Consider the following 144,179-nt stretch of genomic DNA (forward strand, 5'->3'; position numbering starts at 1 on the left):
CTTTTCTCGAAAAAACCTTCAGGCAATGGCTTCAAGGCAACTGTTAATGTAAGTTCTTGGGTTTCGAGAAAAACATATTTTGTTGTATTTTAATCCTGCGATGTGCGTTTCCTGGTATGGAGCTGTGTGTTTAATTATAGTGGAAAAGAATTGGCATTTCTCAGGGTGTTATATTTCTTCCTAAAATGGCGGACCGGCGTAGGAATTAGCATTTTTATCTTTATCCCGGGCACTTTCACAAATGTGATAGCACAGATGTAATATTCTTTACCATAATTGTGACACTGGATGCTTTGTTAGCGACAAAGCTGTAGTAACGATGTTAATGATCACAATTTAAAACCTGTTTGACAGAGTTTAGGCTCCCATTTCTCATATGTGTTGCTGTGCAGTAAGTAGTGGAAGTCTTACATTATACAGTTCCTAATTATCTGAAAGCATTTCTAGGGTAATCTGTGTATTCCATATAAAAGCGTGTGGCAATGCATGTTACCAGTATAAAATTGACCCAACCACAATAAGGATTGGAGAGTTCCACTATGTGACTATGGATGTTTGTTTCTCATAGGGGCGGTGGCGTAGCCTAGTGGTTAAAGCGTTGGCTCGTCATGCCGAAGACCCGGGTTCGATTCCACATATGGGCACACTGTGTGGTGTCCCCCCTTATGTTTCTCATAAGGGGCGGTTTGATAGCCTTGTGTTTAAAGCTTTTGCTCATATCGCTCACCGATAACGTATCCTCACCGATTGGACCGTTGTTCATGCCATCGGCCAAGCGTTTGTCTGGTCAGGGATCCGTTCTTGGTATATATAATGAAAATACTTGTTATACATTTATTCAGTCCAAAGTTATTTTAAAAGGGCTTTCTTTTCTTTTTTGGATTGTTTAGAAACCGTCCTTTGTGGTCTGATGGGTCGAACGTCTGCCGGGAGAAAGAAAGTTGGTGGTTCCATTCGCTGGGAGTGTCATACCGAAAGAAGCTGAATGGTATTTGTTGTTGCTCTGCATGGGGCGCTGCTCGCAAGGAATACAATAAGTATTGATTGGCTTGGAGTCAGTATATGTGTAAGATGCGATTAACAGGATCAAGTGGTGAGACTCGCTGACTTGGCGGATGGTGTAAAACACACTTCAGTCTGCTCTCCATATCTTGTTAGCGTTAAGTTACCACTTCGCAACACACTGACCTCTAATCATTTCTTAACGATGTTGCGTTTGACAGTGAGGACCTGCATTTGGTGAGGAAATGCCCAAGACGTTGCCATATTTACAACTTGCAAATCACCCATTTAAATCAAAGTAACAGGAGCGAATGTCAAATAACTCGTTTATCAGGAAAAACTAGAATTTTCTCGCATTCTTTGACACATTATGTTTTTTCAATTTTGACATGTGGCTAACTCTGTTTCTTATACTGTGACGTCACTCCATTGTAGTATGACGTGATGCCAAAGCAATACGCGTCGTCAGGTGAACATGAAATACCCATATGCACAAACAGGTATGACCTGATGTTGCCTTGGTCTGGTGGTTAAAACGTAACATCTGAGAGCAGAAAATCGGTGGTTCGAGTCCCGTCTTCACCACACCAAGAGAAGGTTCGTCTATATGTTGTTACATTAAACTGAGGATCGGCATCTCATATAGCTCACTCTGAAACAGGCTATAGTCAGAACTAGTATACACACGGACAGACACGTTAGCTGGCACACACACATACACATGATCCTAGATGCGATGTTAAAGTCCACGTCACCACACCTTTTTGTACGTTTAACACATCAACAAATTGATAGGTTTACCTGTGTGCTCATTAATAGTGTTTGTTGTTATGTGTTCATTTTAAAACAGTGTTGTCACTGTATTAATTGTTTCTGTTAATGTTTAGAAAGTGGTGATAGAGTGTAGTGGCGTGCAACTTACGATATTTAAACTAGATAGACTGGTCACACTGAGCCTGTTACAGAATGTTCTAGAATTTTTTGTCTTCTCACATTACGTCAAGGCCAGCAGTTTCGTGAAGATTATTTTCAACCTGGATTCCTAGGATAGGCTAATTGTGGAAGCTTGACTACCACAACTGTTAGTTGTATAATAACTCCTTCGTTTAATTCCCCACATGGATACAATGAGTCAAGTCCATTTCTGGTGTCACTTGTCGTGAAAAGCAAGTCCAACACTTCGTCACGACCCACCATTAACCATGTCCAGGAAAACTCTCCACCTATATCCCTCTACTCAGGGTAATACATTTACATTCTGTTACTTTAAATACCCCGGACTCATTCATCACCAAATAGTATTCTTGACTGGTCATGGGGGAAATCCAACTGGACGGTTTTACGTCTGCAAGTCGCATGTTTCTTATGGAACGGTTACCACTTATAGTTTGTCAAACCCTTGAGTAATCGATCAGTCAGTTCATGTTGATTAGCCACATTCTTTTTCTGTCTTCAGCATGGCTGAATGTTAAGCGACGGAGCAATGAGACCTCTTCGATGTACAATGGGTAGTTCTCAGGTATTCTTACATGACTGATTTTCCTTCTTCCTCTTACCGTTCCACATTTACAGCTACCCATGGGGCAAGACAACTAGAGTATAATTACCTTTATTCACTACTAACTGTGGAGAGACAGGGAGAGGGTGATTGGAGGCCTGTCGCACATTGAAACCTAAGTGTAATATTGTCTGTTGTCCAAATGAACGTGATTTGCAAGTAAAAACCACAGGCCCGCATGTCTTTGCTAGGATTAAAGATTAAAAACATGTTTTTGACTTTAAAAAATGTTTTTACATACATTCTTTAAAAGTATTTAATCCTCGCAAAGACTCGAGGGCCTGTGGTAAAAACGTGAATTGCGAATGTTTGTTTTTCGATTGTGCAAATTCTCTAATACTTTTAGCTTGACAACTGTGTAAGAAGCTACACCGAAACGTCGTTCTAGGCAGCAAACAAGAACTTGTTATCCACAAAGTTGTAAGCTTCATTATTGACTCATCATCTTTTAGAATGCCCACCAAACAATTATTGTAATTGTGATGAGACAAATCCACTATTCCATTATTATATTCCGAACAATGTCGACATAACTACACAAACATAATTTGCAAGTGAAAAGGTTTTCAAACATATGCATGAGAGCATGACAAATGCGATACAAAAGGCCACTATTTCACTATTAAAATTCCGGAAAACGTGACATTATTCCAACAAGTCATCAATGTACGACCTGCCCGTGTGTGAAATTGTACACATAACAACATGATCATTTCTTACACAACTCTTTTTCCAGTATTATGTGTGAAAATAACAAAAAGCAGTTATTGTTGTGTACGAAATATTCACTGCCATGCACCGTATTGACATTTACTGCACTATTCCCAATTCTGGGTTATTTTGCAATTCATCGTTCTCATTTGGACACAAACGGAGCTTAGAATTCTGTTTGTGTTTGTTACAATATTATCCGATTGTCCGTCCACGTCAACCAGATAAGAGGAAGGATTAGATGAGTGCTCATGAATGAGGGGTTGCACACTACCTTACATCAGTACCTCACGACGTAGAGCTCACCTGCATATGTGGGAGAAAGGCCCGAAGTAAGACAGGGTTTTGACTTTTATAACTTACCACCATCGGTAACCCGAAGAGCATAGGCACGGTGCTGACAAACCACGAATAATATTCACGTCGGTGTAGTTATTCGATTTGGGGATTATATTACTCTGCTGGCTGTCATTTGGTACTTCGCTTTGTTTTAAACTTTCCACAAACGTTTTACACTAACAAAATTGTTTTTAATTTTCCTCAATTAAGACAGTAGTAAATCAGAAAGCTATATTTACCCCTTATCACATGGTGAACAAGCAACAGGCCGATGCTGACACATACCACATGAGTATTCCCTAACACCAGCTTGGCTTTTTGTTATCTGTCGAATGTAACCAGCATGCAAATGACAGGAGAGACACACAGAAAATGTCAGAGATTCTCTGCCAGAAATACCGCAGACATCACAAAGGTCGCAGAACAACAGATATCGACTTGCTTCTACATTCGTTGAAATCACAGGTGTTGCCTTGAAGATCACAGGTTCAGTAGGTTAGTTACTCAGATGACGAAAATATATACACCAAAATAGACTGAGCAGATACTGACTGAGTTCTGAGTTCCCCTGCTGAAAGCCCGCGGGCCTACCTACGCTTCACTCATTACCGTCGTCAATAATTGGCCAATAACTGATTCCCCTGAAAGAAATCCTGGTGCCTCACAATGAACGCGCTGGAAGCATCTCTCTTTACCGGCAATTAGACGCTAACATGAAGGTGGGTTCCATTTGATGTTCACGACCTATGACAGATTCCAGTTCTCCAGATCCGTGGAGTCAGCTTTCTATACCAGGAGATTAAGTGGCATTTATTTTGCCATTCGACAAAGCTCTTGGCTAAAGATAAATCAGAACGTTATTGAATTTGTTCATGAGTTAGCGAGTCGTCCTGACATTAAGAGATTCTGTTGTTAATGTCAGTGGGATACTTGAGTATTAAGGGGAAATGAAAAATACTTCATGCTTAATTACCAATGATTATATACTCGACATACCCTAGACCCATTCACCACCATTTCCTTCTTCCTCTTATCCTACTACATTTACAGCTATCCACACGGCAAGTCAGCGACAGTAGTATAATTACCTTTATTCTCTCTAATTGTAAAGAGGTGGAGGGGGCGGTTGGAGCCTTGTCGCATATTGAAACTCAAGCGTAATGTTGTCGATACCCGATAAACTTAACATCAGAATCCCCTTGTAAACATACACATATGCATATGAAAAACGTGATAAATAAGTCTCCTATTTCTCGGTAAAAAAGTCCTAAAAGTGTGGCGTCCAGTCATCAATGTCCTGCCTGCTTATCTGTCCAGGCTCGACCTGAAATTGGGTTTGAATCCAAAATCCAGCACTGATGAGACTTGAATGTTGTAATCACTGGTTTGATGAAAACATCTGTAATCTGTTACCTGCCACTTCTGAATTGTGGTAAAGAGCGTTCAACTAAACTTCACATAATGAGCTAGAAAAACCAGGCCACGACTGTTCTTGGATGTTGGGTACGGCGCCACAAATAGAAGAAGACCTACGGAGTCGTAATAAGTATATTGATATGACAACTTGAGAATAACCAACCGGTTATGGGGAGTTAAAAAATTACCCGAGTGAATGGCCGGGGACGAACGGCATTCATTCACAAGGGATAATTATTCCGCAAGTACGTGCTTAGACTGTAATTGTTATATTGCTTTTTGACATTTTAAGAGAGAACATTTAAAAAAGAAGGCGTTAAAGAACCAGACAGAGAATCCGGACTGGTGACAGCCGTCTGCCATTAAAAGTAATGTAATGATATTTTGACGTCATGAAATAACTTATTTTCTCAACAAGGCATCATGTGGCTTTAATTGACCAATCAGTGTTGCGAAAAGCTAGACGGCACTGGAGATAACATATGAAAGATATTACACAAAATCACTTTTGTCTTAGGGGCGGAACACACAACTACATTTTATTTTTTACGGATCTTGATTATGCAAGCTAAAGTAGCATTTCACGAACAAATTACGGATTTGGGGGAATCGCGCCTCAAATAGGAAAACTCTGAACTCATTCACCTACAGGGAATTACAAATTGGTCTCGTATGAACTGAAAAGAGCATTCAGACAGATATTACGTAATTCGATTACATGTATATACTGGTCAATGAGACTTTAAGAGAAAAAAGGAACACAGGAAAGTATGAAATGTCAGTTCTTTTCCCATAAGAAGGCAACATTCTGTCAAAGCGGACCATGTAACGTCATTTCACTTTGACCATCTGAACAATGAATGACGTCATATCACCTTTCGTTCTCAAAGATTGTTTCAACAAAATAATCAGAATAGCTAGAATTTGCATGTTGAAATGTCAGAAAGTGTTTATACACAATCAGTGTACTCACATTGGTCATAGATAATTGTAGCCTTTTTATTTGTCTTTGTGCACTTGGTTATTTCGGCTTTTTCTGGTTATATAAGGTATTTTAATTTATTTTATTTTGTTTGGAACTTAATCTCAATGTAAACACACGTGGTCCGAGCCATGATGAAGGAACCATATCTTAAAGCCTAAAATACATACTGAGTCTACCAGGCACTGGGAGACAGAATCTGACCAGGTATAACCTCACAACATGACATCACCGCCAAAACACCCCGCCTTCATTGCAGTTAACTTATCAGAGCAACGCATCAACATCAAGGTCCATTGCATTCCATTACCGACAGATCTAAATGTCCACACTGACTTTACATACCCTTTCGTCATAGGATTTAACGAAGTAAATGAAATGGCTCAGTTGGGAACCAAATTGTCAGTCTATGTCTTTATTGTTTTATTTCATTACTAACAACGTCCAACAGGTACTTATAGTTAAACTCAGATTGTGGTATTTGGGACTTGTCTACATGTTCTCTCACGCAATCCGTCAATAACAGTCATGCTGTGAAGCCTAAAACACCTGAAGCTAATCTAACAATTAAGCTGAAAGTTTGTTATACAGCTATGTGAAATTATTAAACTTAATCAGTGTCTGTTCTTCTTCATATGCATGGACTGTTTTATCGGGGGCGCTTCATACCACTCAGATTGGAACCCCTAAATACACGAACAATTTCGATTGAAAATGTAGGAGCATATTTATTGTAAACAGGAACATCCTTGACAATGACGGGGCTGGTAAGTAATCGCGTCTCAACCAAACAATCCAGGGATTGACATGAGCATCGATGAACGCAATAATGATATGGTGTATCAACCACGACAGCGAACCTGATCACCCGGTCATCTTAAGCACCTCTTACGACAAACAGGGATTGTTGCTGACCACCTTTAAACTTGATCTTCACAGGTTCTCTTGACCAGTATGATATCTGTATTCATGTATGCATAGCCTCCCGAAACTGGCATATGTTTACATAGAAGAGAGAATTTATGGATGTCGATTCAAAGATGCATTACTACAGAGCCCAAACACAATGAAATTGCCTTGGCAAACTAATACCGGCACCAACAAAATGATCATTGATGATGCAAGGTGATCGAGAAAAGCTCGACAGCCGCAACGTTCAACTATTCTGGTGAAGTATTGTCCTATTAATAACCTCCCCCTGGCATCAGCGTTACTCTGTTACGGCAACAAACGTACTGAACCTGATGGTACGTTCGATTCCATCTGCATCATCATTTAAGGAAGGAAATACAATTCAGAAAGGACACGAAGTAACCATGAAATGAAAAAAATATGAACATGTTTCCTGCCTCAACAGATACATCTCAGTCGATAAAGGAAGACCGGATACGACCAATCATGTGGACAGCATCTAATTTTTATATCTGCAAGTGATATGTGTGACTTTTGTCAGAAAATCTTGAGGCAGTAGCTTCAAGGCAACTGTTGGTTTAAATTGGCTGAAAAATATTATGTTCTTGTTTGAAACCTGCGATGTGTATTACCTTGTAAGGAGCCATATGTAATTATGGAGAAAAAGGACTGGCATTTCTTATATTTCTTCCTTAAAGAGAAGACCGGCGTCGGAATTGGCATCTTTGTCTGTATTCTAGACAATTTTGCAAATGCAATTGCACAGATGTAATACCCTTTACCTATTTAAAGTGAGAAATCTGGTGCTTTGGTAGCGACAAAGATGTGGTAACGTACTATTGTTTACAGAAATATTCTCAAGCACAACGTTAAACCCAATTTCACCTCACCTCACCTTTCCGTGACCACACAAATATGTCTTCAACCAGAAAGATATCAATTTATGCTTTTTGTTCTGAGCCAATGAAAGAAAAGGCACACGGAGGAAATAGTTACACAATTGTGTATCAACGCTGAGAAAATCGAGTATATGTTTTGCCATTTTGCCATTTGTCATGTGAAACACACCCTTTCCAATTGAAGCACACGAACAGAGCAATCAATACGAATGTGAGTAAATTAACATATTTGTCGCTCTCATTTCATTTGACATGTGTATGCTTGTGAAGCCATTTGAACTGATCCTGACGTCCCTAATGATAAACAAGATGTTTGTCAACGAAGTAGACATGTCTCTGGTACATATATAGCATTCGTGTCGAGGCGCCCCGGAGATGTTCTTCAAATTGCCTTGAGACTGTTGTTCTCTGTGTCCAATGGAGACGACTGCGAACAAAGAATTCATTAAGGCACTGCAGACTCAAGGTCGGCATCTCTTTCACCTATTCGTGGTGGAAAGATATATTCTGTAATGACTGCATTGACTGACAACAATGGTGAAACTCTGAATAAGGAAGATTTTAATATATATGAAAAGGATAATTGTAAACATAGTTGCATTGTTGAAATGTTATTTTTACACTACACCAGTTCACCAAAACTTAGAGAACCGATTTCTTCCAGTTTCTGAGCGAAATGGAGATTAATGTATGGATTTCTGAAGCAGTCTTCGTAAAATCTCAAATATAGCTTCAGTATTTCTTTCTTCCGTATTTCAAATGTCCTAGAATCCTTTGAAAAGTGTAACGAGCATGATCACCGTAGGTCAAAGAACAAAAATGACCCAACCAATCTACAGGAATGACGTTTCAACTTTGACGTCATATTGACGACCATACGTCACAAATGACGTCAGAATTGCTGTCAGAATGACGTGAACACTAAACTGGTGTGCCTGATTAACGAACACATAAATAAAAAAATATTTCCAGCTACTCGTTTTTTTACGTGTAATTGTGATTTTGATACGAGCAGAAGAACATGTAACATTATACAGGAACTACGGCTGCTGATGCAACCAGATCCTGAAACTGTTTCAACTCATCAAGGAGATGTGATTAAGCAACCAATTAACTGCTGACTTGTCTCTTTTGAAATTGGAACAGAAACGGAATCACACGGGTCAAAACACCTTACAGAGGATTCTTGAGCTAATTTATTTCTCTCAGCAGAACTCGAAGACTCCGGGCCCTCTGGCATGTCACCATCGTATACATTAACCAAGATAAGTACCACATAGGCACCACCACTTGTTCGTTATTCAAGGATGTTGAGAGGATGGGTACATTGTTATCCATAACACACACGTAATCACGTAAGTACTCGTTAGCAATTTAAGCATGTAGTCGTTGATTTGTCCGGGTCATTAATACTGTAGTTCAATAATTGTTTATCATCGTAATGTGTATAATTTGTTTCATCTTTGTTATATAGTTGAAAACACTTTCATTGATGCATTTCAATTTGCATCGAAAATGCATATAACAAATGGACTGGAGCTCTCAAATTGATAAACTTATTACAGGACCATGGAATATATAAGTTATTACATAGAATAATACTTAAATTGTCCCTATTGCGTAACCAGTGTAGTCTTCTGATATGTTTTTCTACTCTTTGTCAGTCAGTTTTAGAAATTTAGACTTTTAATTAGTATCTGGTGACCTTTTCTAAGGCATATAACTCTATATAAACGTTGGCATGTTGTCACAGAGGATAACATGATCGTGAATACATGCCGTGGCTTGCTCAACGAACACTTGATCAAACTGAAATCTAAGTGTTATACAGTATTAACATTTCTATTGTCATTTAATCAAGGTCCTGTGGTGTTTCCAGGTCAGAATGCGGACCTGATTGTCGCCAGATGGCTGTTCTCGGTGACTTGGTTCAGTGTGTGGTGTTGTCACACGGACTGTGTACTCATGATATCAATCACGGGTTTGTCTACTCAGATATAATTATTTTCTCGATACAACTTGATTGTCTAATATATGACTGTTGACATATCATCATTACAATATAAGGACATACTTGCATATTAGAATGTTTAAATGTCATGGGTTTGCTCCATTTTGTTCAATTTAATCGTGGTTGAAAGTTGAAAGATTTCCTTTAATATTGGTGACTGAAATCTTTCCTGTTATCCCCACGGGCGTACTGGACATAAGGACAAATCTGACACTAATCTGAGAAAAAATAGAAGGAAGCTTGAAAATCAAAGGCAATTATTAACCTCAACGAGGTCGTCGTTGTTGTCATGACTTCTCGTTCAGTGTCCACCAACATGACATTATGCCCTTTTTCTTCAACATAGTTATGTCACCATAGACGCTTGCTTTGGTCCTTGTAATTATTTTCTGGACATGAACTAAATCCTCATTTTCTGATATTTTCAAGACATGTGTAATTTGATGATGGGTGGTCTGCTTTCGACTATTTCTCAAGCTGAACATACTGACGTCACCTTCAGTTGTTTCTGATTGTTAGAAGAGCATGCGTATATTATTCTATGACGGTAGTTTCAAATTGGCATTCTGCCTACACGTGAAACAGAAACAATTGTGTTTTATACAGCAATGGAATTTCTGTTGTACGTTTGAAATCAGAAAAATAAGTGTATAAGTGGAAAACAACGCACCATTTACTTCCACGGTTCAGTTTTCTTAATGTCCGTCTAGGAAGAATTAAGTATTATCGGTCTCGTGTGAATAGCGATAGACTTCCATATTTATTCACGCGGGAATGACATTCCGTAAATCAAAGCTACGAGTGGATTGTTCTGTACTAGACACTGACATGTTAGGAGAGACAACGAACAAAAGCTCATGAAATGTAAACCATGTAGGGAATTTCACGGACGGCAACTTTCTGTTCCAAAGCTGTAATGTTAGAAATGTTGATGCCATCAACAATGGATGACGTTATATCGTACTGACATCAACAATTTCTTCGAAAGAACGATCATCATTGTGGCTACAATGTACACGTCTAAAAGTCGAAACGTTACACATAACATCGTTTTACTCTTATGGGTAATGTTGAGTCATTGTTTCGGTTTTATATGTTTGCTTTTTTCTCGGATTTTTCTATCTATATTTAGTATTTTCACATGATTTGTATTTTGAACTTAAATTTTATTTTCGTGGCTAACCATATCACTAATGGACATTTTCATATAGACCTAAAGGCAAGTCTTAAAATTTATCCTCAGCAACCCGCTTGTTTAAGAGGCCACCAGCGGGATCGTTTGATCAGGACTGCTATTCTAATGATTCATGTCTCTGTATCCCAACTGCATAGATCGATGCTCATGATGTCAGTCACTGGATTTTCTGGTCCAGACTTGATTCTTTACGTCCACAGACCAAATGCTGAGTGCCTCGGTCAACAGCAAATGAACAACATAACTACACTATACTGTTCCCTCGTCTTATTATACAAGTGGAAACTTCATACACCAAATGATACGACCAAGGTCTAAGAATGAAATGAAAGTGGTATAAATCACTCACTGTCTCAAAACTACAACACCCCATTCGATGCTCATATTGTAGGTCATAAGTGAATGTCCAGAACAACTTCCTGACCCTCAAACATGCCCCATTAGCAGAAGAGGAATTTCTAGGAAAATTCCACCCACGAACTCGTACAACAAGCCTGATCCTGACCATACCACTGTTTGTACATCAGCCTCTTTTGTCTAAACACACGTGGACCAGAGCCATGTTGAAGGTACCAGATGTGTAAGCACAACAAACACATGTCTTTCAAGTACTGACAGACGCTTGAATCTCACAACAGGACATCATTACCAACATATTCCGCCTCCTGTAATGCCCTTTCAGCCAACATTAATCAGTCACAGCAATGCATCGACATCAAGGTACATTGTATTTCATTACTAATAGATCAAAGTGTTCACACAGACTTTATATACCCTTCGACCAGAAGATTTAACTACGTCAATGAAATGATTTGTTTGGAAACCAGTTGTCAGTCAACGTGTTTATTGTTTTATTCCGTTACTTACGTAGTCAGAGAGGTACATACTGTTGAGAAGCAGATTATGTGGTTGTTAAGTCGTGTGGGTATTCTCTCAATAGCAGTCAGGGTGTCAAGCTGCAAAAAACATAAAGCAAATCATCTTGACATTATCACTGGTTAAGTTATACTTTGTATTTAAAGTAACTGTGCTTGTCAGTTTTCATTAAACACTTTAACAATCATAATCATATATATATATTCTGTTTAAACCTAAACAATGTATTATCATTAAGTACACTTAGTCAAGCTGCAAAAAACATAAAGCAAATCATCTTGACATTATCACTGGTTAAGTTATACTTTGTATTTAAAGTAACTGTGCTTGTCAGTTTTCATTAAACACTTTAACAATCATAATCATATATATATATTCTGTTTAAACCTAAACAATGTATTATTATTAAGTACACTTAGTCAAGCTGCAAAAAACATAAAGCAAATCATCTTGACATTATCACTGGTTAAGTTATACTTTGTATTTAAAGTAACTGTGCTTGTCAGTTTTCATTAAACACACTATAACAATCATAATCATATATATATTTTCTGGTTAACCAAACAATGTGTTATCATTAAGTACACTTAGTAAATAACAGTCATAACCATATACATCAATAATTTACAGTCATCTTCAATTTCATAAAACCAGGACGTGATAAGAGCCTGAATATATTTTGCGGTGACATTAGCAATGTCAAATCTTTGAAGGGCAGTTAGAAGTGGAAAGCATAAGAAAAACAGCCGCCATATAGCTGGAATATTGCTGAGTGCGGCGTAAAACTAAACTCACTCACTCACTCATAAGAAAGGCAAGATTAATGGATGTCAACTTGTTTATTGTGAATAGAAGGTCCTGATGAAGGAGCAAGCGTACACTCCGAAACGTCGTGTTATTCACAATAAAGAAGTTGACATCCATAAATCTTGCTTTTCTTATTAGCAATGTCGTCATAAACTATATCACAATGTAACAAATGACATTTTTAGGATTATTGTTTACGGTAAATTATTTCTTTCTGTACTTTATTGGGTTGATTTCCATCTTTGTTTCGGTTGGAACTGAACCTCCAAAAGAACATGGATATATTCTTTACCTAGAAAGTGTAATGTCTAATATACCAGTTCTTATAATTTACCGCTTTCGGCCATGGGCAACGTCCTACTTTACACACAAAGTCCGTCGTCTGCAAACCATCTGTGGAAACCTCGGTGGCTGACTGATTTTGCGTGCTGGCGAATTGGTGCTAAGAGTGTGTAAGCTATGATATGGAATCCTGCCCACAAAAGTACTAGAATCTGTTCTTTTTAGAGAAAACAGTAACCCCAAATAACATTTGTTACATTTGACCATTTTCTGAAAACCACGCAACAACCCTCCTGTCTTAAGGCGGAGACCAGCTAACACAAGATATCTATCAACATCAACCTAAGAATAAGAAACAAATCAGAAACTCATTTTTAAATTATATAACGAAAATAAATAATTATTGAAATAGATGTTTTGCTTATGTACAGCTGGCAGGTGTCCTTGCAATGTTTTTGTGTCTTTTTCAAGGGTGATGGAACCTTACACTGTGTTTTTACTGTCATGAGCGTTTTTATACACCCTATTTCAAACCCCTGAAGTACACCAACAAATTTCGATTGAACGGAGAGGATTACAATGAAACGTTTTCTCTCCATGAATTACGTACTGCCCTGGGGCAGGCTCACGACACTGCGGCAGGAGCTGATGATATTCATTATCAGCTGATCAAACACCTCCCTTATTCAAGTTTGGAAACTCTACTCAATATATTTGATGACATTTGGACGACCGGAAACTTTCCTCATTCGTGGCACAATGCCATTATCATCCCTATACCAATTTGGATACATGGATACAATTTGGAAACATGGTATCTTAAAGGATTTACATGAATTTGGATTGAGGGGCAGATTACCTCAGTTCATATCTCAGTTTCTAAGCAACAGATAATTTCTAGTACGGGTGGGCTCCACATTTCCACCAAGATCAGGGCGTCCCTCAAGACAGCATCCTGTCTGTCACACATTTTAGCATCAAAATTATCAGCCTCACTAACGTCTTGAACAGTTGTGTGATGGGTCCCTTTTCGTGGACGACTTCAATATTTCATGTCGTGGTAAGAACATACACACAATAGAAAGGCAGCTACAACTCTGCCTTACCAAAATCCAAAAGTGGGCCAATGAAAGTGGCTTTAAGTTTGCAAAATCCAAAATAAATTGTATTCACTTTTGTCGTAAATACAAACCACACAATCATCCAGACCTATCTTTAGATGGTACTCCCATCAAGGTGGTAGAAGAGGCCAAATTCTTGTGACTCATATTCGACCGTCACTTGACATTCTTACCACACATATAATATTTGAAAACAAAGTGCTTGAACGCTCTTGACTTACTAAGAGTCGTTTCAAATACAGAGTGGGGAGGGGGATGAGACTACCCTCCTTCACTTATACAGATCATTGGTTCGCTCTAAACTGGACTACGGCTCCATTGTGTATGGTGGAGCCTGCGAAAGCAATTTAGAAAAAAATTGATTCAATTCACCACCAAGGCCTGAGGCTCTGCCTGGGAGCTTTTAGGACCTCTCCGGTAGATAGTCTATATGCAGAGTGTAACGAACCTTCCCTTTGAACAACGCCGCATTAAACTTTCACTGCAGTATATCACTAACCTACGTTCAAATGAGTCAAGCATACAAGTGTATTTTCAACCCTCTCTATGAAAACCTGTTTCCTAACCTGCCAAGCCTGGTTCCACCACTCGGAATCAGAATTCAACCACACATATCTGCAGCTAAATTTGATCTCAATATCATAGCACCTTACCGGCTTCTATCTTCGCCAACGTGGCAGATGATGAAACCAAAGGTCGATCTTACCCTCACCAAACTAAAAAAGTCAGAAACAAATCCTTTGGTGTTCCAAGTATAACACCCATAGATCCATTTTCACAGACGGATCCAAGGATGATTGCCATGTTGCCAGTGCTACAGTCATTGGATCCAAGACCGTCTCGTCGAGAATTCCCAACAATAGTTGCATTTTCACTGCTGAAGCCAAAGCTATCTTCACAGCTTTGACCTATATTAAACAACAGAACCATTCCAAAAAAAGATTCACAAAAGACAAATCTGAAAGACCTGTTTTCCTGCGTGAGCGGGCATCTCATAGCTACCTGAAGGAAGCTTACCTGTACCATAAATTGTAGCTACGTAATGTGAATAATGGATTGCCTGCTTTTGAATTTGTAGTAGTTAAAACGCCTTTCTGTTTTTAAATAATAATGTAATGAATATATACGTTTTCAAAATAAAAGTCATTTGTACTTTGTACTTAAAATGTGTATGAAATCAGACTTGATCTCTTCACTATTTGGACGAAATAATTCCGATGTGACGTAAAGCTCAACTCAACTCAACTAAACTTTTGACCAGTCCTTTATTTGTTCGTCAGCTCCGCACTCAGCAATATTCCAGGTGGATTATGGTGGTATGCAAATAATTGAGTATTGACCAGACAAACCTGTAACTGACGTAAGCTTCAATGAACGCAGTTGAATCCAATGACGTGCATCAACCAAGTCAGCAAGCCTGACCACCCAATCCCCTTAGTCGCCCTTTACGACAAGCATGGGTTTCTGCAGACCTGGATCGCCAGGAGTTTTCTTGTCCAGTATAATACGTACTGGCAGCACTGGCGATATTCATGTATGTATAGCTGCCATCAACTGACTTATAATTACACAGAGGAGTGAATTTATATATGTCAGTGTCTTGATTATAAAACAAACACTTTAGTGTTTACGTGTATCACTTCTAAATGTCACTCAAGGACTAATAATTGCAGAACAAAAACAAAATGGTATTAACAAACTATTAACTTTACAAACGAAAGGAAAGAGTTAGTAAGTTCATCTATTCTGGTATGGAAGTGTCATATTAATAGTTTACCTAGTGTAAGGAATAGCATAACCTGTGGCCACCATTATTCAGATAATTCTGTGGTAAACGTGTCGAATCCGTCATTCTGAATTTACCTTCCTTCCCGGAATGACTCATTATCAGTACTGGCCAAGCAAGCAACAGGTCGGAAGTGTCATTGTCCTAAATCTAGTTACACACCATGGGGACAGCTGTTGCTATGGGTTGACTGCGTCTACATACTCCTTTTAGGAAACAAACTAATTAGGAAGAACGTGATGTAGCCATAGAATCACGAACACTGATGTTGTAAAGGTTTAAAATTAATGTGCTTCTGCCCCAACAGATGTATTTCAATCGATGAGAGAAAGGCTGATACGACCTACCATGTCGGTGACATTTACTATTTAAATCTCCAAGTGATGCATGTGACTTTCTCGAAAAACCTTCAGGCAATGGCTTCAAGGCAATTATTAATGTAAGTTCTTGGGTTTCGACATAAAACCTACTTTGTTGTTTGAATCCTGCGATCTATGTTTCCTTGTATGGAGCAGTGTGTAATTATAGTGGAAAAGAATTGGCATTTCTCAGGGTGTTATATTTCTTGCTAAAATGGCGGACCGGTGTAAGAATTGGCATTTATATCTGTATTTCGGGCAATTTCACAAATGTGATAGCAAAGATGTAATATTCTTTACCATAATTGTGACACTTGACGCTTTGTTAGTGTAAAAGCTGTATTAACGTTAACGAGAGCTATTGTTTTACAGAAGCAAAGGATGTTGACTACAACTTAAAATCTGTTTTAGGATCCAATCTCTCATATGTGGTGCTGTGTAGTAAGTTGGAGATTTCTGATTGTGATCGTGCTTTATGCACTTCTTAATTATCTAGTTCTAGGGTAATCAGGGCGGTGGAGTAGTCTTGAGGTTAAAACGTGCGTTCGTCACGCCAAAGATCCGGGTTCGATTCCACACATGGGTACAATGTGTGAAACCAATTTCTGGTGTCCCCCGCCGTGATATTGCTAGAATATTGCTAAAAGCGGCGTAAAACCAAACTCACTTAACTTCACTGTTTCTCACAAATTACCCTCACCGATTGGACCGTTGTTTATGTCATCGGCCACGCGTTTGTCAGGCTAGGGCTCCATTCTTGGTATATTTAATGATGAATACTTATTATACATCTATCTAGTCCAAAGTGATTTAAACGGGCTTGTGTTTTGATTGTTTAGAAAACGTCGTTCGTGGTCTGATTGATCGAACGTCTGCTGGGAGAGAGAAAGTCGGGGAGTGTCATACCGAAAGATGTTGAATGGTTCTTGTTGTAGCTCTGCGTGGAGCGTTGCTGTCAAGGAATACAGTAAGTATTGACCGGTTTGGAGTCAGTACATGTGTAAGAGGCGACAAACAGGATCAAGTGGTCAGACACGCTGACTTGGCGGATGGTGTAAAACACACTTCAGTGAATGAGTTAATATTTAACGTCACGTCGGCAATATCTCAGCCATATCGTGAAACACTCCATATCTCGTTAGCGTTACGTTATCACTTCGACATACACCGACCTCTAATCATTGCTTAGCAATGACTTTTTAAAGACTTTGGGCATCATTTTTGGAGTTACTTTTTTAAGACATTTGGTGTGTTTTTAAGACATTATGGTTGTTACCACGTGACTTGCGAGTAAATATTAATATTATTTCAAACTTGGGGGGAATTGCTCCTAATTTTGATTACATACTCAAGAATTCAGCAAGACATGTTTAATATAGTCCTACACTATGCTGGATGACTGGAATAAACAAAAGAACATTTACACACTGTATGCAGGATTTCAATCAAGGACTATTTTCTGTGTTTATGGACATTCAGTGAACTTGTGTGTGCCTTTGACCATCGTTTTCTTTGTATGTGAAATGTTGTCAGATTGTTTATGTGCTGATTAGCAACAGGATACACTGATAATCTTCATTCTATTGTGGGGAATGTCACTGTTCCATGTAACTGTATGTGAAATGTTGTCAGATTGTTTGTGTGCCGATTAGCTAAAGGATACACTGATAATCTTCATTCTATTGTGGGGAATGTCACTGTTCCATGTAACTGTATGTGAAATGTTGTCAGATTGTTTGTGCGCTGATTAGCTAAAGGATACACTGATTATCTTCATTCTATTGTGGGGAATGTCACTGTTCCATGTAACTGTATGTGAAATGTTGTCAGATTGTTTTTGTGCTGATTAGCTAAAGGATACACTGATTATCTTCATTCTATTGTGGGGAATGTCACTGTTCCATGTAACTGTATGTGAAATGTTGTCAGATTGTTTGTGTGCTGATTAGCATAAGGATACAGTGATTATCTTCATTCTATTGTGGGGAATGTCACTGTTCCATGTAACTGTATGTGAAATGTTGTCAGATTGTTCTTGTGCTGATTAGCTAAAGGATACACTGATTATCTTCATTCTATTGTGGGGAATGTCACTGTTCCATGTAACTGTATGTGAAATGTTGTCAGATTGTTTGTGTGCCGATTAGCTAAAGGATACACTGATTATCTTCATTCTATTGTGGGGAATGTCACTGTTCCATGTAACTGTATGTGAAATGTTGTCAGATTGTTTGTGAGTTGATTAGCTAAAGGACACAGTGATTATCTTCATTCTATTGTGGGGAATGTCACTGTTCCATGTAACTGTATGTGAAATGTTGTCAGATTGTTTGTGTGCTGAATAGCATAAGGATACACTGATTATCTTCATTCTATTGTGGGAATGTCACTGTTCCATGTAACTGTATGTGAAATGTTATCAGATTTTTTGTGTGCTGATTAGCTAAAGGATACACTGATTATCTTCATTCTATTGTGGGGAATGTCACTGTTCCATGTAACTGTATGTGAAATGTTGTCAGATTATTTGTGTGCTGATTAGCAAAAGGATACACTGATAATCTTCATTCTATTGTGGGGAATGTCACTGTTCCATGTAACTGTATGTGAAATGTTGTCAGATTATTTGTGTGCTGATTAGCAAAAGGATACACTGATAATCTTCATTCTATTGTGGGGAATGTCACTGTTCCAAGTAACTGTATGTGAAATGTTGTCAGATTATTTGTGTGCTGATTAGCAAAAGGATACACTGATAATCTTCATTCTATTGTGGGGAATGTCACTGTTCCATGTAACTGTATGTGAATGTTGTCAGATTATTTGTGCTGATTAGCAAAAGGATACACTGATAATCTTCATTCTATTGTGGGAAATGTCACTGTTCCATGTAACTGTATGTGAAATGTTGTCAGATTGTTTGTGTGCTGATTAGCTAAAGGATACACTGATTATCTTCATTCTATTGTGGGGGAATGTCACTGTTCCATGTAACTGTCTGTGACATGTTGTCAGATTGTTAAAATATGTGTGCTGATTAGCATAAGGATACACTGATTATCTTCATTCTATTGTGGGGGAATGTCATGTTCCATGTAACTGTATGTGAAATGTTGTCAGATTGTTTGTGAGCTGATTAGCAAAAGGATACACTGATTATCTTCATTCTATTGTGGGGAATGTCACTGTTCCATGTAACTGTATGTGAAATGTTGTCAGATTGTTTGTGTGCTGATTAGCTAAAGGATACACTGATTATCTTCATTCTATTGTGGGGAATGTCACCGTTCCATGTAACTGTATGTGAAATGTTGTCAGATTGTTTGTGTGCTGATTAGCTAAAGGATACACTGATTATCTTCATTCTGTTGTGGGGGAATGTCACTGTTCCATGTAACTGTATGTGAAATGTTATCAGATTGTTTGTGAGCTGATTAGCAAAAGGATACACTGATTATCTTCATTCTATTGTGGGGAATGTCACTGTTCCATGTAACTGTATGTGAAATGTTGTCAGATTGTTTGTGTGCTGATTAGCTAAAGGATACACTGATTATCTTCATTCTATTGTGGGGAATGTCACTGTTCCATGTAACTGTCTGTGACATGTTGTCAGATTGTTAAAATATGTGTGCTGATTAGCATAAAGGATACACTGATTATCTTCATTCTATTGTGGGGAATGTCACTGTTCCATGTAACTGTATGTGAAATGTTATCAGATTGTTTGTGAGCTGATTAGCAAAAGGATACACACTGATTATCTTCATTCTATTGATTGGGATTATTCCAATCAGAATGTCACTGTTCCATGTAACTGTATGTGAAATGTTGTCAGATTGTTTGTGTGCTGATTAGCTAAAGGATACACTGATTATCTTCATTCTATTGTGGGGAATGTCACTGTTCCATGTAACTGTCTGTGACATGTTGTCAGATTGTTAAAATATGTGTGCTGATTAGCATGTTGATACACTGATTATCTTCATTCTATTGTGGGGAATGTCACTGTTCCATGTAACTGTATGTGAAATGTTGTTGTCAGATTGTTTGCAGAGCTGATTAGCAAAGGATACACTGATTATCTTCATTCTATTGTGGGGAATGTCACTGTTCCATGTAACTGTATGTGAAATGTTGTCAGATTGTTTGTGTGCTGATTAGCTAAAGGATACACTGATTATCTTCATTCTATTGTGGGGAATGTCACTGTTCCATGTAACTGTATGTGAAATGTTGTCAGATTGTTTGTGTGCTGATTAGCTAAAGGATACACTGATTATCTTCATTCTATTGTGGGGGAATGTCACTGTTCCATGTAACTGTATGTGAAATGTTGTCAGATTGTTAAAATATGTGTGCTGATTAGCATACGGATACACTGATTATCTTCATTCTATTGTGGGGAATGTCACTGTTCCATGTAACTGTATGTGAAATGTTGTCAGATTGTTAAAATATGTGTGCTGATTAGCAAAAGGATACACTGATTATCTTCATTCTATTGTGGGGAATGTCACTGTTCCATGTAACTGTATGTGAAATGTTGTCAGATTGTTAAAATATGTGTGCTGATTAGCTAAAGGATACACTGATTATCTTCATTCTATTGTGGGGAATGTCACTGTTCCATGTAACTGTATGTGAAATGTTGTCAGATTGTCTGTGTGCTGATTAGCAAAAGGATACACTGATTATCTTCATTCTATTGTGGGGAATGTCACTGTTCCATGTAACTGTATGAGAAATGTTGTCAGATTGTTTGTGTGCTGATTAGCAAAGGATACACTGATTATCTTCATTCTATTGTGGGGAATGTCACTGTTCCATGTAACTGTATGTGAAATGTTGTCGATTGTTAAAATATGTGTGCTGATTAGCAAAAGGATACACTGATTATCTTCATTCTATTGTGGGAATGTCACTGTTCCATGTAACTGTATGAGAAATGTTGTCAGATTGTTAAAATATGTGTGCTGATTAGCAAAAGGATATACTGATTATCGTCATTCTATTGTGGGGAATGTCACTGTTCCATGTAACTGTATGTGAAACGAGGTTATAATGTAATAAATGTACTTAGCCTGAAAGGTTTTATTTTCATTCGTAGTAGTATATGTGCTGACTATCCTTAAGGTCTACCATTGATTTGTGGCACAATGAGAACTTGCATCTGGTGAGCAAACTGCCCAAGAAGTTACTCTATGAACAACGTACAAAATCACCCATTTAAATCAAAGCAGCGGGAGTTCAATGTCAAATAGCTTGTTTATCAAGACCAAATTCAATATCCCCGCATTCTACGACACATCATTGCTTGCTTTTGAAAAGTGGAGTAGCCTTTGTTCTTTACTGTGACGTCACTCCATTGTAATATGACGTGATGCAAAAGCAATAACATGGCATCACCAGGGGAACATGAAATACCCACAAGTGCGTATGGACACTGTGATGTTTTCGACATCCTTGGTCTGTTTGAAAATCGGTGGTTCGTGTCCCGGACTGGCCAGACCAAGCGGATGTATGTGGCAGTGTTATTCATTGTAAAACTGGGGCGGTTGGGTAGCCTAGTGGTTAATGTGTTCGCTGTCGTCGTCGAAGTCCCGGGTTCGATTCCCCACATGGGTACAATGTGTGAAGCCCATTTCTGTTGTCCCCCGCCGTGATATTGCTGGAATATTGCTCAACGCGGCGTAAAACCCTACTCACTAACTCACTCATTGTAAAACTGTTACAGAATTGTAATTGTATCACATTGTTTCCGTTTCTGTTTAGTAGAGTGTAGTGGTGTGCTAGTTGCTACATGTATGTTTAGATTGAAAATCAAGGCTGGTTGATAGGCCAGATTACAGTTTAACCCGGTCAAGGCATCTTCTGGACACTCCTGCCTTTGACATTTCACATTACATCAAGGCCAGCGTCCGTGAAGATCCGGTTAGAATTGATCTTCAGTAATCCATGATTGTCGAAACGATGCGTTCCCAGGCCTTCTTCTCGGCATCTCACATCTCCTACTTAGGCGGGAGATAGATACGGGAGAAACTTTCAACTGTTGTCAGGTCGGTGTCCCTGAACCAAGTCGCACTCAAGACCGATTCGCCGTATCTGGCATCGTCACCATTCGAGATCCCAAAGGTGGAAGAAGAACCTACCAGCACGTATCATCTTACAGATGACAGAGTAGAACACCACCACCGTCTATAAGACGGGGAGGAATGTGGTGCGGCCCGGATGCCAATCCGAATAACCATAGTCCACCCGGGATACCGGCTTATAACGACCAGCACTATTAATGTAGCGAGCCTTGGAGACACACGTGTGTGTCCACGCTCACAATGTTATCAGTTTACCATTGTTGTTTCTTATGTTGCAGGTACAACAAGGCGACTAAAGGGATCAGGTGGTCAGGCTAGCTGACTTGGTTGACACATGTCATCGTATCCAAATTACGTAGATCGATGCTCATGATGTTGATCACTGGATTGTCTGGTCGAGACTCGATTATATGGACTAATGCTGAGTGCGGCGTAAAACTAAACTCACTCACTCACTTACTCAAGGCCAACAGCTTCATGGAGATAATTTTCACCCTGAATTCCCAGACTAGGTGTGTTGTGGATGCTTGACCACTCTTCCAGCTAGTTAAATACCCTTATTACTTTTTGTTGCTATCATTGCAGATTTTCTAAGGTTCCGCTTGTATATGTGCCACCGTTCTAATTTGAACTGCTATTACAATTCCTGTCCTGTGATATGCATTGTTTTGCAAACTAAATACAACGTACAATACAACTGTTAATGGCATGATAACAACTGGGATTAATGGTCCCAGTTCCGGTGTCACTTCTCTTGAGATTGCGGGAATATTGGTACAGTTACGACATCCATATACTCGTTTTCTATATTCACCAACTTTTAAATGTCTCTCAAGAAACACAACTCACTCATTCACTCCTTCACGTTCTGCTTTCGTACGTGACCAAAGGTAAAACTAAGTGAACAAAGATCGAAGTGTATTGCATTGTTGTAACAAGAAGCAACGGTACAAATATACTTCTACTTTTGTCATCCATCAACTTGTACAATATGCCTGTCAAAATTCTCAAGGGCAAATTTTCTTTCTGAGGGACTATTTCTCATTGACAACATCTATGTGAAATATTGGGGTAATACGTTGCGGTAAGAAGAAGGAATACCCAGTGGCACCAGTTGTGCTCCTTACTTACTCATCTGTTTCTTTGTTCAAAGGAATCGGAATTTCTCCTGGGATGTGCATACTCCAAACAGGTTACTTTGGCCAATAAGCTTAACTTACGTTCCTTGTATATCGATGATCTTATATCGTTTAATAACCTTCAAATAACCCATTCCGTTTCACTGATATACTAACTGGAAATAAAGTAGAAACAAAGTAGACCAATGAGACCGCATCGTCTCTTCATACGGTACCATTAATCCTAGGATAAGAAGGGAACTTTTCCTTGTTGTCGATAACCATTCCAGCAGCGTTTGAGTTTGGTGCTTAAATTTCTCAACTGTTGAGATACAATCGGCAATGTTCTGTCTATGAAAACAGGATAAAGAATCGTACAAGTCTGCTGGTAAGTTATAATCTGAACAAGGGTACAACAGTTCAGGCCTCTGTAAAGCTTTCAAAGTTATGGGGACTTATGTTTGTTTTTTTAAATTAAACAAAAATGGTTTGGATGCAGTGCCTTCTTTTGACGTGAACATAAACCATGAATCACTCACGTAAACAATCAACTTGCTTTTTGTTCGTGACGGGTGTTGCCGATGGCACAGGATGCACTCAACATTTCGCGAACACTTTGTATAATCACTATTGGACCATGGCTCATGGACACGTACGCATGATATGGTCGTATTTGTACCGTCGACTGCTTATTTGACTACTCATGGATGTGAAGGGAGTTGTCGCTTTTGCTGAATCTGGAGACATTCTTTGGTAGATCACTCGATAACGAACTCGATTACAATGTCATGAGTTAGCATGATGAACAAAGGCACGTTCTTATCAAAAGATAGCTTCCTTATTGCATTTGAGGCAACACGGTTGTCAAGGAAGTGAAACCGAAAGAGTGTCGGCACAATTAGTATAAAGAAATATCTATCAAGAAGCACGTTCTTTCTTCAATTCAACTTTTAAGAAATGGTTAGCTTTATAGGTGCTTTGTACATATTTGTATAGATTGTGATTTATGTACACACGCTCCAGATATAGCCAGAAGTGTACAATGAACTCTTATGAATGTCGCTTAATCATTTATCAGTATCAGTTCGTGATAATGGTGAGGTGAGGCTGGTTTTATAGTGCAAGCTCACTGAGATACCATGAGTGAGTGAGTTTAGTTTTACGTCGCACTCAGCTATATTCCAGCTATATGGCGGCGGTTTGTAAATAATCGAGTCTGGACCAGACAATCCAGTGATCAACAGCATGAGTATCGACCTGTGCAATGTGGAACCGATGACATGTGTCAACCAAGCTAGCGAGCCTAACCACCCGATCCTGTCAGTGGCCCCTTACGACAAGCATGGGTTACTGAAGGTTCATTCTAACCCGGACCTTCACGGGTCTGAGATACCATGCCGCACTCAGACACATTATACTGACTCCGAGCCGACCAGCCCTTCTTGAACCCATTAATGCCGAGCGCCAGGCAGGGACCAAAAAGTACCATATTTTAACGACTTTTGGTATGACGCGGACGGGGATCGAACCCTCTCTCTCTCCTGGCGGACGCTCTAACCACTTCACCACGGAGGCGGTCAGTCGTGATAAAGCATAAGAAGGTTTCTGTGATATCTGATAAAGAAAGGCTTGGATGTAAGATGCAGAAAAACTAATAGAAACAAGATGATTTTCAGTTGCACTTACATCACTTTGGATAAAGATTAACGGTTACTCCTGGTATATGATCCGCTGTGTTGAACATGAAGGTATACTAGAACTGCCACGTTTGACATTTCTGTGCAAAAAACTGTTGTATGTTCAACCAGGTATTTATAGTACTAACACAACAGTGAGTGAATACTACGAGCACGGGTATGGTGCTGAAAAACTGGAAACAATGAAACAAACGCCCTGAACTGGGATTCGAACCCACGACCATGATTTATTGGCGTGCCCAGATGCACAACTCTGCATCGTCCAAGACGAACCCCCCGTATGAAACCTCTCACTGCAATGGTAATAGCACCATTGTGTAAATGCGGGTATTCGTTCTAGAATCGGTTATATCGTAATTAAATAAATTTTGATGCGACATTAATATCCCATTGTAACTATGGGGCCCTGGGGTAGCCTCGATTGTCACGTTAAAGGCCCGGGTTCGATTCCCCACATGGGCACAATGTGTGAAGCTCATTTCCTGTGTCCCCAGACATAATATTACTGGAATATTGCTAAAAGCGGCGTAAAATCCAAACTCACTCACTCACTCACCATTGTAAGTATGTATGTCATGTCCACCAGTTTTCGAGACTACTGGAATACAGAATCAGTTTTCATCAGAACTTTTCTCACGTCAAGCATGAATATATCATTAACTAGGATAAAGTTATATTGAAGATATAAGCGCCAAGAAAGTATATCGTACAATAGAATATATTACTAGAAGAGTTAAGGACTCGGTGCCGCGTTTGCGCCGACCACGACTCGTTTTTGTTCCCTTACTTGATTTATCTTTAATATGCACAGCCTCCTAATTTATATTGATGATTCAACAAACATTAAAAATGTATACCCGTATTTAAGTAGTGATCATGAAGACTCTCCTCTTCCTGGGTAACATCGGACAACACCATTTTTAGAGGTGTTTAAGATTTGGCATTTCCTGAACATTCTCTCATTATCTGTACCCTTTTCTCTCAGTATCGAATGCAATACTACATTGTTCTTTGCGATTGATCGCGTAGCTACTTTATATTAGAAAATACAATATGTATTAAATGGAATAGGTTTTTAATGGTATTCAAGGTCTAATAAACAGACCGCCTCCGTGGTGTAGTGGTTAGAGCGTCCGCCCGGAGAGCGGAAGGTCGCGGGTTCGATCCCTGACCGCGTCATCCCAAAAGACGTTAAAATATGGTACTTGTTGGTCCCTGCTTGGCGCTCGGCATTAATGGGTACAACAAGGACTGGTCGGCTTGGGGTCAGTATAATGTGTTTGAGTGGGGTATTCATGCTTCACTGCGGCATGGTATCTCAGTGAGTTAGCGCTATAAAATCAGCTTAAGTCTGGGCTAGTACAAGCAGCCGCACATACACTTACACACGCATGCACGTCGTCATAAGAGCGAAATATTCTCAAGCACGACGTTAAAGCCAATTTCACCTCACCTCGTCTAATAAACAATATTGCCTAGTAACAGCTGAGATAATTCTTTCCATGATTACAGCAAGGTTAAATCTGAGTATGAACGTTGTAGTTGGTAAAAATAGCGCTTAACTTTGAGTTCAGGATCATTTCACTTATATAGCGACGTGCTCGCTGAATGGTCTACCTGTGTGATGGCCAGTCATAGCAACTTGATACAGCATACCGACCAGTTCTTGCTTGAACACCCATATAACATGCGCCAGAGTCTATCGTCTGGGATCTCACGATATGGTTGAGTGGTGAGTTGTTAAAAGCAGCACTCAGCAATATTCCAGTTATATGTCAGCGAGACTGGACCAGACAATCCAGTGATCAATTACATGAGCATCGATCTTCTCAATTGGGATTCGATGACACGTGTCAACCAAGTCAGCGAGCCTAACCACCCGGTCCCGTCAGTTGCCTCTTGCGACAAGCATGGGTTACTGAAGACTAATTGAAACCCGGATGTTCACGGGTTATCGCGGTATGATTAAGCCGGATCGAACCATGGACCTACCACATTCCACCTGCCATGGACCTGGCAAGCGTTCTGTCCAGTAGACCACGTTGGTTACATGTTATTGTTCCCACGTTCCCACGTTTATCTCTAACCTTGATTACCCGTGAAGGTCCGGGTTAGAATATTAATCTTCAGTAACAATAGGTTGGTCAGGCTCGCTAACTTGGTTGACATATGCCATCGGTTCCCAATTGCGCAGATCGATGCTCATGCTGTTGATCACTGGATTGTCTGGTTCAGACTCGATTATTTACAGACCTCCGCCATATAGATGGAATGTTGCTGAGTGCGGCGTAAAACTTAAGTCACTCACTCACTCACTCTAACCTTGATATTGATTGACGGTATTTGAAGCCCAAAGCAAATATACTCATGTCAATAATGGTTGTCACCCCCTTCAATTTTTTGAATTGGAGAGGGGGTGTGGGGTCGGGCTGTGAGGTGTGTGTGGGTGGGGAGGGGGTGACAACCATTATTGGCATGAGTATATGAAAAAGTGTGTGTTCATCTTTACGCTTCACCCACAAGACAACCCCACAGCCCCCTGTCAAACAAGATGTATGATAGCTTAACGCAGTGGGGTCTTCATGATTTCAACCAGACAGGACGTAAACCGCACTGTTACCATCAAACAGAACCTGTCAGTTAGATTTCTCTGCTTATCGAGTTCCTTAGAGTGGTATAACCGCCTGCCGCCTGCCTCTTGTGAGTCTATTGAGATTACTTGTGCTGCGCCGAGATTTGTTCTGCTCAATTGTCAGCAGACCTCATGAGACGAAATATTCTCATAGTGCTGAACATCAAAAGGCACAATATATACTGGAATTATAAAAGCGTGCATGTCATTAACCTTTTAGTTATTAGATATATATCACAAAGACGAGTGAACCTAATTTGAAGGTCAGATTGATCAAAACCTTTTGTTTTTCACGAATGATTAGTTGGAGTATCGTTGGTTGTTCAGGGAGAAAAATATGTGAAACGCTCGACCCCAATATTTCAAGGATTGACTTTTTATGTTTTAAATCATTTCAACAGAGTTAATCATATTTGATATCGTTTTCCACTGAGTATATAAGTCTGATATTTGGGAACCGATGTCGTATTTGGTTACAAACAATTGTCGGCAGTAAAATTATAAACCCGTACATTTAACAGGGCACACGGTGATATAACTGAAATACTGTCCAAAGCGGTGCAAATGTGAAACTATGTTTAACATATCCAAATAAAATATATTATCAAAGTCAGTGGCATCTTAGGAAACGGCAGTTTTCGGGGCATATTTCATTTGTATCATGGAATGGGAGTTACAGTACAACCAGAAACCTATGGGAATTTAAAGATTTTAACTTTTAAAATAAATTTCATTCATTACTCACGTATTAACTGTGAATATTAGCAGAGCATAACTCCAGATTCAAAGACAGGTGAACAGTTAGTATTTTGTCAAGTCACCATGGGCAGCAATGCAGGCTTCAATGCGGCGGGGCATACTACTGATCAAAGAAGTTGTGGTCCATGCTGTCCCATTATCGGACCACCTCTTCTTTCATTTCAGCAATATTTGTCAGATTTTTCTTATTGACACTTTCCTTCATGAGTCCCCAAACATTTTCTATTGGATTTAGGTCAGGGCTATAGCTTGGCCAATCTAATAATGTCATATTTTGGGTCCGAAACCAGGCCTGTGTATGCTTTGAACGATGTTTTGGGTCGTTGTCCTGCTGGAAAATCCACAAATATCCACAGAACACGTGAGCAGATGGAAGTAAATGTCCCTCGAGAATATATGTGTACCGCTCACTGTTCATATTCCCTTCAAATACACAGAGGGGCGTTGCCCCTAACACAGATATGCCACCTCACACGTTAAATTTCGGACTGTACTTTGGGCGCTGATACAAACTTTAGGTTTTTCAGTTTGTTTGGTCCAGAATTTCAGTGTATTAGGAAACAGCCACACAGAACTTTCATCTGAGAAAATCACGTTGTCCCAGTTATAATTTCTATGCTGTAAGCACCAGTTCAACCTTCGCTCCATTTGTTCAGGTTTCATGATCGGTGATGGAATTTCTCGACTTTTCTTCCAACCCATTGCATGCAGCTCAGTTCTACTTGTCTCCTTACAGACAGCCACAGTTCCTCTATCAATCATATCCAGCCTAAACCTTTCTAAACTCCTTCGTTTGTTTTTAGAAACAAGAATACCAAGCCGCCTCCTGTCACTGACAGTCAATTTTCTGGGCCTACCAGAGCCTCCCTGGTGCTCAATGCCATATCTATTTGCAATATATTTCAAAACACGATAAACAGTGGACAAAGGGATGCCTGTTCTCCTTGAAATCACTTTAGCTGATCTGATGTCCTTGTTATATTACTCTAAAATCAACTTCCTCTTCTCTAAATCATCCATACTGAGGATCACTGAGAATGTCTTCTGCTAGCAAGTAAACAAAGGGGGATAACTCTTCACAAACTAATGAAAAAGGATTAACGAAGTTGTCTCTCTTGAATGAAACCAAGCACTTGATAGTTGGTCAAGGTTGTTTATACTAGAAATCCAATTAAACATATTCCTAAAATTCTCAATAATTTCTGGTCAAACTATAAAAGAGTTTGAAATAGAGTAGAAATCAGCTGAGCCATCGCCAAATTACAATATCTGGAAATCTCAGAAAATAAGAATTTGTGAAGAATCACCTGTTTACTGCTGAATAACTCATGTCTAGTACTCTGTGAAGATCCTGGTTAAAACTGATCTTCGACTAACGGGATCGGGTTGTAAGGCCCGCTTGGTTCACACATGTCATCGTATCACAGTTCGTCATTTTTTCGTCACATAGCTCGAGCATTGCGTAGTGCTGCGTTACACACAAACATGTCTTGTGTATCTCTAGACATTACTATGTCGTGAAAACACGATAGCATGAAGGGTCATAGGATAACCAACAAATGCAACGATAGCTGAACCACTAACCCGTCGAAGTTAATAAATGCCTTTGACGTTCGAGCTCTCGTCCATTTTTTCTCAGCTTAGAAGCCGTCCGTGTTCCATATACGCCTGTGGGTATGTCACTAATGATTTCAGACACTAATCTCCAGCAATTCTTCTTTCTTCTATATAAATAGAAACGACAGAACCCTTTCTACTTTCGTGAGAAATCTGTGCTAAACGCAGAGTCGATTGCAAAGTGTTGATATATCATGAGTTATTTACAGGAATGGCATTCCTCGTTGTCTAGTGGCTCAAAAACTTACCTATATTCTCAATTTAAATTTATTTTTGGTGTTGAGCCATATCTCCATTGCATAACTATCACGAAATTCCGTATTGCCTTAGCGAGGCAAAGGTGTAGTTCACACCACCTAAATATAGAAACTGGTAGATATATAAAGAAACCAAAAAACTCAAGATTGTGTGAAATGTGTTCCTGTAACTATGCAGAAAATGAGTACCACTTTCTACTGATTTGTACTGTCTATGATGATCTACGTAAACGTTTTATCCCTGTCGATGTTTTCACCCATCCAACCTTGTGTAAATTTAGTCGACTGATGAGTAATGCTACTCCTCTGGTTTTAAGAAATCTTGCCATGTTTATCTTCTATGCTAACAATCGTCGTCGCTACAGCTTGAAGGCTGCCAATGTATAACGATGTACGATGGGACCATGGCCTACATTCACATGAATAAAGACTAAAGAAAAGAGTGTGTGTTTGCCTGACGCCGCATTCAGCAGTACCACGGCTGTACGACGTGGTCTGCTAACAATCAAGCCTGGACCAGACAATCCAGTGATTGACTCTTTGAGATTTCACGAATGAGCATGAGTGTATGAATCACTGTCAAACAGAGACTATACCAGGTGTTCACGAATGGGTGAGTGTTTCTGCCCCACAGTTGACAACCGTCAAGCATATATGCAAATGTTTGTCAAATGTTTACCTGAAACAATTCAAGGGCCTATGGAACAAGTCAAATTAGTGAATTGCATCAGACATCTATGTAAGCCATCCAAAAACCATATGGAGATGTTTGAACATGTACGTAAGTATGTGTTATATATGCTTTTAAATACATATGAAATGGACGAGAACTGTCCTTAAGGCATTTCTGAGAACAGGTTTCGCGACATTCAGACCTTTCTCGCGAGACTTCATAACCTGACGGAAATCGTCTCAAAATCAAAGAAACAATAAATATAGATATTTAACATAATGTACTTTGATCATGTGGAGGAACTTTCCAAATTTAATAAACCAGTGACAAAAATGATGTCCGATGGAATCCCCTATTTTGACTTATACCATACTTTCCCGAATTATTTCAGGTGAACAAATGACTTAGCATATGTTTATGGCGGGTGCCACAGGTGGGGCAGGATACGCTCACCTATTCGCGAACACCTGGTATCATCACTATATCATAGTGATTCATAAACACATGCTCTGTCATCGTATCACATGGTGACAATCACTGGATTGTCTGGGAACGACCCGATTCGTTCGCAAACAACATCACACAGCATACTGCTGAAACAAATATATGCTCATGATATAGTCACAATTGTACAGTCATCTCTGTTTTGGGCATATATTTCTTACGACTGTGGAAAGGGTTTGGTCGAATGTTTTGATTTCATTTTAAAATAATTCTCATAATATTATCAAGATTATCACGATAATGCCAGTGTGTATTGGGAGGATATTTCAGCTGAGATTATCGAACACAAAGTGTATAATTTGGTTTAAACGTATCATGACATCGCCTTGTTTCATTATCGTTGTCTTTCTTTTAAATTAATTGTTAATTGGAATTATGTATTTCGATGTTGACCCGAGTTGGTGTCGTGTTGCTCTTCAGATATACTAAGAGTAAGTGAGATGATGTTTGTAATATACTAGTTATAGCATGGCCGCCTACGCATAATTACATCTGGGCAGACAATCAGTGATCGATATCACGAACACCGCCCACGCACTGTGGGGGTAGGGATACACGGAATAAACCAAGTCAAGGAGACTGACATTGATCTGAAGAAATTTATTTTTCCATGTACCCACTCTAACCCGTAATCACAGTAGGGGATTAAACGTTTGTTTGTTTGTTTGCTTGTTTGTTTGTTAAGGCCCCGTTAAAAATGGTGCTGTCCGATGTTATCGAGGACGGAGAGAGTCTTCATGATCATTACTTAAATACAGGTAAATATTTTTTATGTTTGTTAAATCATCAATATAAATTAGGAGACTGTGCATGTTATAGATAGATCAGGTAAGAAAAAGAAACCGAGTCGTTGTCGGCGCAGACGCGGCACCGAGTGCTTAAGTCTTCTAATAATGTTCTATTGTACGAAACCCGTGAAGGTCCGGGTTAGAATTGATCTTCAGTAACCCATGCTTGTCGTAAGAGGCGACTAACGGGATCGGGTGTCCAGGCTCGCTGACTTGGTTGACACATGTCATCGTATCCCTATTGCGTAGATCGATGTTCATGCTGTTGATCCCTAGATTGTCTGGTCCAGACTCGATTATTTACAGACCGCCTCCACATAACTGGAATATTGCAGAGTGCGGCATAAAACTAAACTAACTCACTCACTCCAGCTATTTCGGATCTGGACCAGACAATCCAGCGACTTACATCACGAGCATCGATTTACTCATCTAAGAAACCCGATCCCGTTTGTTACCTCTTGTGATAAGCATGGTTTGATGAAGACCAATTCTAACGTGTGTCTTCATGGGTATGGGGATGAAATAAATAAAAAAAAGAGACTAAATTATGTTTGACACTTTATAAGTCTCTACTTCGTGGGCTTCAAGATTGTGCATGTTACCCTGAAAACGTTTTCCCAAGAGAAAGCATTTTAGAATACTGGAATATGTCTGAGGATTTTCAACAACATATTTAAGATCTACAAACAAACTGACAAAAAAAGGAAAGGACAGAAGACTGTAATGTTTCAGCATATATTTAAAATCAATTATTCAAAACAAATAACCAACCTATGGTTTTGTTATGGAAGATTCCGGAAAATCTCATACCTTATTCGCATTTCAAGATTCACAAATCAATATTAAACAATAGAAAATCAATTTGACAGCTGTACTGTGACACTCATAACATACTCCTGTGTATGTAAGTAGTAAGGTCCATATAGAATGAATTTCTGGTATGGATATGGATAATAACGTTATGGTGGTGGTGGTGAAATTGGGTTTAACGTCGTGCTTGAGAATATTTCGCTCATATGACGACGTGCATGCGTGTGTATGTGTATGTGCGGCTGCTTGTACTAGCCCAGACTTAAGCTGGTTTTATAGTGCTAGTCCACTGAGATACCATGCCGCAGTGAAGCATGAATACCCCACTCAGACACATTATACTGACTCCGAGCCGACCAGTCCTTGTTGTACCCGTTAATGCCGAGCGCCAGGCAGGGACCAACAAGTACCATATTTTAACGTCTTTTGGTATGACGCGGTCGGGGATCGACCCGCGACCTTCCGCTCTCCGGGTGGACGCTCTAATAACGTTATGGACCATATAATAGCTGTATTCACGTACAATATGCAGTATCTGCTCTAACGTTGTGAAATGGTAAGTTCTAAACCACTGTCGGACACATTGTATACGTGCTGTTGTCATAAAACCGATCAATCAGAGAAAGAAGAAAACATATATAAACAGGTTGTGTGTTGTTTTACGCCGCAGTGAATGGGTCAGTCTAGCCACACCACCGCATCTGGTAAACAATCGAATCTGGACCAGACTGACCATGGCTGGCGTCATGAAGAACCTCATCTTTTCTGACCACCTCGGTTGTGTTTGAAACAAATACCTTTCCATGAACATTTACGAAATTGGAAACTGGTACCCCATTTTCTGAAATATAGATTTGAAAAACTCCTTTTCATTAGATATTGTCTGTACTGACTGACTGACTGAGTTTGGTTTTACGCCGCTTTTAGCAATATTCCAGCAACATCACGGCGGGGGGACACCAGAAATGGGCTTCACACATCGTACCCATGTGGGGATTCGAACCCGGGTCTTCCGCGTGACGAGCCAACGCTTTAACCACTAGGCTACCCCACCGCCCCGATATTGTCTGTAAATTAACAAATAAGGCAAAAGCTACTTTAACAATGTCGATTTTACAAATTATGTGTGCATATGTCTGCGGCAATCCCTTCTCTGTTTCCGTATGTTTTTTGCCATTGCGCCTTCATTTTATGAGCTTATGATACAATCGTTGCTTTTCTGTATGCAAAACCAAGAAAAACATAGAAATGACTATTGTTTTAATGACAATGCAAAAGTTATCAATTATTCATTATATTTTTCTGACACGAAATAATTATTTTAGTGCATAGTGTCCGTTTCGTTCAATGAATACATGCTGAAAAGTTTAACGTATAGCTGTGCTGTCTTAGGAACGACGATGAACCGTTCTATCAACGTAAATAGATATCCAGCTATTTATTCATCTGTTTCACACGAGACTAGCAGGTGGCTCTTCCAGCTTCTCGGTGCCTTTGTGGTACTTATCTTGGTAAATGTACACAGCAGCGATGATGGAATGCCAGAGGGCCCCGAGTCCTGCTGAGAGAAATAGGTAGATTAGCGCAAGCATCCTTTGTAAGGTGTTTTCATCCACGAGATTCCCTTTTCATTCCAAGTTCAAAGGAGACATGTCTGCAGTTAATAGGTTGCTTAATCTTATCGCCTTCGTGAAGGTTAAACTGTTTCGAGATCTGGTTTCCTTGGCAGCCATTATTCCTGTATAAGGTCACATGTTCTTGTATTTTTAATCATGCATCAAACTCATTATTAGACGTAAAAAGAGACTGTTGATATTTTTAGTTCACTATCTTCGTAATTAAAGGTTTTTGATTTGTTTGTTCTAAAGAAATTCACTGGAGAGAAAAATACTGGCATTGACTCATTGGTAACTGGGCTCTCCATTTCATCATGTTCGAACGACAAAGTGTTCGCATATATGAGAGCGCGAATGTTAGACCTGCGAGAATTCGTACTGGAATTTGTCTTCAGCAACCTGTGCTTGTTGTAGGAGTCTACTCGAACGGGCTTAAGTGATCAGGCTCGCTTTGTTTGATGCATGTCGTCTTATTCCAGTTTCATAGATCGATGCTCATGATGTGAACGATTGATTTGTCTGGTCCATACTCGATTATATACAGTCCACCAGAAAAATACTGAGTGCCTCGGTCAACAGCAAACGAACAACATACCTACCATATACTGTTTTTTTAAACAATAAATGATATATTTGTACATACAAATCTTATCTTTACCTGTATATGTACATTGTTGTTGTTATATTAATCATAACTTTTTTACCTGCATATTTTTTATCTGTGTTCAATCATTTATTTTACAGTAATTTTACCTGTGAGAAACGCTCTTTTATTTATCTTAATATTTATCCTATATCCATATGTGTGCTCTGTGATGATGTACAGCAAATTCCCATTCAGGGTTATAAAGTTTTTTCTTCTTCTTCTTCCCTCTTCTTGATTGTACAAATGGAAAATTCATATACCAAATTATACGACCGAGGTCTAAGAATGAAATGAAAGTGGTAAAAATCACTCACTGTCTTACAACTGTGAATGTCAACTTCCTGACCCTCAGAACATGCACCATTAGCAGAATAGTGATCGTTTACAGACCGCCGTCATATAGCTGAAATATTGCTAGGTGCGACGTAAACAACAAAGAAAGAAAGAAGCAAACAAACAATGTTCCTGAACCTGTCAGGTCACACACACACACACACACACACACACACACACACACACACACACACACACACACACACACACACACACACACACACACACACACACGCACGCACGCACACACACACACAGGCACGCACGCACACACACATACACACACGCACAGGCACACACACGTGTGTGTATATATATAAGATGTGTCCAGATACTTCGTCTTGCCAAAAGTCCTTTATATGATGTAAAGGAATTTGGGCAAGAAGAAATATCTGGTTTCATCTTATACATATTTAATGCTTAGACACCGGCAGAAATCACTAATAATAATATAATACACACATACACACACACGCACATATATACACACACATGCACACACACATACATATATTTGGGGAAGAAGAAATATCTGGTTTCATCTTATATATATTTAATGCGTAGACACCGGGGAAATCACTATGATATAATACACACATACACACACACGCACATATATACACACACATGCAAACACACATACATATATTTGGACAAGAAGACTGACTGAGTTTAGTTTTACGCCGCTTTTAGCAATATTCCAGCAATATCACGGCGGGGGACACCAGAAATGGGCATCACACATTGTACCCATGTGGGCATTCGAACCCGGGTCTTCGGCGTGACGAGCCAACGCTTTAACCACTAGGCTACCCCACCGCCCCCTGGACAAGAAGAAATATCTGGTTTCATCTTATATATATTTAATGCTTAGACACCGGCAGAAATCACTATGATATAATACACACATACACACACACGCACATATATACACACACACACATGCACACACACACATATATACATATACAATGTATATACACACACATATACACATGAACTTCATTTACAAGATATAAATTTTAAAGCTATTTATATCAGATATGTTCGTGTGTGTTTGTTCGGGTGTGTGTGTAAGTGCGTGTGAGCATGATCTGCGGGAGATGATTCACTGACAAGAACTACTGCAGAATGGAAGATAGACGACGGTTGGATGGTACACGACGGATAAATGATACACGGGGGTGAATGATTAACGACAGATGAATGATGTACTGCAGATGATGCGCGAGGCATGATACATTCATGACACATTTACAAATGATACACGGGGTTGAATGATACACCGGAGTGAATGATTAGCGACAGATGAATGATGTACTACAGATGATGCACGAGACATTATACATTCATGACACGTTTACAAATGATACACAGGGGTGAATGATACACAGGGGTGAATGATTAGCGACAGATGAATGATGTAATACAGATGTTGCACGAGACATTATACATTCATGACACATTTACAAATGATACGCGGGTGGGTGAATGATACACCGTGGTGAATGATTAGCGACAGATGATTGAAGTACTACAGATGATGCGCGAGGCATGATACATTCATGACACATTTACAAATGATACACGGGGGTGAATGATACACCGGGGTGAATGATTAGCGATAGATGAATGATGTACTACAGATGATGCACGAGGCATTATACATTCATCACACATTTACAAATGATACACGGGGTTGAATGATTAGCGACAAATGAATGATGTACTACAGATGATGTACGGGGCATGATACATTCATGACACATTTATAAATGATACACGGGGGTGAATGATACACCGGAGTGAATGATTAGCGATAGATGAATGATGTACTACAGATGATGCACGAGGCATGATACATTCATGAAACATTTACAAATGATACACGGGGGTGAATGATTAGCGACAGATGAATGATGTACTACAGATGATGCACGAGACATTATACATTCATGACACGTTTACAAATGATACACAGGGGTGAATGATTAGCGACAGATGAATGAAGTACTACAGATTATGCGCGAGGCATGATACATTCATGACACATTTACAAATGATACACCGGGGTGAATGATAAGCGACAAATGAATGATGTACTACAGATGATGCATGAGGCATGATGCATTCTTGACACATTTACAAATGATACACGGGGGTGAATGATACACCGGGGTGAATGATACACCGGGGTGAATGATTAGCGACAAATGAATGATGTACTACAGATGAGGCACGAGGCGTTATACATTCATCACACATTTACAAATGATACACGTGGTTGAATGATTAGAGACAAATGAATGATGTACTACAGATGAGGCACGAGGCGTTATACATTCATGACACATTTACAAATGATACACAGGGTTGAATGATTAGCGACAGATGAATGATGCACTACAGATGATGCGCGAGGGATTATGCATTCATCACACATTTACAAATGATACACGGGGTTGAATGATTAGCGACAGATGAATGATGTACTACAGATGATGCGCGAGGGATGATACATTCATGACACATTTACAAATGATACACGGGGTTGAATGATTAGCGACAGATGAATGATGTACTACAGATGATGCGCGAGGGATGATGCATTCATCACACGTTTACAAATGATACACAGGGGTGAATGATTAGCGACAGATGAATGAAATACTACAGATTATGCGCGAGGCATGATACATTCATGACACATTTACAAATGATACACGGGGGTGAATGATACACCGGGGTGAATGATTAGCGACAAATGAATGATGTACTACAGATGATGTACGGGACATGATACATTCATGACACATTTACAAATGATACACGGGGGTGAATGATTAGCGACAAATGAATGATGTACTAAAGATGAGGCACGAGGCGTTATACATTCATCACACATTTACAAATGATACACGGGGTTGAATGATTAGCGACAAATGAATGATGTACTACAGATGAGGCACGAGGCGTTATACATTCATGACACATTTACAAATGATACACGGAGTTGAATGATTAGTGACAAATGAATGATGTACTACAGATGAGGCACGAGGCGTTATACATTCATCACACATTTACAAATGATACACGGGGGTTGAATGATTAGCGACAAATGAATGATGTACTACAGATGATGTACGGGGCATGATACATTCATGACACATTTACAAATGATACACGGGGTTGAATGATTAGCGACAAATGAATGATGTACTACAGATGAGGCACGAGGCGTTATACATTCATGACACATTTACAAATGATACACGGGGTTGAATGATTAGCGACAGATGAATGATGCACTACAGATGATGCGCGAGGGATGATGCATTCATGACACGTTTACAAATGATACACGGGGTTGAATGATTAGCGACAGATGAATGATGTACTACAGATGATGCGCGAGGGATGATACATTCATGACACATTTACAAATGATACACGGGGTTGAATGATTAGCGACAGATGAATGATGTACTACAGATGATGCGCGAGGGATGATGCATTCATCACACATTTACAAATGATACACGAGAGTGAATGATTAGCAACAGATGAATGATGTACTACAGATGATGCACGAGGGATGATGCATTCATGACACTTTTACAAATGATACACGGGGGGCGAATGATACTCTACGAATGATACAGAACGGAGTAAAAACGATAGATGAAACATAGAGTATGACACATGGCAGATGACACAAAACCGTTGACAGACGATGAAACATTCACGACTGCTGACACACGACGCATCACGCACAAAGAATGGGGCGCGACGGATGACATAACGGTTAATGTGTGATGAACACATTACACACATCAATGGGTACCAAACATTTCATTGTAAAGTCTAACACATATTGATCTTATCATGTTGTTAACATCAACCAAAAACATCAAAGAAAAACACAACAATTACGAGAGTGAAAACAAACCCACTTGAACCCAATCAAGAAAATAGGGTGAGTGTTTCTTTACAGAAAAAGTGTACCACAGAAAGTTGAGAACATGTGTCAGTAGTCTCCTGATCTTTAACTGCGAAGGAAAGCGTAAATTGTCTAAAGTTATAAAAACAACCCTTCGGGTTAAATCGCGTAACGTAACCTCCTGGGGATTGTTTGCTTTGGTAGCGTGGCCCCACACATGTAGCTTGAAGAAGCATCTGTCTTTCTGCCTCTGCACTTCAGCCGCCTGAGGTGATCAGTTGTTGTGGCAGGCCAATCCTTCAGTGTTGAGAGATCCGGCCGTACACTATACAGGCAGGTGCTACCTACTGAAAATAACACTGGATGTCTCACCTTTCATCAGAGAGGATATTTTGTACTTGGTCTTTAACTGTTTGTTGTTTTCTAGATTTTTTGTTTATTTTATTTTTATGTTTTGTTGATCGTAATCTTTATGTTTATGTTTTACCATATTACGTGCATCGATAGACTTCTGAAGAACTGATCTTCAGCTACCCATGATTGCCACAAAAGCCGACGAACGGCATCATTGTATCCGAGGCTGAACCTCATGATGAAATTTGCTGGAATGTCTGGTATAGACTTAATTTTTAAGGAGACCACTGTCTTACAGCTCGAATAAAAAGGTGCATTACTTTGAAGACAACAACGACCAAACAAACAAAAAATGTAAAAATCTTATTTTGCAAAAAAAATGAGTCAGTCTGATTTATCACTGCTATGTATTTCAGTTATCTAATAGCGTGTCAGCTTTGTATGGAATGAAAGCACAAGGACAAGAAGTACTAATGAAAAACAGACCAATAATAATACTGAGACATTACTCCTAGTCCCCTGTTGTATTAATGAGTAGAGTGTCATCACAGACGCTAGCCAAGCAGCACATGTATGGAATGTCCGACGGACTGGTTTAAACTGGGAACAGGCAATGCCCGGTTACGAACAATAATCTGTCCGGATCTTGAAAACAATACAGTCGTAGTATTAGCTATTTTCAAATAAGAAATGCAGGACTAGGCGTTCTATATTGACTATTCTAAGATGCTTCGGTGAAAGATCAAATGCACCGACAGTACTTTATCAGACAATAATGTGCACTGTTTGCATTACGTCACAATGTATTGGCGTCACTGCGCCATTCTAGTCTGCCCCCTCGTAATCGAACACATTTGCATTACGTCACAATGTAAGCGACATCACGATGCAAGTCAGTTGTCATCGCTTCGTACGGCCTCCTACAGTAAACTTCTCCGTTGCATCCCGTTTCTTGGTTAGTTGCTTCAAGCAGATAACATTACTGGTGGATTCATTACGTTTTTGTTTTCCGACGGTTAAAATGTCTCAATTCGACTCACAAGTTTTCAGCGACACGGTAACGTCCGCAATGTTTACATTCCCACAATGCAATCGTGGAATGTCGCTTGACTACTCAGCTTCCTCTGGATGTACTGATCTAAACTTACGTTGGTAGTAGAAATGCGACGTTCATATTGCCCCATATGGTTTACGTTAATCACAGATGTAATTACAATAATTTAGAGAAGATATTTAATCCGAAGGTAAACCGTCATCAAACTGTTTGTTTTTGGTTATTTTTGGTAACGTTCGTCTTAACGTAGTGGGGTACACACGTCAATAGAACAGCGCGCCAGTTAGCCCTATGCGAGGATTCTTAATTTAGGTCACCGACACCGTCGTTTGTTTTCTGCCTTAGATTAAACGTAATTATCCTTAGAAAGTATTAAATTTGGCATCTTAGAAAAGAAATACAGTTCGCTCTACCACCATGCGTCCGAGTGCATATGTAAAAGGTTTAAGCGTCTTCGTGCTTTAACATTATAATAGTTCAGGGCGAAAGTGTGCTTTATTACACTATACATGGTGGTAGAGCGAACTGTATTTCTTAATTTTAAGATGCTTCGGTGAAAGATCAAAAGCGCCGACAGTACTTTATCAGACGATAATGTGCACTTTTTGCATTACGTCACAATGTATTGGCGTCACTGCGCCATTCTAGTCTGCCCCCTTAGGTCACCGACACCGTCGTTTGTTTTCTGCCTTAGATTAATCGTAATTATCCTTAGCAAAGAAATACAGTTCGCTCTACCACCATGTATAGTGTAATAAAGCACACTTTCGCCCTGAACTATTATAGTTAAAGCACGAAGACGCTTAAACCTTGTACATATTACCACGTAACCGCGACCAAACTTTTAACACATATATATCATATGCGCGCATAGGCCCTTTGTGAAACAATATATATATATATGCAAGTGTGTGCTCATGGTGTTAACCATTGTTTCGTTAACAAGAAGTCACATATCAAAATGCAACTAGGTAATGTGAGGAAAATATACTGGGTGATCTTTTCGTAGAGAAACATGTGGTGCACAGTCACTGGAAAAGCGATCTGTCATAAACACAGGCCCATCCAATCCGTTCGTACAGGACATGTAATCTTCGACATCGGTGGAAAATTGAAGTTGTACCTATAGTAAGCTATGTTACGTACACGGTTAGGAACAATCGAGGTAATGAAAATCGTGTACATGTGCACAAGTGCAACTTTCACTTTATACACACCAGCGTACCGTCACGTCATTTGGACGGCAATATTGACGCGTTTAAGGTCATCATCAATGACGTCGGGTCTGAATGATATCACACTAGAAACGTTGTCATAGCTTAAGATATTTGACGGATTGGTCCATTTCTCTGAAGAGTTCTCTTAAAGATTTCGAAATACAGTGGCATAAAGAAATACTTACATTCGCATTATGGTTTTGCGAAACTCATTGAAGATTCATGGCTCGCACTCGCTTGGGAACTATACAATTTTGATGAACTTTAGATAAAAGAAAAAACGAGTCTACTATTCTTTTTGGAAAGCCTGCTATCAAGTAACCTTTGTGTAATTAGCAGTTGTTGTGTATTGACAATTCAACTTTCAACTCTATTATTTAGCATGAATTTTCATCATTATGTAATTAACTCTTCAACTCACTTATACAGTACTCTCCCTAGTGTACTGTGATGTCACTTGCATTGTGACGTCATAACTCAGTTATGACGTCATAGTCCTAACTACCAGTTGACCTGATGAAGGGACCTGGAATGGTCTCGAAACGTCGTGATAGAAATTAAAAAGAAGTTTAATCCCAAAAAATATCTTGGATATACAATTCTGCCTTTTAAATATTTACGTACGTAGTATTATAAAACATTATAAACAATGTTACCACATGTCGAATGATTCCTCTAGTTTTCCATTATTTAGTTATTCACCATTTTGTATTCAATCAATACAGTAGTTTATACGGTAGCTGTTACGACGTTATGCATGTAAATGAGATGGAATCCTGGAGTCTGCAGTGCCTTATTATATCATGTCTGCAGTCTACTTGGCTGGAGAGAGCAACAGTCTCAAGGCAATTGGTATTAAAATCCAAGGGCGTCGCGACACGAATATGTAATATAGATACCAGAGACATCTCTACTTTACTTAAAACATCAGGATCAGTTTCAAAGAGCTTCGTAATCATGTACATCACAAATGAAATGAAAGCGACAAATATATTAATTTACTCACATTCGTATTGATTGCTCTGTTCGTGTACTTCTATTTGAAGTAGTGTGTTTCTTAGCTGTGGTATCCGTTTGGCGCCCGTTCGTAGCTCAGATTTGATGCTATACTTTCCCCAGTCAGGGAGAACCATACCACACCCGTGCAGAGCTTTCACATCAGCGTTGCCAGTCGTATGTTGAAGTTAAATAAACATGAAATTTCTCACACTCATATTGTTCTTGTTAAGGGTGGAGGTCTGATGGTAAAGCTAAGGATTGGCCACGCAGAGTAAGGTATGTCAGAAACCAAAGATTGCTGGTTCGAATCCGCCAATTTCCCTGATACAAATTAAGGTTCGCCAGCATCGACCTCATGGGTTTCACGTAAGTTATAAAGATTACAACTTGCAAGTTGAAACAATAAAATAACCTAGGAATCTGTCCGTGAAAGAATTCGGCATGATTTAACAAACAACAACAGTTAAGTGTATTCTAAAATTGTCTAACTTACATATTACATATCAATGCAAATTACCCGAACGACAAGATATCGATTTAAAAATATATTACACCTCGATTATTTTGCAATATCAATACATAGGCCTTTAAATTGTGTTTGTCAGACTAAAACCAAACATATGGCGAAAATTCACAGAAATTTAAAGCACAAGCATTTAGAGTAATGCCCCTTGGTCTCCCTCGCCTTCTCGTGACGTTGTCGACGTAATATGGCACGCAGACGAATTACCCGCCCAAACGGCGAGGAAGTGAGTTCTTAGTGGTGAATATGTGAAGTGTTTTTCTCAGTACAACGTATACTATTCCTAAACCGAAACGCCTAACCGATATATCTTTGGCGAATATGTTGTATTTTCAAACATGTATAACTCGTCCACAAATAGACTTTAGTACATGAATGTTTACATCAGTTTAGAGGAAGAACATGTTTATGCAACCAAGTGGATAATTTTAGATAACGGCGACGTTAAGCGCGATGGTGACAACGTATCACGGTCCGGACGTAGGGTCTCCAGGTTCTCAGTCCAATCTCTCTCAACCTGTTCCGTACAGTTTGACCGGATATCCTCCGAAGTCCAGGCACCCTGGCTGCTGTGCTCTCACCCGTGGCAGTACGATCACGCAAATGTAGTACCCGGATGTACCGATCTTGGGTTGCAGTGGTAACTCGAGGTCTGCCTGTACGGGGACGGTCATTTGTTATACCTGTTTGGTTGTTACGAGCTGTAAGCCGTGATATGGTGCTCAGACTAACACTCAGACTCAGCCTGGCAACAGAAGATTGATAATCTCCAGTGTGCATTCTTTCAATGGCGATGTTTCGTGTCGCAGCGGCAAGAGTTTACGGAATGAATTATATACACTGAACAGCAAAAGAAACGCAAGTTTTGAAAAAATGAAATTTCATAAAGGTAACCGTTCATGTTTATGGAACGTGACGTAATGATCCCAGATGAGATGATGTCATGCAATTTGACATCCATACGAACCATTCGCACAAACACACAAACAGTGCAGCAAAACCATAATTTTAGCACGTGCGTCGACGGTTCTGGATGGAAAGCATGCATTTCACTCTGAGGTATTTTTTATAAAGGTTTGTGTCAAAAAACAGTTCAGGATTGACGCTAGGAGGTGTACACGCCACACAAACGATGCCTAGACTAACGACTGAGCAGAGGGGAGTGGCCATGGGAAAGTTGCACGGAGGTAGCTCTGCAACCGCTGTAGCTAGGCAATTGGGCTGTCATCTTACCACATTACACGACTTGCTCAACGTCATCAGCAAACCGGGATTGCTGCTGATCGTCCCTGTACCGGACGGCAACGAGTGACAACTCATACGCAAGATCGGTTCATCCGGGTCACTCATCTAAAGAACCAAACTCAAGCAGAAACAGTAACAGCAGCCTCAGTTCTTGGGTCAAGTGGAGCAGTGTCCAGCGATAGGATTAGGCGTCGTCTTCGGGCTGCTGGAATCCACTGCCGACGGCCATATGTGGGGCCAGTTTTGACACGTCAACAACACTAGCAGCCCGCGCACAGCAAGGGTGTTGATGGATCATCTGGCTCAGAACAACGTTAATATTTTTCCATTGCCGTCTCCTTCCCGGATATGGCTCCGTTTGAACATTCTGGGACGAAATTGAACGGAGGATTGGGGCAGGTAGACAGCCACTCACACTTGCACAATTGGAATACAGATTGGTGTTTGAGCGGAACCAGTTGCCTCAGGCAGTCTTTCAGACTCTAGTGAACTCAATGAGGCCACGTTGCACGGCCTGTGTGCAAGCTCAAGGTGGCTAAACGCGCTACTAAAGAGACTGTCACTTTTCGCGTTCAGGGGTATCTCCATTTGACGGACTGTGATCAATTTGAACTTATTGCAATTCAATGCCAACAGCAACTTTCAACTGTTAAATTGACAGTGTTTTCTATAGATTAAATGATTAGACATGATTTTGGTTGTCTTTATAAAAAACTTGCGTTACTTTTGCTGTTCAGTATAGATTAAGGAAAGCTGGACTTACTGCCAGAGTAAAAGGTGGTTTACAGTTTCAGAGGTATAAGGAAAAATTGTCCTCATCAAAGTATTCTTGGTTTGTTATGATAGAAAGACATCAGTCTTTACAGAGTGTTGAAAACCTGAAGTCCGTTATCGCGGAAAAGGAAAATCAGTTTAAGACTGTTGAGGAAATCTTTGTTGATCATGTTAAGAAAAGTGACAAAGATGAATTGATCCTTAAAAGGAAATTGGAACCCAGTGAGAAGAAACTAGAACATTGTCAATCAGTTATTGCTAAGTATCAGTCAACAAAGAAGAGGAAAGCTCTGGAATGTTTACGCGGAGCAGGTGCACAAGTGCCGACAAAGTTATTGAATCATTTACCTGTGCTGTGCTGTCTCCATCCTTTCTGGCACACCTGGCTGTTCCTCTCTTTGCAGTCCTCCCTCGTAACAAATTGTGAACTTTGTCAAAATATTAATGATAGTTTGTTAAACAACATATATATTTTTAGGAAATAAGTTCTGCGAAATATCACAGAGTTGGTCTGACGTTTTGATTGTGATCAGTGTTTTATTGAGTATTATATGTATAGTAGTTCTCGGGTTAGATTGCAATTCATCGGTTCGATTTTGAGCCAAACGGACTATATCCACTAGATTGTTCAGTAGTATTATAACTGCGCTATTTCGAACATCTCCAATCAGAAATCAGATTGCTGTCACATTTATTCACATTTTGTCTCAGATTAAGCACAAATAATTGTGTGTTTATTTAACTGGGAAAAAAGTTAGCTTGTCATCTTACCGCCTCCGTTAGAGCGTCCACCCGGAGAGCGGAAGGTCACGGGTTCGATCCCTGGCCGCGACATTCGAAAAGACGTTAAAATATGGTACTTGTTGGTCCCTGTCTGGCGCTCGGCATTAAAGCTCGGAGTCAGTATAATGTGTCTGAGTAGGGTATTCATGCTTAACTGCGGCATGGTATCTCAGTGAGCTGGCACTATAAAATAGGCCTAACGCTTGGCTAGTGCAAGCAGCCACACATACACATGCATGCACGTCGTCATATGAACGAAATATTCTTAAGTACGACGTTAAACCCCATTTCACCTCACCTTGTCATCTGCTGGTAATGAATATGCATATGTGCAAAACTGCGGGATATGTGCAAACGTTTTGTGAAAGATGGCGTCGACATTAAGCTCGCTCCTTGAGCCGCCTCTAACTTTCTGTCCCTACCGTATGAGGTAGATGATGATCATAGTAATAAGCATAAGATATCGCTCGTGGGAATGGTGTAATTCGCATGCACATCTCTATAGGGGCATGGTTTGACTCCGGGAATAAGTTTGACAAATCCACAATGGTGACCTTCACATAATTTTCAAGGTCACAGCGTCACTTTGAAGATTTCAGCATGTTAAACTGCATGTTAAGATTGTCAGCGAGATATGTCAAGAACAGTTAACTGGATTTTCTACATAGACTTTCAATACTTCTCTTGAATGTTTTTCAATAGGCAATTTCTTTATTACTATTTTTGCATATTTCATACACTAAGATATTCATGTCAAGGTCAAAGTGAGTCTTGAAAATATTTGTGCGTTTGAACAACTACAGAGCAAGATATCAAGAGAGGTTGACTGGTCATGTTTGTTGAAATTTAATTTGATTTGATAATTTGCGGCGGGGGATTATATTGTCACCTTAGTGACAATGCTTGTTGATATTAACTTAAAACGTGCCTATTTTCTTACAGTGTCATCTGTTATAATATGTTTGTCAAAGTGGGATATGCCAAGACAAACACATGTATATATATTTTACTGTTATTTGATGTCATGACGTTCTACCTAGAGAAAGATGAATAATAAAAACAACACCAAAAAGAAGAAGAAACAAACCGAAGTGTTATCTCCAAGGAAGTTTAAAGAGCGGCTTAGACAACAAAGTATGAGGTGTATGTATGACTAAACACCCAATCACATGAAAACAAGGACCATTATTAATAAAATAGTATAACAGTTTATTGATGTCGAAAATCAACACTTGCGTATTCATTCAAAGATGTATATATCAAAGCTCTATAATACAAGTGTGCAATACAAAGCACATATTGTCTGGACGAAATACAGCTTGACATCAAGGGGAATTGTTCAAGGTGGTCGCAGACGCTTGCAACAGCACTTGCCAACACTTTTGATAATATTAAACAGCACATGTCTGAAATTCTTCCCCCATATAAGATAATAAACAAAATTACAGGAAAAACTTGTATAATAAACTAACTGGCACAAATGTTGTGTGACTCTATCATTCTGAGTCGCTTCACTTTTATCTGTTGAAAGGGTTGAAATCAAGTACCACAGTTTATTCACGTGGCTTGGAGCTGAAAATATCATGAAAGAAACTGTTATGACAAAGAGAAGTCTTGTCACACGTAACAAGGCTCTTTCTTTACGGGTAAGGACACGTCTTAAGTTTGTTCTGAAACCATTGGGCTGGGATATGTTCCTGATGAATATAGCTATGAGGAATGAGATGATCAACAGTGAAGGCAGCACAAGTGTTATAACTACATCCACACATGTTAGAACCGCGACAATGGTGCCATATTCATCCGACACAAAGCAGTAGGTGGTATTTTGAATCTCTGTTTCCTTGGTTGACCATAAAGCAAAGTCGTATACTAAGAAAGCAAAGAAGGTGAGACCTCCAACCACTACCAACGCTCGACTGACGGTGCACAGCCGGGGTGCGTCGTGAAGATGAAAGGTTATGATGAAATTCTCAATTGTAATACACACAATAAGCCAGATGGATAGAAAACTGCACACGTAAGTCACAAAGATAACGGTCTGGCACCAACCATTCTGATGAACTAGTCGAATTCCAAGCATCTCCAGCCAAACAATGAACAAGGCCAACAGGAACGCGCTGTTGCTGGCTGACAGTGCTGCCAGGTACACATTGCACGACACAGTCCTTAGCTTTTTGGACGAAAAAACAATCAGCGATATAATATTTCCAACGACTCCAAAAAGGCATATGATTGGCTGGAAGTATAAGGTCAAGCAATGGGCAACTTGGTGTATAGTGTCCGGGCGGTACCAGGTGAAGTTATCGTCTGGGTGGGAAAGGTTACCTTTCCCCGCCAATTTCAGAATAGGATCGTCCATGTAGTTTGTGCGAGGAAAACTTATACACATATGGAAAATTGGCCGAGTACCATCTTATCTGCAACGAGAAAAAAACAACAAATAAATGTTCAGTATGTTTGATTAGTCATGTGTCATTAACAACGTTCAAGAAATAAGTAAGTAATCCTTTCAAAACCTACTATGTTAGAAATGCGGATGATTTCTAAATTTGACGCTTCGGTGACAAAAGTGATGTCCGATATGTTCCTGTGTTATTAGTGGTGAACAACTGGCATGCCCTTGCGTGTGTCTGTGACGAACGCCATGGGTGGAGCAGGATACGCTCTCCTTTGCGCGAACGCCTGGTATTGGCACTATTCCATGAGCGAGTGGGTTACTTTTTACGCCGCTGTTAGCAAAATTCAAAGAATAACACGGCGGGGTACACCAGAAATGGGCTTCACACATTGTAGCCATGTGGGTAATCGAACCCAGGTCTTCGGCGTGAAGAGCGAACGCTTTAACCACTGGGCTACGCCACCGCCCCACGGAATAGCACAGTCGAGTCTGCTTTTGGCAATGATTATTATGAGTGTGGAAAGCCTTTTTTACGTTCATTTACAAGCATAAATACTGCCAGAGACGCATGTAGCAGCTCATTATTTAGCTAAGCAATGTGATCAACGTATGATCTCAAACACAAATATTATAAGTTGTACTTTATGTGATTGTAACCAAGGACACGGCAATTGTACAAGTCTGAATATATCGTAAAAGTTGTAATGTCATTAAAATAACAATGTGCAACACAATGAACACAACAAATGATTAAATCTTTCAAATGGTGTGAACGTTTTACTGAGACACATTCAGTTCAACTGTCATCCTAGCTCGATAAGCTAGTATATTGCTAGAGACTTGCTCTGGGAACAAGACAGTGTCACCAGTGTACGATGATACCATTCCGGTGCCACGAAGGGCCTTGGGACTTGTCTCAGATTGTCAGGAGTTGTCACGAACTACAAGTTAGCGTTTTGCCCTCGCTGTATCAGATTATCAGAAGGGTCAGAGTGTCTGTGTCTGAATGCATTAAACCAGCAAATAAAACGTCGTGTTCGTGTGAGACACAATCCATCAATACAAAGCCAATGAAGAGTTTGAAACAAGACACTGGTTGGCCTGTGATTAAGTCGTTTTCCTGGACCTAATTTGGGTAAACGCGCTGATTTCACCCAAAACCCACGCTAATATGAGACCCAGCAATTTTTAACTTTGCTTTCTTTGAGAACAACAATGTGTTTGTGCCTTTTTTGCGACGTTTCTGCTTTATATGTGATTTCCTGTTAGGTTGTGGAAACTGTTTTTACGTTTCAATACACAAGTTTTATGGGTTTTTTTTCCGATGACGTTGTCTTCGATGGTGTCAGATCTGCTTTCTGGCATTAAACCCATTCAAACACTACACAAGTTATCATATATAGTAACGAGCAGAAAAAATGCGACAAAGAACTTAATTCTGTAGACTCGATCCTACTATCAAAAAAGCCAAAATACATTGTTTCTAGCCGCCAGTAGTTTGCCTCGTTGGTATGGAATTATCGCCTTTGGGTTCGGATGGCTTGATCACGTGACCTCGTTGCTAGCAGACGATACCGAAGCTTTGCCATGACGTTACAAAACAACAGAAATCGACTCTTTGCATATTATGAAGCAGGTATTACGTCCGTAACTAGACTTGTGAAACTGACGGGAAGGCAACGAGCCTCTGTTTACCGAAATTTGACGCAGGGTTAGGGACAGAGCGACAGGCTGGATCGGGACGTCGTGCTACTCTTGGGGCAAATGACAGACGACGCATCGCGCGTCTCGCGGCGGCGTACCCAAACTGGTCTGCGAAACAGCTTGCTGTGAAGGCGTCAAGTCAAGGAACCCCTAAGGTATCAGAATGGACAATCAGAAGATCTTTAAAGCAATCAAGCGAGTGCCGAAGAAAGTTCCATTGATGACAACAGCACATATGGAGAAAAGGCTCGAGTGGTGCAGGGAAATGCAGGAGTACAGACTTTTCAAATGTGACTTTTACGGACGAATCAAAGTTTCAGTTTTATAGGATCACAAGAAAGAGGTGCAAGAGGTGGACGTAGCTGCAAAATGGTTCCGAAGTTCTCCCCCAGTGTCATGGTTTGGGGTGGTATTGGCAAACTCGGGGTAACGCCGCTGCTAACTATTACAGGAAGGCATAGTGGAATCCCATATAGGACAGAGTGGAATACCTTTCAAACTTTAACAGGACAATGCACCTGTACACAAGTCAAGACACACCTGTAACTGGTTTGAAACGTGTCAAGTGACCTTGCAGAAATTTCCAGCGGCATCACCAGACCTGAACCCAGTTGAAAATGTGTGGCAGATTATGAAGGACAAATTACAAAAGTTGGAACCGAAGAGTGTCGTTGAGTGGTTTAAACTCATCAGTCAAATATGGGTGGACCTACCCCAGGACTACATAGACAATTTGATTGACAGCATGGGACGCCGTATTCAGCAGTGCATCGAGAGAAACGGTGGACTAACAGACTATTGACTTGCATAAATGTAAAAAATTCAGCATCCAGAGTGGATGTATGAAAAATATAACTGAATTTATCAGTAAATAAATTTTGAAACTACGTCTGTGAAAAGTCGCATTTTTTCTGCTCGTTACTGTATATGTATTTTATATAATAACTAGGGAAAAGACTCCGATTTAAGTAACGCTGTGGTACAGAATTATGAAAGTGAATAGTGTATAGTGAAATGCTATTGTAGAATTCCAAAACGTCAACACCAGAGACTATTCAGCCTTGATTATCGAATCTTTACGAAACATATCCCGAATTAGTTATAAATTGTGTTGAAAAGGGTCAGTGGAAATCAGTAATGACCAGGAGTTTGCGAAATAGTAATCGTGTACTGCTTACACCTTTATATTTTTATGAGTTGTACACAGAGCGCGATATATTTTCTATGTATGGTATAACAGTCTCTATATGCGCTGGTATTTCAGGGTTATTATATTTATATCCCTGATTAACATATTATTCATTACCCATTAATGTTTGTAAAACAAATACACACAAAGAACAAAAGGGAAAAAAACAATATACAACAAACAAAACAAAAACGTTTTAGGTATTACATCACACATTGCTAAGAAGTGAACATTCAACTTTTTGGTTAAAACCATCAATATGTCAAAAAGGAAATAGGCGAATGGTACGAGTTAAGTAGAAACGTAAAGGTATGTCTTTCGCAGTAACGAACATTATAATTATGACAGAAAATGTGAAAGAGCATGTTTGTATGCCTCGTGTAGCCATATACTGGACACCACAAATGGGCTTCACACATTGTGGCCAAATACTGGACACCACAAATGGGCTTCACACATTGTGGCCATATGGGGAATCCAACCTTGGTCTTCGGCGTGACAAGCGAACGCTGCAATCACCAGGCTACCTACCCCACTGCCCCTGTTTTTGAGCGAAACAGTAAAGTTCCGGTTGAAGACATATGTTGATTCGTTCTGAAGTCGAGACTGCCGTACACACGTATGTCAAGTTTCCGATCTCGTCGATACGATGACTGGATGTTCCAGACAACATTTTGATGTTCTTAATTGTCAGAATCAATGCTTACGGTTGGCATTGTGGAGGATTAGCTAACTCCATTAAACCAGGAAATCGTAAAATCATTCGATTTTCAAACGCGTCCACAATGACTAAAACCGCGATTGCCACCAACAAAATCAACATGTCATTCACCTACCTAAACGAACAATATGGTATTGTACACAGGATACAGGTAAGACATGTCAATATGACATTATGATAATTTTCTTCCGCTTGATCTGCTACCTGTCAATAAACACAAATTTGACTGACTGACTGACTGAGTTTAGTTTTACGCCGCTTTTAGCAGTATTCCAGCAATATCACGGCGGGGGACACCAGAAATGGGCTTAACACATTGTGCCCATGTGGGGAATCGAACCCGGGTCTTTGGCGTGACGAGCCAACGCTTTAACCACTAGGCTACCCCACCGCCCCACACAAATTTGAAAGCTGGAAGGTTCGTTCAAAGACGAAACGAAATAATTTGTAAATGGGTATTTTTTAAAGAAGTGAATGAAAAATTAAAGCAAACAGTTCATTCAGAGAGCAATATATTTACGACATCCTTCGCCATACTTCGTTTTGAATGAACCCACTGAAACTGGAGAGTTGTTCGGGGAGACAACTCTGTCAAATTTCCCTGACATTTTCTAAAGGGTGCTATTAGTCTTGTCTCACAGACCCTGAACTACACTATTTTCTCTTCCGCCCAGTCCTTCTAGCAATGCTAACGCCCTAAATAAAGTACGTCTAGATCTCCCCAGGTTCTGCCAAATCACTGGGGCTCCTTTTGTCATTGGAATGGAATTACTTTTTTCGATCGAAATTACATATATTCTGAGATTAAGTCTAGGGGCTATTTCCACCAATATGTGAAGCTTCATTACGTCACCATTCGAGGTTTCAATAGATTCATATTTCGGGCGTTTAATTACCACAAGTACAGTAGTTCAAGGAGTGTACTATTTCTACCCTTACTTTCTTTCGGTCTAGCAATATCTAAAGTGCAATGAGTTTCTAAACAATTGAACAGTTTACTGACTCAGACTGAAATGGCGACTGAAAAGATCTCACTTCGCCTACTAAAGTAGTTCATGCCGTGCGGGGTTCTCTAAATGTTAAATTGCCTCAGACAAAAGTCATGAAATGAAAAAAGACTGCACACAACCCAGACGTTGCAGCCTCATGCCTGGCTGAACTACATAAGATCCTACCATAAACCTTTAAACACGAAGATACAATTGAACAGGCGGGCAGAAATGGATTCTCCTTTATTACACTTGCCGGTGGCCATACACCCACGCCAAGACACTGATAATAACGTCCTGTTATAAATACAGTTTAAATACACAAACTTCGACCTGTTAAGATATGAGTTGCAATTGTCTTCACTTTGCTTGTAGTTTACAAGAGGCGACTCGGCTGACACAGGTAGGTGCAGATGACGTCAATCACTGGATTGTGTGGTCCAGAACCGATTATTTACAGACCTCTGTCACATACCTGTAATATTGTTGAGTCTGGCCTTAAACAACAATACTAAGATGCTTCGGTGAAAGATCAAAGGCGCCGACAGTACTTTATCAGACGATAATGTACACTTTTTGCATTACGTCACAATGTATTGTCGTCACTGCGCCATTCTATTCTGTCCCCTCGTCATCGAACAATTTTGCATTACATCATAATGTAATTAAGCGACGTCACGATACATGTCAGTTGTCATCGCCTCGTACAGCCTCCTACTGTAAACTACTCCGTTGCATCCCGTTTCTTGGTTTGCAGTTGCTTCACGCACTTCACAAATAATTATCCTTAGAAAGTATTAAATTTGGGATCTTATACCCCGTTCGCATGCACCAGTTTACGCACGTGATCTAATTTACACGTTACGTAAAAAAAAAACACGTGTGTAAACGTGTCATGCGAACGCATCTTGTAACACACGTGGGTACATGTATGTTTTGATGTTTAAACATCAGAAGTCAGACTCACAAGGTATCACTCCAACCTGAAAGATGAGGACTTTTGTTATATACCTCATTTTGTACAATAAATTGGTAACATACTGTCTTATTGTCAGCGCTGTCATCATGGCGATATTGTCGAGCCATGACTCCAACGTGTTATTAAACTCAGGAGTTAATATATTCTGTTTCAACTCCTAACACCAGAAAAATATGACAGTAGTATCTGATAATCAATAGAACCATACCTAGACGTATGTTGATAAGTAACTATAAACTGATTGTTAACCTTGTAACGTTGTAATTCAGCGATTACCACATTATATGTTATATCCGTTAGATAATAAGTCAGCAGACAAGTTGCTAACTTACAGAAATGACTTAAGTTGAATATAAGAAAATGAATGGAAAGAATAATTTGAGACTGATATCCGATTTTTATAATTTTGGTCTAAACGGACCATCATACCCTATCACTGGAATGGAAAAGTACGTGCTTCACACAATATCTCAAAATCAATCGATCACATGTTCGCCTAAAAAGTGGTCTTGCTTGATTAACGCTCATGTGTAGCTGATAGCTGTTTTCACTTTTATTTGTCAGAAACAACTAACAACACACTTTCTGTACAAAAATTGTGTTTGTGAACAAGCGTCTCTTCACGTTATATTTATAGTACATTTCTACTGGAATACAATTATAAGGTTCTTTCACAGATGAAACTATATCATGTTCGCTGCAAAGGCCTGCATGACATCTTGATGGACCTGGTGAGCTGATCGACAGAGTGTAGCATCGTCCCTATGATCCCTAGCTATAGATTCCTCCTCGTCCTGGTGCTCATCCCACTCATCATCACATATCTGGTTATGCATTCCACAAACATTATACGGATGGTGTAAATCCAACTAGGGTTCAACTAGTCCCCGTGGTCCCTGGTATGGTGATCTACCTTCAGTTATTGGCGATTTATAGCCCATTTTTATACTGTATTGTTTTTCCCCTATAGTTAAAACGTTTTAGATTTAATTACTACTTTTACATACATATCTGTGATATTCTAGTTGTTTTACTGTCCTTCGTCGGCAGGTTTTTTATAATATACATATATTTCATTTCAATCTCAAATGCTCTCGTCACGATAAGGCTGAAATATTGCCGATGTGACGTTAAATATTAATTCACTCACTCACTCACAAACATTATACAAACATGCACAGGCGGCAATGATACTCAGGCAAACTGTATTCTTGCACGACTTATAAGTCTGTAATTGATAACTCTTTGTTCATCTGAAAGCATATCTCTGTGACAATAAGGTTTGAGAAGTAATGATCTTAGGATGTAAGATCTCCGAGGTTAACGACTGGAAGGACCATCTCCTTGTTGGTGAGCATAATCTTCCTTGACCACTGTTGCAATTAAGAAGATTCTTCACCTCGACAAAAGATCTCAAACTTTGAAAACAATCTTGCTTCGAGGACACGACCAGGTCACCCAATGTTAATGCCTCTGAACACATACTTGTGATCACATATTCCTTGAAGTATCAGTGAGTGCCACCCTTTTCTATTCAGGTAGTCCCCGTGGGACTCTTGTGGACCAATTATGGCAATGTGGCAGCCGTCTATTGCTTCCGTACAGTTCGGGAAATTCCACTTCTTCTCGAAACCTTGAATGACGTCTCGGATATCTTCATGTTTAAGGAAAACCAAGGATAAGAACTTAACTAACAATAATACAATCAAAGACCGTTGTTTTACCAACTCCAAGTAGATTTGCGACTATTCTGTACTCTGCGGTTGAGTCAAGCCAGTACAAATCAATAGCAACCGTTTTCTTGTATCTAAAGGAAGATGTACATAGATTTCTTTTGGGATACTCTTCCACTTAGTGGAGCGGCTAGGCAGATAAAATGTGCATTTAATGATAAAAGCATGAAACTTTGCACATGTATAGACTGATGCATAGTGAACAGTTTAGGATATGGAGGCACTCAAAATAATTTTAGTTGCGCATGCGCAATAGATAAATAATAATTTGCCTTTTCTGGCTTCCGTAATAGCTTTAGGCCTGCCATCAGTACACTAATTGGACGACTTTTTAAAAACATACTGACCGAAAATACTGGTTAAACATCTTGAAAACATAGCTGAGTCAATGTTATGAACACTGGCTCTCGCACCAGTGCATGTAAGTGAGGACTGTATGCATCGGTTGTTGCACCCCTTTGTACAGACAAGATACCAACTCCTGACAAGATTGTGATGCTTGGTGTAGTGTCTTCCAGTAGGGAACATACTGTCCACTTTTCTTCTGTATTCAACCCCACTCAGTTGGAGATGGAGTTCAGGCTGTGGAAGAATGACTGACCCCATATATCACCTGCCTGATAAGCTGCCCGTTAACATGCTGTACATGTGTTGATGGGAAGGCATGAGCTATGGTTTTCTTCGCAAATTATCTCATATAAAAGTGATTGAACATAAAAAGAAACATATTTCCAAAGCATCATTCCATGATGGTAGGGAAGGAGCAAATACCATATAGTGCTCTTACTTCGTGTTGGTTGGAAGTTGAGGGAGGTTCTAAGCCTACATCTCTGTATGCTGGAAGTATCACCGATCTCATCCTGAAGGATATAGTGTTTGGGATACTTCTGATGTGACAACTCTCATGAGCGGGATGAAGAGTCGTCTTAACTTCTGACGTCTGGTGCTCGTTCTACGTAGATAGATGCGTGGGACTCTGACCAGACGCAGTAATAAGTCTTCCATATCTTCATTGCCGAGTATTGAAGATAATAGTGGAATGTGAAACTGTCGGTCTGACTGATTGTTGGCAATAAATCCAAACGGAGACCAAGATGTACTGATGCATTGGCACCTTTATCAAATCTGGTGTGTGTGAGGTCTATAGGATGGAACTCTGACATTCTGAGTGAGTTGGGAGCCTTCATCATGGTGATGACAGAGCTGATTGGTGCTAAGATTGAGCCCAGTCTTGAGATTCTGAGGTTGTAGATCTGCTGGAATCTGCTTACTTCCACTTATCATCATACAGGCTTCTGGAAGATATGTATAGGGACTGGGAGACTTCTGCTCTGCTGGAATAGCCGCGCCTGGTCAAGTTCTTCTTGGTATGCTCCATACATGCAGATCGAAGACACTCGGGTTTTGATGCTTCTGCTTCATGTGAGGATAAGTGAGCAGGTTTGACCAATCTGGAAGTTTTAGAACCGGGTTGCCTGCTGGCTGGATCAGTTGGCTGTCCTGTTCATCAATGACTGATTGGACAGTCGAGGGCTCCAGTGGCTAATGGCTCGGATAACTGCCTAACCTCAGTGATTGATGTGAAGTAGCTTCTCTTCTGGAGACCACAGCCCTGAGGTTACATCTGTGTCGTGGTGTGTTCCCCAACCCTGTAGAGACGCATCTATATACAGATATAGGTTGAAGCTGGGCTCGCCCACAAGGTCCTTGTGCAGACCTTTGAGTAGGTGATGTGGTAGTTGTGGTCTGAAGTCCTGCTAGACGGGTGGTAGTTGCAGTCTGCCCTCTTCGTGAGTGATTGGGCTGACGTTGGGCAGCAATTGTAGGGTGAAATTCAACAGACGTTTGGGTATAACAGATTGTTTAAGTACAATATAAAACAATTATTTATGGATAGCAACTTCTCTATTTCATGAGTATGGCGTTTCGATACAGATTCTTGTACCTTTGTCAAGCGTTGTCCTTGCTTGACAACGGTACAGGAATCTGTATCGAAACGTCACACTCATGAAATAAAGAAGTTGTTATCCATAAAAAAAAATGTTCTATATTGTACGTCTCAACTTCTAAAATGCCACTCAAACAAGGGATTGTTGAAGTGATTTATTTTGCCATTGTCTAGGTAAAAGGTGCATTTAATTATCCTGTTGTGCACACGATAGGCTTGGTTACCCGTGTGAATAACCACGGGCCATGAATTTGCCAAACTGTAGAATAATACCTTTGGATTTATATAGCGCTAGTATCCAGTGATCACTGCTCAAAAGCGCTTCTAGGAGTTCTACATTGACTGGAGTCTATTCAAACACATCTTTTCGAACATGTATGTCTTGAGATGTTTCTGGAAAGTGGCAACATCTTGAATGTTTCTGATGTCAGTGGGGAGGCTGTTCCACAGATTAGGTGCAGCTGCTGCAAAAGAACCTATCTCCATACGATGATTTGTGAGATGATGGCACCCGAACGAAGAGTTCTTGATGGTCTGTAGCTGGTTGTGAGGCTTTGCAAATACGGGGGTGCAAGACCATGTGTTGCTTTAAACACAAGGAGGAGGATCTTGTACTGAATCCTACTGGATACAGGCAGCCAATGGAGTTGGCGGAGAATTTGGGCTGAATTTTGAGCAAGCTTTTACAAGACACTTATACTATACTAGAGCTTTGAGGCGAAGATTTGAGGCATGAAAGATGTAGCATGCCAGATTTCTAATGACTGATTCTTGTTGAGAAGACATGAGTAAAATAAACTTTGCCAGAGTTGGAAATTCAGAATATTTAAGGCGTATATATCTCTGGCGAAGATTATCATAGACTTCACAAGTCAGCAAAAAAGTAGTATTCAGTCTCCACGTGTCCAGTGTTACAAACTTTGCATAGTCTTTCATTCCTTGGGATATCGAGATATCTGCCAGTTTCAATAGCTAGTTTATGGGAGCTGCAGCGAAACTGTGCAAGTGCAATTCTAAATTTATTTATGGTTATAGCAGAGAGATAAAGCTCAGGTTGGAAAACAGTCTTAAACAAAGAATAATTATACTATTTGTGGCTATTAACAATATTGTCGTGCCACTCCTGTTCATAGGTGCATTTTAACCTGTGGGAAAACTCAGCAATAAAAGAGGGAACACAGTCTACCTGTTGTCTTTCCCAAATATAGCCAAAACCATGATTATAAAGTAAGGATCTTATTTGAGACACCCAGGTTGTCTTCCCATTCAACGTCAATTGCAAAAGCATGTCATGACTCTTTTTAGGGTAGCGGTGATCTGGCATACTGATAAAGTTTACCCAATACCTGATGTGAATAGGCTGTGATATAGAGAGGGTATCTGCCACATTCCCCTCGCGCAACTTCATTAGATGTTCCTGTTTTTACACCCAAGACACGTTTACAGGCCAGAACAAGGACTGATTCAATTTCTTTACTCACAGATAATCCCCAAAACTTCAACACCATACATCAGGATTGGAAGAACCTTGGAGTCGAAAATACTAAAAAGGAATCTCAAAGGCAATAGTTTAATTTGTGAAAAGAGCGTAAGATACCAAAGAGAGACCGTTTTGCTTGTAAAACAATATTGCCAATGTGTCTTGACCAGGATAAGCTTTTTGAAAAAAACAACACCTAAATATTTATATGACGGGAGACATTGCAGCTGAGCAGTCTTATAATACCACCTTTCGTGTTTAGACAAAACGCCACCACCTTTAAATACAACAACTTTTGTCTTATCCATATTAACAGCTAGACAATAGTTATAACAATATTTTTCGAGAGTATCAATCCTCCTTTGTAACCCAAATATGATGTCAGAAATAAGAACTACATCATCAGCAAATAAGAGTAGAAACACGTGTATTATATCTGGGTGGAGTTGTATACCATGGTCACACTCCGACTCTATAGCTAAAGCCAGATCATTAATAAACAGACTGAACAGTAACGGGCTTAAGATACAACCCTGTTTTAACCCAAGGTCGCAAAGGAAAATATCTGATAGACTGTTATCAAATTTTACACAAGCATATACATTCTTATAAATAGATTGGATACACTTATACATTTGTTTAAAATATTTGATTGTATGATCTCACCTTTATTATTCTATGGAGCTGAAGTTTGGGGCACCAGTTATTGTAAACTCATAGAGTCTGTACAAATTAAATTTTGGAAGTATTTCTTAAAAGTTGGTAAATCAACTTGTAATAATGTGGTACTTGGAGAATGTGGTAGACTCCCTTTACAAATTGTATATATGACTAAGGTTATCAAATATTGGTGTCATTTATTGTACCTACCTCCAAACAGACTCCCAAAACACTGTTACAAAATGCTGAAATCATTAGATGATGGTGGACGTGTAATTTGGGCAATTAATGTTCAAAATATTTTATTTACTTATAGTTTTGGCTATGCATGGGTTAGTCAGGATATTGGTAATGTTAAGTATTTTATGTTTCTTTTTAAACAAAGACTGACCGATAATTTAAAGCAATCCTGGTATTCTTCCATTCAAAATTCACATAAAACTGTTTATTATTGTCAGTATGAAACTCTGTTAGATGTAGAAAAAATACTTAATTGTAATATTTATTTAAATTTGAGATTAGCAACAGAGACTGGGAGATATGAAAATATTGCTTCTAATGAAAGATTTTGTTTTGTATTTGAAAGGTATTAATGTTGTTGAAGAGATGAGTGGCATATTTTGTATATTTGTGAATGTTTCTCTGATATTCGAGAGAAATATATTGTGAAATATTTAAGTCAGCCTCCGACGATAAACAACTTTATACATATTATGCAATCTGCTAATGTCGATGTGATTAAGAATGTTTCTTTATTTTTATATTATGTACAAATTAGAATTAAGAGCAGAACATTTTTATAAATCATTGTGTATCATTCATGTGATGTGTGATCATACATTTGACTGTATTATGGGCAAGTGGCCTTTTACTGAATAAAACTGTCTGTCTGTCTGTACATTGTGGGGGGTATACCATTTGTATTCAACACCTCCCAGAGTTTAGACCGGTTAATTGAGTCAAACGCCTTGGAAAAGTCTACAAATAGGCTATATCTTTTACCCCTCTTCTTAGACAGATAACGTTCAATGATTGAGTATAGGAAAAAACTATTATCGACTGTCGAACATCCATGTCGGAATCCCGCCTGAGACTCAACCACCTTATCATAAGCATCTGACCATAACTGGAGCCTTGCATTTATAACCGAGATATACAATTTGCTGAAAACACTGAGTAATGTAATACCCTATAGTTTCCCGAGGAAACACCTATTTTAAATACTGGGAAATGTGGCCTATTTTAAGGGTGCCGTTGTATAAAACGATCTTAGTGCTAAGTGACCGTAACTCCCTACCTTAAAGGGAAAAAGGCTGCATCGAACATTGAACAGCACCCAGGCCCTAATAATAGGTACATCAAAAGATCGCTAGGTACCAATTGACATCTTGCTGCTATTAATCTGGTCATTACCAGCTGCTTTGTTATTCTTCTGCTTATTGATGGCAGCTACAATCTCATCATGACAGAATGGAGAGTCAAGAATATGTTGCGTAACGTCACCAAAGTCATCATTATGTATATAATCTACATTGTCCACATCAGTAGAGAACATGCTTCTGAAATACAAGAACCATTCGTTCATGTTTATATCAGGTGAAATTTTGTTTGTGCCCTGACAGTTTTTTGACATTTGACCAAAAAAGTTTACTATTATTCATGTTTCTGGAAATACAGTCCATAATGTTATCCTGGTAACACTTCTTCTTAGTTTTTAAAGCATTAGCATATCTATTTCTAGCATGTATATACTAGCGATTCTCTTTGGTTATTCATACGAAAAAAGTACACAAAGCAGGGGTTCCTTTCACGAAGCAACCTTTACTTAGGTTAACCTTACTCCCATTCTCTAACATTGCACTAAGGTTACCTTAGTGACTTACGACCATCTTAGTGCTTTGTGTGAAAGGAGGCCCTGGTCGTATTGTGCAAAGTTTTCATGCTGGAATAGATTCTGTGTGAAGTTAGAATCTGCATGATCAACAGAGCTTAAGGTCAGTTCAGTTTTAGGCGCTCATAAATACTGGTTGTTCCTTAATAGCACTCATCACATTACGCTAGAAAAAATAGGAATGGTTGAGGGAATTATTCATCGACATTGGACATTTACTAGATAAACAGCTGCTTCATTTTAAGGTTAAACTTCACTATTCCTTGGTATTTTACATTACATAGGAACCAGTCATAATATCATGAAGATAATGTTCAGTACGCAACACAGGGGTCGTCCAGGTACTTTTAAAACGGCGCACTGGCAAAAACTCATCATATATCAATATCATTATCTTTTATTGCACAAAGTCACCATCCATCATATTAGTGTCACCATCGTGCAGGTATTGAATAAATACGACATGCTGCGTCAAAGTTCTATAATACAGACAGATTTGAGAAACATCAGAAGATACGAGTTTCAGAGATATTATTTAGAACCTGCATTTCCAGTAATGCCAGTCGCCTGGAGCGTCAATAATATCCGATGGAACACGAACGCATGATATATATCAGCTCCAATATTACCAGTCTGTTGTGTTGTAAATCTTTCCCGAGTAATATGAAGCATTAAGAAGTAATTCACTCTGACGGTAGCGGGGGATTTTCCTTCATCGATGAAAAGTGACGAAATATATTTGATAACGAAAAAATGTAACGAAACTAATTTGTGTAATGTTCAGTTTGTGCCGAGGAAGCTCTGTGATTTTTATTTTGAATGATTAGGGACGAAATAGAATAGCGTCTTATCGTATTTCCATCCACATGCCCTTGGGATTAGTTGCTATGAAAACGTAAATCACAGATTATGGAAGCAATACTGTTTCCACTAGGAACATCATTAACCATAGTTGGCCGGGACAGGACATGGGGAATACCATCTTTGGTCTGACTGTTTGGGTATCACATTATATTTTCTTGAAGAACGAACGGGATTGCATAGGCGTCTTGTAGGCGCAGAGTTGCCCTCACTAGACGCTCAGGATGCTGTGATCGTTGAATCAAATCGTGTATTCGGTATAATCATTGATCAAAGTTTGGCACCATACCCGTGCTGTAGGGTTTAAAGGCAAACCTAGACGGTTTTTGTCGTACAAAATAGCATTATCGAATCTCACCCACTCTCCTCTTAGAAAGGGGAATAAAACATTCCCCATGGTATAATATAATAAACGATCTCTCGTAGAAGTACAACACATCTATCAATCAATATTTTCTGTCCAAACACGGAATTTTAAAAGATATTAGTCTTCGCAACAACGTTCAGGGCAACCAGGGATTAAAACAAGAACACAGTCCAATGTAACACATGTTAAATCTGGGATTACACTTTCCCAGTAAAGTACAGATTCTTGTATTTTTCTTGGTTGAGTTCAATTCAGGAATGGAACCCACACCCACAGAGTCGGGCACTTTATCGCCAGCGCACAAAGTCAGCCGTCTAACCCATTCAGCCACCGCAGCTTTTAGGGCAATGAAAGTCGGACAACGTTTAGTCTAGACCACGGACTTTGTGTTCCCCTCTGATAAGTGTAAATTGGAAATCTGCAGTGGCTGAGTAGGTTAGACGGCTGACTATGTGAAAGCGATCAGGTGCCTGTCTCTGATGGTGTATATTCGATTCCCGGACGGGACTCCAACAACATTTTTAAAATCTGTGTAATCCCAGGTATCTTGAATTAAAGTTACAGGCAAATGTTACTTCTGGTATCGATAAACACGATATAATGCTGTTTTTACTTCTTTCGGCAGATGATATGGTTCTTAAGAGTAAATCTGCAACTGGTTTCCATTCTCAACTTAATAGTTTATTAGAATATCGCAATATTTCGGGCTTATCTGTAAATATCGATAAGACCAAAGTAGTTACTTACCAAAAGTCATATATTTTATCAAAGCAGGTTGTCTATTATGGTAATGTACCCCTTAAAAGTGTTGCTGAATTTAAATATTTAGGTTTATTATACAAACCTAATGGAAACTTGTCCAGGATATTGTTATGGATTAAACTTCTTTTTTATTTCCCTCACAGCGTTTCGGGTCCATTCCAGGTCCCTTCGTCAGGTGAACGGACAGTTGAGGCTATGACGTCGTCACTATGAAACGTTGTGAGGGAATTAAAAAGAAGTATAATCCATAAAAATATCTTGGACATCTATGTACAACTTCTAAATGCCACTGAAAGACATCTAATGGAAACTTGTCACCAGCTATTAACATATTATCGGATAAGGGCCTGAAGGCGTGTTATGCTTTACTCAAAGAAGTCAGGACCAATAAGATGAATGTGAAAGTAGCGTTAGAATTATTTGATGACATTGTTGTACCTATTTTGCATCATAGTTGTGAAACTTTTGGTTTAAGGTTCTGCAATCCAAAGAAATGAAAGGATTTGTACTACCTTTAATCTTAATGGCATAGAAGACGAATTTCACTTTTTACTCAAGTGTCCATCGTATACTCACCTAAGATCTATCCATTTAAAGAAATATTACTGTAAAAATTATTCAGTTTATAAATGTGTACAGTTATTATTATCAGAAAATATTAATACTTAACGCTCTCTAGGTAGATATGTGTATGAAGCATTCCGTGTAAGAAACAACTTTTAACTTATCAATAATGCCACCCTCACCATCCAACATAACTATTATCTATATTGTATGTATAGCCAGAGGCACATGTGGCCTGCGTCAATAAAATCTGTCTATATGTCTATCTATAACATGGGTTACATTTGACCACTTTCTCAATTGCATTGTGTATTCATAAGAACACAGCCCGTCGGAAAGATTCAGTGGCTGATTATGCCAGTATCCTTCCCACCTACATCAGTTGAGATTACTGAATGCAGACAGTCGTTACAAATGTAAAGACTTTAATTAAGATGTCTCGAGTCAGGTTTTGTACATACTTTGATGAGTCCCCCCCTTTGGTTGTTTCGATGTGAGCACGTCACAGGTTAAATGTATGACCAATATCATATACTAGTAGTAGTACCCACACAACTAAATAACTACATGTCATTCATGAGTGAGAGTTGAATGTCATCAGTACATCCATAGCAACGAGAACAAGTTGTATATTTCAGTACACTCACTACCTAAAAAGCTCACGATCTTCATGATCACTATTTATGCACCAGCGAAAGAACCAACAAACCAAAACCAAAACAACAACTAAAACAACCAAACCAAATATCAATTCCCGATTATCCCCTGAGAGAGTCCCCAAAACCAAAGCAACAAAACCCTATCAACATTCACAAGAAATCTCTGCTAAAAGCAGAGTCGATTGTACAATTGTGACTATATCACGGACATGGATTTGTTTCAGCAGTATTACAGCTGTACGATGTTGTTTAGAGTCTGTTCTGTTTGATTGGCATTTTAGAAGTTGACGGATAACAGAAAAGTATAATACTTTATGGATAACAACTTCTTTATTTCTTATGATGCGACGTTTCGGTATAGCTTCTTATACCGCTGTCAATCAAGACTAAAGTAATACTACACAGAACCGACTTATATACATGTAACGGGGATTAAGTAAGACAACATGAGGGAACACATGCAATAGAGTCTGGACCAGACAATCCAGAGATTGTCACTAAGCGATACGATGACAGAGTGAGTGAGTTAATATTTATCGTCACATCGGCAATATTTCAGCCATATCGTGACGAGAACATTTTATAATTATATTAAAGATGAATAAAGTTAGAAATTAAAAAACCTGTTGACGAAGAACAGTAAAACTACTAGTGTATCACAGATATCCATTTAAAACTAGCAATTAAATTTAAAATATTGGAACTATAAATTACAATACAATATAAAAACAGGCTGTAGATTGCTAACGACTGAAGGTAGATCACCATACTAGGGACCATGGGGACTTACAGTACATTTGCTTCCTGCGTGGACCCTAAGTTTAGACAATTTAGCCATAAGTTAAAATAACACATATTCTACGCTTAAAAATAATGGTATGTTTAAATTTACTTTGAATGTTTTGGGACTTACATACCCCCACAGGAGGACAATAATTTTACAATGCTTCAACCCCCTGTGAGGATACAGCCACTAACAATCTCAGCTGCTCAATTAAACTACCAATTTTAAAATATTTATCTCTTTACAATTCATTCAACTAATCAAATCTAATCCTTTTAAAAATGCAATAACTAAATGAGAACTGATATTATTAAAAAGATCCTTCATCGTTCGTGATTTGAAATAATTATCCCTTGTGGTGGAATATTCAATACAGTCAAGCAGGATATGCTTGACCGTGATTTTTCATCACAAGGGATGCAAAACGGAGGATCCCCACCTTTTAACAGGTATTCATGAGTATATCTAGTATGGCCAATACGACATCGTCATATGATGACCTCTTCAAATCTGGACTGACAACCCATGTAGGTATAACCAACATAAGGTTTTATTGCATGTAATTTATTAAGTCCCACCTGAGTGTCCCACTTCTTCTGCATCAGATCGCAGATATAACATCTAATAGCAGCTTTGTAATCAGAGTATGCAATAAGAAGTGGTGTCACAGATTTGTTGAGTGCAATATCAGCCATTGTGTTGCCAGAAATGCCAACGTGGCTGGGTAACCAACAAAAGACGATGTCGCATTGGCCAGTAGCAAGCTCATTATACAATTCAATAATTTCTAATAAAAGTGGATGTTTGCAAGAAAGATTTTTAATCGCCTGAAGGCAAGAAAGATAGTCAGAAAAGATTATATATTGTTTATATTTACGGTGTGAGTTAATATAATTTAAAGCTGTTAATATGGTGTTAGCTTCCGCCGTGAAAATAAAGCTGTTATCAGGCAATCGAGATGATATTGTTCTTGACCCAATGACAGTGGCACAAGCTACAGCGCCACCATCCTTGGATCCATCACGATGACAGAGCATGTGTTTATCTGGTCCTGACTATGAAATAGTGAGTAGATGAGTCTAGTTTTACGCCGCACTCCAGGTATATGGCGGTGGTCTGTAAATAATCGAATCTGGACCAGACAAACCAGTGATCAACAGCATGAACATCGACCTGCGCAATAGGGAACCGATGACATGTGTTAACCAAGCTAGTTAACCTGACAACCCGATCCTGTTAGCAGCCTCTTACGACAAGCATGGGTTGCCGAAGGTTCATTCTAACCCGGACCTTCACGGGTATGAAATAGTGATCATACCAGGTGTTCGCGAAAACACCCGTCATTAACATATGTAAAGTCCTGTCAATTGTTCACCTGAAATAATTCGGGAATGTGAAGTCAAATTAGGGAACTGCATCGGGCATAATGTTTGTCACTGATGCATCAAATTGTGAAATGTCCTCCACATGTCTACCATAAAACGAGGCTTTGAATGTTTAACCTTGATCAAACAACCTATGAGAAAGAGTGGTATGACGCCCTTTAAAATCATGGTAAAAAGAGCATACTCGATTGTACCTCAAAATGCTGGAGCTGTTAGAATATTGCTCGACATGAAAGGAAAGTTGACATATAAGAGGTGAGGTGAAATTGGGTTTAACGTCGTGCTTGAGAATATTTCGCTCATATGACGACGTGCATGCGTGTATATGTGTATGTGCGGCTGCTTGTACTAGCCCAGACTGAAGCTGGTTTTATAGTGCTAGCTCACTGAGATACCATGCCGCAGTGAAGCATGAATACCCAACTCAGACACATTATACTGACTCCGAGCCGACCAGTCCTTCTTGTACCCATAAATGCCGAGCGCCAGGCAGGGACCAACAAGTACCATATTTTAACGTCTTTTGGTATGACGCGGTCGGGGATCGAACCCGCGACCTTCCGCTCTCCGGGCGGACGCTCTAACCACTACACCACGGAGGCGGTCTGACTTATAGGAAGAGTAAGTGAACGAGTGAGTGAGTTTATATCACACTCAGCAATATTCCTGATATATGGCGTCAGTCTGTAAATAATCGAATCTGGACCAGACAACCCGGTGATCAACAGCATGAGCATCAATCTACGGAACTGGGATACGATGAAATGTGTCAACCAAGTGAGCGAGCCTGACCACCCGATCCCGTTGGTCGCCTCTTACACTATTGGGACGAAACGAAAGAGAGGTGAAAAATATAATGAATGAATACAAAAATACCAAGCGTCCACAGAAAGGGTATGCCTACCTGGGCTATCAGTAAGACCATTTCTCTTCTCAGACACCAGCGGATGTTGTGATTACGGTTTGTTGCTTATTAGAGTCAAATCGAGTATTGCTACATTTTCGATCTTGTCTCGAACTCCGGATTATTTGTTAATTTGAGAATAAGCATAACTGAAAATAAAACGAAGAAGCCGAAAATAGTTTTATTGCGAGAGGGTGCAAGTGAGAGCAGTGCATGGTTGGTTAGAGAGTGCCTGTTAATACGATAGGCGGTGTTTGTAGGTCAATAATCGAGGTTTCATATCAGAAGAAACTCAATTATATCAGACATTGCGGTATAAACATCGAACGTGTAGACCAGACCGTCTCTGACCCCCATAACATTCTCCTTCTGATAATGGAAAGACTCAATTTACTTTGATCAACAAATCCCCATTTATTCCAAATGATACACTGAAGCAATTTGTCGTCAAATCAGCGGCCATATCTTTGATTGCTCAATACAGCGAAAGCAATTGGTCCGGGAACTTGATTATCATCACGCGTGCTTATGGCTGAAACAAATCCACATTTTGATGGGCAAATGAACTGATGTCATTTACAGATCACCTATCAATTTCGCGAGGAGATGTATTGGAACACATCCTTCCGCATCAATTCAGATGATGTGCATCCCAAAGCATTAGTGATAACGAAGGCCTCATGTCTGCAATGTTCCCACGAAGAAGTCAAATAAAGGTCTGAACCGAAGTAAAAGTCAGTCATGAACTGATATTGATTTGCTCCAATCTGGTGTCAAATTTTAGTTTCATAACACTCTATTTCTAGTCTTGTAATTTGATTCTATCCAGGCGGTAAAAAAGAAAAATCGTTAATTCTACAGTTCCGAGTCGGCGTAACATACTGGTGGGAATGAAGATAAATTATTGACAAGTTCAATATTCGGTTGATGAACTACGTGACAAGAGTGTTGGCGTGTATGAACGATGGGCAGAGGAGCAAGATTAAAATGCTGGGGTTATGAAATAATATTTTTTCTGTTAAATTGGTTACACGATATATAAGGTTCAGATGCTGCTCCGTCAAGCGATGAAGTATCAAAGATGTTTGTTTGTTGTTTCACGCCGCACTCAATAATGAGGTCAGGACCAGATAATCACTTATATACATATATATACTTCTTTATTTCCTCCATTAACTCTTTCAACACCAGTCAACCAGAGGCATTTACTGCCATGACACCGAGTTCCCAGAGACTCTAAGGTCATAAATGAAGCCTATGTTTATGAAGGAAATTATAAGCTTGTAAAACGTTATGACTACTACATCTCATACACCATTTACCAGATCTAATCCAACTGTTGATAAATATGAAGTTTATTTTTATAATACAATTCAAATTATACAACTACAAATTAAATAAATTTATTTTTTTAATGAAAATGCAAGTTTACATTTACAATGTCCAGATAAACCACGAAAGAAGCAAAAACTATGGCGATTTTTTTCCATTTGTGACATGTCATAACATGCCCGTGACTTTTTCTTTTATATTTTCATTTTTACGTAATCAGAAAATTATTATAAAAAGATTTCTTAAATAATATGTATGGTCGCCTATTTCCCGATATCAGTGGCTTTTCGCTCGGTAACATGACACAACAACGGAAAATACCTCCGTTTTCGAAGCTTCGTATGAATAACATGCGAGGCGAATCGTTTGATGTCGGGCATCGTTCGAAAGCTCTGAACATCAACAATATCACTGTACCCTTGCCGAGAGTATTTTCACACTTGTAAGAAGCGATTTTATTGGATAAAGATTGGTTTCTCATGATGCTTTTCGCCAGTCTGCTATAAGGGTCGTGATTGGTCAAAACCAGACACGTGACCTAAGGCAGCCAATCATATTACGGCAATGGATACCGTCCTCGGAAACGAAAACCTTTAGATTTAGACGAAAGTGTTGGGTAAAATAATGCTATTCTGAACATATTAAGCAAGAAATCGCTACCTATACGTAAATTATGGGATTTATTTGACGTATCGTGCTAGGTTATGACCTGTGACAAAAATGCTTCATACATATATTTTCACATTAAACATCGTGTCTGAGCGTGAATATTGAGGGCCGAGATGTCACTTGTCAGTGACTTGACTTGCATTACATGATCGCACAAAAAGATGGAAATAGTAATTTTATATGTACGTTTGACAACTTTTATGAATGCTGTTGTTGATTTTATTTATTAGTTTATTCAATTTATTTAATGATTTCCTCGAAACATCGTTACTTTGCTCTTTGACAATGTTATATTGTGGACCCGCTGCCGAAGCATGTGTCCGAGAATCGTTGCTTTCAATAACATTGAGAAAAAATAGTTTATAATTTTAATTCTGCTGATAATATATGATCAATTGAAATTTAATAAGTGTTTTCAGACATTGTGAAATGTGATGGATTTAATATATGAATCATAAGTCAGGTAAGTTCCTAAAATTATGTCTGATTTTGACGTGACTACTGCCTGGCCGATTAATCGGCCTCCGGTGTCTGGGGACTCATAACGTTGTGGCCGCTTAAGCGGCCTGCGGTGTTGAATGGGTTAATGTAGACTTACAACAAAGAATGAATATGGATTATGTACAACAGACATTAACATTCGAAAATGAATTAGACGGATATCTAGAGGGATAATCGCATAGTGCAGGGCATTAAAGCAGGTGGATAGACACTGTGCCCATGTGGAGAATCGAACCCGGGTCGCCGGTGCAACGAGCGAACGCCCCAATCAATAGGCCCCCCACCTACAGCCCGACGAGACAGACGGATAAAGAAGGGCATAGATGACAGACATATACTTATACAGAGAAAAGGCCAGCTAGACAGACATGGTATCAATATAGAATGTCCTTTTCAGATAATTCTTCATGCAATTACCGCACTCTAATGGCCGGATATGTCGAGGTACCGTCGGCACATGGCTGTCACAAACTGGACAGTTGTTAGAGAAAACTGTTTATTTTAGTTCAATTCATCTTCATTCGAGCCGAAGTTACATATTTGACATATCTTATCAAAATTAATACCTCTAATATTACACCTTAATGGAAGTGCACATAATCTAAGTAAACATATATGTCTTCTTATTGCCATGTGATTAATGGAAGTAACGTAATATTAAACATTTAACAATGATTTAACTTCCTTAAAATGGAGAGATTACAGAAGATGTTACAGATTTTCCAACAGCATGAGTGAGTGAGTTGAGGTTTACACCGCTTTTAGTAATATTCCAGCAATATAACGACAGGGGACACCAGAACTGGCCTTCCCACATTGTACCCATGTGGGGAATGGAACCGGGTCTTCGGCGTGACGAGCAAACACTTTAATCACTGGGCTACCGTACCGCCCCTAACATCAAGAGCTTCTTTAATATATCGATGCATCAAACAAGGTGGGCCTGAAAAACGGTATTGTGTTTGTCGCCCCTTACCACAAGTTTTGGAGGACAAAGTTCTATAATCTGGATCTTTAGGGGTAAATGTTCAAAGGAGGTTTAGGAACAAACTGTGTTGAAGGCAGTTTGTTTGTGTGTTTCTTGTTTAACGCCGCGCTCAGTTTTACCACTCAGGACACAACAATCTAATGATTTATATCATAAGCATCGATCTACCCAGTTGGGATACGATGGCATGTGTCAGTCAAGTCGGCGAGTCTGACCTCCCTAACCCGTTAATCACCCTCCAAGCATGGGTTAGCTGAAGACTAATTATAACCCTTTACCGGATTGAAGACAATTTAGTTTATAGTTATATAGATATCGGATAGAGACGGTAACTGTGCGAATAGCATAGCCAGTTAACCTTAAAGTGAGTGGAAGAGAATGGTTTTGTGTCGCCTTTTACAATATTCGGTACGATTCCGGGGCCTCAGGAATGGGCAAACACATTCTATCTATGCGGGGAATCGAACCCGGGCCTTTCTCATGAAGAGCGAAGGCAACTGCTAGCCTACCACCTTTATTGTGTGTATAGAGATCCATATTTTTCCTGACAGCGCAAAATGTCTGATCTTTCGTGTAAGCCTTTCCTGATACAACTTGTTCCAATCAGTGCCAAATAATCGTTACCTCAGCGGGAAAGTATTTTGTAACAGCCCTTTTCCATCAAGAAAGCTTCCTGGAGCACGGGTGTTCCTTTTGCATGCTGTTGAACGCAGAGCTCAGCAATGTTCCAGCCATCATGACTGCGGTCTGTATATAAACGAGTCTCGATCATCGTGAACATTGGTCTGGGCAACTGGGATACGACGACATGACATAGTGTTAACAAGTCATCGAGTCTAACTACCCGATCTTGCTTGCGAATCTTACAACAAACATGGGCTGCTTTTCTTCTTAACAAATACATAACGATTGCAAGTCTACATTGATGTGATGCAATTATTTATTAGTAGATGGTTATATATGACAACTATAAATGCCGGCCATTACTCGAAATCAGTTATATTTTGACACTCGTTAGTGCTGCTATAAACAATGCAATGACATAAATGATGCTAGTCTAAATCGCTGGTGAACCATTTTCATCCAAAAAAGAATCTTGCTCCCTGTAACTACGCTGAGAACAGTTTGTATCAGTTATCCATACTTCCCTGAAACCCAGCCAGCTGAATCTATGAAGCGGGAATCAGCCTTGAGTTGAAATACCGACTAATGACGAAATCTTCCTTTAAGTGAGTGAGTTCAGTTTTACGCCGCTTTTAACCATATTCCAGCTATATCACAGCGGGGGGACACCAGAAATGGGCTTCACACATTGTACCCAGGTGGGGAATCGAACCCGGGTCTTCGGAGAGACGAGCGAACGCTTTCACCCCACCGCCCCTCTTCCTTAAAGGCAGGTATTAGGGCTAATCATGCTGTCAAAATCTTACTACACCTTAATAAATCAAGTTTCGCGTTTTTAACTATCGCAACATGAGCTTGTGTGGCACAAAGTCGTTGTATAATCAATGAAACCAGATTGCTATTCTTGTTGCCAGACCGCCTCCGTGGTGTAGTGGTTTGAGCGTCCGCCCGGAGATTCCCCGCCGCGTCATACCAAAAGACGTTAAAATATGGTACTTGCTGGTCCCTGGTACAGCAAGGACTGGTTGGCTCGGAGTCTGTATAATGTGTCTGAGTGGGGCATTCATGCTTAACTGCGGCATGGTATCTCAGTAAGCTGGCACTATAAAACCAGCTTAGGTGTGGGCTAGTACAAGCAGCCACACATACGCAGGCATGCACGTCATCATATGGCCAAATATTCTTAAGTGCGACGTTAAATCCCCATTTCACCTCGCCTCACCTTTTGTTGTCATCAAGGAGAGTCCAGAATGGTCACCCATACTGTTTAATCTCCAAACATGATTTTGTTAATCAATATATAGGTCACAATACTTTTGTGACGCTAATTTAAGGATGAAACTTTCAGATGGTGCTCCGTGTATAGTTAAGAGAGGAACTGTTTCACAGCAATCCACTGTCAGTCTGACATATTGTGGTAGAAAGTGATTCCCTGTCATTCGCCATGCGACTTCAGTACATCACTGCAATATCTGATGAAGAGAAAGTAGAGAGCATTGAACTGACACAATACCATACAGCGCCTGAAACCACTGACATTTAATCATACTTGTCATATCGCGTTTTTTCAAGGCAAGAGAACTGATCAAAAGCATAAATCACCCAAACCATTTAATTGATATAAATAGCCAGCGTCTTCCGTCAGTCTTCATTATCAGATCTAATGTGTTGATCTACATAAGCACTTTGAATGAGCTACCTTCCCAAAGATTTACATCCAGTTTTCGATGTGAAGTGGCAATTCGTCTTTCAGTACAGGCTGAAATTGCGAACAGTGGGGATGTCATATAAATTGACATTGATTTAATGTAAGTTGCCATGTGAATTGTCATGCGATACTGTTGAACCTGTGACAACACGTGCCTGGATGTTATCTCTGCCACAGCGTGTTTCCTGTGAAACATAATTCTATTGCTGCGAAACTGTCACGTTCAGCGTTATTCATTTGTGTCAGAGATATTGTTCTTAATTTAAATATCGATCTTTTTAACCAGCTGCCTAGCAAACTGTTCATGGTTACGTTTGTTCAAAGACACGAGGATGTAGAAAGCGTATATACATCGACTGAACTGTTTATGGTGTAAGATGACAATTGTATTTGGAAGAATTGGCTGATATTTTATTAACTAAATCACTCTCTCGCACTGAACGGTCAAGAATACATCTTATAGTTTATCTTTGTGAGTCAGTTCCTCTCTCAGCGCCTGACTGCTTCCTCCTCATTTATCACAGATTCCCTCCTGATTCACTCTTGATCCATTTCCTGACTCCCCTTCTGATTGCCCTCCTGATCTTCCGCTGACTAACCTCCTGATCCTCTGCTGACTATCTGCTGACTAACCTCCTGATCCTCTGCTGACTAACCTCCTGATTCTCTGCTGACAAACCTCCTGATCCTCTGCTGACTAACCTCCTGATCCTCTGCTGACTAACCTCCTGGGCCTAGATTTTCGAAGCTCTCTTAGCGCTAAGATAGTCGTAAGTTAATGTTAATGCATGGCACTTACGACTATCTTAGCGCTAAGAGAGCTTCGAAAATCTAGGCCCTGGTCCTCTTCTGACTCCCTTCCTGATTCACTCTTGATCAACTTCCTGACTCCCCACCTGATTCCCCTCCTGATCCTCTGCTGACTCCCCTCCTGATTCACTCTTGATACACTTCCTGACTCCCCACCCGATTCCCCTTCAGATTGCCCTTGATCCATTCGCATTTTGATTCGCATTTTGATTCCCACCCTGACTCACCTCCAGATTCCCCTCCTGACTCACCTCCCTCTACACCTGCTGTCTCATCCCCAAATTTATCTTCTGGCTCACATCCTAACTCCACCGTCACATACCTCCTGAGTTCCATTGCCATCTTCTTTCTCGAAGGACACTGAATCATGCTGTCTCAAATAAGAGGTTTGGGGATCTATGATTACGCCGCAATAGACGGAATCTATAGCGCCCTAGACACACAATGGACCAACTGCCCTTTTTACGTATTCCCCCTGTTATTCAAGATGGGTAACATCATCATGGGCAGTACCAGGGAGGACATTCTAAGTAAAACTTGGTTCTCGTGCACCTGATGTCATCACTAATTAGCAGTGAACAATTTATGTTCTTTTAACCACTGTTTTATCTTTAGCCCCTAATGCAATGTGCTTCGGTGTATAATTGAGACTGTTATTTTCTCTGACGCCAGCATCTTCTATTGTCTTGACGCCACTCTTAAACGATCACCGACAATAAAGCATTACAAAATAAGATATGCCAACAGGCATATATTGTTGCCAAATAACGAATGCTTAAACGCTGTGAAGTCGCATAAGGTACATAATGTCATGGGGATTTTGTTATAACGAACCATCGCTTTTTCATGTCTTTTGAATACATTTATTCGATCGTGCACGTACTTCCACAGAATGTAATGGGTAAACGATAAGATACATTAAAATTTTGTTTAATCTCATTTCAAGTGTTTTTATCGTGAACATCAGGGTTGACAAGCATTAAGTCATCTGTAAGCAGATTAAGAATCAGGGGGTATTTAAATATGTATCGATCAGATAAACAGGTTAATAGATATTCCAAATTATGTAATGCGAATTCTGTAGTGAAACAACAATTTGATCCGATCACTTGAAAGTTAAACAATTATAACATCAGATTCATTTTCCAGATAATAACATGCCCATTGTTGATCGTGCTATCGGTTTTGGTTGAAATACTTTGTGTAATCATGAAATAGCTTTGCATTACGTAAAACGTATACAACTGCCAATACAATGGATTTAAGAGAATGATAGGAAACCCAAGAATACAGTTAAATGGAATGAAATTCACTTGATGAGTGCAACAGTTAATTACGAACAGTCTTTATCAACGGTTTCTATCGTCGGAATGACACGTGATTAATGCTCCGTCTGTTCACATTTTTTCCTGGCATGTCATTGTGATATATCTGATGTACGGGAAGGGTTTGCTCTCTAGTCATGCATGAATTCCCAACCATTTATAGGATTAGAATTAACAACTGTTAGTTACAGACTATCATCGAGGAAATACCAGCAAGAATACTGTCTACATTCGTTTTCTCTCTGTGCATTACTTTTTTATCACGATGTTGGTTTTCCAGTGATTGACATCATGAGCATCGACTGTTGTAATTGGAATACAATGACATGTTTCAACCAAGTCAACCAGTCTGACCACCTAATCCCGTTAGACACAAGTTACGGCAGCTATTGATTGCTGAATATCAATTCTAACCCGGATCGTTACGGATCTGTAATGTGAAACGATAAAGGCACATACATAGTCCACCTAGGTCCCGAAAGATTCATAACATGCTGGATTATTCCATGCTGTTCGAACACCCGATCACCAAAGCGTCCAAATATGATAACGTCCACACCACTGCTTACAAATGATTGTAAAATATTCCTGACAAATAATTATTGTTAAAATACAATGTGATGAACTGTACCTTTACAGAGACAATGTAATATAATTACACCATTTTTTAGCAATGAATTACACTGCCATATGACCGCATAAGCGAAAAGATGAGTTCATGCATTTTATCTTCACGGGCATTAATGTGTCACACGTAACTTCACGGGCATAGTTGTGCCACACATAACTTCACGGGCATTAATATGCCACACATAACTTCACGGGCATTAATATCACACATAACTTCACGGTCATTAATGTGCCACACATAACTTCACGGGCATTAATGTGCCACACATAACTTCACGGGCATTAATGTGTCACACATAACTTCACTGTCATTAATGTGTCACACATAACTTCACGGGCATTAATGTGTCACACATAACTTCACGGGCATTAATGTGTCACACATAACTTCACGGTCATTAATGTGTCACACATAACTTCACGGGCATTAATGTGTCACACATAACTTCAACGGCATTACTGTGTCACACATAACTTCACGGGCATTAATGTGTCACACATAACTTCACGGGCATTAATGTGTCACACATAACTTCACGGCATTAATGTGTCACACATAACTTCACGGGCATTAATGTGTCACACATAACTTCACGGGCATTAATATGCCACACATAACTTCACGGTCATTAATGTGTCACACATAACTTCACGGTCATCAATGTGCCACACATAACTTCACGGTCATTAATGTGTCACACATAACTTCACGGTCATCAATGTGCCTACACATAACTTCACGGTCATTAATGTGTCACACATAACTTCACGGTCATTAATGTGTCACACATAACTTCACGGTCATTAATGTGCCACACATAACTTCACGGGCATTAATGTGTCACACATAACTTCACGGGCATTAATGTGCCACACATAACTTCACGGGCATTAATGTGTCACACATAACTTCACGGGCATTAATGTGTCACACATAACTTCACGGGCATTAATGTGTCACACATAACTTCACGGTCATTAATGTGTCACACATAACTTCACGGGCATTAATGTGTCACACATAACTTCACGGGCATTAATGTGTCACACATAACTTCACGGGCATTAATGTGCCACACATAACTTCACGGTCATTAATGTGTCACACATAACTTCACGGGCATTAATGTGTCACACATAACTTCACGGTCATCAATGTGCCACACATAACTTCACGGGCATTAATATGCCACGCATACCTTCACGGTCATTAATGTGTCACACATAACTTCACGGTCATCAATGTGTCACACATAACTTCACGGTCATTAATGTGTCACACATAACTTCACGGTCATTAATGTGTCACACATAACTTCACGGTCATTAATGTGTCACACATAACTTCACGGGCATTAATGTGTCACACATAACTTCACGGTCATCAATGTGCCACACATAACTTCACGGGCATTAATGTGTCACACATAACTTCAACGGCATTAATGTGTCACACATAACTTCACGGTCATTAATGTGTCACACATAACTTCACGGGCATTAATGTGTCACACATAACTTCACGGTCATTAATGTGTCACACATAACTTCACGGTCATTAATGTGCCACACATAACTTCACGGGCATTAATGTGTCACACATAACTTCACGGTCATTAATGTGTCACACATAACTTCACGGGCATTAATGTGTCACACATAACTTCACGGGCATTAATGTGTCACACATAACTTCACGGGCATTAATGTGCCACACATAACTTCACGGGCATTAATGTGTCACACATAACTTCACGGGCATTAATGTGTCACACATAACTTCACGGTCATTAATGTGTCACACATAACTTCACGGTCATTAATGTGTCACACATAACTTCACGGTCATTAATGTGTCACACATAACTTCACGGTCATTAATGTGTCACACATAACTTCACGGGCATTAATGTGTCACACATAACTTCACGGTCATTAATGTGTCACACATAACTTCAACGGCATTACTGTGTCACACATAACTTCACGGGCATTAATGTGCCACACATAACTTCACGGGCATTAATGTGTCACACATAACTTCACGGTCATTAATGTGTCACACATAACTTCACGGTCATTAATGTGTCACACATAACTTCACGGGCATTAATGTGCCACACATAACTTCACGGGCATTAATGTGTCACACATAACATCACGAGCATTAATGTGCCACGCATATCTTCACGGTCATTAATGTGCCACACATAACTTCACGGTCATTACTGTGCCACACATAACTTAACGGGCATTAATGTGCCACACATAACTTCAACGGCATTATTGTGAATAGATACCAACCCCGCTCTTGCTGTACATACCTTCATTGTTTCTAAGTTTACCCGCCATAGCCGTAAGCCTGATCAAAAGTGCGTCAAATTCAGAGCTGAAGCCACCAAAGTATTATAACTAACCACGACTATCTCGAATACATCAATATCGAATGTTCTGATTCTATCCTATAAAAACCTCAAATTGGAATACACACCCTTATGGTTTAAAATATCTCTACAGAGTGTGTTTTGATTAGCGTCTTGCATCAGTATTGTTTTATGGAAAACACTTTTGTTTCCAGCAATCAGAAACACAATTCTTTTAATCATTTGCAGAGAAAATATATTTCAAACCACGTTAATTGTTAAAAGATGTTTCAAAGTAAATATTAAACCAAATTCATATTTCAAAGTAGAATTCGTCCTTGCTATAGATCATGGTAATATCTTATTTTTATTCTCCATTAGAGATATTCATAAAGTTAACAGCTATCATCTTTCATTTCATCCACACAACAGGATGCTATTGCATGTAGTGAAACGTGTGGACGTACATACTCCCTGGAAACGTAGCATGAATCAATTGCCACAACCGAACACCAGTGTTTTGAAGTGTTTCATTTGAGAACATGCCTCACCACTTAGTTTCGAATTTCGGGGCATGTTTAAAACAAATATTAAATATTTGTTCTGTACACGCGATCTATCTTTGAATTAATTGTTCTAGACCTAAAACATTCTACACTCAAATAAAAAAATAATCCAGATACCAAGGAAGATATTTTTGCATCGCAAACCTAGTTACGGGGAAAGACTTCACATAGATTTGTCGAGCAAAGAGACTTGTTCCGAAGAAGGTTGTTTCATAGTCTCTTCTACGCTAACCATCATGTTGTATTAGACAAGAAAGTAACACTTTTAATTTTGATAGATAATTTTGTGATATATTAAATTTCGTTCCAAGATGAGCCTCTAATTTCTATTACTTTTCACGTTCTAAGCTGAAACAATAAATCAGCTTGACATTTGTCCGAGAATAATTTCTTAGAGTGGCATTTAGGGCTGGTATGATGACCACATGCTTGATAACGGTGTTAGAATCTACACCGAAACGTTGCAACCATTGCAATGAAAAGAACTGTCTATCCATAACAAAATCGTTCCTGTTCGTGAATATCTTGCTGTGAAAGCCCAACAAACAACAAAAAAAAATGTTATATATACTCATGGAAACAAATAAAGAAACACATGTTCCTTTATGTATTTTCAGAATTTCTCCCACAATGCAATACATACCTTGTGAAGAAACCCAGAAAAGAATAAAGGAACACTTGTACTTTCATGTGCTCCGTTATTCGTTACCACGAGTATATATTAACTATTATCTTATATAATTACCTAGTTTACTGATCAACAAACATTACTGGAATGTCAGTACACTGGCAAAGAACAAAACATTGGCAGTGCAAATTTCAATGGCAGTACAATATAATTTGCCAGTAGTAGTACCATATGTAATAATAATCAGTGATAATACCGGGCTTGCAGTAACAGTTATCAAGCTTCCAAAATAGTCCAGGACTGGATATCCATGGTGAAGATAACGATGTTCACATCCAGCTGGTCCTGACGTAATGTGAGATGACAGAGCCACGGGTCTGCCCCCTTATATGGTCGTAAAAAGCTGTCGGAAGAGTCCTTACACACTTCTTTGCTGTTCTACAAACTTCCAGGTGACATTTAGTGTTTAGCTTAGATATAGCAACAAGCACATCACTGCCCTCCACTGAATCCATACAGAAACAACAGTTTTAGAATGTATTTTACTTCCATATAACACCAAATCAGAAGATAACACCAATTTTGGTTATAACCCCACATTAGGCAGTAAGTTATTACAAGTGAGTGAATGTAGAGGAAGGGCGTAGTGTGACAGGAGTGCTGAGTGATTTTAGTTTTACACCGCATTTAGCAATATTCCAGCAATATCACAGGGCGGGACACTGGAAATGGGGTTCACACACTGTACCCATTTGGAGAATCGAACCCGGATTTTCGACGTGACGAGCGAACGCTCTAACCACTTAGTTACCCCACCGCCCAGTAGAGGAGGAGATATATATTACATGAATAAAACAGTGCATTATGCATGAAGGGGTATCGCTACTACCCCCACCCCTAGTGGAAGTGAGTAAAGCGTTCGCTCGTCACGCCGTAGACCCGGGTTCGATTCCCCACATGGTACAGTGTGTGAAGTCTCTTTCTGGTGTCCCCAGCTGTGATGTTGCTGGACTATTGCTAAAAGCGGCGTAATTCCACACTCACTCACTCACTCACTCACTCACTCACTTACTCCAGCAAAAGGGGCGTGCTGTGATCATGGCAGGAATGGATTGATCTCAGAATGACATCGCTCTAAATGGATTTGGTCAAGGGGAGTGACCTTCTTCTCCTCCCCCTTCCGGCACCACCCAACACTAACGTAATTTGCAAACAAAATAAATGTCTCGTGTAAAGCGATGAAGGCCTGTAAAACCAGACAAAAAACTGATCTATAAACCTTGATATCCTTGGACACATGAAATGTTCTTCCCAGCCATGAGGAGATAAGCACTTTTTGTATGTCTTGAAGCGTCACTAAAGACATATTCCCAATAACTCAAAAGATAAAAACCCGGATCCTTCCCCATAAAAAGTACAAAAACGACGAATATATACAGAATCCAAGCGGCAGGTTCCAACATGTCTTGTCATGCGCTTTTAGCCAAGTGTTGATAAATGTTTGTTTTCTGCCGATAACTTAGGAAGTGAGTTTAGATTTACGTCGCTGTTACCAATATTCCAGCAATTTCACGGCGGGGGACACCAGAAATGGGCTTCACACATTGTACCCATGTGGGTAATCGAACCAGGGTCTTGAACGTGACGACCCCACTGAATTACTTTTCACCGTCTAGAGCACCAAGTTGATAATTTGTCACTGCTTGGACAGTGGGTTGAGCAGACATATGGCTTTATCATTGTAACCAGCTAACCAGCACGCTGAACGTCTGTGTTAATGTTCTTACGTTCCTTGATGTCGCCTCTGTGATATAGTGCGTACAGCGTCTTCCCGGGGTACGGAAGGATGGTGTTTCAACTGGCAACGATGTCGTCGTGCATTGGCTGCCTCAAGCCGAACAGGTTTGCATCGAAATAAACTTCGATACGACATGTAATCTAAATATCATCTTTCAATTTATTCCACCGTTGCTAGTCTAATGGGGTTATTCACAATAACGCTTGTGTTAAGGATGGGATTCAAAGTTGTTAAATGCTGAAACACTGACTTATGACAGTCGTAAATCTACGACCCCTTCGTGACATTCGCTCCAAGATTGCACATCATAAGTATAATAAATCTCTGCGCTCATCTAATGACAACGAAAATTGACCTTACTCCATCCACAACATCAACCGAATCTTACTCCATTTACTTTACCCTCATCCACCAACAACAGCTACCGAAACTAACTCTTCTTACTTTACCCTCATCAACCAACAACATCTACCGAAACTACCTCCACTTACTTTACCCTCATCCACCAACAACATCTACCGAAACTAACTCCACTTACTTTACCCATCCACCACCAACATCTACCGAAACTAACTTCACTTACTTTACCCTCATCCACCAACAACAGCTACCGAACCTTACTGTATTTACTTTACCCTCATCCACCAACAACATCTACCGAACCTTACTCCATTTACTTTACCCTCATCCACCAACAACATCTACCGAACCTTACTCCATTTACTTTACCCTCATCCACCAACAACATCTACCGAACCTTTCTGTATTTACTTTACCCTCATCCACCAACAACATCTACCGAACCTTACTGTATTTACTTTACCCTCATCCACCAACAACATCTACCGAGCCTTACTCCATTTACTTTACCCTCATCCACCAACAACATCTACCGAACCTTTCTCCATTTACTTTACCCTCATCCACCAATAACATCTACCAAACCTTACTCCATTTACTTTACACTCATCCACCAACAACATCTACCGAACCTTTCTCCATTTACATTACCCTCATCCACCTCATCAGATCACTGTTGTCATGTTACGTTGATAACACTCGATAACACTATCGTTGTACCTTGATAACACTATCAATCAGGTGAGCTTAATGGTGAATCCAAAGACAGCTATAAATGAGAGGACGTTCAGTGTAAAGATTACCTTAGTCATCTATGTGTTGATCATGCAAGCGATAGATTTGTCTCTATTTGGATAATGTGAAAACACCGTCAAAAGCGATATTGACAACTGTGTCACGTCAGTCTCTGAAGATTTTGTTACACGCACGATCATGTGTTTAACCCGGCTACACGTGCGCCTCAAATGTCGAGGGCAAACTTGAAAGAGACTGAGGATGAACTTACATTATCTTGAAATGAGTGAGTGAGTGAGTTTAGTTTTACGCCGCACTCAGCAATATTCCAGCTATATGGTGGCGGTATGTAAATAATCGAGTCTGGACTAGACAATCCAGTGATCAACAGCATGAGCAACGATCTGCGCAATTGGGAACCAATGACATGTGTCAACCAAGTCAGCGAAACTGACCACCCGATCCCCGTTAGTCGCCTCTTACGACAAGCATGGGTTTTTGAAGATCAATATTCTAACCCGGACCTTCACGGGTTATCTTGAAATGACTGTGGTCGAGTTAACGAAGTTGATTGTCGATCTACATGTTGTGGAAATAAAATTGAATAAGAAATAGCAAATGACTTATAACGCAGTTTTCGAAAGGGATTAAAAACATACCAAAAAGCCAAGTGATGTTGATAATTGTAATTTTGAAGATCACTTTCCAGATCGTCCCTCAACAGCCTGCTACCGCGTAATAAACCAGTGCATTCAGTGCAACAGTTAACTGTTAAAGTGCATAACAGTACGGAAACAATTCAATAAGGTCCTTTTCTCCCTTGCCGCGTTCACCTGTATTATCACTGCTTTGGAAAGGACCTTGTCAAAGATGTTTTGTGTTTATGAATGAGTGAGTGAGTGCGCGCGTGAGTGAGTAATTTATTGAGTGAGTGAGTGAGTGAGTGAGTGAGTGCCAGCGTTGGTTAAAGGCAACACCATTCCAATCGTGCCAGGCTCTGCAATTAGCTTCGCAGCTGTGTAAGTGGTGAAAGGTCTCAGACCCGCATAACAACGGGTCTTCCTCCCATATCAAACAGACACGGCATGATATCACTTTTCAAAGAATCGTGAACCCTCTGCCACCTTAGTCCTTCACTGAAAACTCTGGAATCGTATGGTACACGGACCCGTAGCATCTATATAACCCACTGAAAGCATAACCAACGCCCTGTTCCTAATTCCTATTCCACAATGCAAGATCAGCGTTAAGACGACCCTAACTCACAGGCCCTATAAATAAATAATAAAATTTTGAGATGACCCCCGACACGAAATGCTTCACAGTTCCATAAATCATGATGTATTGTACTGTGAATCATTTCGAGTCAGGGGTCATCTCAATTTTGTTTTTTATCTTCAATCCTCGCAAATAAACAAGGGCCTGTGCCCTAACTTCCGTACTTCAACACAGACGTATAGTGCATTCGTATTGCAAAGACATCATTGGGCAAAGACCGTGTGCCAAAGACGTTAATATTTCCGTTAAAGTCACTCGGTGCTTGAAGCTTAAAATCACACAGAATAACAAATCCGAGATTGTACCGAACAGGATGAATGCTCTGTCAATACAGCACCTGCCCAGCTTTAGAAACCATCTGCCAACTTTCATCCTGCTGCTAGGCACGTTTGTTTCCCACTCTGAGCATGAATTATGTAATAAACCCATCAGGTAACGCATCAACACAGAGATCCGAATTAGACCCTACAGGGATGATTAACAATCAAAAGGACATGCTGTTCCAATTTCGTAATGGGGATAAAACCAGAATCTAGACTCTGATACAAGGACGAGCTAATGGAATATTTAATTCAGTAGAATCAATTATATAACGTGGAAGTGCGGGAAAACAAATAGCACCTGTCCATATTACTCGCAGATATTGCCAGGGTGCACCGGCAACCCTAACAATTACCAATACATTATTTTAATAATTATTTTCTAAATGTATATCAATGAAAATGTACATGCTACGATGTTGGAATCCATTAAGCAATTTGTTTATCATCGTTAAACGAAGCAATCAGTAACACAATCCAGTGAGCGTCGATTTTGCAAAATAAAGATATGTCGGCGAGCCTAACCACTCGGTTCCAATAGTCCACTCTCACACAAGCGTGTTTCTGAAGATGAATTTGAACCCGATTTTCACAGGAAACATGATGCCACTTTCATATCAAAGACTGTTCTGAACTAGGTTCCGAGACTGGATAATTGATCATACATTTGTTTTGTTGAGTAAAACAGGGAGAATGTTTTAAGATTTAGATATTGTTAACAATCCCATTAACACAATGTATACTTCTTTAATATATATGACTAACTTTGTCTCATGGCAACGCATTGACAAAGCTTTGAAGACGGTTCATGAGAAACACATTGCCGGAGTTCTGACTTAATGTTCGATGCAATTCCCTCTTTTGACTTTCACAACATTTTTCCGTTTCCTACTTGTGAAGATACGGGTTAGAACTGGTCTTCAGTAACCCATGCTTGTCGTAAGAGGCGACTAAGGGATCGGGTGGTCAGGCTCGTTGACTTGGTTGACATATGTCATCGTATCCTAATTGCGTAGATCGATGCTCATGTTGTTGATCACTGGATTGTCTGGTCTGGACTCGATTATTTACTCACCGTACAGTGCATGTATCTCAAATCGGTTAAAAACTTCCATTGATTCTCTGATACATGAGTACCAGGCTGGCGCTATACCTGGCAGAACATTAAGTGAAAATACAAGGTTGTTATATGATATTATGTTTGAAACTAAGAAAAGAGATGTCAGGTTTAGTAATTTTGATTGATTTCGAAAAAGCATTTGACACAGTTTCCAAATAATTCATCAATTCTGTCCTTGTAGTTTTGATTTTTGGTCCACAGATTATACGTTGGATTAATGCCTTAACATACGACACATCTTCATGTGTTGTTCAGAATGGACATCTCTCTGATTTCTTCCCAAATAAACAGGGTTGTAGGCAAGGGGATCCCGTATCTCCATATTTCTTTCTTTTTGATGTTGAAATCCTAGGATGCATGATAAAACAAATGATAATAAAAAGAGTATTGTACCTGGTTATCAGTAATACAAACTAGGTCAATATGCGGATGATACTGAATTATTTTTGGATGGCTCAGATGAAAACTTGTATGCTGCTATAGACACACTTTATACTTTTTACAATATGTCAGGGCTAAGGCAATCTGGACTGGCTCAAAAGCAGGTAGCAGAGATATACAAGATTTGAATATGGAATGGCAAAGAAACCAATTCGAAGTGCTTGGAATTTTATTTACTCCTGATTGAATGATTTATGCTTTATTAACACAAAGACCAGACTGGAAGAAATAAATAGATTAATGACAACTTGACATTAAAAAGACATTTGACCGTGATAGACAAACTATTGTTATTAAGATGTAAAGATGTATAGAAAGATGTTTTAAAGGCATGGAAACTATATTGTATACAATATACTATAGAAGCAGAGAACATCAATGAAAATTTATCCCAACCTTCACGACTGAACAATAATTACAAAAACTCTTTATTAAAAAATGACTTTATTAGACACTGGGCTAACGGTGGAATTTTGCCAATAAAGGATCTTTGTGTTGTACATGGGTTTATATCCTTTGAAAATTTGAAGCTTAAATTTGATATAAGAGGTACACATTTAGATCTTGGATAGGTCACATGTATTTCACCTGAACTTTGGAAAAAAACTACAAAGAAATATGGATACATAAACATCAATGCTGCATTTGACAATGTTTGATTTCACTCAAACTCAACGAATATTGAATCAGTTCCTTCACTGCATGTTCCAACATGTCGTTTAAAGTGCCTATTAAGCACACAAAAAGTTGCATTTAGCTTAGAGTATAAAAGACCTCACCACATTTAAATTTATATATTACCATCAAGTTTTAGGGTGTTCCCATACTTTATGTTTCTAGTATATAGTGGGACTGTGATGAAACCAAACCTTTCTGGAAGAAACTTGAACAGTGGATTACAGAAGGTATTCAGGAGTTAATCTGAAAAACAAATTTGATTTGGTTTGGCATTTTAAGTAAGAACCCATTACTGAATCACATAATCTTCTCTGCTAAGAGATACATTTATACTGGCTCTTTGACAAAAACCAACAATTCCATTCCAAATGTTGATAATTACTTAAGGATATTAGAAGACATATTCACCACTAAAAAAATCATTTCCAGAAGAAATAATAGTTCTGAAAGCTTCTCAACCAAATCGTGGTCCTCTTTTCCCAGTGTTTAATCCGGAATATCTATTTAACCAAAACATATTCCTGTTGATAATCATATTTAATGTATTGTATCTCTGTTGAACCCACAAGCTGTTGAAAACAAAACAAAATCTTTTCTCTTGTATCTGGTGTCGCCCGCCGTGCAATTGCTGAAATATTGCTAAAAGCGGCGTAAAACCATACTCACTCTCTCACTTTGTTTTGTAAGGTGAATACATAACCTGTGTACATGTGTCTGTTATATGAACGTGCGTTGGGGATGGATATGCTCAGCTATTCGTAAACACCTCCTATCATCACCATCACCAGTGATTTAAAAACATGAGTTGCCGAAGTCTAATGGTCTCAGCTTTAATCAGAGATGTCTTCTGGCAATGGACATGACTGTTGCTTAATGTGTGTTCACAGCAAATGCAACAAGATGGATCCTTCAGGCTTCGTTGACACCAAGAGTGTGGACGAAACAGGGAGCATATAGACATAAATGTTGGTATGGTTACATACAGATCATAAACATGTAATTTCCTATTTACAAAACAGTGTTACATGCCAACGATACAAATTCTGGACCAATCCTCCATCACTGCTTCGTCTTGGATGTGATGGTAACAATGAATTGCAAGCAAATACCCTATCCAGCCTCTCGTTGACAGCAACACATTTACTAATGCTGAATATCTAGACACCTCTATCATCTTAAGTATATTCAGCGTCATTGTCCCTTGCTGGCCTTGGCATGAAGGATGTCAAACATGAACAATCGCAAATAGTCGTCTGTATGTCTCAGTATGATGGCAATGTGATTATCAGTTGGAGAAAGGTCAGATTGTGTCTGACTAGATGGTTTTGTGAGACTGGACAACGGCCTTTTATACACAGAAGTGAGTACAGGATTGAAGGTAAAGTTTTGCTGATTGTTTTACGCCGCACTCAGCAATATTCCAGCTATATGGCGGCGGCATGTAAATGATCGAGTCTGGACCAGACAATCCAGTGGTCAACAACATGAGCATCAGTCTACGCAGGTGGGATACGATGACATGTGTCAACCAAGTCAGCGAGCCTAACAACCCGATCCCGTTAGACGCCTCTTACAAGCATGAGCTACTGAAGACCAATTCTAACCCGGATCTTCACGAGTGTGAAGGTAAGGGTACAAGCTACTCATAACACACGCGTGACCGCAACCATTCAGTGCATGCATGTGCATTACATGACAAGAGTCAAAATAGAAATATGATCATTATAGTTAATTCCAGATGGACTGTTGAAATTGAAATTCTACGCCTTCTAGATACTTCTGTCTACTACCATCTGCACGTACTCGCAACGTTCACCCATGCACAAACCACTCAAACACATATGTCTGAATACAGTAAAATACGGTTACAAGGAGCTCAAATTCTTAGTTGAAAGAGGCCAGGGCGAAACATCCACCTCGATGTATCCGTCAGTTCGCGATAAGCGTGTTCGTTTCAAACGTAGTTTACCATACCTCAAAATACACATTAAATACCAACTATATCTGCTGTCACACGTTAAAACAATATACACCACTTCCTAAACAGATGTTAACCCTCGCTTGAGTCTAAGATATTAAATGTACATGATGATGATGATGGGTATGATTATGAAAATGACAAAATCATTGGGGTAGTCAAGTAGTTCAATTCCCCACACGGGTACCCATTCGTGACCAACTCGTGTTATTCCGGGACAAGCCGAATAGCGTGACCAACTCGTGTTATTCCGGGACAAGCCGAATAGCGACTCGTGCCCCTCTGGAAGGATTTCATATTGGCGCATGAACATCAGAACTACTTTAAACAAGAACGATAACTCTATCCCTGTTTGATTTACCGAGTCTTCTTGGAGGTTACGGAAAGGGGCGAGTGGTGACGAATGTGTCTTCTTGGAGGTTACGGAAAGGGGCGAGTGGTGACGAATGATGGGTACCATGTGTGAAGCCCATTTCTTGTGTCCCCCACCGTGATTTTGCGGGTTAGTGCTAAAAGCGGCGTAAAACCATACTCATTCACTCACTATAATACAAGAGACAACATCATTGGGAAGCTCTGTAATAACAGCCCGACGAGTGTACAATTCCGAACATCTCATAAGCTTGAGTCCATGGATTACAGAATATTGATGATAAAATGTCAGCATCCCGCGCTAACTGGTTCTGTCAACACCTTAATATATACTTTCACAAATGATTTTTGCCGATTATAATTATTCTACCACGAACGAATACACCTGCAATAAAACATAAAGATGAATATCTTAAGATCAAACCAGAGAAAGCATAAAAAATGACACTTGACCATGAATAGAGAGACAACTTCAACTTACCATGTATTTACAAAGCACATCCAACCTCTTTAATAATACATCCACAATTATATAATTCAGAATTGGTAAATACGAGTGAGTGAGTGACTTTTGTTTTACGCCGCTTTTAGCAATATTCCATCAATATCACGGCGGGGGACACCAGAAATGGGCTTCACATATTGTACCCACGTGGGAATCGAACCCGGGCCTTCGGGGTGACGAGCGAACGCTTTAACCACTAGGATACCCCACCACCCCAAGAATACGTCCTCTTGACAATAAATACATCCGTACACGAAAAATACATCAGTTACCAACTTGATTATCTGTACATCAAAACGCCAACCCCCAATCATCAATAATTCTACGTGTAGTAAGATTGAATGTATTAGTACCCCAAACCATGAACACATCGACAATCATTTGATTATACACACAGACATTATCCGAGTGAGTAAGGGATATCGAGAATAATAGGTCATAACAGATAGATCTCATTTGTAAACGTCCCTAATCAAGACCTTTCAAAATAGCACAATAAACGCAGCCATCATGAATACATACTAATAACCTGATTTCTATACATCAGTTCCCTGACCCAGAAGTACATACAGCTACACCATGGAACCACGGGTTAGTTACGCTGGCTTTAGGGCTGGCGTATTTCATGTAAACAGGTGTTGGATAAGGCCATGCTATGTGGGCATGGCTGTTGAAATGAAGGACTTAACTTTCCATGAGGACAATATCCGAGTGAGTGAGTGAGTGCGTGCGTGAGTGAGAAAGAGAGTATCACAGTGTGTTCCATGCAGATGATACAACCCCATTAGGTGGCAGTAACTTCCACGTATTACCAAGAACGCAAGCTGGTTTTATAAGCTAGCTCACTGAGATACCATGCCGCAGTTAAGCATGAATACCCCACCCAGACACATTATACTGACTGCAAACCGACCAGTCCTTTTGGTATGACGCGGCCGGGGATCGAACCCGCGACGTTCCGCTCACCGGGCAGATGCTCTAACCACTACACCACGGGGGCGGTCAAAACAAAAGGTAAGTAAAAGTGCTATATTATTATTTCGATGTGGAAAAAAACTAAATTCATCGTCAACCTATCAACAAAAAGTGACGTCAAACTTCCAGTAAAGGAATCTGGTATATGTGCAGGAGTTTTATGAGTAGACATATCGTCCTGTGGGAATCTGAAAATTGGTTGATTAGAGCCGTGGCTTGTACTTTAGTGGTCTTTCCCCAACTGCTGCTGTTCGCATATGGGAAAGAGTTGTTTAACCATACGGTGGTTGCGCCTGTAATGTGTTGGCAGAACTTTCGCTGAAAGAATATGGAATATTAGAAATAATACAAAGATACTTCTGTATGAAAATTCAGGGATTCAAAGACACACATCTAATGTAGTTGCTCGAGGAATGGCTGGCGTCATATGTCTTCAAAGATATGTCGATCACCGTGCACCTCTTCTATTGGGAACGCTATTCAATAGTAAATATCTTTTTCATCTTCAAACAGCTTCTCGCGGCTACGTTGGAACAGTATACATGTAAAGTAAAAATCGTTGAAAAGCGGAAACTGGATACGTATTCTCCATTCTTCAACATGATACAGGCTGCCACGAAATATGTTTCATGATGAAATAAACAACCATGCAGATAATTTCTGTTTGATTAATAGTCAAGCAGCGTGTATGCGACCATGATACATTAGCAAGAGAACGAGAACTGCATATCAGATTATCACTGTCTAGATACATCTGTGTTAGATCCGCAGTTCAGGGTACCTACCTACCTACCTACCTACCTACCTACCTACCTACCTACCTACATTCATAATAATATTTCAAATACTCTGGACGATGTACCTACCTACCTACCTACCTACCTTCCTACATTCATAATAATATTTCAAATACTCTGAACGATGTACTGCACACTACATAGAATCACAGACGTATGTAAACAAAAAAGAACACATACGAAATCTAACAAACCAAAAAAAGTATGAAAAAGGTCATTGCTATCACTTGACAGTGTAATACAAAATATTTCAACAGGCTACAGATCGCAGCCATTGAAGACTGATCACCTTGCTTGTTATAATTGCGTCTCACACTACCTCTTCTTCGTGCATGGCCCCCAGTAACATTATAATCATCCCTTCAGGTGTTTCCGAATATTGAAATATTTAACCAATGATTAAATTAACACATATTCTTTGTTCTAAAACGCGCCAGTAATAACATTATTTTGATCGAAGTCGTCCTTTATAACCTCTCCTGGGGATACTTTGAACAACTTTCATACAATTTAACCCCCCTGGGAAGGCACAGCCGTTGACAATCTCACTTATCAAATGTATTCCTTCAATTATCAAACCGTCATTAGTGGCATATTACAAACACATCATTCAATCAAATTTACAACACATTTCAATTTTCTTAAAGAGACAACTAATTAAATTTATGCTAACATTTTCTCAAAAAATACCTTACAAGTGATGATTTTCTATATTTATCCCTTGTGATGAAAATAACACAATCAAGCATACTTGACTGATTCTCCAATTACATTGGATACGAAATGGAGGATCCTCACCTTAAAATAATATACATTCAGAGCATATCAGCCGTGGCACATACGACACGTCAAAAAATGAGCTCTTCAAATCTGGACAGACAACCTAAGAAGGTGTAACCAATGGCCGGTTTAATTTTATGTTATTCATTCGTGCCCACCTGAATGTCCCTCTTATTTGACATTCGATCTCGCATACATGATCATAAAAGGCTTGCAATCAGGGTGGGGATCAAAAGTGGTGTCGCAAACTTGCTGAGCGCTGCTGTAGTTGTCACATCAACCAATGAGTCCAATATGGTTGGTCAACCAACTGAACCACCGGGTGGTCAGTAGCTGGATCACTACAAAATTCCATTCCTTGACGCATGAATACATTCACACATGCACACGCATTGACGGTGTATAGGTTCATACCCAACCCTCAAATACATTCCATCGTGCATACATGCATACCCCAAAAAAGGAATACATCCCGATCCACGATATATGAATACACTTCACTGATGCTTCATAATTCCACCACTGCGGCCTATGTGAGGGTTGTCCAAAGCAGACAATGCTTGTCGTCAGAGTCAACTGACGGGATGACCTAATCATTCTCGCTGACTTCATATGCTAAATGCATAGATGGGTGCGCACAATGCCGAGCACCAGATTCTCAGGTCCATACTCTATTATTTCCAGCCCGACGTCACTGCGCGGCACCAAACAACAAAGAAAATGAAGGAAAAAATCACAAACACTGATACAAAAGTAAAAACACTAACCCGTTATTCTAATCCCACTGAACACGTAACGCCTTCAGTTGTGCGCGTTAGTTCCATCGCCTCCTCAATCGCCGTGTGAGAAACATCTCGATCACATGACGTCCATTTCCTAACGAGCCCAGCGACTGATTGCGACGCTAGCTTGTCTCAAGCAGTATATTACGACTGAAACATCGCCCAGGAAACAGTCCTAAGGATTGTCTAAGGCAGGCTAACCCAGTTTGCCACCAAGGATAATTTGATCAACTATATTAATATTTGTCTGGCAAACTAAATTGACTTTGCCACATTAGCTTAAACAGCTTTACTGAAGTGCCATCTTGGAGAAGCAAGAGGTAGGTACTTGCAATAGCCCGAGACTATTTGTAACACCGTTAAGCGGATGGCGTTGTCTTCAGGCGTTGTTTAAGAAGGTCGAGTCGTTGAACGACTAGTCGAGAACTTCAGTCCTCAAATTATATGTCTAGATTTCATGTTATGATAAATCATCCTTGTCATGGTGTATTATCCAGTCTCAGTATCCAGACACGTATATGGCCGTATACAAACATAATGTCGTAAAGCAGCGCAGAGACGTTCCTGACGTCGCTCAAATACAATCATTATATCTGGCATAGCAAGTACGATGAGTAAGTGAATAAAAAATTCATATCGCCAATTATAGAAAGAACACAATAGATCTGGTGGAAACACCATCCTCCAAACGGTATTTGTCTGGAGAGAGACTCACAATCTATACTCTTTGGAGTATTTAAATGAGCGAGAGGTGAGACCGATTTGAACAATATTTTAGTACAATCTGGTGCCATTTCTCACCCGAATAGCTACTTTATGGCAGTAAGAAAACTAAGATTCACTATTACACTGTTTAAGAAATTGAACGTTTGCCATTTGGCCACTGAACAGTATCCTCGGGTGAACAGTTCACGCGAACCTTATTTGCAATATTCACCATTACACTGTTTTACAAAACGAACAGATGGCAACTGGCTAATTAACAACATCCATGGAAGAACAGTTAACCCTGGCCTTGCAATATTCACCATTACACTGTTTTACACAATGAACGAATGTCCACTGGCTAATCAACAGTATCCAACGAGGAACAGTTGACACTGACCTTGCAATATCTATACATTTACATTGCTTTACGAATGCCAAAACGACAGGATGCTAACAGGCTAATTAACATCATCCCTGGAAGAACAGTTGACACTGACCTTGCAATATTTATCATTACATTGTTTTACAAAACGAACGAATGCCGACAGGCAAATTAACAGTATCCATGGAAGAACAGTTGACACTGACCTTCCAATATTTACCATTACATTGTTTTACAAAACGAACGAATGCCAACAGGTAAATTGACAGTATCCATGGAAGAACAGTCGACGCTGACCTTGTAATATTTACCATTACATTTTTTTACAAAACGAACGATTGCCAAAAGGCAAATTAACAGTATCCTTGATACAACAAATACTCGATTGTCCTGGTACACCTCAAAATTCATGTGTTTGTTTGTTGTTTAACGCTGCACTCATCAATATTCCAGCTAAATGGTGGTGGTGTAAATAATCGAGTCTGAACTAGCCAATCCAGTGATCAACAGCATGTACATCGGTCTGCGCAATAAGGATACGATGATATGTGTTTACTAAGTCCGATACCGTTAATCCCTTTTACGACAGGCACATGTTGCTCGAACCCGGGTCTCGCTACCATGACACGAGCACAAGCGCGCGCGCGCACACACACACATTGTTATAAAAAAACATATTCCATATCTGCATTACACTGTGTATAGCTCCTGAAAGTACAACATATAAATAACTGGTAACATGAGGCACGTTCTATGTATGTATGTATGTATGTATGTTTTCTAGTTAATTTTGATTTTTGCGATTCTGATATTCACGAAAATGTGCTAATGCGGAACAACACCAAATATTTTTTTTATTGGGAACTGGACAATCCAACTTTAACGCATATTGTAGAGTTTGGATGGGTATTAGATTTGTGTGTAAGGCGCTGCAACTGGATATGTGGTGTTTTTGTACTACTCGTGCAAGGACCAACATTAATATACAATGAGACAATGAAGCAAGCTCACTCACTCACTCGCCAGTCACCAGGTTCCAAAGTGCTAGAAAGGCACTTTAAGTTCATGATAATCTGTCTCACAGTCCCTGAACCACATTATTTTCCCTCCTGCCTAGCTCTTCTAGTCTATGTCACAGTTCCTGAACCACATTATTTTCCCAACTGTCTAGCCCTCCTAGTCTGTCTCACAGTCCCTGAACCACATTATTTTCCCAACAGTCTAGCCCTCCTAGTCTGTCTCACGGTCCCTGAACCACATTATTATCCCGCCTGTCTAGTCCTCCCTGCAATGCTAAAGCCCTCAATGAAGCAAGTTTAGATTTCCTCAGGTTCTAATCTCCCATCTCACTGGGGCTCCTTTTTCAATTTTAATGGGTTTATTAGGTAATGTCAAAATTTATATATGCAGAGATTAAGCGTTAGTCTCAGTTAATGATTGTCAATGCACTTTTTGACATGTATCCGTAATAAGCTTAGGTCAAACCTAGATTGTTGAATACACATTAAGGCTATGAAAATGAACAGTATATTTCAGTGATATTTCTTCTAACATACCAATAGTGAGGAGAAATGCCGTTTCAAGACTAACGGCATATACATATCTACATTAACGTTGTAAATAAGGTGAGGTGAGGTGAAATTGGGTTTAACGTCGTGCTTGAGAATATTTCACTCATATGACGACGTGCATGCGTGTGTATGTGTATGTGCGGCTGCTTGTACTAGCCCAGACTGAAGTTGGTTTTATATTGCTAGCCCACTGAGATACCATGCCGCAGTGAAGCATGAATACCCCACTCAGACACATTATACTGACTCCGAGCCGACCAGTCCTTGTTGTACCCATTAATGCCGAGCGCCAGGCAGGGACCAACAAGTACCATATTTTAACGTCTTTTGGTATGACGCGGTCGGGGATCGAACCCGCGACCTTCCGCTCTCCGGGCCGTTGTAAATAAGACCTAGTTGAAACATTAGATAGTTAATTCACAATACGAAGGAAATCTAGTTCTGGTAGGTAATTAAGATCGGTAATTGTTGGAAATCTGAGGAAAATCTGGACCTGGTGCATTTGCACTAAAGCAATGCATCATGTTTACGAGAGAAGTTGTGGTGTGTGTGTGTAGGGGGGAGGGGGGGGAGGACGAGGAAGGGTGTGAGTGTTAGTACATTCTGGATCGGAGTCTGACAGACAAGGCAACTGGCTATAAATAGCTGCTCCAACTCGCAATTCATAAGTTATGGTGTTCTCGTGTGTGGTATGACAGTGAGGTAATCGTGTGATTATCTCGAGACCGTTTGAGAGACCACCCACTGATCTGGAGTGAGGTATAGACATTGTGACAAGTGCCCTAACTGCACCAGTAGGACTGAATTAGGTTTAACGTTCACAACTGGATTATGTTAGCAGAAGAATTGGGTTTCAACGTAATGAAACGTGCCAGTTCAGCCATTTGAATCGCCCCTTGTCCGTTTTGACTAACATCTAGTCTCTGAAATAAACATGTGTTACAGTTCCTAATATGTATATTCATAAAACATAATTAAAAGGAGCCCATGGACCTTTTTCATTTCCTCACACTATGAGTGAGTGAGTGAGTTTAGCAATATTCCAGCTATATGGCGGCGGTCTGTAAATAATCGAGTCTGGACCAGACAATCCAGTGGCCAACAGCATGAGCATCGATCTGCGCAAATGGGATACGGTGAGATGTGTCAACCAAGTCAGCGAGCCTGACCACCCGATCCCGTTAGTCATCTCTTACGACAAGCATGGGTTACTGAAGATAAATATTCTAACCCGGACCTTCACGGGTCTGATAATTTAGAAACATCCTTCCTTTTCAGAAGAAGTCTTCCTTGGAGTACTCTAGGGGGTACTTTTTTCACCGCAAACATGTGTAATGGCCATGCAAAAAGTTTTGAAAATATATATAATTGTATATTTTTTTAAAACAACAAACTTTTATTGATGCGGTATGCAGTGGTGAGCGTATTACCTCCCTTTTATGAAACCTCGTGGCTAGGGTTTACCCAACATGCCATACAATTTCCTCTTTTTCTAGACCATCGCTGACGTCAGACGTGTTTTCTCCGACAGCGTCGCAAGCCAACCGAATCTAAGCTTTCTAAGTCATCATGTCGCAAGAATCATCTGTATGTAGTCCTTTATCCTTTTTGGAGAACGTTTTACGTTCGCCGTCGTGGAATCGCATTCAATATTAATATTTTCCGTGCTTTTTCTTAAACGCCAATGTGCAGGGTCAAACTAATGTCAGTACACCCTCGCTCTTGGCCTATAAGTATATTCTTGTTTGGTGCATTTTTTATTCAAATTGTTTTTTATGCACCTCTTACTTCTCTACACTTAGTGTAAATATTATATACATTCTCTACAATTATATAATATACTGTCGTGTAGTTGGCGAGATTTCACGAGATGTCGGCGATCTTGGGTCCGCCATCTTTGTTGTTTACATGTCTTACGCTACATTTTTACTCCCTTTGGGAGTTTTCTGTCGTGTGTAAACTATATCTCCATAATTTTAGCACATATATATAATGTATATATAATGTATGTTTTACATGTTGCCTTTTGCTTATCGTTTTAGTGTATATGACCACACGACTGTAGATCTTTCATGTACAGCCTTAGAATAACGAACCCGCTGCCTGCACGTTTTTCGACATACGAATAACGAAACACGAATCCGCTGGGATTAAAGGCTTCTAATACATATTATTCCATGTCTGAATAGCAAACCGGGTGCTGGTTAGCTTAAATTGTATGTGATAGAACTGATGGGCATATAGTGAATAACGAACCCGCTTCTAGCACATTATTCGTTATTTGAAAAACGAATAGCCGTGTTTCCATGCGCGTGTAGTGCGTAGTACGTGATGCGTAATGTACAAACAACACTTTATACTAAACAGCGATAGCCGTTTCCACACACGCCTGCTGCGTAGTACGTGATTTTGCCTACGCAATACGCATCACGCAGCTATACGGAGACCGGAAGTAGGGATTCCCAAGGGTCTTCCCAATGTCACGTGGTTTGTAACAAAAAAACATTCAAACTGAACTTGCTCAATCGAAAGAATATCTGGAGCTGTTCAGAGTGGAGATGCAATTCCTTTATGAGATGCTCAAAAATGCCAAATTTCCTTCTGTCTCAGGAGTTCATGCACCCACTACAGGTGCCTTCGTCTTTTTGTGGGTTTTTTCACATAACAGTATAATGAACCTGCAAAAATCACATCCTCTTCATCCTCAGTTAGTTCTCAAGCGTTCTTTGCAAAACAAGGCGGCATTGTAGACAGCAGTTGTGATCAGTCCGAAAAGTACTTGATTTAACGTATCACATAGCCTTTATACACGTACACATGGAATTGGATTCTACGCACACGTTATACGCACTACGCATCACGCAATTACGCAGACAACACGTACACATGGAATTGGACACTACGCACACGTAAAACGCACTATGCATCACGCAATTACGCAGACTACGTACAAATGGAATTGGACACTACGCACACGTAATACACACTATGCACTATGCATCGCGCAATTACGCGGACAATGGAAACCGAAACGAAAAAACGAACCCACTGCTAACTTCAGGCTGCCACGTACGATCACCTCAGCAATAGAGCGGTGGGGTAGCCAATTGGTCATAGCGTTCGCTCGTCACGCCGAAGGCCCGGGTTCGATTCCCCACATTGGTACAAAGTGTGAAACCCATTTCTGGTGTTCCCCGTCGTGATGTTGCTGGAATATTGCTAAAAGCGGCGTAAAATCATACTCACTCACTTCAGCTATAGACCGCTTTGTTGAACGTACCCTGCGCCACTTGCGTGACATAAACATAGCATTACAATAACATGATAAAAAAGACATCTTGAAGCTAGTCATGTGTGTTTCAGAAGCATTGTGTGACATTATCCTGAAGTCCATGTTATCTAGCTCGTCCTAGGGTGTTTTTGAAGCTTCATCCTTACAACGCATTCTCCTGCAACCTTCAGATCCATCCACAGAAGGGATCTCTTTGAATTCAATTCTCAATAATCCGAAGGATCGATCCGTGAAGAAATTGTTCAGTTCAAACGTATGTTTCAAAGAGATGGGACTTATGTTTTATTTACACGAGGCTGCTTTGAGAACGACCTCGTAATCATCTCCATGGTGACACAGAACAGTCTCTCACCTGTTTCCAAGTAGTCATACATCTTTCCTTCTTCACTACTCATAATTGTAAATCTTAGTTTGTTAGTTTACTTCTTATGAATGCATTTTGTGGAATGATAATAATACAGTAGATTTCTAATGCCCCCAAACAAAACAACCCCAAACCCAAAACAATACCCGCCAGGCTCTTTGTGCCTGCGCATAACACTAAACAAAATTAAAACACACTGACGTAGAGATGCTCTATTTTGCATTTCTAATATTCCGGTATATCATTATCGTCAGTTGTGATAGTACTGTTATTATTTGTATTGTAATAGTAGCAGAAGTAATTGTAGTAGGTGGTTGAGGAGAAGTAATAGTTTTTGTTTGTTTATCAATTTTGTTTATGGTTGTGGTTTGCAATGGTCATACTATATGACGGTAGTACAAAAAACGCGAGTCGGGACCAGGAAGTCCACAGATTGACATCATGAGTACAAACCACGTCAGCGAAACTGACCACCCGTTCCCGTTTGTCGCCTGTAACGACTTTGCTGAAGATAAACCGGTAACCTAGTAGTAGTAGTAACGGTAGTAGTAGTAGTAGAAGTAGTAGTAGTAGTAGTAGTAGTAGTAGTAGTAGTAGTAGTAGTAGAGTGAGTTATTATTTAACGTCACATCGGCAATATTTTAGCCATATCGTGACGAGAACACATGTGACACCGAAATGGAATAGATGTAAACTATAAAAACCTGTCGACGAAGGACAGTAAAACAACTAGAAGATCACAATTACAACTAAAACTAGTGTGGAAAATTAAAATTAATAGCACTATTTGGACGATACAATATAAAAACTGGCTATAGATCGCCAACAACTGAAGGTAGATCACCAAACTAGGGACAATGGGGACCAGTAGTAGTAGTAGAAGAAGTAACGGTAGTGGTAGTAGCAGTGGTAGTAGTAGTAGTAGTAGCAGCAGCGGTAGTAGTAATAGTAGTAGTAGTAGCAGTGGTAGTGGTAGTAGTAATAGTAGTAGTAGTAGCAGTGGTAGTAGTAGTAGTAATAGTAGTAGCAGTGGTAGTGGGGGTGGTGGTGGTAGTGCCACCAGCAGCAGTAACGATACTTCTTGTCCTTTTATTCATGTGTCATCAAGGACAAAAAAGTTGTCTAAAGACGTTATGCATAAAAGATATCAAACCAATGTGCCTGTGTGGACCTTAACTTCTGAAAGTCAATACATACACCTGAATATTCTTAGGTCCTATATGTTTATAAACAAATGTATACATGATTTTCACATTTGTACAAAGAACCTACTTACCTGAATAAACGAAAACGTGACACGCTTGCACAGTATGCTCACCGTAGCTATATCCGAATGAGAATGTCGGGAGAACACAGAGGCGTGGCGAAACGCCTTCAGACACCGGTACCGCTGTCTAGCAGGAATACGTGTTTGAAGGTTGAAACATTCCTGTCAGTGTCGACACAACATCATATTATCTTCCAGAAAGCAGAGCCGTAACTCGCCTACCGCAGATCGATCATCGTCCTCCGATTCACTCTTTGACTACCGCGAAAAACAAGCTCAATCGCTTGAACGTCGCTAGCACTTCGCAGCTCAATACCGGAAAAACTGCGAAAGTGCCAGCTGCCTGGTTATCAGCGCGTGCTTGGCTGGTCTTCTCACAAACACATTCGGCTGTTGGTTTCGAACTATGGCCATTCTTCCTGAATACGGGACGTTTATAAAGGACGTTGGTAGCGGTGCCTGGCTTGGTGATGGGAATTATCGACCAGGGTACTGTAACTTCGTCGTGTGTGCACTCTTAGTTGACGTTGTAATTGTCAGCACCTGCAATCATATTGTGGACGGGATCGGATTAGATCGGCGTCAAGTGTACAAATGGTTTTGATTTTTCAATTATTGTTAAAATGTTTTACTTAATCATCTCAAGCTAAATGCCACACGGAATGGGTGTGAGTATTCGATATCAAAGGTTTATTTTTCTCAATGTTCTGCTCCGTTAGGAATTTGTCAAGCAAGTAAATGGTTTTAATTTTTCAATTATTGTTATTATGTTTCACTTAATCGTCTTAAGTTAAATGCTACACGGAAAGAGTGGAGCATTCAAAATCAACGGTGTTTTTTTTAATGTTCTGCGACTTCTGGTCCGAGACATGAAAACAGCTCACATTGTTTTACAAAATGAACATATTTCCCTGCCGTTGTGTTTTACTTACAAGAAAACTTGTGTACTCACGCCTACACAATGGCCGTAAGCGTTTATGCATAGTTGACATATTGTTTTTAGTTTTTAAAAAGTCAGTAATGCGCTATCGAGTCACTGGACTTTCTGGTCCATTGTTTCTTTTGAATACAGACATGACAGGTGTAAAACTGTATCATATAAAAAAACAAACACTGGACATTTGTAATGCAAATTGTGTATTGGTGGTGCTTCCGATAGAGCAGCACATTTTTAAACATTTCGTACACGCTTCGTGAACACCTGGTGTCATCACTGGTTTTCCTTTCATATAATTTTCACTGCTATTTTGCCAATTTTCAGCCCACTATCATCTAATCTATTTCAGTGGGCAATCGAGACTTTTATGCCCGAGTGTTCTCGCTTTATATGTAACTAAATCTCGGACGTAACGAGATTGTGGATAAGGCCGGACAAACGCAGCTTTTGACAATATAACGGCGTGTTTTATTCCTCTGGGATGACTTAAAGTGACACGATATCATGTTTAACACGTAACATACGACCAACCATCAGAATCTGGATCAGTAAATGGACGAGGGATGCAACTATGTCAGACATCCATGATGAATCTGGAATAGGATCAGTAAATGGACGATGGATGCAATTATGTCAGACATTCAAGGTGAATCTGGAATAGGATCAGTAAATGGACAGGGGATGCAACCATGTCAGACATTCAAGGTGAATCTGGAATATGGATCAGTAAATGGACGATGGATGCAATTATGTCAGACATTCAAGGTGAATCTGGAATAGGATCAGTAAGTGGACGATGGATGCAATTATGTCAGACATCAATGGTGAATCTGGAATAGGATCAGTAAATGGACGGGGGATGCAATTATGTCAGACATTCAAAGTGAATCTGGAATAGGATCAGTAAATGGACGGGGGATGCAACTATGTCAGACATTCAAAGTGAATCTGGAATAGGATCAGTAAATGGACGATGGATGCAATTATGTCAGACATCGATGGTGAATCTGGAATAGGATCAGTAAATGGACGATGGATGCAATTATGTCAGACATCAATGGTGAATCTGGAATAGGATCAGTAAATGGACGATGGATGCAATTATGTCAGACATCAATGGTGAATCTGGAATAGGATCAGTAAATGGACGATGGATGCAACCATGTCAGACATCCATGGTGAATCTGGAATAGGATCAGTAAATGGACGGGGGATGCAACTATGTTAGACATCCATGGTGAATCTGAAATAGGATCAGTAAATGGACGGGGGATGCAACTATGTTAGACATCCATGGTGAATCTGGAATAGGATCAGTAAATGGACGGGGGATGCAACTATGTCAGACATCCATGGTGAATCTGGAATAGGATCAGTAAATGGACGATGGATGCAATTATGTCAGACATCAATGGTGAATCTGGAATAGGATCAGTAAATGGACGGGGGATGCAACCATGTCAGACATCCATGGTGAATCTGGAATAGGATCAGTAAATGGACGGGGGATGCAACTATGTCAGACATCCATGGTGGGGATGACATCATGGTGATCTGGAATAGGATCAGTAAATGGACGGGGGATGCAACTATGTCAGACATCCATGGTGAATCTGGAATAGGATCAGTAAATGGACGGGGGATGCAACTATGTCAGACATCCATGGTGAATCTGGAATAGGATCAGTAAATGGACGATGGATGCAATTATGTCAGACATCCATGGTGAATCTGGAATAGGATCAGTAAATGGACGAGGTCTACAACTTCTTTACGTAGGTAAAAGCACGCGGATTACGGAATTATGGGACAATGGCATCCAAACGAGCATATTGCATATGATATTTATGTATTGTCTATATTATATCACTTAACAACATGGGCTTAGAAATCCAGTTTGTCCTAGAAGTGACCAGTGGTGCAATATTTGTTGGTACAGCAATGTTGTCTCGATTATGGCATGAACGATCATAAAACAAATCACCAACTTATAACAGATAACAGATGTCTGCGCACTGTCGTACGTTTCACATGTATATGTAGCGAATGTATCGTCGGATAAATATAGCAAATGTCACGTAATCCCATAATTCCGTAACCCGCGTGCTTTTACCCCTGCGTGAAGAAGTGGGTTCGAATTGTCCTTATGGTAAAATGCGACCTAAGTTCGGCCTCACTGACTTGGCGGATGCATATCATGCTATTAACGAACGTCAATGTTCATGTCAATCAAGGTATTGTCTAAATATTTACTATAGCTGCGCAATATAACCGGTTTGCCGGTATTTACCGGTTCAGACATGAAAACGATACGTATTGCGATACGCTGATCGAAAACCGTTATTTTGACTTGCATTCGGAAAACTTCGTAACACTCGGAAATGTTCGGATATGTCCTTGTTTCATTTGTGCCAAATAGTATTTTCATTTTTATTTTATCATGATTAAAAGCCTAGTGATTTTGTTATGTTTTTGCTCTATAAATCAAGAAGTAACTCGATTGTAAGTAGTTTTTTGTTCAAAAATACTTCATGCAATATATTGCAATACATATCGCAATACATGCCTTCGCATCGCAATATATCGCAATATGAAAATTCTCTGCAATATCCACCCCTAATATTATTTACATATACTTACAGACTGCCGTCATGCAGCCGGGATGTTGCTGAGTGTGGCGAACAACAACCAACCAACCAACAAACCAACACCTTGAGTGAGTGAGTTAAAATTTATAATCACTTTGGCAATATTTCAGCCATATCGTGACTCCCAACACCTTGTCTTAACTGAGCAAAGTGGTAACGGCCCCCACTCCTCACCACATACAGTCTTAAGATGCCACCTCACAGCTGTAAAAACTAAAACATTAAGGCTCAAGTATACATTGAGTGAGTGAGTGAGTTAATATTTAACGTCACATCGGCAATATCTCAGCCATATCGTGACGAAAACAATTTATACCGTAAAAAGTGAAAACATTTTGAAGATTAAAACCTGTCGACGATGGACAGTAAATATACTAAATAATCACAGATATAATATAAAACTAGCGAGCAAAGCTAAAACATTCCAATTAAAGAAGACAATAGAATATAAAACACGGGCTATAGATCGCCAACAACTGAAGGTAGAGTATACATTGAGATTGATAATGTAGAATATATCTATGTATATCCAGAAACGTCTTCCCAGGGCAAACGTGTAGATCTGCCTGTATCTAAAGTTTTCACCATTTCAAGCCTACCTTTCAGTACCTAATCATGAGTGGACTCAACATCGAATGCCCTCTAGCGTGTTACAAAACCAACATCCGTATTTTGAAACCAAGCCACAGCCTTCGCTTGTCGAATTTGAGATGGCATTATTCCAAATATAACCTAAGGCAAGTGTGTTTGAAGCTGTTCTAAGTTTTCAGTCTACTCCACCAATTACATTCACATATGTGAGAGCACATTTCACTGCTCTTCAACTAAAATGTGTCTGAAGGTCTATCGCAGTGACTGAGATGCACCCACTCAGTCGGGAAGTGCAGTGTTACTTGGTGTTGTGTAGTGGCACTAGCCTGTATTCCTGTACTATCTTAAGACTGAAATAATAGCTGTCTATACTATGGCAACTGTCAGGGATTTTTTGTCTGACGAAGTCTCAAATGTTGCAAGGTCGTCCGCCCTAGTTGTCATTGCGAAGAAATTCGAAATAATAACAGCGATCCGATTGGATATCATCAGAAGGAAAACAACTCGAGTTCTGCATAGGGTGGCGCCACTGTCGAGTGAGTGAGTTAAAAGTTTAGCGTTATTTCAGTCATACAGAGAGGATAGCAATCCCACACAAACACACGCCCATTATAAACACAAACTCACACTCAAGAGCAGGTTTTATACACACATTTGAACATTACAATATTATTGATAATATAAAACCCAGGTTATGACAATATCATTTACAATATGAAAGACGTGGTTTATGCTCAAACGTAAAAAACAAACAATTAGTTGTATCGTGGGACCCTCTATCATTGCGGTTGTTAATGTTGTCGCCATCGGGATTATGAACGGCTACTGACCTTTAGCATTTTATATATATATTCAGTTGACTGATGTTTAATCTTTATTTCTGTCTCAAATAATATGACACATAGTCGCAACTCGTTTAATACCATTGCGGCAATTCCGATTGTCTCGTTTGACCCGGAAATTGAAGCAACTCTCTATTATCGTGGTATTGCTATTTTCTTACTATGGCACGCGGTACAAGCAGATGACACTGTGAAAGGTTTACGAAGACAAGTAACGAGTCTAAATAGTGTGATCATTAAAACATATTTAGGAATTGCATTCACATTAGTAATATCATCATGTTTTAACCCAAACATCTGAAACTTCTATTCATTTGGATACAAGGTAACAATAACGTTACAAAATATTGTTTTTCCGCCTTAAAACGTACCATACAAGTTGCTGCCGTGTGTAGAGTGAAGTTGCATAATACGTCACTTCCTGTTATATTTTTAGCACGGAAAATATGGAAATGACCTTATAGTTGTCACAGGATTACTCTTGACGAAGTAAGTTTTGGTTCATGCTAGATGTAATGGCAGTAAGGGTCATACTAGTTTCAAAATGTTCCAGAACTTACTGAAAAGATGAATGCTTTAATATTTCTACGATTAGACATGACATTCCAATGAAATAAGTGACTTTTTCCAGAGCGATGTATATAGTTTACGTATTTTGCATATGTAAACAGCCGATGCGGGGCGTGGTGTTTCTGCTTTCCCGATGTTTTCGCGTGCCGCGATAATAGAGAGACCGCGATAATAGAGAGTCCAAGTATACATCCACAGACCGATCTGTAGGTAATTTGCGTCGAGATACGAGTTCACACGGATAAACGGACCCCTCAGGTTAACTGCTTGATATAATGTGGACCCCTTGCAGTTGAAAAGTCAACAGTGTCACGCAAAAATATGCTCGATGGTGAATCGTTCTTCATAAGCGATGCCCTTTGGTATCACCTCACCTGTGGCCAATATCACATCGCAGTGAATGATCGCATCATTTGCAATATCTTGACCAACAAACCACGTAGGTATGGCCGACTGTTGGTGTAAAGTCATAAAGTTTTGTAACCTGAATGTCCCATCTTTTGGCAGAAGACTCCGAGTATAACTTTCTATCGATTTGTCAAGCGCCGCCTCAGTTGTCTGACTGACTGACTGAGTTTGGTTTTATGCCACTTTTAGCAATATTCCAGCAACATCACGGCGGGGGGACACCAGAAATGGGCTTCACACATTGTGCCCATGTGGGGATTCGAACCCAGGTCTTCGGCGTGACGAGCCAACGCTTTAACCATTAGGCTACCCCACCGCCCCCGCCGCCTCAGTTGTAACGTCGGCTTGTGGGTTTCCTCCTTAGCCTCTTTGACTTTGTAGCCAGCGAAAGATAATGCCACTTTGTTCAGTGGAATATTTGATGCACATTACTAAGATGTCGAGAATGATGGGGTAACTTGAGGAGACACTTTGAAGTGTCTGAATACAAGACAATGAATCTGAAAACAAGATGAAATGTTTAGGGTGGCTTTGTTTTTTTAATATCGGTCAAAGCTGTAAAAAATAGCTTTGGACTCTGCTGCAAAGACTCTATTGTCTGGGGTTTTGGAGAAGTCAGGTTCGTATCTTATTACCAGTGGCACATCACTGGATCCATCTGTAAAATGATCTAGGATTTGTTTGGGATTTATTGTTTTAGTTTGGTGCGGGTAAGGTCTGCCTTTGACTTTCACCATCTGCCAACACGGAGAAGACATTAGTGGAACTAGGCTTGGCAGATTTTGAAACAGGTTTTCTTAAAGATCATTGAACACACAATCGAATGCTGGGTTTGACTGAATAGAAACACAGCTAATGAATTATATAGGTCTGCAAATGAATGATTGGTTAGGTTTTAGTAACGGACTATAATGGCTTTGCTCAACCAAATATATGAAGAAGCGTTTCCAAACATGAAACAAGTGTTTCAGGGGCTGATAATGAATGTCATCTGCTGCTACTGCAGTGACATGATATGCCCAAGGACAGATTGTAATTCTTGAAGAGAAAATGGTGCATTGTAATCCTCACCGATTATCGAAGTTTAAATTGACTGGATTATTTTCCTGTTTCTGGAATTGAGATCTGTATCTTGATGATGAGGAATGGTTTGCCAACGTTTCCACAAGTTTGTTGGCAATTTCAGATCTATTTGCTAATAGAGTACGGTGAATACCAGATTTGAAAAATCTTAGTCGCTTAATCTTTTCAATCGTGTCCCACAGCTTGTACATTGTTGGAAGGAAATTGATTTTGGATTCAAATTTCTTCCATGATTGACATTTTGTTTGCTTAAAAGTACGTCTTCCCCTTGCGTTTGGCGTTTTAACTCTATTCAGGTTAAGCACGATAGGATGTCGACGGAAATATTTTCCGCCTTCTTTCTGTTTTGTACCTTGTTTACAATTAGTATCAAACTATGTTTTACGTAAATGATTGTTTGCAGAGGACGTCGGAATGCTTTCGTCTCTTTTTAATAGATCAGAAAATAGATGGATCAGGGACATTGTCAGGTTTTAGTCTTCACATTAATATACTGTGCACAGCGGATCGCAGGTTAAAGGTACTCCAGCAAATGTGACACAAACAGCTTTTGCTATCTAACAAATTAAAGATCAGGTTGTTTCGGCCAATGACAATCAATTGGGAGATTACAGGATCCGAAGTTCAGCATTACCAGATTGGCCCATGATCCACTGTCCTCTGGGTATAGGACCTTTACCAAGCTTACAGTTTGATAAAAATATGATCAATTTTAATCAATGATTTTTGTGCGAAACATTAACTGCAAAAGGTGGGTGTGAAGATGATTTCTGGTTTGCCCCACTGTGATATTGCTGGAATACTGCCCAAAGCGGAGTAAAACCCAACTCACTCAATCATATGCACAAGGAATAGAATGACTGCAGTCCGTTTGATTTCATTTGGGACAGATGATTTGCTCAGTAACACAAAATATAATAATTGCAGCAAAACCAAATTTGCACAGTCACGTGAAATCAACAGACCAACTCTGATGATTTGTCTCATAGTTGCGGACACCCGAATAAAAAAGTTGTTTAACAAACGATCATATTTTGTTGTCACTCTTCGCTATTTGTTTAAGAGGTGTGTGTGGGGGGGGGGGGGAACTTGCTGGTAGAACGGATATGCAGAAGCCAATGACAATGAGTTCGGGAACCGGTTCCATGGCTATACATTTGTCAGCACTGTATCCACGTATGTGAGATTTTCTAAATTGATCAAAAGGTAAAAAGCTGCTTCTCTTAAGGTTTTCTCTACAAACCGGCCTTATTACTAGAATATCAAATCGTTACATCATATCTTAGATCCTCAATGTGGAAACGTAGAGTTCTTTAGGAATGTCGTTGAAAACGCGAGCTGTATACTACAGTTCGTTTGAGTCAGAAACAGACCAATGAATTGCAAATTTTATCATTGTACAAAATTACCACATAAATATAAATAGTACACATGTTTATCATTTACTAATACCCAACAGCATTCTTATATTTGAAAATTTTCCGGACACCACCAAACAAGTTGTTTAAGAAACTATCATCATTGAATACGCAAGAGTTGTTATCTGTCGCGGCGGCGTGAAACCGCAGAAACGGAACAGCCAGTCATGGCGGGGGACATCTCAAAATCTATTCCGGGAGACCTGTCGGTTCCTCGTCTGTCGCAGTGTCATAGTCACGACTTAAAGGGATGACAAATAGTGCCACAGTTGCCTGTTGTAAGCCATCCCGAGACCAGTAACCTTGTTCAATGACGTTAGCTACCTTGTTGACACAGTTTTGCCAAGTTTCAGGCGTGATTTTGTTAAGGGATTCCTTAACCAAAACCTCTACGTCAGGTAATCTAGAAGTTTTGTTTGATCTGGCAACATCTCCTTTGACAATACCCCATATCATTTCAATGGGGTTAAGGTCACAGTGATAGGGTGGAAGTCGCAGAATATCGTGACCCTTACTTTATATGTAACTGTCAACTTTGTAGAAAGGTTCACCTTTGTGGGTTTTTATGATCTCATATAGCTGAGGTATCGTTGCCTTTGAAGGCCGTGCGATCTGAAATTTGTCGAGCCATGATATCATATCACCTTTTCAAATGTTCGATGTCGGGGCTTTACTGTCGGGGTCCTGCACACTGTGGTATGGGGCATTGTCCATTACGATAAAAGACTTCTCTGGTAGAGCTGGTACCAACTTGTTTTTAACCCAATCGAGGAAAACCGCACCATTCATCTCAGAATGGTAGTCTCTGTTATCTGTGGACTTTGCCCTGAATACCAAGTCGTAGCCTGGGAGAAAGCCTTTGCTGGAGCAACCAGCATGGAGAATGATTAGTCTCTTACCTTTCCCTAGAGGCAGCTTTTTGTACGTGACCCCTTATCACCCCCATCGGGTACCCACTGACTGCTGGCTGTGTGTGGGGCTTTGACCCAGGTCTCGTCCAAGTACACTGGCTCGAACCCTTCCTCGCGCTTCTTCTTTATAACCCTGAGAAAATTATTTCTAAAGCGAACGATATCAGGGCGTTCACAGAGTACTGACCTATTCTCCCCCGAAATTTTCTTATAACGATACCCGAAAGAGTGTAAGAGTCGCCAGAGTGTGTACTTTGATACTCTGAGGTTGTGTTCTTGCTTCAAATGCTTTTTAAAATTTTCAGCGACATGTATTTGTTTTCAGAATAGAGCTTGTTGATAGACTGCCTTACAAGGTTCGTTTGAAAGTTGTCCAAATGTTTTAATTTGTGTGATTTTGACACGACCCCTACCTGCTTCGCATCACCCTCACAATGTTTGTGTTCCAGAACATTTGTCAGTACCCTTGCTGATACTCCTAAAGCTTTTGCTGCCCGCTTACAGAATTTATTAATGGCATAAAATGGTTTGCCCCTTTCGGCTTCAGCACGGAAAAAATCGTACACTTTAATCATCAACTGTTTCACGTCAGCATTCAACTTCATTTTTCATCAGGCATGTGTATCCCGTGCACGACGAGATAGTGGCTGTTCCGTTTCTGCGGTTTCACCCCGCCGCGACAGATAACAACTTTTGCGTTTTCAATGATGATAGTTTCTTAAACAACTTGTTTGGTGGTGTCCGGAACATTTTCAAAGAAACAGAAAGCTGTTGGGTATTAGTAAATGATAAACATGTGTACTATTTATATTTATGTGGCAATTTTGTACAATGATAAAATTTGCAATTCATCGGTCCGTTTCTGACTCAAACGGATTGTAGGAGTAAATCCTCGAGTAAGATCATGGCATGAGATCGAACAGGTGCCGGAACTGCCTACGAAGATGTGTAGGCGGTGAACATCTAACATTTAATCACAGTGAGATCACAGATTAGAAAGCAATAGATCAGCCTGGTGAGAGCGGGTTCACACAGACGGTGGCGTTTCCATTTCCAGGTTTAAACCACAAAGACGACATTTTGAGAAACACATAGGCCCACAACTGTGTTATGCTGTCCGTTGTGTCGTCACAAATTTTTAGTTTATAATTTGAACCAATAATGTTATGTTCGGTCGGTTTTTTTATTTAATGGCCTAATCAATAATATTTCAGCTATATGGCGACGGTCTGTAAATACTCGAGGATATCGATATACGCAATTGGGATACATGTGTCAACCAAGTCAGCGAGCCGGTCCACCCGATCCTGTTAGTCGCCTCTGACGACAAGCATGGGTTGCTGAAGACCAACTGTAACCCGGACCTTCACGGGTAAAATAATGCTCAGAGCCAGATTTCTGTCTCAGGTATTTTCGGTGTGGCACAGGGTAGGGCATTTCCTACCTTAAGATATGACTCGTGAAGATCCGCGTTAGAATTGGTCTGCTTTGGTGAAAAACGCAAAAGAAATATATTCTTATGTTTGGAGGCTTCCGCAATAACTCGGGAACTTGTCAAGGAGCAGAAACATCGATCCTGTTCAAGTCACTATATTTACGCCAGCCAGTCTCAATTATCCCCCCAAAAAACCATTCACTTCTGGACAATTGACTTGAAGAACAAGTCATGTGTATAAAAGTCCATTGCATGAATGCATTAGACGTGTTTTCTTGTCAACACCCAAATGGATGTTGAATGTCATATCAACATGTCTGACAGACTAATAAAACATGATGGACCCTTCGACGCCAGTGGTTGGGCACTTTGATATCGTTGAAATGTTTGGGACAGCAATGCTATCAAGCATTTGCGTAAACGAATCTCGCCATCAGCAAGTTGTCTACAGCCATTGTATGCACTCTCGAAACTGCCTACGGGCAAATATTCCAGACAGAAGGCGTTGGTATGTAAACACAAAAGGCGGTCTATAGCTTGTTATTGTCAACAGAGGTTGAAACGAGTAGTTTTTGAGCCATTATCGAGGGATCCAAGTTGGTTCCTATCCATGCAACGAGTCCGAACACAAAATGTCAATTATTGTCTGTAGAATGTGGAGTATGGACAAGTATCTGACAACCTGCTTTCCGTTGGCGAAATATAATTGAATGTTTGAAGAATGAGGTGATTTCACAGATGTGACCAGATGCAGGTTGGCAAATGTCCTACAGATTACTTTATAATCACCAAGTTGATGCTTTGGGGTTCTTTGTAAGCAGTCAATATACAATCCAGTAGTGGCGATTGTAAACCCGTCAGTTCTAATGTACAGCTGATCCGATTTAACAACAGATGGTATAACCGATCTAGACAGATAGAAGTTACCATGGCGCCAGTCTGAATAAGACTGATGGTTGAGGCGCAATGTTTGCACTTTAAGAAAGACAATATGTACAATTAAGCCTCAGGTGGTTTACCGTCTAAAAAGCAAATTATAAAGAAATTTGACATTTAATGCACTTACGAGCAATACAAACACAAGGGGCGGTCTTCTATGAGGAACCTCGTCACACGTGGTTTGACATGAGGGCAAAGTGTTCTGGTCTAAGGGAATGGTCGAGGTAAGCCAATATTCGAAACTAATCAAACATGTAGTAACTGAGTGCGTGAATTATTGTTTAAGGTCAGATAGGCAATTTTTCACCGGTGTCGTGACGAGAACAATCTATACGTTAATAATACGTACATTTAGACGAAATAAATCCTGCCTTAAATGGGCAGCAAAACAGCTTGGTGTGGAGAATAAATACAGCTTCTAAAGACAATATATTTATTCGAAATACTATCTTGTCTAGAGAATGCGTTAGAACTACTACATCAGAACTTATGTGCAGGGACATCACGAAACTAGATCGTGGGCTCATACATTCTTTTACAGAATGGATTTCCGCCAGTTTTGTAATTGTCTTTTATGATCGATATGTTTTCTTGGGAAAATTTGATTGGGTGCTATTGCTTCTCGGAATATAATTTGAAGTATGTTTGTGCATGATAGTGTTATCCGTAGGGATAGTGTTATCCGTTTTACAACACACACTGTGAGAACCAACCGTGGAGGGAATGTCGCACTATACAAGTTAGCAAAGTATTTCACGTAAAATGTAATAAAAAAGGGAATATCTATGGTTATTTATCAATCCAAAAATATATCATTTCAAATTCCAATGAAGCCTTGCGATTGACAAATGTGAATCCACATATTTCGATCCCGTTTCAGACGGAAGAAGTCGACCAACCTTTTAGAAAATGACTAACAGTAAACCAGCCCGAAAAATATTGAGATCTATAGATGATGTCCTTCCTCATGCACTCACTGTGATGGTAAAACGTGCGGTCACATTGCACATTTCATTATCAGCACTGATCAAACAGTCTAGTGAAGTTGAATGATATACTTGCTTCTATCAACATTGGTGATGGGAAAGATGTAAGCCCACATTTAAAAAATATGGTTATAACTCTAAATGAAGCTTCGACATTTCCATAAATTGTCGTTCACATTGAAAGCTTCATGATAGAACCTGAATGGGTGACAACACACATTTGAGACAATTTCTTTAGCTCACGATTTATGCCAGGGGAAAACGTGGACCCAGATTTTAGGAACATAATTTCAGCACTGAACCAATTTAAGAAGGTGTGCATACCACACTGCTACACTATACCTACAGACTTTAAAAAAATGCAGGCAGATCTGTGTAAAAAGCAAAATGGACCAACATTTCGAACACAAATATTGAGGTAAAAAATAAATGTTATTGGCAAAAAAAAACCCACAACGTTTTAGTATTTCCCAAGTTACAGATGAAAAGAGAAAAATAAATTAGATTCAAACACTTTATCAAGAATATCTTACGGATTTAATTATCAGTTAATCGTCTGAGAAACCACATCATGCATCGTGACTTTGTATCAACATTTTGAAATACAAAACAGCTCCATTAGGATTTTTAAATTTGATATGTCAGTGTTGACTATATCTGAAATGTACAAGTGAGAAGATCTTCTGCTTAATGTATAGAAAAACGCAAACGAAATAAATATTTATGTTTGGGTCGTCCGCGATACATCGGCAACTTAGAGTAGAGGAGTAGAAACGTCGATCCCGTTCAAGTCAGTATAAAACGTCAGCGGCAAACTTCCGGAAAATGGATTTGACGAACGAGTCTGTACATGTTTCTTGTCAACACCCAAATGGACGTTGAATGTCATTTCAACATGCCAAGACAGACTAATAAAACAGGATAGAGACTTAAACGTCAGTGGCTGGACAGTAATACTATCACTAAACGAAGTTGATTTGATAAATATGTAATTAAATTTAATCAGATTTGGTGCGAAACATTAAATGCACAGGGTGGGTGTGAAGATAATTTCTGGTGTGCACCGCCGTGATATTGCCAAGAACTGAGTAAAACCCAACCCAACTTAATTAAGCTTTTGCACCAGGAAGAGCTTGACCAGTCGTTTTATAGAATCGGGCCCATTCTACTACTTGCCTAGGCCAAGTTAGTGTCGAATTGGTGTGTTAAAGTCTCTACCGACACTGGGACGCATCTCACGGCAAACTGGTTGCCCAATTCGATCGTCTCTATGACCAACAGTAAGGTTCTGGAGACACATTCCATCAGGGGTCCAATCTGGGAGGTCAGACTGAGACGGCGGGGGTAGAAATGATATAGGCCAGTAGATACGTTCACCGCGGAAAAGAGCTCAGAACATGGAGAGTAGGCCATTGATAATGGAACTGCTCTACATATTAAATATAACATGCCTGCTAGTGTTAGTCATGTCTTAACCGAAGATCACGACAGAAACATCTTGTGAAACCGTTTTGATAGCCTGATCCACAAGGTCAGTGCTGGGATACGACCATTGTACGATTTTTTTTAAAATTGCAAAGTGATGATGCTTTGGTGTCCTCAGCTATAGAGTAGTGTGAGTTTACTAAAGGCAAATTCACTCCATTTCACTGTCATTTATAATATTGCTAACTGGCCTGATTATGTCACAATTCCAATTGTTGCAAAACGTTTCTCTTAAAATCATATTTCACCATAGCTCCTGTTCTAAAGTGTTTATTCTGCGGCTGTGAAACAGTGAATTGACTCCACGCTCCTCTGCATATCCTTCAAGATAGTTCACAATAATGCTTCCTGATATTCGTAACTCGTCACAGCAAACAACCCTACAAAGTCACTGCGTTCAGAAAGCCAGCACTTAATACAAGGCCCCAAGTTCAAGCAAGCTTGTGGGCTCATTGATTGATTTATAGACATACAGTATTAAAGTCTTGCAAACGTCCTGTCTCTATGAACTAATTATGGGAAAAAGCGGAATGAGAGTTATTGCTTCTCGAAATATAATTTGAAAAAACGTTACAGCACCAATTCCCTGGAATGATTTATCTGTTCAAATCAAAATCTGCACGACACTGACAACCTTAGCGTCAGGAGTAAAAATGTATCTCTTTCTCTCATTCGATGTGCCTACAAATACCTCTCTCCTCGTATTTAACATGCATTAAAAGTGGACAACTGTGCTCTAAAGGTGGCATGATTATCAAGGGAGGATATTATCATCACACATCTATTGTCATATGTTGGGTTGCAAGATGATTACGTTCAAGATGTGAAGAAGCCAATGATGTGATAGTTCGAATCCCGGTTCCCTGGCAAACGTGTACTTTGGTCAGCACTGCATCCGCATTCGTGAGATTCTCTGGTTAATATCCTATGGCTTTTCTCTACAAATCGGAGTTTACTACATAAATTGAACATCAGATTGTTGCACCTTATCTTAGATCCCCGCTGTTCGAAAACCGGTTCCGCGGCAAAGGATATACATTTGTCAGCACTGTATCCACGTATGAGAGATTATCTAAATTGATCGAAAGTTAAATAGCTGCTCCTCTTACAGCTTTTCTCTACAAACCGGCCTTATAACTTGAATATCAAATTGCTACATCATATCTTAGATCCTCGTTGTGGAAACGAAAGTGCTCTTTAGGAATGTCGTTGAAAACACGGGTTGTTTACTTCGAGTAAATCATCGAGTAAAATCTTGGCATGAGATCGAACAGGTGTCGGAACTGCCTCCGAACATGTGTGGGCGGTGAACATCTAACGCTTAATCATGGTGGGATCACAGATTAAATGGCCATAGATCAGCCTGGTGGGACTGTGTTCACACAGACGGTGGCCTTCCCATTACCTCTGAAGGTTTAAGCCACAAAAAGTGAGATTTGGGGGAACATATAGGCTCGCAAACTGTGTTTTCTCTGTGATGCGAGACTGTCTGTTGTGTCGTCACATTTTTGAGTTTATAAATGCCCCAATAATGTTCGTTTGTTTATTTTTTAGTGCCCGAATCAGCAACTTTCCAGCTATGTGGCGGCAGTCTGTAAATAATTGAACCTGCAAAATACAATCCAGAGATCAATATTATGAGTATCGATCTACGCAACTGGGATATGATGACATGTGTTAACCAAGTCAGCGTTTCTGACCATCCGATCCCGTTAGTCGCCTCTTACGACAACATTGGGTTGCTGAAGATCGCTTTTAACCTGGATTTTCAGGGGTAAAATAAAGATAAGAGCCGAGTGTGGCAAAGGGTTGGGCATTTCCTACCTTATGATTTCGACTATTTCGAATTCAAATTTTGATGTCTTTGATGTTGAACGCTGCACTAATGTTTCTCATAATGAAGCCTGAGAAACAGTACCTTTAAACACATGATGATGTACGTGTGGTAACGTTTGTATCAAGAAAGATTCACGCTTGACCCATGCCTTCTTTAGCCTGAAGTTACCAGCCCAATATGGTGTTATTTTTTATATTTTGGCAAAATACATTATTACTCGGCTTTATTTATCATAACTAACAAGTTGGATATATTAATACGACCAATCTTGCTATGGTATCTCGTACGCATCTTGTAACCTGGCGAAATTTTCTAGATTAACAAAAACGTTGCATTTTTGTTTTCAATGGTAATAAAGATGTATGTAATTATCAGAAGAAATGTTCATGATTGGATATATATCAGAACCAATAACCTGCAGGGTTCTCCATAGACACAACTACAGCTTGTTCTGTTTGACCTGATCAAGTGAAATGAGTGTTGACCTGACAATCCAATCAGAGTAAGCCGAGATCAACACTGTCGGAACACGACACACTATCAACTAAGTCATAGAAACTACACACCCAATGACTTAAGTCTCCTCCTACCAGAATATTGCTGTGGAAAACTTGACTGATTGATTTCTCTGTTCTTAGCAATACTCCAGCTATACGGCTGCAGTCTCGAAATAAGCGAGTCAGGATCAGTCAATCCAGTGATCAAGAGCATCGCAAATGGGTTATGATGACATGTGTTAACCAAGTCGGCGGGCCTGACTACCCAATGCCGTTAGTCGTCTTTTATGACAAGCATGGGTTGCTGAAGACAAATTCTACCGCAAATCTGCCGTAGACAAATTCTATACCAAATTGATCAGCCAGGCACAGGCTTGACAGCCGTAACCTTTTCATGGATGTTGAAACGGAAGCTAGCGTCTGAGATCAAAATCGCTTTCCAACGCCTGTTCGCTCATTCAATACGAAATTACGACAAATATATGAATGAAGGATATGTCACGTGTCCAAGACACCGCCATTTGCTTCAAAGTTTTTTGAAGAAGAAATTCAAACAACATTAATCTCATGGCTTTCCACTGATGTATTGACGAGCGATGTAAGCTAGATGTGTCACAATTTGAAATTATTTATATGTATTAAGGTTATATGAATATAACTATAGTTACCCGAGTGATTATCTTGCTGTTTTAACACTTCAGTGCTTGTTTGTCTCAGTAACATATACGTTACATGCAGTAACGTATTTATCAGTGTTATAGTTGTCACCCTATATGATAACAAAACTAAAGCATGTCTGAAAATCATTGAATTTAGATGCTACAATCTCAGCATAGTAAACAACAAATAAAATAAGTCACAAAACCTTTTACAAAAAGTGTTAATTTGACTAGGTGTAAGTAAATACTTACCATTCTGTAACCTTGTGATCTGTGCAGTTTCCAGTTACCATAGTAGTCCATGAAAGTATACAGATCCCAAGCAGTTGAAATGTGTTGATATCAAATTTTAATAGCTTAGCAAACAAACAATAGACTTTCATACTTACCTTTAAAAGTCGTCCGGAGGTATTTACCTTCGTTACGACACACACTTTGCCTGTTACACACCAGGTTCACAAAAGTATGCTAATGTCTATGCATTTATGTGGGTTTCTGTGAAAAGTAGGTTTTTTTAGGTGTTAGATACAATAGCGGACATTTTCTCATATATATATATATATATTTCGCTCTAAAATGTTGTCCCTATTGTGACGTCACAATATATATGTAATGACGTCATACTGTAACCGCTACAATCTCCCTGAAGAGTAAAGAACGAAACTTGTTGGAGAAAAAGGCATTCTGTTTTTATTTATCTATGTAATATATATATATATATATATATATACGCACAAAATGTCCAAAGTAGTACAGGTGTTCAGTCATAAATATTGCATAGATAAATAAAAAAACGTTGGAGAAAACGGCATTCTGTTTTTATTTATCTATGATGTGCTGACAACTTTAAAACCGAGATGAATTTGTTAGTGAAAATTTGCAATGTTTCCGTTCAAATGTTTCTTTAAGTTTTGGAATAGAAATAGAAGTCACTGTGCTATTTTGTCCCATGGTCAATTTGCTGTGCGAAAGAGTCTCTCATAACTGAGAATGAGTGTGTTACCTTGACCATTGCTACTTGAATCTGTGATGTACACACCGGGAAAATATATTTATATATCCTTCCACACTGATTCCATTGAGGGCAAGAGGTAAAAGAACGGTGAACATGTGTCGATTGATCCCTGAAATTGGATAGGACCCCAAGTATTTACAACATGATTACGCAGGCACTACCATACCAGTCATAGCCGCTTGTCACGTAATTTGCACAAAACATTTGCAAGTTTGCTTGTTGCCTGTCATCGCACTGCAGTACTGCTGCCATACGACGTCGGCCTGTCAACAAACCTGACAATCAAATGATCATGATCAAGAAATCAAATGACACTTATTTTGTTGAAATTTGATATGTCAGTGTTGATTATATCTGACTTGTACAAGTGACAAGATCTTCTGCTTTGATAGAAAAGCACAAAAGAAATATATTCTTAGGTTTGGGACTCCCGCGACAACTCGGGAACTTGTCAAGTTGCAGAAACACCGATCCTGTTCAAGTCAATATAAAACGTCAACGACAGACCTGACAGTTTCAATTATCCGAAATAAACATTTACTTCTGTAAAATGGACTTGACGAACACATCATGTGTTTAAGAGTCCATTACATGAATGCATTAGACGTGTTTTCTTGTCAACTCCCACATGGATGTTGAATGTCATATCAACATGTCAAGACAGACTAATAAAACATGATAGGCCCTTCAACGCCAGTTGAAATGTTTGGGACAGCAATGCTATCAAGCATTTGCGTAAACGAATCTCGCCATCAGCAATATTTCTACAGCCATTACATACTCTCTCGAAACATCCTATGGGGAAATATTCCAGACATTAGGCGTTGATATGTAAACACACAAGGCGGCCTACAGCTTGTTATTGTCAACAGAGGTTGAAACGAGTAGTTTTTGAGCTATTATCGAGGCATCCAAGTTGGTTCCTATCCATGCAACGAGTCGGGAACACAACATGTCAATTATTGTCTGTTGATTGTGGAGTATGGACAAGTATCTGACAACCTGCTTTCCATTGGCGAAATATAATGGAATGTTTGAAGAATGAGGTGATTTCACAGATGTGACCAGATCCAGGTTGGAAAATGTCTTACAGATTACTTTATAATCACCAAGTTGATGCTTTGGGGTTCTTTGTAAGAAGTCAATATACAATCCAGTAGTGGTGATTGTAAACCCGTCAGCTCTAATTTACAGCTGATCCGACTTAAGGACAGAAGGTATAACCGATCTAGACAGGCTGACGTTATCATGGAGCCAGTCTAAATAGATTGACGGCTAGGGCGTAGTGTTTTCGTTTACAAAAAACCGACAGCATGTACAATAAAGCCCCAAGCTGATTACTGCCTAAAAGGCAACTAAAATGAATTTAACATTTAATGTAGGTATGAGCAATAAAAACAGAAGAGGCGATCTTCTATGAGGAACCTCGTCACACGTGGTTCGAGATTGGGCTAACTTTGCTCGTCCACATTCGAAACTAAACGCACTTGTTATCGGTGAGTGCGTGAGTTATTGTTTAAGGTCAGATCGGCACTTCTTCAGCGCTACACGTTAATAATACATACATTTGGACCAAATAAATCCTGCCTTAAGTGGACCACAGGCAAACTGTAGCGCAAACAGGGTTGCGCAACAAAGAAAAAAAAAGACCAGTCTTTTTTTGCGAGCTTTGCTCGCATATACGAAGACTGGTCATTTTCTCTTTGTTGCGTAACCCTGTTTGCGCTACAGTTTGCCTGTGAGTGGACACTAACAACCTGTTGTAGACAATGCAGCTTCTAAAAACAATATATTGATGCGAAACATTATCTTCTCTATTTACACAAGAGTTGGAACAGAATGTACAAATGTAGAGAAACTACTTCCAGCATAACTCATTTATACAAGCATCACAAAACCTAGCCCTTGGGCTCGTCCATTGTTTTACCGAATTGATTTCCGCTAGTGTTGCCTGTGTCTTTTATGACTGATGTGTTATACTGGAAAAAGCAGACTGAGTGCTATTGCTTCTCAATTGCAATTTGAAGTAAATGTTTGCTTGCCAGTGTTATCAGAAGGTACAGCTGATCAATTTTATTGTTTGTTTACTTTAAGTCACAGATTGTGTGTACCAAACGTGGAGCGAACATCAAACTATACAATTTTTTTTATCAAGGCATGTCCTTTAAAATATAATTAAAATGGGAATATAGTTATTTAATCCTAGCAAAATATATCATTTCAAATGTGGAGTGACTGAGACATTCTAACAAAGGCTGGCAATTGCAAATATGGATCCATCTATTTCGATCCCCGTTTCAGACGGAAGAAGTCGACCAACATTTTTGGAAAAAAAAACCAGCCCGAGGAATGTTCGTGATCTATAGATGCTGTCCTTCCTCATGCTTTCACTGTAATAGTAAAACGTAGGTTCACATTTAGAAATTGATTATCAGTCTTAATTAAGGAACCTTGTGAAGCTTGACGATCTATTTGTAAAAGGAATCTCAGCACTGAACCAGCCTGGCGTGGTGTCCGCAGCATACTACCACACAACACCAGCGGACAAGCCATCACTATCTAAAAACGGGACTGACGTGTCGGAAACAGATATTCAGGAATCATTCATTTTAATTTTTTTAATCAAAAACCTTTTTTGGGCAAGATACATAGGGAAAGAGAAGACAATAATATATCCAAACATGTTACAAGAAACCCTTTCGAATTGGATGGCCATTTACTGGTTTAAGAAACGATAGCATGCGTCGTGACTACCAGGCACGAATACAGAAACAGCTCTAGATTTTAATTAGAGTGTCCTCCCTTCACACACGCGCCCAAGCGACAATGCAGGTTCGCTACACACGTTATGCAGTACATAATTTGATCCGTTGGGACCCTTGGTAGAATGTGTTCCATGCACCCTGCGGTTAGTTGTAAGAGGCAATGTAAGTCTTGTGGGGTTGTAATATACATATTCCTCTGAGGAAGACAGTGAATGAGTGAGTCAATATATTCCAGCAATATCGCGGGGGGACACCAGAAATGGGCTTCACACATAGTACCCATGTCGGAATCGAACCCGGGTCATCGGCGTGACGAGCGAACGCTTTAACCACTAGGCTACCCCACCGCCCCTCTGAGGAAGACAGAATGAGGTAGTCTCGTAATTAAAGTGCTGACTTAGCACATGGACTGCCTCGGTTGGATGGCATGTATTGATAACTAATTCGACAAGTCCATGTTTCGAGTTTGATGCTAAGATATCGATGATATAGTGTTTTGTGAAAAAGATTGATTGATTGATTACTGTTTAAGGCCGCACTCAGCAATATTCCAGCCATATGGCGGGGATCTGTAAATAATCGTGTCTGGACCAGGCAATCCAGTGATCAACAGCGTGGGCATCGACCTACGCAAATGGATACGGTAACGTGTGTCAACCAAGTCAGCGAGCCTGACCACCCGACAAACACGGGTTGCTGAAGACCAATTCTAACCCGAATTTTCACGGGTCTTGTGTTTAAAGGGTTCACACTTCACGCCGAAAGGTTCCTACACACATGCTACAATGTGCCCAATGTGTTATTGCTGAAATTGGGCAAAAATGGAGTAAATCCATATTCACTGAATCAACTAAAATTCACGTGTACGTTTTTCATGAATTCAGGACAAATGTCTTACAAGTTTCAGCAGGCAGTCGAGTCTATGTTATATATGGTCGAGTTCAAATGTATAAATATGTAAGTGAAATACTTCGTCAGTAACAGTGAAACTTTCAAGAGATACAAACTGGGTAAAATGGACACTAATTCCAATATTGGCTTGAGATCTGGACCTCCACATACACAAAGATGGTGATACTGGTCCATAAAAGCATTGCTCACTTTCGCAAAGCGATCCTAGCTCTACGAGGATCTTAACTCATATTGATCTCAACAACATTGAACACATCGGCAGTATTTCACAAAATATCCTGCAATAAAACTTGTATGTATGATTATATCTAGAATGTGCTACTGTCACGTCTAGGGAATGTAATCAAAGAGTAGATTAACACACTTCAAGCCAACCTAAATACACCTGCTACAAGTATATTCACATCTTCAAAGTCTGACCATGTTCTCTAGCATCTGATGGAGCTGCTCCAGTGGCGTCCACTTTCTGCACCGGTTAATTTTAATATACTCATCAATGCCTTCAACTGTTATAACAACCTTGCACCTGCCGAAGTCAATGAACACTTACAGCTTTACTGTCCTCAACAATCTCTTCGATCTCAACTACCAACTTCTCTTCGCACCTAACCGTGTTTAAGCATGTATTTCAGAAGGAACATTCACACACTGGAAAGTCTCTGTGGAACTATCTGCTATATGATTTGCCCCGTTATCTCCCCTTTCACATCCCAGCTGATGACGTTCCTGTTGCAACAACCATCTAACAGTTGCTATGCACACAGAACATATCTATTGTATGAATACCTGGGCTCAAAAAAATACTTTTATCATTAAAATGATAAAAGAGGAAATATAACTCTGGTTGGAACCTGGTTGGCATCTCCAGATAAATCCTTAGCAAAAGAGCTTTTCTGCTTCTTTTATAGTAGATTTCTAGTGCGAAACGGAGAAAAAAACAAGCTCAAACAGATGTCCAATTTTAGAAATATCTTCAATTGTTTTGAAACATTATGTTATATTTGTGAAAACAGGTCGCACAGGTGCGCCTATTGTTCAATTATTCAGATACAACCTGTCGATATATTTTACCTTAAGTCATTATCTACATGTTTAAAACTGTTATTTTGTGTTATTTATGAAAAGCTAAATTGTTTTGCTAATTGCGCTTTGTATGAGGTAAATTTGGTATTAATCAATAGACGAATATGGTCTTTCTCCCGCGTCGTTATAGACATAACACACTCTATGACGTCAAACAAAACTAACATGTGAGCAGAAAACTAGTTAACACATTAATTATCAGAAAAACATTGTCAAATGTCATCCTCACAGCCAGATGAATGCGGATATCCAAGGATTAACCTTTATCTAACATAAAGCAAGGTAATTGTCTGTTACTTTGTGTTATTGTGTGGTACGAATTGACCTTGTCATATGATCTGTCCTGATAACAGACCAAGCTGTAACTGTGCCATTTTGTCTGAGTATAGTTTGGTTACTCGTAAACAAAACAACATAATAGACAACAGAGACTGTCATTATGTAATTATGTCAGGCAGAGATATTGGACAGAATTTTGTTCGCCGCTCTAAGCCTGAGAGATATTAGCTATTAGCGATACTCCAGCAATATCACGGCGGCGACACCAGAAATGGCCTTCACATATTGTACTCACGTGGGAAATCGAACCCGGGTCTTCGGCGTGACGAGCGAACACTGTCGCCCCTCTCTTAGCTTGAAAAACTGTCAAATGTGTTTGTCGCATGTACAACTGTCGGTGTACGACTTGCTATCTTTCTACGTCTTAATCACTGTCGGACAACAATTTGCAAATCATTTCACCCTCAGAAAGATTAATCTACTACATTGGTGCTGTCTTTCACAGTAAGAGGTGAACCCAGTGCCGCGCGACCTCAATTCCCACACAACCTGCACTTTACCGACTTGAGCGTTATAAACTCGAGATCAAATGATTAACCGACAGACCGGGGGGCGCGGTGTCTTGCCAACAGTCAGGTAACGTATTGTTGCTAAACGGTCCTCATCTTAGCTTGATAAGGTAAGAGCAGAGTCACAGTTTAGAACACTGGTGATCTTGCCTTTACTAAATTGTTTGATAAGTCAACAGTACAGCCTAGTCTGTACATAAACGTTCTACCAAATTAGAAGTGATTACCAACCAGTTATTCCTATTGGTTGAATGACTTATACATGTGGATAAATAAAGGCCACAAAACCGTTTCCTGGTCGACAAGATCATCTGCCGAGCAATCACTACCCGATCCAGGAGCGGATACAGCTTTCTGAAAAAATTTTGTGTGTGTGTGTGCGTTCAGAAGGTTGGCGCGTGTGTGTGCACAGATCATTTTCACCCGGTTTCAAGAGTTTTAATGATCATTTGGTCATGTTATAAACTTTCAGGACAAAGGGAGGGGGGGGGCGCACCCCTGCACCCCCTCTGGATCCGCCTATTATCATCGTCCATTCATCAATCACCGTATCACTACCCGATCAAGTCACACAAGATTAGCTCCTCATTACATGTTTGACACAAAAACATCCCTGTTGCATTTACGTTTATGGATATTGTCGTCGGGAGCTCGTTTATATTTGCCACGTATTTGCATCATGCATTCATGTCCTAACACCAAATGTTATGGTTTGGTTTGGTTGTTGTTTAACTCCGCATTCAGCAATATTTCAGACCACTGGTACACATCACTGTCCAGAAACTCGTTGAGCCAGGAAAGAAATATCACTGACCATAAATCATATGTACATTTAGAGAATAAAATTATATAAGTGCTAAAAACGATTCTGCGCATTCGTGCAATGTTTTCACGAACATATCGAATGCACTAGTGCATCATGTCAACAGAGCCCACCACCCTCGCTCCTCTTTTAACCGTTTATATATGCCAATCAATTCTGGAGGTCTAGGTTTGATTAATTTGGAGGCTCTTCATGGTAGAATTTTATTGTGTACTTTGCTCATATTTATTTATCGGATGATCCTCTAGTGATGCATGTGAAGACTCATGATGAAAGCAAGGAATACCACAGCTATTTTCAGCGTGCCAAGGTTGTTGGACAGAATCTGAAATTTGAGGTTGATTTTGCTGAGGGCGATGTACTGCCGGACGGTACAGCGATGGAAGTAAACCAGGTGAAGTCCTTCACCAAGTCTGCCCAGAGTCGGTCTTTTATGGAGACGCTTTCTGAGAAGCCATTGCATCGTGTGTACATGCAGTGTGGGGAACAGAATAGCAATCCCACCGACTCCTTCGCCTGGAGTGAAACTGGGGGCTTCCTTTTTGCTGCTCAGGACCAGTCACTTCCCACTCGTAATCGCCAAAATGTGATTCTTAAAGAAAATATCAATATGAAATGTCGACTATGTAATGCATTTACAGAGACTGTCCAACACCTTGTCAGTGGATGCCCTTTTTTGGCACAAACATCATATCGTAAACGACATGATTTCATGGCTCGTTGCTTTTACTACCGTCTCCGCCATGTCTGTGGCTTTGACTCCGAGGTCCATCCATGGTACGACCCTGAACATGTCCAGGGCGTCATGGAAAATGATGCTTTCAAACTTCTGTGGAATAGGCCCATATACAGCCTCAGAAGAACTCCAGCCAACAAACCTGATCTTGTCCTTTTTGATTAGGCCAATGAATTTGTTTATATCATTGAATTTTCTGTCCCTTTTGACAGCAATGTGATTGTCAAGATTCAGGAAAAGCGTGATAAATATGCGGACCTCGCCTTTGAAATGTCTCGCTTGAATCCCAAGTACACTGTCGTCAGGCTCCCTATTGTTCTCGGTGCCCTTGGTTTGGTACCTCCTGATCTCTTGGCGCAGATCAGGAGAGTGCCCGGGTTCTCCACCGGGAGCACAGCCCTTCTGACACTCTGGGTAATGCAGAAGACTACAGTGTTGGGGAGTCTACATATTCTCCGGAAAGTCCTTGGTGAGTTCGACAAGGCAGTGTTTTCTGGGAGAAGTCCCATTCGCTGTCTTGGCTGCGTGTAGAGGTGGCAAGGGCCCTGAGCTGATGATGGGCCTTACCAGCCTGACTGTGCCAGGATCACCTGCACCCTCTCTGCTGCATATTTCATCTTAATCTGTAAAACATAATAATAATAGCATGTTTGTACCGCGCATATATCTATGTGTAAGTATGCTGAAAGCACACAAATAATCTCATTATTGTTACCCCGGATAACCCAAGTTGCCTGTGAAGCGCTAGAAGGTTAATAGCAACATGACCCATTTTCAGCTGGGTGAACAGGGGAGATTTTGAACAAACATGTATCACATGTGACTCGTTGTGGAGCAGGACTTAAGTCCCAGAAACTCTCAGGAGTCAAGCAGCTGCCAAACACGGTCAGCCATCCAAGGACTCACCGTGCTCAATGTACCCTAACTTCAACGGATTTGTGGCCTGAGCTCTACGCACAAGACCACACACCACCACTATATTTTATAGTGATTCGTAAACTCATGATAGACTCGGATTCATGTTCATGAGAGGGAATAGATTTGCAGCTGCTATTTAGGAACATCGATGCGAATTAGGAACTAAGAGCGAATAGTAATATCCTTTCCAAGGGATATTTATTGTTGCCTTTATGTTGAACACTGACAATTAGAGTCAAAGTCAAATTGTTGGCTTGTCCGGGAATCATAGTAGTATGGTAGCAGCACATATCCGAGGTGACGTAACGTGACGCAACCCCGAAAATATGCTGCTACACTGACGTCATACACGTATGACGTCACGACGATAGGTCTCGTGACGTCACGACCTACAAACGAAGGTAGTGACGTCACTTGATGGTGACGCAACCTCGAAAATATGCGGCCACACTGACGTCATACACGTATGACGTGTCACGACCTACAAACGAAGGTAGTGACGTCACTTGATGGTGACGCAACCTCCAAAATATACTACCACACTGACGTCACGCGCCCTACAGCGACGGTGTTGACGTCACGTGGTCATTGAACTGTCACAAATAAGGGTAATGGTTGTTTAGTACGTGTTCGTACATGTACGTGTGTGTGTGTGTGTGTGTGTGCGCGCGCGCATATGACATCTACTAATGACGTCACACAGACCAAAATGATAACCATAAGAATCCATCCGTCAAGCTAAATTCTCAATTGCTCTCAGACGCGTTTTTACCTCTTAAATGCACCATTAGCGTGCCAATAATATTTGAGTTTTTGAAGGAGGCTAGGGAATCTCGTGCTGTCTATGTAAAGCTCTCTACAATACTAGACCGCAAGAAACACCTAGACACTCTTAATCACACGACCACCCCGTCTGTGTAAAGCTCTCTACAATACAAGACGGTAAGACGGTGATATTCTACATGAAACAAAATGTGAGGTAGAAAACGGCAAAGCAGCAAGAGTGGTACAGAGTGTTACGTTCTTTACCTCGTATCGTAAACCCAAAGCGGGAATGAATAATAATTTTGAAGGAGGTCTGTAAATGTCGTACTGCCAATGTAAAGCTCTCTACAATACTAGGCAGCAAAACAAATGTAACAAGACACTCAAAAATAACACACCCTCCAGTTTATGTAAAGCTCTCTACAATACAGCACGGGAGGGCGGTTATATTCTACCAAATACAACAAAGAAGATATTGAGTCGGACAGTCTATGTAAAGCTCTCTACAATACTAGACCGCGCGAACACCGTATCCCTCGTTGTTTAAACCACCCCAAAATATACCCACGAGGTAGACAACGTCAACACTTTTATATAAAACACAACAGACACTAGTAAAAACAACATTTCACAAATTTTATTCGTAAATATGCACAACTACATTTCTACTCACAAAACAGTTGGGAGACCATATTTCCCGTCCACCGACAAGGTGTCTTCGTTTCCCAGAGTGCGATGATGGCGATACTTTTCCCTTCTTATTGAAGAAAAGTTTACATCTTTCTCCATCCCTCTGCTCATTATACGATTCGGGAACGTAGCAGCAGGACATCATGGTACGGAGCACTCAAAATATACAACCTCACTCACGGGCAGACGGCTTCTAACTAGCTACTGCGTGTCGGTGCTCGTGATACTCGCGACACCATCAGCGGTTACGTGCGAAAAGAATAGGGGGGTGTGACCTAAGGGCGCCTCGTCCTGCCATTGGACGGTAAGGGGTCAAATCCCCGGTCCTGGACATAATTATACCTATTACATCAAACACGGGCGTTATCGCCGTGGGTACCTAGCTGCGTAAGCGCTAAAAGCCGGGCTTAACACCTCTTTGTATGGTTGGCTGGTAAAATCGGTTTGCTTCGAGACGGCGGCGTGGGAAAAAAATCGAGAACATTCCTACAGCTCTATCAATAACCTAATTTTTCCCTCGTCAAAATCCATGGCTCTTAAAGTTCCTGAGTATACTCTTCTTGGTATTATCATGCCATCTGAAAACCATGGAAGCGTATTACTTTTACTGAAATGGTGATCGCAAGCTACCGACGACAGGCTTTGTACACGAACTCTTTTGTAGTAATAATAATCTAAACGACCGTATTTTGCCACAAAATCGTGAAATTCGGGCCATATTCGTGTGTAATCTATACCGTACGAGTCGTGCATGTGTAATCTACCCGGTTCGCTTTTCCTGTCCGTGTTGCAAATAAACAGTATAGGATATTCCAATCTCTTCACCCCACTACAGTCTATTTTATTACCACACACCTTTACCAAAGTATCTCTGCTACTTATACCGCCATAGTTGTTTTAAGAAAAGGCTCATTACGTCCAAACTGTACGGATAGCTGTTGACGGTATGGTTTGAGAGTGATATGCACCCAAAGGTCGAAGGGTAATTGAGCGATGTCCGCGTTGTAGACATGACCATACGTCCGACACGCGCAGCAGGAAGACGAAAATCGTCTCTATTATCTTACGCACCATATGTCCTCGGTTTATCGTATATTCCTGCTGATGGGTCTAACCACCCTTATTACGCAATCGTTTCGACCACGCGTGTGCGAAGCCTTCGAAAATAACCCCTACATACATCGTTAATCGGCCTAACTGCTCCAATCGTCCCCTATTATACATGACCGCTAGTGTCCACCCCTTCGTCTCTACACCCTCTCCTTCGAAAATAACCCCTACGTACATCGATAATTGGCCTAGCCGCTCTAATCGTCCCCTATTATACATGACCGCTAGTGTCCACCCCTTCGTCTCTACACCCTCTCCTTCGAAAATAACCCTTACGTACATCGTTAATTGGCCTAACTGCTCTAATCGACCCTTATTATGCACAGTCGTGAGTGTCCACCGCGTCGTCTCTACACATTTTTCCCTTCACATAGACTTACCTACCGTCTCGAAACATCGTCAACAGGGTTAATTGCCCTAATCGTCTCTAATACACAGTCGTGCGTGTCGTCGCCGTCGTCTCACCAGTTTTCCCCAATAAACTCACATGAAGTCGCGAAAATTACATCTACTATCTTATACACCATTTCTCTCTGTCGATGTCTTCCATGGTGTGCGTTGACGCGATAATCCTTTCAACTGCGGTCGTAAAAGCAATGCCACCACAGACGGTTTTAAGAAAAGGGGTAGTATTGCCAAACCATTGCAAATCTCGCCCCGTACAGTATTTTAGATGGAGAGGTAAACTGCCCGTCATCTGCATTAGTGTATAGCAGTACTGCTAAAATGATCACATTGTATTATATACTGTCCAACTCTCTATAGCCGACTAGTGTCAACCACAACATGCGACACTTTAATAAACCACTTTTTTACTGCTGTGTAACCATCGGGAGTGGAACATCTTGACCTCATGTCTAGCAATCAGACACGCTAAGATAGGCAGGTAAACACGGCTTAGGTGTAGTGTGTCATAGTTTGAAAACACTGTATCGTATTTTTATAAGGGTCGGTGATACTTTTGGAATGGTCTACCCTACTTCTGATACGGTTGGTCATACTTTGAAAACAGCTTATAATATTTTTATAAGGGTGTGTCATACTTTTGGAACAGAGTGTCATACTTTGAAAACAGCTTATCATATTTTTATAAGGGTGTGTCATACTTTTGGAACAGTGTGTCATACTTTGAAAACAGCTTATCATATTTTTATAAGGGGGTGTCATACTTTTGGAACAGTGTGTCATACTTTGGGCGCGGTTATACATTCTCCCGTCATTTTAGTAGTAAAATCTGTGAGAATTGTACGAGGCTAAGTTACACTTTTGGGAGGATTTGTCATACTTCTGGAACGAATTGTTCCACGTTTGGGACACTGTGTCATACCTTTGGTAGGAGTTATACTTTCTCCCGTCCTTTACTGTAGATACATCTGCAGAAAACGTACAACATGAATGTCGAACGTTTCGAAATGTGTTTAAATTAGATAAGGATTGAATGCTACTGATTAAGAAAGTACGTATTGAAACACACAACCTAGAGGTGTGAGAGACAGCTGTAACATCGGTATGCAATTCATGACCTCGCAACGGCCATGACTCCTCTGAGAGGACCTCTCTCCTTTTTATGACGTCACAAACAAGGACACGTAGGTGAATTTGTATTAACTCTCGTCATACTTCAACAACGTCATGCTCGATCACGAGGTGATGACGTTGTGTCCTTTGAATGGCTGAGCCCTGCTATATGACGGGGAGGGGGACAGGGGCTGTGTTACAACTGATAGGATGGAAGACTGGGAGGCAGAATTATTCTCAATGGCATCAGAAGGGGGCAAGAGTGGAGTCACTGCTGCCAACGCGGAAGAGAATTGGGATTTAGAGCTGATGTCGGTGGAAGCATCAGCACCATCGCCACCATCACCATACCAATCATCATCAGCGTGTCCTGCATGGCAGTGTCGTCAATGCCGGGGGTGTCTACCAGTCTATGCAAACGGGACTATAGACTATAATGGTACATTTCAGTGCGTATATTGTAGTACCATCCTGAAGGACACATACATGAGACGTTTGACGCACGGTAGTAAGTGTCATATCAGGCGAAGGATGACAATTCATCAGTGTCAGTGCACTCTACAGCTGTGAGTCCACCTCACACCACCCAACGGTCCTTTTCAGGACCACCCATCTCTCCTAAAAGAATGCTTTGTACATTGCAAACAACGATAGCATATAGCTTGTTTTCTCCAGCGGCGGTAGCACGACCAACGTCGCATTATTCGCGACCCCGTAACCTCTAGGTTGACCTATACCGTGCCTTACGGTTACGAAACCAATGCCTCGTGATTCGACGATCCGCGTCCCAGAGGTAATAGCTCGCTAGACAGTCGCTCTCTACTATAAAAGCCTTAGCTCGCCTCCAGCTGTATAATAATCTTTTCCTCACCTCGCTCCATTCACCATTACCTACGGTCATGTCTCTACAGTCAAACGACCATATGTGTAAGAACGACGACGTGTTCCAAATAAGCTACGCCCTGACGAACGCCCTGTCACACGTCATGGTGGCTCTGCGTCTCAGTATACAATCATCCTCCAGCCTGTCACTTCAGGGGACCAAAAGAGACCACACCACCACCAACAACAACGACGACGCAGACCACCCGACCCGACCAACAACGGCAGCAGCACCACCGAACACCACCACGAAAAAACACACTCGCGGCGACGACAACCACGAACCACCCGCCGAAGAAGCCAACCACGCGCAAAGAAGCTTCGGCGGCGGCGCGCAGCGACAGAAGAAGAAGAAGAAGAAGAAGAAGAAGAAGAACCCTACAGCATTACCGTCGCCTATGCGCGACACCGAGGACGGCGAACAGCACCCGAGGGAAGGAGAAACCAACGTAGACATCGAGTTGCAGAAGCTCGTGGCCGAGCTGATAGGCAGTACAGTAGGCTCCGATACTAGTGTCTGAACAAGCGCACGCCCTCCCTTCTCGGCGTGTCGATTATAACAACGATGATGATAATAATATATTTTGTTTTAAAAAAAAATAAACGAACGGATCGCGTGTTCCGTTGGAAATGTATATTCCGCTATTTCTGTCGTTATTCTCGCATACCCCCAACAGGGTATGTCGAGGTCTGGATTGGAAAAAAAAGGGGGTGCATGGTTGTCACAGGGTTTGTTTTTTTTAGAACTTTCCCCGTCATACTTTTAGATCAGTTAGTCGTACATTGCGTGCGACGATGGATACACAGGAATAGCGTGTCATACTTTTGGAGCGGCATGTCATACCTTTTGGCGTGATTATTCGTTCTACCCATACTTTTTAGTAGTAAAATCTATGGAGCGGGTTCCGCGGCTAATGACACGATTTTGGAAGGGTCTGTCATACTTTTGGAACAGCGCGCGTGTAATTATTAGAACAACGCGTCATACTTTTGAAGCGGCCGCGTCATACATTTGGAGCAGTTAGTCGTACATTGGGAAGGGCGTGTGACACTTTTAGAATAAAAGCGTGTCGTAATTTTTTTGGGAACAGTGTGTCATGCCTTCGGGTGTGGTTATACATTCTCCCCACATTTATTTCAGTAGTAAAATCTACGGACACTAGAAAACCCGAGACAGTAATACGCGTTTTAACAAAGGCGTCGCGGTAGCGCTTTGATAAGATTATTTATACAGCGCAATGTTAGCGGTTAATTTACGCCATTCCTCCGTGGAGATAGATATACCTAAAATTGTCTCTTTACCAGCTATAAATTGCCTGATATCTACGATGGGTAAATTTTCTTTCAAACAAACGGAAACACGTTTTGTTGTCGAAAGGCGTAGCTGATTGCGCATACACTCGTTATCCGTTAGATTCACACCTGTTCCCGCGCCAAATGACCCGGGGTTGTTGTTCCATATGAGTGGGGCGGCAAAGCTATCAGCGTGCAGCCGCGATAGCTACCAATAGCCCTAGGGCCGTCAGACACGCATGCTTTGATACACACGAGTCTCTTTCTCCGTCTCTTGCCGTGGTTTCCATTTTCAAATAAAGACAATCCTCTTGGGGGTATTCGACATTTTCAAGCGCATACAGCGCCGCGCCAACACAAAATACGGCATAAAGCGTATTCCCTTCTCTACTCGTACACTCTTACCCCCTTTTATATACTGTCGTGTTGAGAGAGAGAGAGACCCCCTTTATATACCGTCGCGTTGAGAGAGAGAGAAGCCCATAGCGTTGTCACCACCACCCCGAGTAAACATGGACGACTATCGCGCTGACGGGCAGAAACGTCTAGTCGACAGAATTCATTTCAATTCCCCAAGATATTCAGACTCTTAATAGGAGGTCCTAGCGGTGCGGGTAAAACCACTTTCGTGAAGCACATGCTAGAAAACGATATAGATGGTCCGTGGCCTTTACTACAAAATTACCAGACGTTATAGTATGGGTCTACAGCGAAAAGCAACCCGTATACGACGCTATAAAAGCCATCTGCGTCAGGGGAGGTATCGACATTCATTTCGTGCAAAAGATTAGTGGCGGCGTAGAAGGTTACGTTGGCGGCTTCCAAGTATAACTGGCTAAGTCGTCGACGACAGCGGCGAAGCGATTTGACAAAGGAGGACGAGCAAGAGTTACTTAGATGGTTCGTTAAGAGATCGCATCACAGACAGACCAGCATACTATACTTACAACAGAATATTTTTGCGCGAACACCGTTCCATAGAACGATCAGTTTAAATTATGCGCACATTGTTGTGTACAAGAATCCCAGGATAGAAGCCAGATAGAGCATTTAGCTAGACAAATATTTCCGGGTCAGTCGGGCTTTATAAAGAGGCTTACGCCCAAGCTACGTCACAACCGCACACTTACATACTGCTGGATTTAACACCGAATACGCCCGACGAATTTAGAGTGCGTGGAAACCAGTTTAACAGAGAACACGGAGAAATAGACGTATACCGACCTAAGCAAAGTGAATAGAATGGATTGCCATAGCGCTCAGAGTTGCGTTTCGGGGAATGAAATACTGAGCAGACGACGGTCGTGGGGAAGCTACGACGGACGAAGACCAGGATAGCAATAGTAGCAGCAGCACCTATGGCGGCGACTATTCTTCGACGTCATCACGGCGACTACAGCGATGACTCTAGTACTAGTATAGACGATACGACGGCGTCTACCACCACGAGTTCTTCTTCTTCGTTTGGGGACAGCGGACGCGTTGCTACATTGTCGGGACGATGTAGCTTTGTATAACGACGGCGGCGATAGCAGCGGCGATACCGAGGACGGCGTATACAGCGGAGAACGTGTCACATTCGCCCCGGGCGGCGATGAGGGTGGTGTGCGACGCCGTAACAACAGCAGAGGTCAGATAATACCTCCTATACCAATACCCAAGATTGTTCTGAAAAGGAAATAAATAACCATAAATACGAAGATCGTGAGTTTTTGTCGTCATTTTATTGTACACCCTCGGAGTAGAGCGACACCCTGCCCCTGACACGAGTAAATTCACCGAAAATATGCGTCGCTCTAACGGTAAATTACACTCGACCTCGCTGTGGCGTAGCGGGCGGAAGAACACACCGGGTGGTAGCGAAAGGTGTCGCCAAAGGCGATTCGGTCAACAGGGTTAAAAGCCAGCGGACATTATACACTACTTATGTAGGGGCCCCACCCGCTGTCAGACGCCGACTCGTTAATTGTTTACCCAAAGAAGTCATAGACGCTTTTAGCGAGACAGCCGTTAATGTGTATTCCGGCAATTTACCTATGACAGATGATCAGAGACTCGGGTTAAATCGCAAGAAAAGAGCTCTTCATACCCTATGCCAGAGACACAGAGTTTCGCACGCTGGCAAGAGGAAAATATTGGCGCAAAGGGGTGGTATATTACCATTGTTGTTGCCTCTTTTAGCTCCAGTCGTAACAAACCTCATATCGAGTGTGGTAGGGTCTATTACAGGCTCCAAATAACCACGCGATGTCCTCCTTTACTAAGATGGTGGTGCTACCTCAGGCAGCGTATTCCCGACTCGTGCATTCCTCTCGCGACGAATGGTCAGGGTCTCGGGCAAGATACTCTCCTCTCCAAGGAAATGCTCTTTTAACGAAAGAAAGGAGAGACAATTTAGATGAAATGAGAAATGTTGTGTGTATGGCGACGGCGGCGAGTAGGGGATGTTGCGAATAGGACGTCATCCGTGCGGTTAAACTACTACGAGAAAATGTTGCTATAACGCCCTATTGGAAGACGCCTTAGATTTACAGTCGAGAGCCCGGCGTGTGGAAAGGGTAAGCGGAGTCGAGATGATACACATTTTCCCGGAAGCCATTAAGCGACGCTAAGCGTAGCAACGACTGTAGCTCCGTGGTTAAGCGGGAGTAACAACATCGGGTTTAGATGCCACGCTTTCTAAGGTTTTGACCGATTTACCTAAAACGTACAGACGAGATGCTAAAGATATTACCGACTTTATTAAAACGATCCAGACTTGGGAGTGTCGGACGAAGGAACTTTGAGCTATAAGGGTTCGTCTCTGGGACCGGAGACCTTGCGGGACGTATTACACGAGCTGACGAAAAAAGAGGGTAGTAAATACAACGAGGTAGCTGCTTTCCTGTCGTCGAGAATGGCAGACACTGGCGCGAGCACTGGGCTATTAAAACAGGTTATACACCGAGGGGCGACACTCCTAGGAGGTCGCGAAGGAAGAAAGCGAAGTAATGAGGAAGTCTGGAGCTCGGACAATGCGGAGGAGGGAAAAAAAGGGCGACACGGTGGGTCGACAATTATCGACAATAGCTGGAAAAGCTATTAAGCCTTACTGGCTGAAATGGTTGAAACGCGTGTATTATGATGTATCGAGGGGTTTTGATTCACGGGTTGGCCTCTTAAGAAAATTATCGGAGGCTAGGCAGCGAAAGGGTTCTGTCAAACCTACTCCTGCTCAGGTGACGGTTTGGTTAAAGAGACAACCCGCTTACAGTCTACATAGGCCTCGCCCGCCAAAGCGCTTTCCTAGAACACCCTATTCCGCTACCATATGTAGAAAGGATCAGTTGTGGCAGGCTGATTTGTCGGACGTGTCAGCGTATTAGCAAAGTCAACGATGGTTACAAATTTATATTATGCGTTATAGGCGTGTTCAGTAGATCTGGCGTTTGCCGAACCGCTCAAGGATAAAAAGGCTAAAAGCGGTGACCGGCGGTTTCAAAGAATTCTGAACCGTGCTAAGCCTCGTCTTTTCCATAGCTTAATGACCGATAAAGGTAGCGAATTTGTCAACAGTTGTTTTAAGCATCATATTAGGAACGTTCTGGGGAAATGTTTTATACTAGTCAGAGCGATGGCGTGAAATGTTCCGTCGTGGAAAGATTTCAGAGAACTCTAAAGACCCGCATGTGGAGATACTTCAACACTGTGTGCCAACCTCGGTATGTCGGGGTATTGGCTAAAATATTGAAAGCCTACAATAGCATACCACACATCCATAGGGCGTAAGCCTAGCGGCGTGATAACTATTCTCGGCGAGATAGCGGTATGGAACCACAGCGCGCAGGCAGCAAGCGCAGTCAAAAGATTCCCCAAAACGTGAGAAATACTTATTGTCGCAAACACCAGTCAGAATTTCGACGAGTAAAGGGAATTTTGTTAAAGGTTACGAGGCCAATTGGACCAGGGAAATATTTTACGTGGTCAACAAAGTTAGATATAGGAAACCGACTGTCTATAAAATATAGCGACTACAATAGAAGCGCTATAAAGGAACATTTTACGGGATGAGTTACAAGTCGTGTAGGAGCCACCAGGCGTACGAAGTAGAAAAAGTGTTAAAGAGAAGGGTCAATAAGACTACGGGTAAAAAGAAATACTGGTTCGATGGAAGGGATACCCGAGCAAAGAATTCGACCAATGGCTACCAGAAAGTCACATGGTAGGGATTTCCTCAAAAAGGGGCTGACATGCATGAGGAAGCTACCACTACACACCATCCTGCTATGCGTGCTGATCGTATGCTACCTGTCGCTGAAAGGTACCACATTGTCCGATCTAGCCGAGGATATAAAGAAGGTTGAAGAACCGTTGTTTGAATTACTGAAAGTATCGCTGTCTGGCGCTCGGTTCATACCCCTCCGGCCCTTTAAGAAGTCGTAACAGCAACAACCCCGTCTGTCACCGAACGTCAGCGTATGGGAGAACAGCACCGCGCATTATGAATAACGGATGCGAAAGCGACAGATTTTTACATTACCCTACCAAGCGATGCCAGTCCCGAAACTCGACCGGATAATGTACAACACACCTACACCGTAGATTTACCATACCCTCTGAAGGTAAACAGAAAGGATAATTGGAGGGTTGGCGTTAGTACTGTGCAGATACCCGTGACATGGCACAATTTACCCGTTCCTCATAACGCTTTCAGCGCGTATATGACTGTCCCCGTCCGTGAGAGAGTGTATAAGAAGGGCATGGTGAGAAAGGATAGATTCGGTTTAGAAACTAAATTTCTGGGGCAGATAATGTTGCCGCAAAGGAATTATACGATCGCGAGACTCTTAGATACCATGAATAGTTCCATCAACGCAGCGGTTGCAAGCGTGGCGTGAAGAATATCATAAACATAGCGATGCAGGGGTGGTGTGGAAATCGATATAGAATTGATAACGCCTAAAGAGACTAGTAAATATGTGTACTCCCAGGACGATTTAGTCTACATGGCCTCGGGCTTTGTGGAAAGCGATTTCGAGGGGTCCGATGCTGAAGAGGTGAGACATGTTTTAGGCAATTGTGGTCCTAGATTCGACGTGTCTCCTTACTTGGCTTCCATGCTGGGTTTCACAACCGTAGTGCCCGAGGCAAGGGGCGACACCGTGTATGCGTGCTCGACCCCAGAACGACCCCGTAGCCGATCGTGTTCCAATTTCTCAAAGAACAACTTTTCCACAATATGTACGTCTATGCCGACATTATAGACGACCAGATAGTTAGTCGCGCAATGGCGCCTCTGTTGACATTGATACCCGTCAAAGGAAAATGTTAAAAGATGTAGTATACGTGAGCGAAAAGAACCCTATTCAATATCTGTCTTTAAAATTTGACGAGATACGTTCTGTGACTATTCTTATAAGAGACGATCGCGGACGACCCGTATCATTTGCTAGCGGTCGGTCGGTGGTGATACTCCATTTTAAAAGCGAGGGATAAGCGCGTAAAGGGATGTACGGGAATCACATACCGGTGTGCGTGGGCAGGCATTATGGTCAAGGTGGTGCTGGACTCGGGAATATTTTAGAAGCTATAGGTAGAATAGCGATGCCCTGCTAAAGTCAACGGGTAAAATACTATTGAGGGAGGAGCCAAGGCTGCTGCGGGTGTTGTGGGCGGCGTGGTGACGGGTAGTGCAAAAGCGTCAGAAAGTATAAAACGACGTAGTAGCAGGGCGCTTAAAAGCACGGTGAAAGGTGTTTTGGGATCATTTCCATCGGGGACGTCGAGCCATAAGCGTAGACTCGTTAGTACGGGTACTCAGACACCTCGTAAAAAATACGCCGTCTAAAGAGAATTCCGGCTGTTGGATCCCTCCCGAGCAGAAAGAAGCGTAGGAGAAAGTCTAAGAGGCGTTTGGTATTTTAGCAGAGATATCATACCATCCATCACGATGTCGAGGGATATGGAACCGCGCGCAATGCGGTAAAAGCGAACTGGATTTATTTTCATTACGGGTATGGTTTCCACGATGGCGGATTCACACTGGACCAAATATAGCCCCGTTACAGGCCTCGGACAGTTGGACGGCACCATAAGGTTTGATATCAATAACCCTATAAACAGCTACGTAGACTTGGCCGAATGTTACCTGAGAATTGTATGCGAATTTAAGACGACGGATGGTCGTGCTACAGTCGCTGACAATGTGATGGCGCTGATGGGGAGGCGGTGACTAGACGTAGAGACGTGTGCGCCCCGTGACAAATACTCTACATTCTCTATTTCGGGAGGTGAGAGTAATAGCGGGCTCTAATCAACTAGAATTAACAGACAGTTTGGGTACATACCCGTACAGAGCGTACATAGAAACACTACTGAGCTGCGATAAATCGCAAATAGAAAACAATTTGGTAGCACAGAATTTCAGTAAAGATAAGGCGGGGTGTTTTAATAACTTTTCTCTAGGCAATGAAGATTCCAACCCCGCATTCGCGAAACGACGGCAAAATGTGTGCCCAGTAGGTATAGAACTCGTTGGAAAATTACACTCTGATTTGTTCATGCAGCATAGATACCTCATAGACGGGGTACCTTTAAAAATCGAATTGATACGTAGCCCGAATAACTTCTATATGTTACACTCCACTACGGACGAGGCCGGTACTCGCATACCCGGTTATGCTTGCCATATACTCTCAGCCGAATTTCATGTCAGACAAGTAAACGTAGCACCAGCTATTAGAGATACCCATATTAGAGGTTTGGCGTGGAAGTACCGTGAAATATCCCATAGCCCAGGTGAAAACTACGGCACACGACATTCCCCAAGGCCTGAGAGAATATAATTCCGAACATTTAATAATGGGTCACATTCCTAAAAGAATAGTACTCGGTCTCGTTGACAACGAATCCTTTGCGGGGGTTTCGAACAAAAATCCTTTTAATTTCCAGCCTTTTGGATTGACGGAAATAGCCGTTAAAGTAAACGGTCAGGAGGTAGGCAAAGATGCCATACCGTCAATTTCGAACCCGACTCTACACGGATGTATCAGACATACCTAGAGCTGTTTAGAAATACAGGGGGTTTGGGGAGAAATTCCACGCACACAGTAACTCTCAAAGAGTTTTTAGACGGCACTACATTGTTTGTGTTCGATTTAACGCACGATTTAGGTGCTGACATGTCACACGTGTATCCGAAGAGCTCTGGTAAAGGTCGGCATAGAATTGAAATTTTCGCAGCCAACGCCCCGAGCTCTGACGTTGGTGTGTTATAGAGAGCTGGACAGCGTAATAGAATTTGATCACTTTAGAAATGCCGCTATACACTGACGTAGACGAGGGACGAGTTACATATCCTTCTAAAATGTTGTACGGTCGAGATTTGGAATGGTTTGGTCGTAATGAGCCTTTCCTTAAAACAACTATGGCGGCATAAGTAGCAGAGATACTTTGGAAGAGGTGTGTGGTAATAAAATAGTCGGGATGAAGAGACTGAAATATCCTATATTGTTTATTTGCAACACGGACAGAAAAAGCGAACCGGGAAGTCACTGGCTCGCTTTAAGCGTAGAGGCACCCGGTAGATTACACATGCACGACTCGTACGGTATAGATTACACGCGAATATGGCCCGAATTTCACGATTTTGTGACAAAATACGGTCGTTTGCATTATTCCTACAACAGAGTTCGTGTGCAAAGTCTATCGTCAGTAGCTTGCGGTCACCATTGTTTATATTTCGGTAGCTGGCGATCTCGAGGTATTTCTAACCACGATATAGTTAGTCATTTCAGTAAAAGTAACACGCTTGCAAACGATTCCATGGTTTTCAGATGGTATGATAATGCCAAGAAGAATATACTCGAGAACTTTAAGAGCTATGGATTTTGACGAGGGAAAAATTAGGTTATTGATAGAGCTGTAGGAATGTTGTCGATTTTTTTTTTCCCACGCCGTCACCTCGTCGCAAAACCGGTCTTACTAGGCAACCATACAAGGAGGTGTCAACCCCTGCTTTTAGCGCTTACGCTGACAGGTACTCGCGGCGATAACGACCGTATTTGATGTAATAGGTATAATTATGTCCAGGGCCGGGATTTGACCCCTTACCGTCCAATGGCAGGACGAGGGGCCCTTAGGTCACACCCCCCTATTCTTTTCGCACGTAACCGCTGATGGTGTCGAGAGTATCACGCACCCCAGCACGCAGTAAGTAGTTGGAAGCCGTCTGCCCGAGAGTGAGGTTGTATATTTTGAGTGCTCCGTACAACGATGTCCTGCTGCTACGTTCCCGATTCGTATAATGATCAGAGCGATGGAGAAAGATGTAAACTTTTCTTCAATAAGAAGGGAGAAGTATCGCCATCAAAGGACTCTGGAAACGAAGACACCTTGTCTGTGGACGGGAAATATGGTATCCAACGTTTCAGCGATGATGATGTGGATTCAAAATTACCGTTTCGCAACAGGGAGAATGGAGGAGAAACGGTGATAGACAGTTGCGGGTACACGCGGAGACACGTGGGGGGGAACCTAGGAGGCTACTGACGGATTTAAGCCAGAATTACTGTTACGAAGCAATGCTCAGCGGCTACGCCAGGATGGTTTCTTTCCAGGACTGGCCAGAACAAATGGTTCAAAAGGGAAGACAGCTAGCCCGGAGAGGATTCTTTTATACGGGCGTGGCGGACAAGGTCGTATGTGCATGGTGTGGATTAAGACTATGGAAATGGTGTGCAGAAGACGACATAGACTTTGAACACAACAGGTTCAGCCCGTCGTGCGCATTTCTCAAAATCACGTGCCCCGTCAGGTTTGATACTGACATGAGACCTGTTTTGTAAACTTAGTTGCTTTGTGAGTAGAAATGTAGTTGTGCATATTTACGAATAAAATTTGTGAAATGTTGTTTTACTAGTCTCTGTTGTGTTTTATATAAAAGTGTTGACGTTGTCTACCTCGTGGGTATGTTTTGGGGTGGTTTAAACAACGAGGGATACGGTGTTCGCGCGGTCTAGTATTGTAGAGAGCTTTACATAGACTGTCCGACTCAATATCTTCTTTGTTGTATTTGGTAGAATATAACCGCCTTCCCGTGTTGTATTGTAGAGAGCTTTACATAAACTGGAGGGTGTGTTATTTTTGAGTGTCTTGTTACATTTGTTTTGCTGCCTAGTATTGTAGAGAGCTTTACATTGGCAGTACGACATTTACAGACCTCCTTCAAAATTATTATTCATTCCCGCTTTGGGTTTACGATACGAGGTAAAGAACGTAACACTCGGTACCACTCTTGCTGCTTTGCCGTTTTCTACCTCACATTTTGTTTCATGTAGAATATCGCCGTCTTACCGTCTTGTATTGTAGAGAGCTTTACACAGACGGGGTGGTCGTGTGATTAAGAGTGTCTAGGTGTTTCTTGCGGTCTAGTATTGTAGAGAGCTTTACATAGACAGCACGAGATTCCCTAGCCTCCTTCAAAAAACTCAAATATTATTGGCACGCTAATGGTGCATTTATGAGGTAAAAACACGTCTGAGAGCAATTGAGAATTTAGCTTGACGGATGGATTCTTATGGTGGTCATTTTGGTCTGTGTGACGTCATTAGTAGATGTCATATGCGCGCGCGCGCGCACACACACACGTACATGCACGAACACGTACTAAACGACCATTACCCTTATTTGTGACAGTTCAATGACCACGTGACGTCAATACCGTCGTTGTAGGGCGTGACGTCAGGGTGGTAGTATATTTTCGAGGTTGCGTCACCATCAAGTGACGTCACTACCTTCGTTTGTAGGTCGTGACGTCACGAGACCTATCGTCGTGACACGTCATACGTGTATGACGTCAGTGTCGTAGTATATTTTCGAGGTTGCGTCACCATCAAGTGACGTCACTACCTTCGTTTGTAGATCGTGACGTCACGAGACCTATCGTCGTGACGTCATACGTGTATGACGTCAGTGTAGCAGTATATTTTCGGGGTTGCGTCACGTTACGTCACCTCGGATATGTGCTGCTACCATTAACTTCGGGCCACGTCATATAGCTGGAAAGTGCTGATTGCCGTGTTAAACAACAAGCAAACAAATAAGGCGTGCTTTTTTAAAGCAGGATTTCAAAAAGCTTTTCACTCTTGCTCAGAAGGTTACAACATTCAAGGCCTCAGTAAAGCTTTCAAGACGTTTTATGGTAGACATGTGGAGGAAATTTCAAAATTGATGTCCGAGGCAATTTAACTATTTTAACTTATACCATACGTT

General features: G+C 40.5%; 1 protein-coding gene across 1 annotated transcript; it reads right to left on the minus strand.

The window, feature by feature from the left end:
• Nucleotides 1-47,888: 47,888 nt before the first annotated feature.
• Nucleotides 47,889-101,791, minus strand: LOC124281188 (B1 bradykinin receptor-like). Its single transcript, XM_046717215.1, has 2 exons — nucleotides 101,334-101,791; nucleotides 47,889-49,116 (listed from the first exon to the last, which is right to left on the minus strand). Exon 2 carries the CDS (start codon nucleotides 49,086-49,088, stop codon nucleotides 48,036-48,038), a length of 1,053 nt encoding a protein of 350 aa, XP_046573171.1. The 5' UTR covers nucleotides 49,089-49,116; nucleotides 101,334-101,791; the 3' UTR covers nucleotides 47,889-48,035.
• Between the last annotated feature and the right edge of the window lie 42,388 nt (nucleotides 101,792-144,179).

The sequence above is a fragment of the Haliotis rubra genome, unplaced genomic scaffold, assembly GCF_003918875.1.
Source record: "Haliotis rubra isolate DU_JTF1 unplaced genomic scaffold, ASM391887v1 Scf28, whole genome shotgun sequence".
Lineage (NCBI taxonomy): Eukaryota > Metazoa > Mollusca > Gastropoda > Lepetellida > Haliotidae > Haliotis > Haliotis rubra.

What these genes read in the sequence shown, in the direction of transcription:
- LOC124281188 (XM_046717215.1), bottom strand. Translation starts at nt 49,088, where the DNA reads ATGTGTATAAGTTTTCCTCGCACAAACTACATGGACGATCCTATTCTG.